The 138821-nt window shown below is 40.9% G+C and overlaps 1 protein-coding gene across 1 annotated transcript; it reads right to left on the minus strand.

Annotated features, from left to right (window-relative positions):
- Positions 1-39003: 39003 nt before the first annotated feature.
- On the minus strand, positions 39004-102946 carry LOC124777508 (protein D2-like). The gene is made up of 4 exons (XM_047252958.1): positions 102719-102946; positions 83539-83631; positions 64470-64518; positions 39004-39203 (listed from the first exon to the last, which is right to left on the minus strand). The coding sequence occupies exons 1-4, from the start codon at positions 102944-102946 to the stop codon at positions 39004-39006; spliced, it is 570 nt and encodes a 189-aa protein (XP_047108914.1).
- Positions 102947-138821: the final 35875 nt, after the last annotated feature.

Genomic DNA, 138821 nt, shown 5'->3' on the forward strand with positions numbered 1-138821 from the left:
CTTTCACTGACTTGTTGAGCCAATCGCTTGTAGTTGTAGCTGTAGTCTTCAACCCGCAGATTGGTTTGATGCAGCTCTACACGCAAGCTTCTTCATTTCTGCATGACCACTGCCACCTGCTTCCGTTTGAACTGTATTCAAGCCTTGGTCTCTACAATTCTTACGTCCCCGCTCAGATATGTACTATCGATCGATCCCTTTCTTTTTTCACCAGTTCGATTAAGTACAGGGTGTTTATAAATGAATATCGGGGTTATAACGTTTTTTAATATTTATTATATTAAACTTACAGTTATAAATGATATGTCAAATGAAAGAGCAACTCAGTTTTACCAAGAACCTTATAAATGTTCAATGTGAGCACCATTTGTCACACGGCACACATCAAGTCTACAGCCGAGTTATTCCCAAACGTTCATAAGTGTGTTTTCAGTGATTGTAGCTACAGCTGCTTCAATCCGGTTTCTTACAAGGCTATAGATTTGATGTGTGTCGTGCTCACATTGAACATTTATAAGGTTCTTGGTAACACTGTTTGAATTGCTCGTTCATTTGACATATCATTACTGTAAGTTTAATGCAATAAATATTATAAAGCGTTGAAATCCCGATATTTATTTATAAACACCCTGTACTTCGCCATTGGTTATTCAATCTACCCAAGTAATCCTTAACGCTCTCCTGCAGTACCATACTTCAAAAACTTCTGTTCTCCTCTTGTGTGAACTGTTTATCGCTCATGTTTCACACGCGTTAAAGTTTACATTACAGACAAATACCGTCAGTAAAGACTTCCTAACATTTCAGTTTATATTCGTCATCAACTAATTTCTCTTCGTCATGAAGTGTTTACTTGTTATTGTCAGTCTGCGTGTTAGATCCTCTCTACTTCGGCCATCATCAGTTATTCTGCTCCCAAAATACCAAAATCTGTCCACTAATTTTAGTGTGACATTTTCCGATCTAATTTCCTCAGCATCGCCTGATTTAACGCGAATAAATTCCACTACCTTCTTTTACCTTTTTCGTTTTCGTCGTATATCTTTTCGTTCAACTGCTGCTCCAGCTCTATTGCATTCTCTGACTGTATTACAGCTTCATCGGTAAACCTGGTAATTTTTTTTCTTTACCCTGAACTTTAACTCTCTCTGCAAATCTGCCCTTGGTTTCCTTTACTGCTCGCTGGGAATATAGATAGAATAACTTCGGAGATATACTATAGCGCTGTCTCATTCCCTCCTCAGCCTTTGCTTCCCTTTCATCCCCTTCAATTCTTGGCAGTGCAGTCTGGTTTCTGTACAATTTTCGCTTCCAGTAATTTCTTCCCGTTATCATCAGAATTTCAAACAATGTATTCTTGTTAACATTATAAGCTTTCTGTAAGTCTACACACAGAGACTGTAAAGGTTTCGGAAGAGCAGTGGAAAGGAGTGGACAGTGTCTTGAAAGGAGGATATAAGATGAACATCAACAAATGTAAAACAAGGGTAATCGGATGTAGTCGAACTAAATCACGTGATTCTGAGGGAATGATATTTGGGAACGTGACGCAAAGTAGTAAATGAGTTTTGCTATTTGGACAGTAAAATAATTGGTTCAAAATGGTTCAAATGGCTCTGAGCACTATGGGACTTAACGTCTGAGGTCATCAGTCTCCTAGAACTTAGAATTACTTAAACCTAACTGACCTAGAGACATCACACACATCCATGCCCGAGGCAGGATTCGAACCTGCAACCGTAGTGGTCGCGCGGTACCAGGCTGAAGCGCCTAGAACAGCTCGGCCACTCCGGCCGGCCAAATAATTAATAATAGAGGGGATATAAGATGTAGATTGTCAATGGTAAGAAAAGCGTTTCTAAGAAGAGAAATTTATTAACGTATAATATAGATTTACGTTTTAGGAAGTCTTTTATGAAAGTATTTGTATGGAAGTGAAACATGGACGATGAACTGTTTAGGCAAGAAGAGAATAGAAGCTTTTGAAATGTGGTGCTGCAGAAGAATGCTGAAGATTAGATGGGTGGATCACGTAACTAATTAGGAGGTACTGAATAGAATTGGGGAGGCAAGCAATTTGTGGGACAACTTGACTAAAAGAGAGGATCGAGTGACAGGACATATGCGTATTGGAGGGAAGTGAGGGGGCAAATATCGTACAGGGGGACCAAGAGATAAACACAGTGAGCACCTTCAGTAGTAGTACGGAAATGAAAAGTCTTCCCAGGATAGAGTGACGTGGAGAGCTGCGTCAGTAGAATTGGGGAGGCAAGAAATTTGTGGGACAACTTGACTAAAAGAGAAGATCGATTGACAGGACATATGCGTATTGGAGGGAAGTGAGGGGGCAAATATCCTAGAGGGGTACCAAGAGATAAACACAGTGAGCAGCTGCAGTAGTAATACGGAAATGGAAAGGCTTCCCAGGATAGAGTGACAACATCATGTACCAGACAGAATAATTGGCTCTCCCAGTGATCTATAAAATTACAGTCGTTTGTATTTATTCCTTACGAGTTCCTCCACACCCGTAAAACTGCAGCACTCAAAGTAGTCTCCATGCTTATCTAATAGTGTAACACTGTCTTCTGCAGAGTTGTTGCACTCTCGTTATAGGCAAAAGATACCGTTGAAAGTCCCTCATGGCAGAGTTCGTAAGTATAACTCTCCCCTTTTTTATTCCTCACGCGTATCAATTTATGAATCACCTCCGCGGTCGAACTACCCTACTAGGTTAACACGTTGGCTTTACTGACTTCGCCGTGGAACTGCTCTGGCGGACGCGTCGTACAGTGGTTTGATGTCTGTATAAAAGTGCGTAAGTGAGCCGGAGTCGGTCTGGTTTCAGACATGCTTAACTCGTCCCTTACGGATGTAGTGCTAGTGACTAAAAAGGTTAATTTGCTTGTAGTAAAAGATGTGACAAGTTGGTTGTGGTGAAGTGGTTCTGAGTAATAAAAAGGGGTGTCGTTCATTTCCATTAAATCGACTCCCGGGCGGGTCGGAGATTTCTTTGTTGGGGACTGGGTATTTGTGTTGCCCTATCATGTCATCTCATCATCAGACGTGGAAATCGCCGAAGTGGCGTCAAATAGAAAGACTTTCACCAGGCAACCAAACAAAAAAAAGCGGGTCTGTTTTTTTTTTTGTTTTTTTTTTTTTTTTTGTTTTTTTTTTTTATTGGAGACAATCAATTGTACTATCCTCTTGAACTGCACAACTCATGCAAATTGTATTGTATTCGCCACCACTTCAGCTAAGCATATTACACAAAATCACTCGTTACATGATGTGATTTCTAGCTCCACACCCCCTCTTCCGTACCTACTACCTATACGGCACTAAAAATCAAAGTGTGACAAGAACTTCATCAATTATTTGCTGCAGGTATTCGAGTCTCTGTGTTCCTCTACAGTTTTTATCCTCTACAGCTCCCTCTAGTACCAAGGAAATCATTTTGTTGTCTAGGTAGCATAATTCCTGAACTTCATCTACTTCGTGACCCCCAGTTCAGATGTTAAGTTTCTCGATATTCTCATTTGTACTATTTCTCATTATTTTCGTCTTTTTCGATTTTTCTTAATCTGTACTCATTAGACTGTTCATTCTATTCGACATATCCTATAATTCTTCTTCACTTTCGCTGGGGACAGCAACTTCATCAACGAATCTATCGTTGATATCCTCTCACCTTGAATTTTAATCCCACTCATGAATATTTCTTTTATTTCTGCTATTGCATAGGTTGATCAGTAACGGCGAAAGGCTACATCCCTGTCTTACACCCTATTTAATACAGGCACTTCGTTCTTGGTGTGTCTTATTGTTGTCTCTTGGGTGTAGTACATATTGTATATTACACCGTCTTTCCTTATTGCTTACCCCTATTGCTCTGAGAATTTCGAACATCATTTCCCATTTTACATTGTCGAACGCTTTTTCCAGGTCGTCAAATTCTACGAACGTGTATTCATTTTTCTTCAGTCTTGCTTTTATTATTAACAGCAACATCAGAACTGCCTCTCTGGTGCCTTTATCCTTCCTAAAATCAAACTAATCGTAATCTAACTCTGCCTTAATTTTCATTTCTATTCTTCAATATATTATTCTTGTTAGTACCTTCAGCTGGGAAGCTGATTCTGGGGTAATGCTCGCACTTGTCGGCTCTTGCTGTCTTCGGAATTGTATGGATGAAAGACTGATGGTATGTCGCAAGCCTCATCATTCTACACACTAACGTGTACTACAACTAACCTGTAGTTCAGTATTCATCAGGCTGTAATACTCGATATTTGTCTGTGGTCTTACCTTTACATACTTTTATGTGTAAAAATAGACGTTCTGAACTGTCAAGTCGTCTCTGCACAAGTATCTTACGTTTATTCCTGACGAAGCTACAATGTACGATTATAATAATAACTCATTTGATATGTATTACAACACTGTATTTCCGTTTTAACTTTTTCTTTCTTATGCGTACTTCATACTCCAAGACGTCTGTCGGATCTATAGGCAGCCTAACTTATTGTTGTCGTCTTGTAAACAACTTTGTAACATGTTAAACTAGTGCCTTGTATGCAGACTGATGAGAATATCTTTTTCCACCTGCCTTGTAACTATAGAGCTGTTGTTTAACGCTAGCATACTTTTAACGTATTCCTTGTATAGTTTGGTGGCCACTGTTGTCTTTAAACTTTCTGTGTGTGTGTCCGTTTAATTTGAGTAGTAGACCGTAGCTGTACAGTCTACTAATGCCCTGAGTCCGATACGAGTCGTTATATATCTTCATAAGTAGAGTAACTATTTTTCCTTGGTCGTGTTCCCACAACTGTAAATGGCTCATGAAATTAAGCTAGACTACTTTATAAATAACTATTAGCTTATTTTAGCTTTTCTTCGAAAATAATAGCAATGACCAGTTGCTATGTATACAGGTTGTCACGAACCTTTTGGATCCTAAACCGTTTACTTTGAGATAAAGAAAAAATGGTAGGAAATCTATAAATGTTTTTACTAATGTAAAATAATTTTCTCCTTATAATACGTCAAGGGCAATGCAAGTGTTCAAAATAAGCCCCAGTAGTGTCAGTAAATACACTACAATTGTGCATAGAATTCTGCCGCACTATTGCAATTATCCCTGTTACACGTCGTGTAATGAAACGTGAAGATACATATTCCACTGCAAGCCACGGAAGGTACCCTGCACCACTACTAGTCATTCCCTTTCCTGTTCCATTCACAAACAGAGGGAAAAATGACTCTATGTGCTTACGTATAAGCCCTGATTTCTCTTTTCTTCGAGGTCCTTACGCAACATATACGTTGGTGGCAGTAGAAGCGTTGTGCAGTTTGCCGAAATAGCCGGTTCTCTAGACTTTCTCGTTATTGTTTCTCCAACAGAATGTCTTCTTCCCTCCCTCCAAGAATTCCCTCTTGAGTAATAGTTGTATACTGATCAAACCTACCGATAGCAAATCTAGCACCAACCTTGCTTCGATGTCTTCCTTTAATCCGACTTGATGGGGATACTAAACACACCATTCGCCTTTTCTATAACCAGCCTAACATGGTTTTTCCATTTCACGTCGCTTTGCAACTTCACACTTAGGCATCTAGTTAACGTTGCTATCAATCAGCACGCCATTAACAGCGTTTCAAGTATTGAAGATTGTATTGCCTCTCATTTGTATTAACTTACATTTTTCCACGTTTAGATCATTTAGGAGGCAGTCACCAGATCATTTATGGCTTCTACTGGGATTCGTACACTTTATGTAACGTTGTTTGTTGTTGTGGTCTTCAGTCCGAACACAGGTTTGATGCAGCTCTACGAACTATTGTATCCCGTGAGAGTCTCTTCATCTCCGAATAACAGCTACAGCCTACATTCTTCTGCTTCTACTTGCTGCATTCATCTCTTGATCTTTCTCTACAATTTTTATACACCACATTTCCCTCCAGTACGAAACTGTTGATCCCTTAATGTCTCAGAATGTTCACTGTCAACCGATCTCTTCTTCTACTCAGGTTGCGCCACAAATTCCTTGTCTCCCCAATTTATTCAGTGCCTCCTCATCAGTTAAGTGATCCACTCATGTAGTCTTCAGCATTCTTCTGTAGTATCACATTTCAAAAGCTTCTGTTCTCTTCTCATCCAAACTTTTTATCGTACATGTTTCATTTCCATACGCGGCTTCCCTCCGTACAAATACTAACAGAAATCACTTCCTAACACTTAAATCTGTATTCAGTGTTAACAAATTTCTATAAATGTCTCGTTACCTAATTTGGCACCCTTGGAATTCAAGTGACGTAATTGGAACACATTCCATTATCCTTTTTTGCTTTCGTTGATGTTCATCTAATATCCTTCTATCAAGACATTGTCCATTCCATTCAACTGCTCTTCCAAGTTCTTTGTTGCCTCTGACACAGTTACAATGTCTTCGGCAAACCATAAGTTTTTATTTTTTCTCCTTGAAGTTTAATTCCTATTCCACATTTTTGTTTGGTTTGCCTTACCTCTTGCTCAACGTACAGATTGAATAACATGGGGAATAAGCTAAGCCTTCTCAACCACTGCTTTCCTGTCCTGTCCCTCGACACTTATAATTGCCGTCTGATTTCTGTGAAAGTTGTAAATAGCCTTTCGGTCCCAGTGTTTTAGCCCTGCTACCTTGAGAATATCTAAGCGGATAAACCAATCAACTTGTCAAAAGTTTCTCTAAGTCTACAAATGCTGTAAAAGTGGATTTACTTTCCGTAACCGAACTTCAAACATAAGTCATAGGATGAGAACTCTCTCGCGTGTTCCTACATATCTCCGGAATCCAAAGCGACCTTCCCTGAGGCTGGCTTATACCAGTCCTTCCATTCTTCTGTAAGGAATTCGTGTTAGTATTTTGCAACCATGACTTATTAAATTGACAGTGAGCTATTATTCACGTCTTTCAGCATCTAATTTCTTTGGAATTGTTACATTCTTCTTGAAGTCTGAGGTTATTTCGTCTATCTCATACGTCTTGCACACCAGTTTTGTCATGGCTGGCTCTTTCAAAGCTATCAATATTTCTAAAGAAATTTCGTCTACTTCCGGGGTCATGTTTCGACTTAGTTCTGTCTCTGCTCTGTCGAATTCTTCTCGCAATATCGTATATCCCATCTCACATTCAATTACGTCATCTTAGAGTTCTACAGTATTGCCTTCAAGTTCATCTCCATTGCATAGACCCTCTATACACTCCTTCCACCTTTTAGCTTTCACTTGTTTCTTAGGAACGGTTTTCCGGCTGATTTCATGATACTCATATAGTTTGTTCCCTTTTCTCCGAAGGCCTCTTCAGTTTCCTGTAACCTATATCTATGTTTCCCTTAGTGATATATGTTTCTAAATTCTTACATTTGTCCTCTAGCCATTCCTGCTTAGCCATTTTGCAGTTCCTATCAATTTCATCTTTTTTTAACGTTTGTATTCCCTTTCGCCTGCTTCCTTTATTGAACTTTTATGTTTTCTCCTTTCATCGATTAAATTCAACATCTCCTATGTTACCCAAGGATTTCTACAAGCCTTCGTCTTTTTACCTACTTGATTCTCTGCTGCCTTCACTTTTCAACTCTCAAAGCTACGCATTCTTCTTCTACTGTATTCTTTCCCCTGTTCTACGCAGTCGTTGCCCAATGCTCCCTGTGAAAGTCTCAGCAACCTCTGGTTCTTTCTACTTCATTTTCTACCTTTATAATATTTCTTCAGTTTTAGTTTGCAGTTCGTAACCAATCAATTTTGAGCAGTGTCCACATCTGCCCCTGGAAAATCTGGTTCCGAAAACTCTGTTTTACCATTACATAATCAGTCTAAAACCTTTCTGTGTTCCCAGGTCTCTTCCAAGTGTACACCTTCCTTCATGATTCTTAAACCAAGTGTTAGCTATGATTAAGTTACGCTCTGTGCAAAATTCTACCAGGCTGCTTTCTGTTTTGTTCGTTTCCCCCCAGTCCATATTCACCTACTAGTTTTCCTTCTCTTCCTCCTCCTACTATCGAATTCCAGTCCCCCATAACTATTAAATTTTCATTCCCTTAACTATCGGAATAACGTTTTTAGCTCATCATATATTTCTTCAATCTCTTCATCAATATGCGGAACCATCTGACATATAAACATGTGCTACTGTGGTGGGTGTGAGCTTCGTGTTTATGTTGGCTGCGGAAATGAGGTATACATGCCTTTATTAGCTTCCTTAACGCACTGTGCTCGAAATCTGGTCTTATGTAAAGAGTACTGTCGGCAAGATACAGTCAAGACCTTCACCGCGTCACAGTAGTGACAATTTTACCGACTATAGCGTCACTACAGAGGACTTAACTAAACACAGTTTCCCGAAATTCTTTCACCAAAGAAGATGAAGTAAGTTTTCCAGTATTCTAACCCACAACGATAAGAGTAATTTGTAAGAACGTACCCTCGGTAAGTCAACAGAGGCATGTCTTCCAGTCCAGATTATGTACATCGATTAGGTTACTTGGAGTCTCCTGATGAAATAGTTCCATTCTTTAGCAGTCATATACAATCGCTCGGTCGGCGGAAGATACGTACATAACGACTGGGAAGCTGCGCATGTCACACCAATACATAAGAAAGAAAAAAAAGAGTAATCCGCTTAATTACAGATCCATATCATTCACATCGATTTACAGTGGGATTTTGGAACATGTGCCGTGTTCCAACATCATGAAATACCTCGCAGAAAATTATCGTTGCCAGATATCAAGCAAGGATTAAGAATATATCATTCTTGTGAAACTTTATTCACACGAAGTAATGAAAGCTATCACAGTATCTCAAGCTGAATCTATATTTCAATATTTCCTTACAAGCGGCTTTCAATTAATTTGAGGTCTTATGGAGTTTCGACTTAAATGTGCGATAATCTCAATACAACCACTGCAATGGAGCACAAAATTTTGCGCCACTCTCTCAAACACCCCTGTTACAAATAGTGTAGTGAGGCAAGCACCCGGGACCTTTCCAACAGTTCTTCTTCAATTACTACTTGTGTTCCACACACCAATGGCATAATGAACACTATAGGTATACAGCTTGTTTCATCATCAGTTAAATGCAGTTTTGCAAATTCACGTAGCGAGTAAAACTCCGTATCAGACAATTTGTCAACAAGGACTATAAACCTGTAAACTGCTCAATGGAAGGACAAAAGATGGTTGCGTATTTTTGCAAGTAAGATTCACAACGTAAATGCGGCAGGTTATTGTCTTATGAAATATAAGCTGCTTACTCACACACATGCCTCATACACACTGCACATTCAAATCTTAGTACTGCTTGAAACATTAGTTTTCATCATTCTTTCTTATCTCAAAACATTAATTTCAAAATCGTCCATCGTCTGTATACTTTTGAACCCAAAGGTTTGACACTCGCTGTATTTACTATCGTCGCTTACGCTATGGTGTGCCTTCGCTTCTTACCTTCTGATGAAAGTTTTCCAGAATCTGCCGCAGTCGTATCTTCTGAGTGAACCTTTTTGTTTTATACTTAATCCCAACAGGGAGATAATTAATGTTCTAGTTTTGAGGAAAGACCCTAGTGGAGATGGTCTGCGATGCTTTTAATGAAGTGTATCCCGTGAGACACTATGAAGACGTGTGAGATTTAATCCAGTATATTGGTCCATAGTTTGGTAACCACAATCCCTATTCCTCTTGGCACCCTAACCCGGCTGATGAAATTTTTTCTACCACCAGTATAATAATTGCAAAATTTCTTACTAAATGTCCGCTCTTGCAAAACAGATTAGTCTATTACTACTGATTAACAAATTTAAAAAATGCTATGGTTTTTGCAAAACGCTATTTCATTTTTGAAAGAAGTATTCATTAAAATTTCCACTCTGGATAAATTAATTTCATTAAAATATTAAACTATGGCCTTGGACCCAAGTCTTGTACTTACGATGTGAACAACAAATCGTCATTTTTTTCTGCAGAAATAAGCTCTCAATCGCCCACTGAGTTGAATATGCACAACATAGTACTGACAATTTTCTTTCGACTTAATCCCTGAAAGTAGACAAAGCCATTTACTTGTTCCTAAGTTGTGTAATATTCTGCTATCCACATTTTGCGAGATACTGCATCATTTCCCAAACAGATTACCCAAAAAGTAATTTAATCTAAGAAAGATTCACCTGTTATATCAATGACACAAAAATTTTGCCATATATGACATAACCTCAGAACAAATTCTACCAACCTTCATTACACTCCACCGTTAAGGTGCAGGCATTGCATTTGCCAGGCATACCGACCTTCAGTGCACGCCAAATTTTTGCCTGTATCCCAAGCTATTAGCACCTGACCTTCCATTCACAGTGTGTTATCGCTATTTGTTATCTAGCTAAGTCAAAAGTTAGGCTTCCCAGCACTTGTGATATGGTATCCTGACCTAAAACATCCATGACGCGATTAGCTGTGTCTAGATCTCTACCAATATCTGGCATTTTAAAGTCTGACCGAGCGTTTTTTCTACGACTGAATGTCAACTATTGAAATGTGTATCCTCATCTACGTACCCTCTCCGCACCCCACCATATGGTGTATGGTGTTCGGGTGGGGGGGGGGGGGGCCGCCCTTCCTTGTAACCTGATACCATTACTAGACATTTTCATACCTGTTCTACTTGCAAATGTAGAGCGAGAAAAACGACAGCCTATATGACTCCGTGCGAACCTCACTTTTTCTGATTCGTCTTCGCGTTTCTTGGGCGAAAATTCCGTCGGTTACATCAGAAGGAAGGAAAGAAGGAAGTTGAGGGTTTAACTTCCTGTCCGTTGCGTTAGTCGGTCTGCAATCACCTGCCAATTTTGGTTCTCTAAATTTTCTCGATAGCGTTTCGTGAAAAGAGTGTTGTTTCCCCAGCAGGGATTCCCATTTGAGTTTACGAAGCACCTCTGTAATACTCATGTCTTGATGAAACCCATCAGTAACAAATCTAGTAGCCCGCTTCTGAATTGCTTCGATGTCTTCTTTTAATCTGACGTGGTTGGGATTCCAAACACTCGATTAATACTTTAGACTTCTGTATGCGGTGATGAGCTACACTGTCCTAAAATTCCCCTCATAAACCACAGTCGACCAATCGCCTTCCCTAATATCGCCCTTACGTTCTCGTTCCATTTTTTAAGTCACGCCAAGATACCCCATTGACATGATGTTTCATGTATCACACCACTAATACTCTATTCGAACATTACAGGGTTGTTTCTCCTATTACTCTTCACTAACTTACATTTTTCTAGAAGTAGAGAAGCCTACATTCGTCACACCAAATGAAAAAGCGTTCCTTTCTCTTTTAACTCATTATTTTGTCCTACATCGCACTAATGTGTCCATCTGAGATATTTCGGAATCAGCTGCAAACTGAATCGCTCAGATCATTCCTCTTGTGTTCAATCTTGCTATGTTTATGGATACCCTAAAAAAGTCTCATTGAGAATCGCTTCCTTATTGAGAATAGCTTTGTATCATTTACGGAAATACTGCATTTAAATCTTAAATAAGCCGCCACATAAACCCCAAAGTAACCCGCGGCAGTACGTGCCTTTTAACTTTGCTACCGATTGTAAGACTTTTTTACGTAATTATATAGCCGTTATAACAACCTCTGGGGGATGATATTTGTATCAGTCCTGACTGATTAAACTCAACCGTCGAGCTGTTTACAAACTGCCACCCGTGTTTGCTCCTGTGAGTAAACGAAGTAGGCGTAGCGATTGCAACTATTGCCACAACCCAGTCCAACGAATAAAAATTAAAATGGCGCTGTTTCTCGTAAATAAATAGCTAATAGTCAAAGAACTTGCTCTATTAATTATGTAGAAATTCAAGCAATGAGACAAAATTATGCAGTTCAACCAATAACTCAACAAATCGCGATTGGATATTACTTTTCTAACATGTGCACTTTTACATGTCTCTTACTCTCTGTTGTATTCAATGGCCGACATAAGAATAAAGTACTGCACTGAATCAGCATTCGGATCCTAAAGAACCTATCCCAATTTAAACTTACTAATTGTTTCGCGTAAGTTTTAGTACCTCCCTCCTTCCCAAAATTACCTGGTGTGCTGCCTCGCTCGAGCTCTCCTTCGACAGTGAAGAATCCGCCCGTGATTTACTGTTCCTGTACGATGAAAAAACATGCTTATATACGCCATCAACGGCTGTACAAATTTCATTGAAATGTGCTACTACTGTCGATCTGCGTTGACCATCTTCTGGCACGGACAAAAAGTTGTTTTGGCATCTTGCTTTCTGATATACTTAACATAGTTGCATTAATACTGACATAAATAGGCAAACTTAAGCATTTATGCACACAAACACTTCAGCAATATTTTGTGCCCTCTATATGATACTCATAAAGTAATTGACATGTTAATTTCAACTTAAATAATGTACTGAAGCATAGAGAATGCAAACTTGACTGTTCTGACACAGTGATTTGTTTGTGCTGGCTGGCCGAATAGGAATGTAGCAGATGCGTCAAAAGAAAGATGGGCGGTAGCCATAGCTCTTAACACAGAGTGTGCTATGTCGAAATTCTACGGGTAAGAGTAAACTGAGTCCCTATTCATAATTCTAAAGGTTTGTCTCTTAAGGTTTTAGATCTGATACTATATCTCCTTCGTGGAAAGTAATATGGGAGAATAACATAAATTATAAAAACACAGGTATAGACACTGACTCACGACTTAAGTCTGTATTATTGTTTTTGATATATTTGTTCATAGTGACGCGGACGTAGAAAAGAAATTAAACATACACTTACCGCAAACGTCAACACCTACTACCGGTTGGTGGTAGAATGCTCTATTTTGATAATCAGTTTACCCATAATAATTGTGACTGTGCTTTACCAACAACAATATTAGGTTTCGGATTGATCACACAATAAAAAACCATACTGCAGTACAAACCCGGTATTATCCCACTTCTTCATAATACTCCTACTCCTCTACTTCATATACAATGAACGTAAATCGGTTACAATTTATTTGCTTGAAACGATAATAATTTACAGGACAGAATTACAAAAACGGAAACGAACATCTCAGTACTACAACTACAGAGTTATCAACCTACAACAAGGACAGATGTCACATAACAAGGAGTAAAAGCCAATATGTACGTATATCGGGGAGCTGGTTTGAATAAAATTGCTGAAGTTTACAATGCGCAGACTACAATCCATACATATTACAATAATGGATGTATGTGTGGTTGTATCTTACACATATCTTCCTAAACCACTGGACCGACTTCAACCAAACTTCGTACACATATCGCTCACTGTCATGCAACAATCGCTGCCGAGGTAATAACCACCTACCTATCATAGTACAAGAGATATGACGTCATAAGCAATGGGCTGCGTTAAAAATAGCCCCATCATAAATGGCGTTTAAAATTATTACTTCTGTGCTACTGACTCTATTCGTAATAAATTTTACAGACAGTATTCACATATGCAACTGAATGTACCTACAAGATTATATCATGGTATCACACATACTTCAGGAGATATGACGCCATAAACACAGACATGCGTGAAAAACTGCTGCATCACGTATGACGTTTAAATTTATCTCTATTTTGCTGTTAACTATATTCGCAACATATTTTTCAGACAGTATTCACATACGCCGCTGAATGTGCCTAGGCAAATATATTATTGTACGACACATAGGTCAAGAGACATGACGTCATGAACACTGATATGCGTGAAAAAATGCCACTTCACGCATGAAGTTGTAATACGTTTATTCTTTACTGCTAAGACACCTCTATAGTCGATTGAACTTAAGTAAATCCCTGGCACCTGGGAGCAGTTTTGACAGCTTTCAGCAGCGAAGCGCAAACGGCTGTAGACGAAAACAGAAGCCGTCTATAGAGCTATGAAGAGGCGTTGCCATACATACGTTTACAAAATCTCGTTTAGGCACGCGAAGAGGCTGCTCCTAGCGCATGGGAACTGATTCATAATTTCAAGGATGTTTTCATGAATACATGCAAATGAATTTTTTCCAATATTACACTACAAATGCAGTTCATTTTTTGTCTTTCTTTCTAATAGAAAATTTTCGAAGTAAAAACTCAGGAAATGCTGGGTTTGTCAGATAGTAAGATACTGTTCCTGTACCAATGAAAAACCATGGACACACACACACACACACACACACACACACACACACACACACACACACACAAAAGTTGATTACTTCATTCATCTTCCTTTAGACAGGAAAAGGAATGAAATGTCTAGATCTGATACCGCCAGCTCCATACAATTAATTTTTAATGTCCCCACTTACTTAACTGATATTCCAAATTTACTCTTGTATAATAGACGGAGGACGAATGACAAAAATAGCATCTCGTACACATAATGTTTTAATAATTGAGTATTGTACTACATTGTTCTCTGACAGCCCTCAGTATCGTATTTTGAGATGACATACATTCTTTTTAACTATTTCTCTAGCCTTGTGCGTATGACGTTATGAACTCGATGTTTCAACATATTATTATTTCAATTGTAATATACAGGCAACTAGAGGGCCAAACTGCAGAACTGTGAGCCTTCCACAGTCGAGTCCCTCCTTTCCCATCGTCTTCTACGTAGAAACCTGTCTGCGATCACTAAGTGGCATAAATAAAATAACGAAGCTTAGGTAGAACTTACAAATAACTAGAGGCTTTTTATGAAGTCTTAATCACTGCAGACAATACAATGTATACAATTAAAATTACACAGATTCTTGCAATAACAAGCACGTCAGCTGTACCAGAAAATCTTACATTTAATAAGATCTCTTGAAATACACAACATTTTGATAAGAACAACCGAACTGACATCCATTGTCGAACAGAGCTAGTACTCAACTTGTGACTCGATACTCATCTTACTGTTCATGCAATGTTATAAACACTACAACTGTCCTCCAGTTTTCGGCAAACTATTGAATGCAATAATTTGTCACAATCAGTTAAAATCCCATATACCTGCTCATTTCATCATGAATTTATTTATTTTGCTTACAATAGCAAAAGCCAAACCAGAGCACAATCTTCCGCAGTTGCTCAACAAACTGTGAAGAGACACAGTATATGGAAACATGAAGCTATTCTCAATATCCCATAAATTTCTAAACGTCCATAGTATCTTCAAACTAAACGAGATAACCTCTGCAGCCACATTCTTCTGTTTTCTCATTTAGAGGAAGATTGTAAGGAGATTAAAAGGTGTGCCAAATTATTGAAGAGTGTGTCACAAGACAATTTTCTGAGTTCTCTTTCACGCAGATTTGAAGTTTTATAACCAGAAACACAGGATTTATTCTAATAAAGTCAAAAATATTTCTCGAAACCTAAAAATTTCATTCAAAGTGGCAGGTGACATCACCGTCTGTCTTTATTACCTCACCTACAAATTTAAATTAACTACAGTTTTTACATTCAAGGCTGGTCGGGGTTGCTATTTTACAATATTTACCAGTATAGGGAAACTTTATAACGATGTTGAATGCGTTGATCTGGTACAAAATGAGTCTAAAACACTAAATTTAAAAAAAAAAATGTTGTGGTTCACCAAAATATCAGCGCATTCACTACAACAGGCCTCTAATACGTTTTCTGTTGCAGTAATAGCATGCTCTCGTGGATTGCTTCGACGTATTTTATTTATAAACTGACAACGAAAACACATAAATATATCTATGTATCATGAAACGTTACTGTCTTATTATATCTCAAAATGCAATCAGAAAATTTATCACAAATATACCACTTTTTTATGAGACAGAGATCTATTTTGCTCCGCAGAAATGTGAAAGTCTTACATCAAGGCAACCCGCTTCTGAAACGACATTTCCGGGTTTTATTCATGATCTCAAGTAGGTGTATGGCAGGGAACATCCTGGCTGTTGGTGATGGCACTGGCTTTCGTTTTCTCATTGTTCCTTTTCTTCTTCACTCTCTTCTTTCTCTCGTGTACTCTCTTCACTATCACGGTCTTGTTACGAGAAAATAATCAATTGTCTGATAGCGTATGGTATATTAGAACATTTTAAACACGTTCTAGCAAAATATTACTACGAAAAGCAGCAATTATCTTTTTGCTCGAAGCCATGCTGACGCTACGATAAAGAGCTTCCTTCAGTTAGATGCAGGAATCTATTGGAAGTTTGTAGAAAAGAAAACAAGTGATTCACAAAAAGCACGTGGTGTAAAATACACGCTGCAATCAGGCAAATTTAATTAATTGTCTCAGCTACAAAAAATAAAAATTGGATATAGCATAAATACCCGTATACACTTACGTCTGCGATTTCTGATCAGGATCCTTGTATTACTTCTGTACTAATTACTAGTATACTTTGTGTTGTTATACACGTGTGTTCTGGTGCTGAATTTGCATGTTTTGTATTCGTAATTCTTCTTGCGATACGTTCCATAGTGTTTTTGTCTTACGTTCCTCGTTTTTTAAATTTCATACTTTCATGGAACATCGCACTCAGTATTCATAAATGCGTCTGTTGAAAGAAATTGTAGTAACTGAACTCAGGCATACAGGCTTATTATATTTGCACTACAATAAATACGATATTCTGTTACAAAAAATATCACTTACAGTCAAAAATATTGATTTTTTTAATAGACAATGCATTCTGGACCACTCTGTTGGTCCTTCATCAAGCGACTACCATAGCCTCCTTACGCCGTGCTTCGAGATTCTGTCACGGAATTAATGAAAAAGTGTGTGCCAGTTCACATAGTTGCAATGGTTGTTATAAGGACAATTTAAGGGCATTCACGCACATCACAAACAAACAAAAATTACAGCTTTTTTACTTTTCGTTAAACATGAAATGAAAATTGTTACTGACTGCAGAGCTGGTAAGACGAGTTTACCAAACGTCAGTATCACGTTATGGGAATGATCAGTTTGTGTAATTGCTTTAGGCATGTAAAATTGCATAGCTAACGAAATATTCCGTTTATCAAACACAAGATACGTGGGCGAAGATCTCTATCAAGAACCATAATCTTATTTGCAGTTTTTGGTGTTAGATGAAAGATTTAACCAGAGTACCGATCTTAACATCTTAGAGACAGTCGTCAGTGCCATGAAAGTTACGTGTGGCAGCCTGTACCGTGCCATGTCGGAAGCTAACAGCAACTTAATATGTTTGTAGCACAACCATAACGTCTATGTGTTACTTGCACATTAGGTGACGATTGTAAGTAAAGCTTCTTGCATTCGTTGCGAAATATAATCCAAAAGAAAATCGGCGAAGGCTATAAATGGGATCGATTGTTTACTACACCCTTTAAATTTTCGTTGTGAATAATGATTAAAGGCATATAACTAATCATAGAGATTCATAAAAAGCTGCGAAACAGTCTTAACAAGGTCTTAAAGGAGTCATTGATGTATTAATCATCATATGATGACTCCGCAGGTGCCTGCTGCATCAAAATGTAATGCCTGCTGCTAAAGATGGTTTTCTTTCTGTGATACACGCACCGATTCAAACTCCTTCATAATCTCCACTAATTTTCCTGCCCTAGGAGTCTGCCATCTTTAATGGAACATCTGTTTTCCCCAGAGCCTGACAGGTATTCATTCACCTTCACTCCTCCACATTTTCTTTAATCGTAACTCATGTGTTTCAGTACTCTTATCTCAAATGCTTTACAGTACCTTCTTTTCGGAGAGCCGTGCAACCATTTGCGTAACATAGGAAATGCGTTTCTAGTATATGTGTTCTGTTGGCTTCTCTCGGTGCCAGTGTCTCTGCCTCTCTCCGTACATTAAAGTAGACACAGAAACAGTTCTGTTGAACTCAGGGTATCTATCGTTCCTTCAGTATCCGTTCTTGGTAATTTTTAAGAGTTCGGTGTATGACGTCACAAGCATACCGCAGAGTGTTTGATTTATTAGTAGCAACGTCGTTATTCTCGATCCACGTTACTTTACACCCCAAGTAACCGATAAATTTAAATAATGTACACTTGACAAAATTGTGTACACTTTTGCACTTAAAACTGCACCGAAAATATCTCTGTTTGAGTGGGAGGCGCAAGGCACTTTAGACATAATCATTCATCTTTTCCTTGGGAAGTAATTTTCAAATAACTCAGGGGGAGCAGGCTTATTGATCTTCTAGATCAGGCATAATGTAAGGATATGAAAGTAGATCTTCAGGATGCTAGTAATACAAATTCAGATAAGAGAAAGATTTGCGTTGACAGGCTGCTTGCTTCAACCAACAAAATTCTTTTCGCTACGTACCCCAATGCGAATTAATAATTTATTTATGTATTGAAGTAATACTTAAACGTACAATTCAGATGCAATCTCTTAATCCATGCTAAATGAATTCATTTTGTCTGTCCTAACATAAACGAGTGCGCAGAAAAATGTCATTACACAAAGTACGCAAAATTCAATGATTTCCACTTAGACAATTCTGGTTCATTCTTACCCCGGTCCAAAGATGCTCTCTTGTTGAAAGTAAATATTATGAGAAACTTGGCCGTAGTACAGTTCTCAGTTTTATAATTTAACGTTTTTGATAATTTTGTTACGTTATGTACGCGAAATTGGTCCTCGTTTTGTAAATTCTGAGCGTGTATGCTGCCATAGAACATAGATTAGTGGGTGTTGAAGCAGTTTCCAGCAAATTTCTCAGCACTACCACAGTGCTCGTGTGAAAATGTGTTCACTTTAAAACATGTAACACAAATAAATATACGGTGAATTCGTTTCACTCAATCAGACCCCACTTAACTTTTCCACGCATTTCATGTTTTAATAATTTTAAAATCATTGCATGTGTATTTCCATGAAAGTCGAAGAAATGGAAACCTACACTTCACGTAAGTTTAAACGAAGAACGTTTTCTTTTATCTTAGTGCATAAAATCAATAACGAACACAAAAAGAGGCCACAGTAGGAAACCAAGAAAATCTGGAAAAGCCATCTTAAGATGGATCTGTAATAAATCAGAAACCAGCAATGGTTTGTTTTAAATAAGCTCCTTGAGTGATACTGACTGCTATTTTAAATTATAAACCTTATACATATAATTCTGTAACCTCAGCCAAATCTGCAACAGTGAAACCTAACGAAAACCGGTTACACTATTTCGTATAGTAGCATCAGTCGTGAAGTTTTCCACGTTCTTGATACATTCGGTCACTAAACTGGCTCTATTTCTAAGTAAGTGTTTTTATAGCAGAATTACCTACAAATTACGATACCTAACCATATTGTTTTCCAACAGCATCAACATGATCTCATTATCTTCATTTGGTGTTACATGGAATATTCCTGTAGAGACAGCCTAGGTTTCCCTGATTTTTCCAGGCGCCCCCATTACTGAGAGGGTCCTCCGGTAATATACTAGAGTGTTAATTCCATTCTTTCTGCTAACTGAATTATATTTCTTCTGTCCTTTTATAATTTTTATGTTTCGAGTCTTTCTGACGTAACTTCGTCACAACTGTTCCGTCTGCTCTCTGAAACTTGGATATGACGTCCCTGATGTTGATTTCTAACCTGTAGAGTAAATTGCTTTTCGAAATGCTGGGGAAATGGTTATTATTTCATGAAATTTCATGGTCATTTGTTTCTTTGTTTCGTTTTTGTGCTCCACGTTTTGATAGGTTTTTATCTGAAACACTATTGTCTTCGTAAGTTACACCACAACCTAAATAATTAATTTGATTTAATTATTGTATTATTTCATAATTCACATTTTGTGTAATTGGGAGATCTTTCCAACAGAAACAGTTTATATCAGTGACCATATTCTCCACAAATTCTTTTCAGAAGAAAGATTTTCTTCTGTAAGACACCTTTTTGTTGCTAGCAGTACGATATGTTCTGTGCGTAAAAGACAGTTCAAAGCAATGTACATATAATCTCCAAAAATACTGTAAAGACTAGTGAAACTAGAAATATATTCTGTTCTCCTTTTCTGTTGTGACAGGTGTTGTCAAGCTGTAGTTACTGTCTACAGACAGACTTTCTTAAAGTTTATTGCATATTATTTGATTATTCCACCTTTTTTACAAATTGCTAAAGATTTCCCCTAATTAACGTAATAAATTGCTTGTTAGAGAGAAATTAATACTAAATGAGTCCCACTGTAACACTCTTTTTCCGCAATAATCTGCCCTAACACATGCGACAGCAGTTCTTAAAATCCTTTTTTCCAAATTCCATTTCTTATTTGCGTACGGTGGTTTCCAATAAAGCTCTTAGTTTATTTGTCTAGAACTGGGCATTCTTTATATGCTGCATATAACAGACTGAGTCCTCAGAATCTATCATGTCTTAAGATCACAAGCAATACTTTGATCTTTGATTATAACTCCGTTTTTCTGGCACACAGTGAATACGTGGTTATGTTTTTAGGAATATTTTTTACTCATCATATCAAGAAAACCAAGTGGAGTTTATCATATTATCCTTAGTCTTAAGCATGACTAATAAAGTCTATGACCGACTGTTTTTGTGGTGTTGGTGCGGAAAATAAACATTCTGCACAAATTTAGTTTAGTGATTTCTTACTTTATTATCCTCAGTAACATATAGGTTGATTACAAAGTGACGAACGACCAACCAAAAATTACCCAATATATGGCCTGCCATTATATTTACTACCAATAACTTCAAAATTGTCTCTGCGAATCTGAAGTATATGGGTATCGCCTGAATTTTGCAGCACACCGAACGCATATGACAAAAGAGTTGCCTAGCTACAAGGCGCCTCCTATCTGGAGAATTTTCAAGGCACAGCGTACAACGGCTGCTTTTAGCAATTTCTTGTTGGATCACTCTTCACACAGAAAGATTCCTGCTTTACTTCTAATCCAAGCTTTGGTATTTAACTATGAGTTGTCTAACAAACGTACACCTGGCATCTCTACAATCTGCAGTGGAGTATAGATCCGGGCCTCTTACTTCTTTTACATGCAACAAAAATATTTTCTCAAAGTGAAAACTGCCTTAGTGTATGTTGCAATGCATCTGTAAGTCAAACTAAATCCCAAGAACTACCATTTGGTACACTGACTTTTATAATATGAGGAAAGAAACCCACGAATTTCTACACATGCAGGAGTGACACGTTAGATAATGAATGTGTTATGTTGCAGTGGACGATTCCCTCACTTTCAAGACTGATTCCAGCTGTACCTGTTTTGTGGAACAAGTCTGTACAGCTTTCCAGACTTCCGTGATGTGTGAAAACGTAAGAAAGCTGTAACAGAGCTCAGTACAGTGGTGATGAACGTTAAGTGTCACGGAAGCCAGATCTGTTAAGTAGTCAGAGGTCGCCCTGTTCTTGTGTCTGTGGCAATTCAGTAGTTCGCAAATCGACAGAATTTGTGGTTTTTGGTACATATTTTACACTGTTAATACGCATTTAGTGCAGGTGTATTTTGTATTTTCTCTTCAGGTTCAACGAATTGTAGTACAGTGAGTATATTCCAATTTCTCCTACTCGTTTTGAACTTCAATGTGCATATAATAATACACCCAAGGTATTCTATAATATTAGAGCTTTTTCGCACACATAACAATTAATTTAGTTTGAAAAAAATTGGGGAAATTTTGAATCTATGGGTTGTAATATTCTCCAATGTTATACACACCTCATCCACTTCAAAGTTTTCACTGCATTAAGTAAAAATGCGTTATTAAATTGTGTATTCGTCCCTACCTTCTAAATATCAGGTCGTGCCGTAGTGTGGCGGCTTACAGGTCTTGCCGACACGAGTGACCATACTGTAGGCGCAACCTCATCAGAAGGTATCTGTGGAGAGACCAGATTAACATAAAGTTTTTGAACTGGGGCGTCAAACATTTCAGCAGTTCCAGGGTCAGTAGTTCGGATGGCTGATTGTTCTGGCCTTGCGTCATGAGCCAACAATATCATGCTGTAACCACATCTTCGGTATGGTTTATTGTTGATGACATCCTACTGCGTAGAAAGTTCTCCACCATTCATCTCCGGATATGGATTAGTCTGGAGGCTGTTATTGAGAAAATAAAGAGATATGCCGTTTTACGGGTCGAATTGTGGGGTATTAGATCCATTAATCGTGTAGGTAGATCTCAAAGACAAAAATAATGGATAGGCTTAAGTAACATGTAGTGGGAATTGGTGAACTGCGACAGGAAGTATACCTTTTCTGCTCAAGTGAGTACAATTTATAAAACAAATAGGGATAGTGATAAAGTAGGTCTAATAATGCAAAAAAAATTGAATTGAGTTTAACTACGCAAATCGTAGCGAACAGAGTATCATAGACAAAACTGACACAAAGTCACGACATATCTCTGTAATGTAAGTACATATACAGATCGTCCGACAAGTTCCGAAAGTGCTTTTATTCTTAACTTATAATCCAAGTCAGTACAGTGACTATTGCTCCAGCTTGCACTAACAACCGTAAACAACAGACGTTGTTTCGACCAGTCACTTGTTAGCAGGCAGTCTTCAGTAGTGGACGTGCAGCTGTAGTGTGTCAACGTTGTTGCGTCACAAACCGCAATGAAGTAACTTCTCTAAATCGTGTTAAATATGTTCGACAAAATCTTTTGACAAAGATAAAAATGTGTCCAAAATTTGCCCTGCAAAAGCAGCGACACATGGACGCATGCCGCAACTGACTACAATGCCAAACGCTGACAACTATTTTCTTCAAAACGTCATCACGGGTGACGATACTTGGTGCTATCTATACGTGTCTACCACAGAACGACAAATTGCAGAAATTTGCATGAAGCGTCAAAGATATGACGACATAACCGACACTCAAGCCAATATGATGCGCGAGTTGAACAACATCCCGAAGTGTAGAACACCTGAGTATTACAATCACAATCTTAACTGGTTCAAATGGCTCTGAGCACTGTGGGAATTAGCATCTGAGGTCATGAGTCCCCCTAGAACTTAGAACTACTTAAACATAACCAACCTAAGGACATCACACACATCCACGCACGAGGTAGGATTCGAACCTGCGACGGTAGCAGCAGCGCGGTTCCGGGCTGAAGCAGCTAGAACCGCTCGGCCACCGCGGCCGGCACAATCTTAACTTTTCTCTTTTTTAGCACAGTTTTATTAGTTCGTTTTCTTGTCTATTTGTTCGTTCGATGCAAATTTTGCAATTGATTTAAACCAACTTTTCTATGAGCTAGGTGCTTGAAACTTTCAACTTAGCTCAGATCTGGATCACCAATGCAGTATTAACTCGCTTTCGTATCTGCTGTGTGTCGAAGGACACTACCTTTCTGTCCGTCTGACTGTTCGGTACAAGTTCAGCATTTGATTTCAAAGTAATTTCTCGATGAGCTAGAGACTTGTAAGTTTCAACATTGTTCAGAACTTAACGACAGTACAATATTAAATCGCATTCGTGTCTTGTGTGACGGAGGGTACTTAGTGTACCACTGTTATATCCCCCTTTTCCTGTTCTAGTGGCGAATGATTCGCAGTAAGAACGATTACTGGCAAGCCTCCGTGTTAGGTCAGTTCTCTCTAATTTTTACTTCACGGTCTTTTCTTAAGATATACGTAAGAGGAATCAATATATTGGTTGAATCAGGTGAAGGGAAAACTGAAATGTACAACGTATTTGCTGTAATCTCATTAGACTGTTTGAAACCAATTAAAAAGCGTCACACACACAGGACTAAGAAGAAGAAAATGATCATTTAATTAATTTTTTTAATATAACATGTTTCAAAAAAGTACAGAACGATTTCTCCTAGCTTCATGCAGATTTCTAACCCCATAAAGGTAGAACAAAACTTGTCCTTGTGAATTTTTAATAGCTACGACAATACTTGTAAAATTCAAAAGTAAATACGTGGGGCACATGCTACAGCTAACAGTAAGCATTGTAGAGAGTAACTGTCGTTGAGGGTAATCATAGAACAGTCCATATCACATGCAGTGCGAAAAAAATGGGAGTAACTTAGGTAAACTATTGATGTATCAGTTTTATATTCCATGCGCCCCATGTTTTCGTTTTGTCAATCTATGCAATAAATTGCAGAGAACTGCCAAAGCTACATTACTGATTTTCTTTATTACTTGATCACTAGTTTTAATTTTTACAAGTACTGCCACAGATGTTAAAAATTCACAAGCACAAATTTTCAGGATTGTGTGTATGGTGCCAGGAGAAACTATTTCATGCCTTCTAGTCCGTTTTAAAAAATGTTATATTAAAAAGTTTATTATTTAAATGATTATTTTACTAACCATATCTTGAAACTTTTTGGACAGCAGATAATGAAGAGATTGAAAAAATAATGGCGAAAGAAAAGGAGGCCGTAGAGAATACATTTCTCTAAGAAATGAGACTGACGAATTGTGCAAACCAGCGAAGTAAGAATGGCTAGAGGAGAAACTCAAAGCTGTAGAAGCATGCATGTGAATAGGAAATAAATATATGTCATCGCAATGTAAACAAAAAACTTGAAAAGGCAGTTATAGAGAAGAAAATTAGACGTGATTGCAAATGATCCCTCACGTTATACGAACTGTACATAGAGCAAGCATTAAAGGAAAATAACAAGAAATTTGTAAAAGTAATTAAAATTCAGGGAGGAGAAATAAAGACTTTAAGATTTGGCGATTACATTTTAAATCTTGTAGAGACGACACGTGGATTGGAAGAGTAGCTTAAACGAAATAGTGTCGTGAAACAGGGCTACAACACAATCACAAAAGTAAACTAAAATAATGGATTTTAGTCTCATCAGATGAGGCTGGGGGAATTTGACTTGAAAACGAAGCACTAAAAATACTAGACGAATTTTGTCATTTGGGAAGCAAAATAACTGTCAGTTGCACAAGTAAACAGAATGTAAAATACAGAACGATAATATCAAGAAAAACTTTCCTGAATGAAATATTGTAGCAACTGGCATTAATTTAAATGTTAGGAAGCCTTTTCTGGAAGCGTTTATTTGCAGTGTCGCCTTGTACCGAAGCGAACTATGGAGGCAAACAACGCAGACCAGAAGAGAACAGAAGGATTTGAATCGCAGTGCAACAGGAGAATGACGACTACCTCGGCAGACTGGTTAGCTAACCAGGTAGCAAATCGAACTGACGAAAAAATAAATTTATGGCACAGTTTGACTAAAAGAAATCAGTTGACAGGACTCATAATGAGCCATCAAATAATAATATCGGCTTCAGTGTTATGAGGGTTTGCTTTTTTAAACATTATTTGTCTAGAAAGTAGCATTACACAGAAATAAAATGCGGAGAATAGAAGGTCTTGAAATGTGGTGTTACAGAAAAATTCTGAAGATTAGAGAAGTAAATCGAGTAACTGATGAAGAGATACTGAATCGAATTGTGGGTAAAAGAAGCTGCGTGGCACAACGTGACTAGCAGATCGCGTCCCATTGTGCATTTTTCAAAATTTATATTATGCACTGCAAGATGAAATTCCATAATCTGAAACAGTTAGGTATTCCGGCCAAAATTTAGTTCCTTATCAAACTAAAGCGATTTCAGAGTGACTTCCAGGTAACACTGAGTTTCACGTACCTGCGTCAGTATCTAGCCGAACGAACTATGTGCGTTAAGTAATTCGTATACGAAGCAGTACATTTTTATTCGTCAAGCATCTATCAGTTCCATTCGATTTTCGAGTATTTGAATTAGAAGTCTGCACTCTGCAAAATGCTGTTGTCTTGATTTATCTCGTAATTCACGAATGGACGACCACATTACAAAAGCGTGTAGTACATTTGGTTAATAAGGTGTAATCTACTTTAATCAACTGTCAGGAACAATTAGATAGTATTATCTTTCTTAATCATTAACTTGTGCGAATGAGACAGTGTAAAGTACCCATTACGTGTATTGACAGAATTCATCAGTTTTATTTGTAATTCTAATAAGCTTGAGCAGTCCCCCGATTAAAGTTGTCGACCTACAGTTAGCAAAGAGCAGTGATTCCTCAAGATTAATTATTGCTATAGTACAAATCTAAGATCTGCGTGATTATTGGTTCACCCCTGCACAATATGACAAGTCTTCTTGTTTCCTTCTTCATATGGCACGTACGATAAATCATTACTTGTAACATAGCAATAGAATTAGTGAATCACACGATGGAGTACTTGTCGTTTTAAAGGCGATATACAAATAATTGCTTTAACGAATATGTTCGTAGTGAGTGTCCGCGCAAAATGAGACGTTTTAGGCCTAATTTTGCGCTTGACAAACGTTAGTATATCGTATTTACATTCCTCAGTTTTTACTAAAAGCATTTAAACTGGGTGATTTTTGATTCATAGGAGTTTTTTAAAATGTTTGTGGGATAGATAAACGATATTTACTGAACTATACCCTCTTTATTAAGGTTCGCTTAAGCGTAACTGCTCTATTCGCATCCATTCATTTATTGCGATACATTTTCCTTTAAAAACTTAATAAAACTAAAAAATGCGTGTGGCAATTGTGGAAGTTGCCGTAAATTCGTTTATTACAAAGGGCATTGCAAAGATTGTACATTACGCATAAAAAGTGAAGTCTCTATACACAAAGAGACTTCCACGGAAGTGTAGAAGAGTAGGAAATAATCCGTCAGGACAAGAACATTTTGGTAAAGCAACAATACGTGAAATCTGAACGAAGCAAGTTAAAGGAGGGTGCGGGGAGGGGGGGGGGGGAGGATGACTGCTACACTAAGACAGCAAGCAAATAATGAAATGGGACAACTGGATTTAGCACATTCGACCTACATCTGATCATTTTTATTTTACTCGTCACATTAACTAAAGAAGCAACAGCCTCACACATTGAGAAAATAGAAAGCGGTTGACGGAAACAGTGACAAGACTCCCAAAGGTAAATCTGGAGAAAAAGTTTTCGGAAAAAGACGACTTTTGTTGTAGATCTGGGAGGAGTGTAAGCCAGTAGCGATAGAAAATATTCGCCAAGCAGCTATGTGAAACCTAATGCTAATCATCCAGGTAATTAAAGCTTTAGTAATATTATACAGTGCACTTAACGAAGTTGATGACAATGCTGTGAAAAGCTTCCCTTCTTATACAGTGATAATGTCGATATCAATGAAACTTTGTTTTATTAGCACTTATTGGCCAATAAAATAAACTTAATATTAACTCCATATTTTCGTATGCTTTTTACAGCATTTATGTGTATTTCGCTCATATCTATCCAAGGTAATTTATTCTTTTGTTTAAACCGGTTTAAAGCAATTTTATACGACATGTAGTTTTGTAAGGGGTCTGTTCCTTCATATTCAACGGATACGAAAGGGGCAGATGAGTGCTATGTAGCGCTACGTCTCTTGAAGATGAGCAATATTGAAAGACGTCCAGATCTGCAACCACGGACGAAAATTTTGAGAAAATGCGGATTACACTGTTAGACGATTAGCATCTAATGATGGATTAAATATTTTACGACTTATGCACGGAAATCAGAATGAACTCCTGCGTCAGTTAAGTTGAGTGTCTAGTCTGTTTAAAGCCCAGCCGTAAGCTAACCATAAAACAAACCTTCAAATAAATGTAATTTGATTCGCCGATATGTTAACAAACCATGGTTAATGAACCATAAAAAAATGTTTTCAGTAGCGACTGAACCTCTTTCAAAGGAATATAACTGATCTGATTCGCCGATATGTTAATACGAATGAGATGATTCACTATTTCTCGCCAGAAAAGAAACAGTAACCAAAATAATGGATGTGCAGCTGGTAGTCCTGGAATAAAATGTTGGTTTTTATATAAGGAAATATGGTCAGTATTTTCTAGTACCCAAAAGCGATTTTTCACATTGACCTTGAATTTTAAAATACAAGACAGAGCTTTCATTGAACTCCTGATATTTAATTTTTTCTTGAAAATTTATCATATTATGTTGCCGGGATACGGTTACGTTTTACACTACTATGAACGATAAAATAAATCTACATGTATGGAAACAATTTATCACAAAATTTATAGTCCTTTCTTCTTATTATCATTCTTTGAATGAAGCGCCATGTTTACTTGGATGCAAACAGGTTCATAATTACGACAAACTGAACTTAGGTCGTTAGGTCGGTGCATAAATAAAACGAAGTGCTTACGTGTTCCATCAAAGCCACAAAAGCAGAGGGCCACTTATGCTACTAAGTTATGACGTCACCAACAATTATCGATTGTCGCATCAGAACTACCTCTTCGATTAAATTAAGAAACGTAAGTACTGATTACTGGTACACTTAGCTGTGGAAATTTGAGAATCGGATCGGGTTCTCCTAAGTGGAATTTTTGCAAGTCGCTAAGAAAAAAGTGACACTGAGAAAATGCTGGATAGTTTTACAACATTGAAAATGACTGCCAGACATAAAAAGATGAGTGAAATGACGTTTTCAGCTTTGTATTGTGTTTCTTACTTCTATTGCGGTATTGGACAATTTCGGCTGTTATGACATTTTCAAGTGATAGTTGGCTTGTACGAAGACAAGCCACAAGTTGTCAAGCCACCGGCGTATACCGGGCGCGCATCAACTTACAAATAGTCATTCGTACAATCCAAATAATAATATCCGCAAATGAGTTATTCTAGTTCGCGTCAAAGATTGACGTTACAAATCGAGAAGTCGTAATTCAAAGATTGTAACATATGTCATAGTAACTAAGAAAGTGTCAGCAAGCAAGCACGCAGATTACGGCAGATGTGTACGAAGTGATTGCTTGTAATACAGGCAGGCAGCATAAACAATCACAAGCATGTTATTAGGAAAACCATTCAGTCGAAACATTATCTTTCGTCGCTCCATAAAAATATTGAGTGGCTTGGACCTTCAAGTTAGAAAACAAAGTGAAACACGAAGCTTTTCTCTGCGGAATTGGTGCCAGCGCTGAGCTAGCTGCTTGCGACGAGGGTCGCCTCACTCAGTTTCCGGCTGTGTTGGCCATTTATGTCCCTTCTACTGACATCAAAAATTCGTCGCAGACCGGAGGGGGGATTCGCTCTGCCGTTGTCCTTCGTCAGCGTTATTATTTTCGGTACAGTAAGGCGAGCGCTGAAGACGTGAAGAACGATTTTACCGGCGCTGAGATGCCGAAGAGCCAAGATCCGTATCAGCGACAGTATTCTTCTCTGAATACGAATCCTGACTATCACTTTTCGTAAGTTAACTTTCTACATTCGCGTTTGATAATTCACGGTTGCATTTTTTTATATCTCTTTGTATCACTTTCCTACCCTTAATCCCCAGCGAGCTCAGTACTAAACAGAAGAAGCTATTCAAATGTGTCTCTGCTTAGAAAGCCACGACGGCGCAGACGCCTTTTGGGAGACGAGCATTTGTAATTGTTCGCTGTTTTTCTGCATGGTTCACACATGGCTCTGAGGACTATGGGACTTAACTTCTGAGGTCATCAGTCCCCTAGAACTAAGAACTACTTAAACCTAACTAACCTAAGGACATCACACACATCCATGCCCGAGGCAGGATTCGAACCTGCGACCATAGCGGTCTCGCGGTTCCAGATTGTAGCGCCTAGAACCGCGCGGCCACTCCGGCCGGCCTGTTTTTCTGCTTGAGACTTTAGAGTAAATGGTTAAAAGTTGTGTTGCATACAGATGCTGTAATCATTGGACGATAGGAAGTGCCACTCGGTTCCACAAGTAAGTTACATATGCTCTTCTACAAGCTCATTTAGTTTACAGCTTTGTTTTTCTTATTGCTTGGACAAAGTTAATTAAAAATACAGTTACACAGTTCAGTTTCGGGGATTCATTTTATCAAACAGCGTTTCCGAAATTATACCACTTGTGTTATTCAGGATTACGACACAGATATACAGGTTATATAGAATAGCAGTTCACTTTACCCTAGTTTCAGTTCACAAGAGTAAACTAAACAGAAAAGTTACACTTGGCAAACTCTTTGCCTAGGAAGCTTAGTTTTGGGAACTTTTTGTAATTGCGTAGTCAGACGGAAGTACTGCCTCGATATTGAAGCTACAAAAACATGTAGTATAACATTTTTGCGCACGTGCTGCTTTACTGCTAACTTTAGTATAATTTTTTTTATATATATTTCTTTATGTACCGTCATTTTATATTACTTGACTCACACCATTTTGAGAGACTTTCTTCGTTGTCTGCGTGAAGCATTCGCTGTTTTGCTGAAAAGTGTTTGTACAAACTGATGTCATTGTAGTGTTATGTGTTTCTATTTGATATATACAGAATTTTACTGGTTATTCATTACCTAGGATAATTTATTCTTTTTGTAGAGAGTGTCTAATCGAAAGCCTTTGTGTGTTGTATTTCACTTTCGTTACAAATCGGAATAATGACTGAAAAATTGTACTTGTGTCACCTTTTGTTGCCACTAGTGCTGAATCTGATTACGCCATTATTGTAGAATTGTTGCTACCTATAAAAAAAAGTCACCGAAGGAATGTATTAAACCACAGTAAAAATTTATTAGTTCACTGACGAAGAAGAGAAGAAAATAATACGAAGCAGGAAAAAATTCTGGGAAACAGGAAAAAGGACAGAATGGGAAACAGGAAGATATTAAATTCCAGATGCAGAATCTGTTACTTCAAATTAGACAAGAGATTCATGATGCCTTTCAGCAGATGAAGAAACGTATTGAGTACAGATCTCGCACTAATGAAATATTAAAGCGGCAATAGAACGAAACAGATTTCGAAAAAGGAGGTAGATGAAAGCACTTTTCGGAAGCAGGAAAATACGATGTTTTGAAACAAGTTACGGTTAGTCAGATGAAAATTAACCAACACAAGAAACGAGAAGTAAATATGATACATGATCAGCTCACAGAAATTGAAAGAAAACGTAATAAAGGTAGTGATGCTAATGATTTGGTTATTCTCATACAAACAATGTAAGTGGACATAGAAACTTACGGAGCGTAGGCGTACATGATTAGAAGCAAAATTTCTCTCGCATGCGTATTGTGTACAGTGAGGAATGACAATTTCAGCTGAAAGCCTTTCCTGATGGTTGTAAGGTTTTAAGTGGTACGAAAGATTCTAAAAACAATGCCCCCAAGATTTACTACTCCTTAGTAAATATGTGCAATGGCGTGCTTATGGTCGCAAGCAGCTGTAGTGCTGTTTCTATCTTTAGACATCTGTACTGTTTCCTACACTTCTACTATCGCTTGTACCTATCAAAAAGAACTCTTCCGTGCTCGAACTATCCAGAGAGAAGGTAAAGTAGTTACAACCAGATTGACTATATTACCTAAAAGTGACATAATTCCTGATGACGACAAAAGAGCAATAAGATAATTATTTGAGGCAAAATTTGCATAGGAAATATGAGACGATGAATAAAAAACAAATGGTATGGCAGTGTGGCAGTATATTAACTAAATGAGTTTTGGGTACCGTAATTTGAATAGCAATAACAAAAAATTTCGAGTATTTTGCTGGAGTGTAGAAATAATAATTGGAAACAGGAAGAAATCAATGATACATTATAGATATGTGGAGGACAGTAATTAAGAAGTAAAATTTTTGTTGCTAAGAGGTGTGATTGCTGGATGAAATCACGCATTTTGATGGGCAATGGTAAGGAAAAGTATTATGTTATTTGTGAAATGAGGAAGCAATAGATCAAGATAACAATTAATGATGAAAAGCATAAAGTAAGGTGAGAAACGATGATGAAAAGAGGATTATGAGATTAAGAGAAAGAGAGAAAATGAAGATCAGATACGAGGTTCAAAATGGTTCAAATGGCTCTGAACACTATGGGACTTAACATCTGTGGTCATCAGTCCCCTAGAACTTAGAACTACTTAAACCTAACTAACCTAAGGACATCACACACATACATGCCCGAGGCAGGATTCGAACCTGCGACCATATCAGATACGAGGAAAAGTAGAGAATATTGTAGGCAGAAGTTATTAGGGACCTTGTCATTATGTTTTCAAGAGGAATGGGTGGAATTCAGTACAGTGAAAAAAGTGACACTTAAGTGACATTACGTTTTAGGAAATCAGCAAAACGGTTCAAATGGCTCTGAGCACTACACGACTTAACTTCTGAGGTCATCAGTCGCCTAGAACTTAGAAGTAATTAAACCTAACTAACCTAAGGACATCACACACATCCATGCCCGAGGCAGGATTCGAACCTGCGACTGTAGTGGTCGCTCGGCTCCAGACTGTAGCGCCTAGAACCGCAAGGTCACTCCGGCCGGCTAGGAGATCAGCAAAAAGTGTGGAAAGTAATGATTAATGTAATGGCGTGTATCATAAAAACTGGAGGATCTGTTAAAATAAAATGTGGATATTTCTGTAGGGTAAAAACTTGTGAATTCCAATAAGGCAGAATTTTGTAAATTTGCCCATAAAGAGATGTATTTGCCCACTAAAACTTTATGTACACACAGAAGTAGAGGACTGCAATATAAATTCTTGTGAATAGTTGATGAACGTTTTTCATTTCTGTATATTTGTACATAGGTACATTCCTGCATCTAGTTGTCTACATTTTTGCTTAGGGAACGTATCTTGCATGGTAAGGTAGTGAATGTGGTACTTGCTATGTATTGAAATGTTTTTATATGTTTAAGGAACTAATATCCACAAAGAAAGTTAAACTAAAAATTCATTTTAAGGGATGCTACATAGGAGGACATGATTACCATGACATGATGAAATGAAACTAACTAATGGGAAATTTTGGGAAACATCCATGAATGAAGAAAACTGAACAGAAGACAAGAGCGCTCTTTTTTCTCTTACCAAAAGCAATACATTTGTCTTTTCTCGTTTAAATTTTTTTCTGCTATGGTATAGTTTAAATTTTAATGTCACAAGATGAGATTATGTAGACATATTTGGTTGTGGAAACGTTCTTTTCAGCTTTTAGGAACAACAATATTTAATAAACGTGAAATTTAGGGACATAATGGATTCAGGTAAGTTACAGTATATGACAACATGAAGCTCTAATCCTGGAGAAAGATCAGATGAGCATAAGAATATATATATATATATATATATATATATATATATATATATATATATTTATATATTTTTCTTTTGCTGAGTGTGCTGGAGAACTGTAACATTTGATGGAGTGTATGTATTTAGGTTTCACCCATACCACGATGACAGTGGTTATGAAGCAGTAAGAGGATATCTGTAGAGGTTGATGGTATGTGTTAAGTTTTTCTAGCTGTTTGTGATGTTGATGATTTTGAAAAAGAAAGATGAATAGTATAGAAGTATCCTAATGAAGTAAAGATGTTACTCCAAGAAATAAATTATGAAATGTTGACAGAGGAAATAAAGGAAGCAAGTAAAGGCGTTTTTGTAGTGGTTAAATGTACATGAAACTAAAGGTATACGAAGTTAGGATAAAAAGAGTTTTTGTGTCACTGGTGATTAATGACTTACCAACAGGAGTTTTCTTGCAGCCAATTCTCCAAATGCTTTCAATAATCTTTTCATGAACTAGTCCAGTCATCGTTGTTCACTGTCCTTGTGTGTTTGAACTTAATCATCACCTGTCCTTAGATTAATGGTAATTCAATTATTTCCTGTCCTTATATGTATTTGTAGTGGGTTAACAGTCGTTTGTGTTCTTTGTATAGATGGGTAAAATTTTTAAAAAATCTTAGAGTGTACACACCAATAATTTTTTTCATTCTTTCTCACCATTTATAATTAATAGGTAATATTTCGATGTTTACTACTATGCATGTTTGCTTTTCCTGCTTGTTTTGTAACATTTGAAATATTTTACATTTACAGTTGCTAAGAATATTATTTTTGCTTATTTCGACTGTTGTAATTACACTGCATGGGAGGTTTTACATTAGCACTTATGAATGATTAATACTACTTTTGTTCTTAGTTTTTGTGAAAAATTTACTTATGTCAGCTTAATCATACGTTATCATACATCTCACTGCTCAGGTTTCACAATTTACGTTTGCTCTGTACGCCTTTTCAATCATAGATCGTAAAATATGTTCTATTATGTTTCATGTTAGTTTTGTGAACCTGCCAGGGACAATACTATCACTACCAAAGCACACGCACTGCGAGAAATGGGCATTCTCAAGGTTAACCCTGTATGGTTCCCATCACTAAACTGCAATACTGTTCTGGTGGTACAAGTGAGTCATCGGCAGATACGCCACTATGAATAACGGATTTCCGGGCTGTCACTAAGAATCACACTCCACCTATCATGCTGGGTCTTCATCTACTGGAAATACTGCCTCAGCATCAGTGTGCCAATCATTGTGGTTTCAAAGAAGATGCTAGATGGGTTGTCAGTGGAGGACATATCACATAACTCCCTATCTGAGTCTGTCATCTAGTCATTACGTATATACTCTTTCAACACTTTCTACTGATTTCATTCTTGATAGTCAACTTTGGAGAACCTTGATGTGTTTTGGTGTGACGTGTGTATGAGAATTGTGTAATACACTTTTACTTTCCTCTCTGAGCAGAACATAGTCCTTCATTTCTTATGTTAAATCAGTATCACATTATCCTACGTCTTTTGCTACTTAACTGTTTGTAGATAAGTCATAACCTTAGTATACACAACTCATGTAATAAAAAGTCTGATTTCATTACTGCTGTCTTATGTATTGGAAACGGAATAGGTTTTCTTACTTGTCAAAGTCCTTCTATCCATACTTTTGTTCCAGATTTCGACGTAAACTTTTCTTTTGTCTCTTGTTCATGATTTCCTGTATTAGGGCTTCTTGTCTGTTTCTTATTATTTGTAAGTAAAATCCTGCCAAATTCTAGTCGGTAAAAGAGGGTTGGGTAATGCTAAGGTTTCTAGTTTATTTTTCACATTCAAGGAGAGTGATATGAGCTTTATATTTTCATTGGATATGTCATATTTCATATTTGTCATTTTTTGGACAGTAGTTTTCGATAGTCAATATGTTACGCTACAGAGGTTCTGATTACAAGCACTATAATCTGTGGTTGCCAGTAGTATTGATGTTTTAGTAGACGTTCTAAGCTAAGCTAGTGAGAAAGTCTGGTGTTGGCTATGCTACTGAGCGGATGTTAATAGCTTGCAGAGCACAGAGATAAAGATACAGGGAAAGATGAATTGTGAATTATGATTTGGTAAAGATTAATTGGACAAGGAAAAATTTTTTGAGGTAAAGTTTTCCTGCATTGGTTGCTTGCGCATAATTCAAGATTGAATAATGGAAAGTTTTGATGGAATTTTTCTTTATTAGTTTGAGTTAGTTAGTGCATTGCTCAGATCAGAATAAGTAAACAAGTCAAATGGCTTACACTCAGAAGTTACTTTTGTCATTCATTTACCATCTTAGCAATTAGGTAGAGTAATATTTGTTATAAAAGGTCATTTTTGCGAAGATAATTGTAATTGTCAGAGGATGAAATCATTATTCGCAATGTAGCTTTTTAAAGATCAGTTCCTGTTATCATTTAGAAACTTCAAATTCCAGCACAGTCTCCTTATGAAAGGATTATACTTCCTGATTCTGTGTGTCGACACATTGCATGTAGGCGAACACAGGTGCACAAATCAAAAGCTAACCATGATCTGTTTAGATCAGTTACACGTCCTTGTATTCCACTGCACAGCACTTTTCTTTCCTTTTACTCATAGATAGCCTGCTGCTGTGCTGTGTATTTTACGTTCATAACTTCAAGCACTACCAAGTTATCGTTGCCACAGGTACGCCAGAGAAAATTGTTAGTGCCAGTTACATTACAGTTACGGTACAATGAGATCGTTCAATGTTAATCAGTGTTTTTCAGAATTATTATCAGGTTCAGTTTAGGTAAAAATCAGTACAGTTTTAGTTTCATATACAAACGAGTTTATTTCACAGTGCAGTGTTACATCTGCGTGTGCAATATTCATTAGTTGGAATTTGTTTAGTCATACTGTGAACATAAATGCACAGGGTATTTTCATAGACACATTTCGGTGATTCATTCTTTTAAAATTTGATCAGTAATTTTATAGAGCGTTTTTATTCCATTAGCTTGTGTGTTGGAATTACAAGTCACCTTTTGTGGCATCGCACTTGTAGCACTGCTCACTCCTGCACAATACATAGTCTCATGGGATATCTTATTTGGTTTACAGTTTTGTTTTTCTAGTTAATTAAAAATACAGTTATAGATTTTCAGTTTCGGCGACGCATTTTATCATATATAGCACTACAGTAATTATATCAATTGTACGGTTCAGTATTATAACACAGATACACGAGCTATAAAGAATAGCAATTCACTTTAGTTTCAGTACACAAAATTAATCTATATGAAATGTACACCTTTCGACATCGTATTTGCTGTAATGAAAATGTAATCAGTATATTTATGCAAGAAGCATTCTCATTTAATTAATCTTGATTTTACTTACTTTCTTTCATTGGTATTTTCTTCGACTTCTGAAGTTATCATTCATCATCTTCTCCTCTGGTGATTCATATTTTTCACTTGTCTGTTTCTAAATACAGGGTGTAATGGTTACAAGTGCAGATATTTTTATATGTAGTACCTTAATACATACATATATCAGTGCGTTAGTTGTTTTTTTTCTTTTCTTCTGCATCGAATAGTCTTCGCACAAACACGACACATCATTGAATACCCAATTTTTTGTACACAATCACAGCTGCACCACTACATGGACTGCAACTGTCAATATAGACTAACCGTTTTGCGTCCTTGCATCCACATGTCAACAACTGACCTGTTACCCAGGGAGAAGTAAACTTTAATGTCCATCTCTTGCCTGATGTAAATGGACGTACTAACGAACCTAAAAGCATAAGACTTGTAATAGCTATTATTACTAGCCTGTAAATGTTAATGTTGTTCAGTATACCGTCCTCAGTGACCAATAGAATTCTCTGCACTCAAACATTTTGCACCCTGTATAGTAAACAGGGGAAGCCATTGTACAGTGTGTGGCAGAGAGTGCTCCGCATTCTACTTCATTCAGACTTTGATCGAGAAAAAATTTGCTATCAGCATACCTCCATGCGATTACTTAACTTCCTCACTCCTGAGATCAGATGTTGTGTCTGGGAAGTTCATAATAGTGATCAATCCGTTGTCCTGAACAAAATAAAGCAAATTTTCAAAAAAATGTGATCCACTAAAATATTAGAGCACTCGCTACGTCGGGACTCATTTTTACCCTAATAGTATCATGCTCTCAGAACATATTTTAAAAAGGTAATATTCCACATCTTGTATATATTTCAAAAACGTAATGATATACCACCAACAGCTGTGATAGTATCATGCTCTAAGGATATATTTTAAAAACGTAGTATTCCACATCTCGTATATATTTGAAGAACGTAATGATATACCGCCAACAGCTGTGATAAAACTGCTGTACTGAACAACCAGTTTCCGTTTACAGACGATCAGCAGGTACATAAGAAAATTTACAACATCGTAAATTTACACCACTGTACTGCGAGATAAAATCAAGGCCGTCAAATAACAAAATCCATGAATTCGGTACTGTTGTCAAATAGTACAAAATTACATCGTCAGTGATAAAAATATGCGAAACTGTCCGCTCATTGATGTTATATTAATAGTGAGAGTTAACATTACGAACGGGGGCATTCTATGTAGTAATCAGGGATTGGTTTGACGGATTTTATTTATAAACTGATAACTGAAACACACAAGCATATATATGTAAGTACCCCAGAGTGTTATTTTCGTGCTATATCTCAAAAGACAATCAGAAAATTCTTCACCTGCTACTATTTCACGCAATTGCAAAAAAATTTCTTTTTGTGAAATAGAGATCTATTTTGCGTTTAGTGTTTTGCACAAATGTGAAACGCTTACATCAAAGCAATGACTTTTCTGGGTATCAGACTCAAATGGATGGCCTGAAACATCCAGGCTGTTTTCTCGTTGGAAGAGCTTCATCTTCAGCATCATATCTTTTCTCCTTCACTATCTTTTCTCCTTCCTCCGCTTGCATTCTATCTCGTGATTGTGAAACTACACATCGCTGTAGAACATAGACCACGTGTTACACCAAAAAATGTATCACAGTGTTTTAGTGACGAAGGAAACATGCACTTATATTCTAGCGTATGTACCATAAGCTAGCGCATGTACCATATGCATGTTAAGCATATTGCAAAATCATTCTAGTTCAAAATTACTTAATACAATCAGAGATTACGTTTATTTCACGAAGCCATGCTGACACTGCAATAAATAACTTCCTTCTGTTACATGCTGGAACCACATGAGGCCTTACAGGAAAGAAAAAAACGATGCACAGAAAGCACATGATGTGCAGTACATGCTACAATCAGGTACAGCACGTTTAGGTAACAGCCTGAGGTAGAAAAAAATACAAGTTGGATGTAGCATATATGCTACATAGAGAATGAGGTGGTTAATCTAAAACTAATAGTTAGTGTGAAGTGAAAAAGGACATCTGCTTCACCCTTGTACTGTCGGTTATTATTACAGCAGAAATTTTCCAGGTGGTTCTGTTAGCAAGTGTTCAACTAAAGTTGCGCCACTGTACCTACATTAGAAACAACACATTTCAGCGGAGTTCTCAAATAAACAGGAAAGTAAATAACACAATAAAATGAAGTTAACAAACAGAAAAGTAAATAATACTATAAAGTGAAGGTAAAAAACCCAGGTTATAAATATAATTTTCTTTCAACTAATTAATACGTATGTTTCTTTGCTTTAATTAAGTGGTACAATCGACTATCTTCTTATTCTCGATTTCTTCTTCCTCCCTGACGTACAGCTTCACGTCAGAGACACAAAATCAGATGGTCGTTTCTCGTCCAACACTGAACGCGTGTCGCCGCGAGGGAGGCGCGGTCAGTAGGCGGCTCGGAACTGCGCGCCGGCCAGCGGTCCCTGCAGACAGTAGGGGCTGGCGTCGCGCAGGAAGTCTACCAGGCGGAACTGCGGGCGCAGCGCGGGGGCCCGCAACAGCGTGCGGCCCGCGGGCTGCCGGTAGGCCAGCAGCAGGTAGCGGTGCGCGCCCGTGCCCGCCGGCGGCTCGGGCTTCTGGTACTCTGCAACAACACCACACTGACCACACCAGGGGGACCTAAGGCGTTGGAGACATTCCTACAACTTAGGGAAGTCGTTTCTCAACCTTCTCCCGAATCAGAACGGACTCAGGAAAAACGATTAATACGTGACATCTTGGCAACGGCCTAGCCGCAGTGGGTACACCAGTTCCCGTTGTAATGGTACTTGAATTACGTAACCATTACTGCACCTCACTTCAACCTCTTGATATCAGCAACATTCTACTGTGTTTCTGTAAAATAGTTAACATATTTCTGTGACAACTTCCAGATTTGATTTCATTAACGTAGAGGTACTTCGATACATCGATATGTGTATATTGCAATGATACTATACTTATGTGTATTCTATATTTTGTCACTATGATCTTTGACGTACTTGTGACTCTGATATTTGGGAGCGTAAGCGGTTATTAGAGAGTCAAGCTTTGGCCGTCATGTTAAAAAGACGCAAATTGTAGTCAGTTTGTGAAATGTGAACTTTAACAGTGAGGAAGATATTTTCAAGTATGTTTTATATTGTGAAGTGATGTTTTGGAAAGAGTTACGTGATATTGCAACAAAAGTAATAAAAAAGAAGTGTAACTTAAATTCGGTGTGCTGATTACTTTTTTACATCACCATTGTCCTAACTTGCAAAAGTTTAATCTTCAAAAGAATGGTTCATGAAAAACATCTATAAAACTTTTGAATATCGCAGAATAACACCTAGGCCTCTTTGCATCCGAGCTTGGAATCACCACGACCTAGATTTTCGACGATTGAGCCATGAGTTCACAACGAGACCAGCGTGGGGAACACGAAAAGATGAGTGCGTAGTTTATCCATTATTTCAAGAAATGACTTTATTAACTGTGCTCTAATGACACCTGCCACATAATATAACTTTGTTGTTGCCCGAAAATGCAATATTTAGCAGCGTGAGCAACACTGCAATCATAATTAATTTTTGACCTTTGTTGTGGTAGGGTTGTTACACCGTGAGATCACCGAAGTTAAGCGCTGTCGGGCGTGGTCGGCACTTGGATGGATGACCATCCAGGCCGCCATGCGCTGTTGCCATTTTTCTGGGTGCACTCAACTTCGTGATGCCAATTGCGGAGCTACTCGACCGAATAGTAGCGACTTCGGTCAAGAATACCATCTAACGACCGGGAGAGTGGTGTGCTGACCCCACGCCCCTCGTGTCCATATCCTCCACCGAGGATGACACGACGGTCGGATGGTCCCGGTAGGCCACTCGACGCCTGAAGACGGAGTGCGTTACATGACATCTTCCGAACTGTCGATTCAGGATAAAACGAAGCCAACAAGTTCCTGACGTTAATTCTTTAGTATACAACATGATACAACATTCTAGTGAACTATACGATACATTAATATTTCACATACGATTTATTGGGTGTATGTTTGATTACCTACTAGTATTACTGTCAATTCATTTATATTAAGTTCACGTACGTACGACGGTATTTTGAAAGTTCTCGCATTGGAATAAATAGAAACGACTTGAAACTTCCTGGCAGATTAAAACTGTGCGCCGGACCGAGACTCGAACTCAGGACCTTTGCCTTTCGCGTGCAAGTACTCTACCATCTGAGCTATCCAAGCACTGCTAACGCCACGTCCTCACAGCTCCACTTCTGCCAGTACCTCATCTCCTAGAAACGACTTACTTCATTGAATTTTTTCTCATTTTATTTTTTTGTTTTTCAATGTAGTCTTCCTGTATACTAATGCAGTGTTCCACTGCCTTCATACCATATCGAAAATTAAATACCTCCAGGCGTGCAAAACTACAGTCAGCTTCAGTTGTCAGTTCTTTGTCTGAAGAGTGTCTCCATCCACCAAGGATAATTTTGAGCTTGAGGAAGAGAAGGGTGTTTGATGGAACCAGATCGGGTGAATATTGTGGGTTTGGCAGCTATTCTCACTTGTGAGTGGACGCTCATTGTCTTGCTGAAAGATGACTTTCTTCCTTGCCACACATGGCCTTCTTTCGCATATTTTTTGCAGTAGTTGGGCCATAAGATTAGCGAGGTATTGTTAAGTAATCGTTTGACCAGTGGAAAGATAATCTTCAGCTGAATCCGTTTCGCATCTGAGAAAACTGAAGCCGCGATCTTTCCGACAGACCGTATTGGCTTTCCTTTCTACGGTGGTGATGAATCAACATGTTTTCACTACTTTTGCTGTTGTTTCACCTCTAGGGTATAGCAGCGGACCCAAGATCCATCTGTGATCACAAACTGGCACTAAAAAATCTTTTTGGCTGCTCTGAAAATGAGTCAAATATTGTTCAGACATTTCCATTCTCCTGTGTTTGTGATCCTGCGTCAAGAATAGTGGCACCCACCTAGCAGATAACTTTCACATACAGTACCAGTACCACTGTTAACCCTCGAGCGGGCGCGCCTGTGTATAAAGTGCGCCAACCAAAAATAAAACGATTTTGTGCGCTTCCATTTTTGTTTCGCAACTGCAAATCTATACCTATTCCTTCAGTATTGCTTCAGGTAACACAGCGATAAATTGCGTTGTCGTACGTCCAAGGGAGCAGCAGTAATATAAAATACAAAGCGAGCTTGGCGAGAAAGAATTTACGATCAGTTCAAAAAATGAACCCAGTTATGAACTAGCAACATAATCCCACATTGAGGCAGTTGTCTACGAGATAATTAGTGACCGAACAAGCAGCTGACCGAGATCTGATGCAACTGCACTGCTTAATGCTTCGAATGCGTCATCACTGTCTCTTTAACAACTGTCCTTGACAACAGAGAGTTATAGTGAAAATTTATTTCATTATTGTTTAATAAAACAGTAGTTTAGCCCATATTATATAAGTTTATTTTCTCCTTGCTGAAATAAACTAAGATTAAACTGTGATTTTATCATTCATGACTTTCCTTGGTGACATAAGGAAAGCTATTCTTTTCATGTGTACGAAGTGCGCCTCGTGCCCGCTCGTGTTATGAAAAACGGCGCGCCCACTCGAAGGTTAAAATGTAATGTGCCTTTTCAGATGACATCCCTACAGCTTCAGCAATTCCTCGCACTTTCAGTCGGCGATCGCAGTGACTATTTTATGAACTTTTGCATTAATTTCCAGGATGGTATCACATCTTAGCTGATCATTATACGGATCATCATATAAGATGTCCCGACCAAATTTAAACTCGTTTTTCTTCTAGGCAACAACTGACCTTTCCCTTCGTATCCTTTTTTACAAAGTAGTTAATCACTGCTCGAATCTAGGTTTTCTCTATCTTCGCTAACCACTACACGGGAACAACAGCAGAGAGTCGTTCCCACCACATATCTCTATCCAGAGTACTTAAGCGTCACGTCTTTGCTCATAAAAGATGCCCTATTATTACGCGAGAATCTTGTACCACTAGTGCTGATATCTACTGGTTATTACGCCAACTTTTCAAATTACCCTCGTGTCAATATGGAATGCTTTAGTGAGCTGTACATACTTTCTTATGGGATTTACTGTTGGCATTTAAAGTACACTGACATATGAAGCTACCTGTGACAATGAACACCTGGTTTCAGAGAGCAGATGTCTAACAAACGGCTATTAAATATCTAAGAAACAAACACACAGATAATCATAAGAAGACGATAAGCCCATAGCATTCCCTTCTTTCTCCAAAGTAACAACAAATAAAATAGGTGCAGTCCAGAGCAGATGTGTGATGCTAAGCCCAGTAAAAGACAGCGTTGTCTCGGTGTTCATGGAGCTTATAAATCGCCTTATAAATGTGGTACCAGTTACAGTGGTCAGTCAGTAGGAACTGCGTGGAAACGGGGAGTTGCTACTGAAAGACAAGAGACATAAGCTGAGTTATCCATCATCTAACGGTATCATCCTCGAGTAGGAAATGCGTGGAAACGGGGAGTTGCTGCTGAAAGGCAAGAGACATAAGCTGCGTTATCCATCATCTAACGGTATCATCCTCGCTGCTAATTTTCTTCAATTACAGCCACTGACATAATCTCTGGCAGCATATGGGAGCTCCGTGACTTTGTGATGTATGTGTGACATGACATCATTGTCAGACTCCTCTATAGATATTAGCCAAGTCGATGACATTATCGAATTTAAAGCAATATGGGCACAATGGGCTGTTTATAGTGATCGTAGAACTTTGTCTTCCCTAAAAACATGTAAGTCGAGACATCCTAGGTTAATGAGATGGGCTTTGTATTTACAGCAATGTGATATTGACATGAAATATAGGCACGAGGCTAAGAATGTAGTAAGCTGATGTTTTATCTGGAAGTATAGAGAATAATGGGAAATACAAAAATCCATTTATGTAAAACGAAATGGTGCATATTTTTATTACAGTGATTATAACATATAAAGAGGAACTGAAAAAATATGTGAGGTATAAAAACTGGACCAAAAACAAGATGGCAATTTGAATTTGTCAAAAGTTATGTAAGCGACCCAGAAAATCCTAAGACATTGGAGTATTATCAGTTCCAGAAAGGCATATTGTTTAGATGGAGAAAGAAGACGGAATATCAGTGTAACATCTTTATCCCAGAACAACATGAAGGTTTGCTCATGATTACATCCATAAGACGTTTGGTCACTGTGGGGAAACTGGGTTTAGTGCTGCACTTACCTAAAGAGTAATTTTCAGTAACACTTCGAGACAAGAGAAAAATCTGGTGGAAATGTAGACCAATGACAGAAAGTGAGGGAAAACAATAAGACTGTACGTGGGATGTGTAGTGTGGAGCCACAGAATCAACTTGTTTTGTTAACAATGAATTTGCTCAGCCTGTTACTTGTATCTAGGACAAGTTTTATGTGTGTGTTTTTATTAGTGAATGGCTATATGAAGCATGTAAAATTATATCCCAATCTAAGCTCTAAAACTGAAGTGCTTATATACAAACTTGAAAAAGGTCTGTTTTGTGAAAATATGGGTACCAAAAGACATATTGAGGGATGATTGTCTGACATTTATATTTACACATTGTAAAAAGTATTTAGAGAACAGTAATGCTGAACAAACAGAAATGTCAACTTACTTTCCACAAGATAATATGTGTGAAAGGATTATGAATGATTTAAACAAGTAATGCCAAACTTACTGTCACTGGGAACTGTATTTCGACTACTCCTCGGACGTAACAAGATTTACTGCAATTTCCTGGGTAACCCGAACTCTGTGATCACACCTTCTTTTCGATAATCTCCGAGTTATGGCTACAAAATGTAGGATTCATGTTTCTCACATAATTATGCAATATGAGGATGCATTTACGAAGTTTTATACATTATTAAATTTGTCCACAGTATCTTTTTTCATAATCTTGTATAATATTGTTCTACTAAAATTAGTTTCCCACAGATTTCACTTTACAATAACCTAGATGTAAAATAGAGTACACCCATAAGCAAAATATAATATAGTCTCTATTTTTTCCATATCATTCACAATTAATGGCATGGTGTCATGATTATTTTTCAAATTTAATTTGCACAAAGATAAACAGAACTTTGTTGTTCATCAAACTAAAAACAATCATTATATTTAAAAACACACTTAACTTCAGGAATGAATTATCTTTTTTGTAAACAATTAATATAAATACACCTTTTGACATGGAATATCTTGCAATTTGACATTTCTATTTTGCATCTAAATCAAAAAAATTTATTATTAATTTTCTAAGATTTTTGTAAACATTAAATGATATACATTTCACTTGGGTGTTTACTGTTTGTAAAACGTGATATGCCAAATCTCTAATTTGAATGGATATCTTCCAGAAAATTCCAGAAACCATGTGTGTGTGTGCGTGTGTGTGTGTGTGCGTGTGTGTGTGTGTGTGTGTGTGTGTGTGTGTGTGTAAGAACTAGTGGTAAGTATATAGATTTTTTAAAAAAGGGTGTTACGAATATGTCTCTTCTGTGATTAAAAAGCCATTTTTGAACTAATCTGCATGTAATAAAATCGTCTGATTAGAAATCTTCCATATAAAATTGCCAAAGTGCTTCAGTCTTTTATTTCAGAAAACCCAGATGAATCTTAATATGATGAAAATTTTTATCCATAATTTTCTGTTAGACACTGATGCTGAATGAAGATAAGAACTAACATAACATATTCTCTTGGAACATATGATTTGCTATGTTAGAGATTTTCATGAGAAGTGTGCACATGAAGTTTTAGTAATCTAACCAAGAGGGTGTTTTCATGGTTACAGGATTTGCACCATATAAACTAATGTGAGGAATTAAGCCAAATCGCTACTGTATAGAAGTGCTGTAATTAGCAAGTTTGAAAAGTCGGCGCACAGAATCACGGTCTGGATTGTCTTGGCCTTCAGTTCATGTTAGATTTAGGATCATGGGGTAAATTTTTTCGTTTAGCCCCGACCAACAGCTATTTGTATAGCCATTTGAACATCTGTCTTACTGTAGATATGTTACAGTATATTAAGTAAGTTTTGAGCGACGAACCGGAGCTGACGCCAAGGAAAATTGTACGAATCGATTTATTCATTTTTCAAAATATAATATTTTAATAGGTATAAAATTATTGCTCAGCTAATGGCACCATTTGTATGTGCACCATTAGGATTGTACATGCAAAAACAATCACCCACGTTTGGATTTTATTTGCAAAAACAGTCACCCTTAATTAAATCCTGACTGGAGCAACACTCATGGTTCAAATTTGGTGCACCGGTGTATAGGACTTTGGTCTCAGACAAGTTTCAGTCATTTGAGAAGTTATTGTTTGGTTTGGATTTTATGTGGGAGGTGTTTGAAGCACACCACTTCTACACTTAAAAGCTTGTACAAATCCTGTCAGCCTTAGTACAAAAGGTGGATAAATGATTGAAGTCAAAATGAAATTCTTTCCTCCAGTAATCCAGTAATCAAGATAAGATCGTTTAAATCCGATCTAAATGTAGCACATAAAATTCGTTCTTATGTCAATTGAACACACAGAAACAGTTTAAAGTGAATCAAATTAATAAGTGATGCAGATGATAAAAAATTTATTATTTGCTGTAATTATAAGAAGAGTTTGCAAAAAATCTTTCAATGTTCCGGTTTCATGTGCCAAAAATCAGGCGTTTGCACATGAAACTGTGTTTCATGGAAATGCATTACATTTTAAGTGCTGCATTTGGGTATAATTTAAAAAATTGTTATTACAGTTGATCATCATTTCAATGTTCATACATTAAAGGTTTTATTCACCAATGACTTAATATAATTGAAAATCTTTGGACCTTCAAAACAATGCATGTACCAAAGCAGAATTATACTCAGCACTGTACGAAGTGTTATACTGATTTATCGATGGTCATGCAGAAAATTATACCCGAAAATTGCTATACAAAAATTGAAATGAGCGTATAAGATCGTAGGCCGGGAGGACCCATACGGGGAAGTTCGGCCGCCAAGTGGAAGTCTTATTTCAGTCGACGCCACATTGGGCGACTTGCGCACCGGTGATGAGGATGAAATGATGATGAGGACAACACAACACCCAGTCCCTGAGCGGAGAAAATCTCCAACCCATCTGGGAATCGAATCCAGGCCCACTTGCATGCGAGTTACCACCCAGCTAAGCAGGCGGACTTCCTATAAAAATAATTGTCAGAAAAAAGGTCAACGTATTTCCAACCAATAGAAATATTTTACCTCGCTTTCTTATGGAAAATTTATTTTCGGAAAAAAATGTTAAGCTCTTCAGTTTGTGAACAATATGGCAAAGCTGATAGCACTTTTCTGTTCATACACTGTTTCACAGACCTACTTATTTCAGCCAGTCATACTCGTACTTAATTCAGATGGGTTGTTGCAACATTTTGTGCCAAAATTATTCACGATTTTCTGGCGGCGTCTTCTTAATTTTCAATTTGTGTTATTGCATACTTGAAATAAAAAATAACAAGAATTTTAAGATAAGAGAGAATAACAGGATGTATGCTTTTCAACAGTTTCTCGTTTTCTGTGCAAATCGTTCAGTATGTGTCCTGTTATTCTACATATTGTGTTAAGTATTTGTGATTATTTTTCATATGGCTGCGTATACATTCTCATGCATATATAAATAAAAGTGTATAACTATACAATAAAAATTTAAAAAACAATAAAAATTTTAAAAAACAAAAAATGAAACAAATTTTTTGAGCACTTGCCCGCGAAAGGCAAAGGTCCTGAGTTCGCGTCTCGGTCGGACACACAGTTTTAATCTGCCAGGAAGTTTCATATCAGCGCACACTCCGCTGCAGAGTGAAAATCTCATTCTGGAAACATCCCCCAGGCTGTGGCTAAGCCATGTCTCCGCAATATTCTTTCTTTCAGGAGTGCTAGTTCTGCAAGGTTCGCAGGAGAGCTTCTGTAAAGTTTGGAAGGTAGGAGACGAGGTACTGGCAGAAGTAAAGCTGTGAGTACCGGGCGTGAGTCGTGCTTCGGTAGCTCAGTTGGTACAGCATTTGCCCGTGAAAGGCAAAGGTCCCGAGTTCGAGTCTCGGTCGGGCACACAGTTTTAATCTGCCAGGAAGTTTCATATCAGCGCACACTCCGCTGCAGAGTGAAAATCTCATTCTGGAAAATTTTTGAAAATTAAAAAATATTAAAAAATAACAAACTAATAAAAATTGTAAAAATTAAAACGATGGAAAGAATAAAACAAAATCCTCCTGTGAATATATGAACTTGATGTGGTGGTGATGGATGTGTGTTGTGAGGACACTCTAGGCTAGACAAGTAACCACAGAGGAACCACCCAGACTAACAACGCAGAACTCAAGCAAGACAATTTAAAAAACCGATAACAGATCAGTGGTTATTTGAATGAATAAAATTCTACATCTGTAGCCAAGCTATAGTGGTCTAATGTCAAAATTACAGAAGAGGGAAAGCTGGAAACCAGAATAAGAAATTCTCCTAGATAGCACAAACAGGTGAACATGTCCTGGGTAGAGTTAGGAATGTAAAAGAAGGGAACTAGCTGTCTGACTTATCTAGCAGCTTCAAAGACATCTAAATTCGTGTTTTTTTACTAGTTACCCTTACCTATTCAATGCAGTGAGCTCTCTTAGCTCCAAGGTGTTGGCACACTTGCATCTTGCAAGTCATAGGCTGAAGTCCCTTATCTTGTGCTCAAAGTCCAGAATAATCGTTAACCATAGTAAACAATATATACTTTTTAGTATCATATGGTTGAAGAGGATACATTTAATAGCTAGAAAAGTTTCTGTGCGGGAGGGGGTAGGGGGGAGGTAAAATTTCTAGGGCTTATTTATTCACGGGAAGACGCTAAAACAGTTCTTATGACTTCTGGGAGGGAGGTTGACTTTTTAACTGAGGAGACCATTTCTCCTCCAAACTCACCCCCCGTTACATGAATGGTGCGGTGTGTAATAACAAATAGACCTAAAATTACGTGCTTCTAGAGAGTGGGATGCACCTACAGTAGGAAGTATCAGGGTGGGTGTGCATCTATAAAAGGAAGTATCCTAGAGTGGGGATGCATGCAGCCAACTTTTATGAGATGTGGTGTCATACTGTGTGATACGAGACCTGTCATGTTGGATGACATGATGGCATGTGTCATTTTATATGACGTACATTATGTATCACATTGATTTGCGCTAGTACTAATGGATAATAAAGTGCGAATATGTCAGGATGTTTTGATTTAAACGTCTTTGAAGCTGCCAGATAAGTCCAAAACCTAGTTCGCTTTTTACATACCTAACTCTGGCCAGGATATATTCGCCTTTGTTGTGCATTTTTTCATCTATCTTAGGTCAAGCATCTGTGATACAGGAAGCTGTAAAGATGAGATAAGAAGACGGATTGCACTAGGGAGAGTGTCTATGGAGAAAATCACCAAGATCTGGCAGAACAGAACAATAACGAACACAACGAAGATCTGGCTTGTTGAGATACTCGTGTTTTCCATCTGTCCATTAAAGGGAGAGACAAACAGCGCATTGATGATTTTGAGCTTTGGTGCTGACGCAAAATGCTGCGCATAGAATGGACTAAAAACGGAATAGATGTGTCCATTATTGAGCAAATCACGATCTCCACACGTCTATCTTCTCATGTCAGCCAAAAAAATCTTCAGTTTTTTGGCCATATTGTTAGAAGAAACGGAAAGAGCCTGGAGAATATAATCATGGAAGGGAATACCGAGTGCAAGAGACTAAGAGAAAGAACAGAGAACTGGTGGATTAATCAAATCAAGAAGATGGGTTTGCCTATCTGCAGGTTCTGAAAGAAGCTGGTAACTATCCGATATGGAGACGCTTGGTTCATTGGTAACGACTCTCTGCAGTGGCCACAACGACTTGTGATGATGATGGAGAATTTTTCATTCTGGTAATCTGTTATTTGAACAGGTAGAAGCTCCAGCTATTGTAGATGTAGCACTTGTTAAGATGGGGAAAAAAGCAAGGGATAACATTTAAGTAAATTTCTTTGGATATAAAGAAGCATCATGCCTGTGAGTTTTCAGACAGACCTTATTTTAATGAAAATATGGGAAAAGTAAAGAAAAGCAACAGCTAAAACAAAAAAGTATACTGAAGAGCATATAGGTTCATTTAGAATAACAGAGAAGCTGTATCTTAATGCTTTCCAATTGGAATATTGGAAAAAAAAGCAAAAAATGCTTTATGATTGAAAAATATTGTAATGTAAATTTAAAACGAAATGTCCATTAAGAATAAGAATGAGGATGAGACTTAGGAGTCTTGCGTTCTTTTCAATTCTAGGTGACCGACGATCACCAGATACCCAAGTTATTGGCAACACAACTTCATTTTCTTTTAGATATCATTCTTTGTCTTCTGTGATTCTGTACTGTATGTATCACCTTATACATTCTTTCTCATCAAGAGAATCTGAAGCAGGTGTTGAGAAATGTTAGAATGAGCATGTTGCTTAAAATTGGTATCTTTCTTCTGTACGAAAGCTAGATCTTGTTGTGTGTGCATTGAAATGCACATTCAACAAAATCAAACTTATGATATTTTTGTGTCCTGGTTTAACCTTTAGAGAGCGTACAACATTTTTGTACATATGCTTTTTGTGGTGTGGTTGATGTATTTCAAGTGGGGAGCAAGGTGCATGAGCACATTGTATTAGCCTGTCATTATAATTTCGTTATTCTAGTTCGATAGTCCTTTGGTTTTCTTCCCTGCGGGAGATTTCTGACTTTTAATGGTAATATGAAATCTATTTCACTTTCCTTGATGGTCTTAATATACTGTTTAGTTTGTACCTTAAGAGCCTCATTTATTAGTTTTCGATTTCAATGCGAATGTTATCACTAGCATCAATTTAACGCACTACCACTGTTAAGGTCACATTTTTTCGAATGCTTAGGATCTTTTGATTCGTGTGCAACAGCTGGTTACACGAAACTTTACTTAGAGTTTGTAGCATATGACTAAAACGGATTATTCACTGGTAATTCGAAATTTTTATCGTTCTAAATGAAGCATTTCATGATTTTGTATTTGTTACAGTCATGAGATAGATGGTCACTAGAAGCGAATTAGAGAAACACAACCCCCTCCCCCCCCCCCCACACACACACACACACAGTAGCTAAGTTACGCCGATAGTTATGGTACCTTTACACGCAGTAATGTACCTTTTTTATTCCACTTATTCTATGATTGTATTTTACTATACATCTCACAATAGCATGTCGTCACAGACTGATCAAGAGTGCTGGATTTGAATAGACAAGGGAGTAATTAGTAAAAGAATGTAATTGTGGACATAATTTGAGAATTATACTGAAACTAACACTTGTGATGTTCTTGGAATAAGTGGTGATGGGTTTTTGAGGTAGTAAGCAGAAATTTGAGTAAAGGTTGTATTGCTGAAGAAAGGTAACAATATTGCAAGAAAATGGAAGCATGTTGCATTTGTACCAGAGGATGCCGATTCATATGGTTTCAGAAGGAATACAGAAAAGACATAGAAATGTTTATGTGACTAACTTGAGTAACATAAGACCATGTGAGAATAAAAGAGAATATTGTAGAAGATTTTATAAGTAATCTTTGTTTTTTTGTGTGTAATGTACTCTTGAGTTAGATCCAAGTTTAAAAATCTAAAGATGTTTGAAGGACTTTCTTGTTTGCCCACAACACATGTGAATGTGTAGCAAATTGCGAATAAGAGCAAGTAAACGACGGTTAAAAGAAGTATGATTTTTCTTCATTCAAATTTTCGTAGAACCGTATGAAAAAATTTGAAGCAAATACTCTGAACTATTTAAATGAGAAAAAAATTGCTTTCATTAACACTTGAATTTTTGCTGAAGTTATTTGTATTTTCTGTATGAGAATAATATTTTCTAATAACTTTAATTTTGGGTAACATATGAAAGCACTAGTAAGTAAGAGTCTCCGGAAATTCATTTTCACGGAGGAGAAAAAGTGAAATTTGAGAAGATGTGATTAACAATGGAAAGAGGTAGTAATAAAATTTGTTCTAATATTCGGCCTTTAAGGGAGGTAAAGTTAAAAAAAGGAATCGTAGCCGATGTTATGTTTACAGAACAAACAGAGGCCTGAGCTGTATCGAAAGAGAAGGTGAAATGTTATGAGTGTCACACAATAAAGGTGCCGTAACGATGTAAAGAATGCATCTGTAAAGAAAGGGTATGCTATAGAAGAGCCTCTCAGAGGTAGGACTCAATGTTCAGAAACTCACCATATTGACGAGTTAAGGAAAAAGTAACACGTTGCTTGTAGTTTCCATTTTCGCAGGAGCTGTATATAAATTGCAGTTGTTTTAAAGAAAATGCCTTTTCTGCATGCTGCACATCGAAATTTTTATTTTTATTTATGCACTCAGACGCGTTTATCCTTTTTTACAAGGCATCTTCAGTGGTTGTCCTGATATATTACATGATTTGTCGTTTTTACACATAGGTTATGGTTTCACATCTAGGTTAACGTTAAGGAAATGTTTTTAAATCTATAACCTAGATGTGAAACCATAACATATGTGTAAAAAGGACAAATCATGTAATATTACAGGAAACCCACTGAAGATGCCTTCTAAAAAAGGCGAAACGAATCTGGGTGCATAAATACAAATAAAAATTTCGATGTGCAGCATGCAGAAAAGGCATTTTCTTTGAAGCAACTGCAGTTATTTAGAGACAAAGGGATAAATGTACTTAAAAGAACGAAAGATAAAATTTCATTGAAACCTGAAATGTGAAAGTCAGTTTGAAAAATTAATGCTATATGTATACATAAAATGTGATTTTTTTAAAAGTTGTTTCTCTGCCTGTTGAGCTGGCGGGTCTGAAAGTGTTGACTTTGGTTGGAAACAGATCTTACTTATAATTTGTCAGCCTGAAATTTGGAAGTTCTGCGCTTATTATGCTATTTTTTAAAATTTGCCTTAGAAATTTAAGAACCACAACTAGCGTAGCAATATGTGTTGACGCTTAGGAAGCGGTATGATTCCTCTCTGGAGCTGTTGCATCAACAAAACTGCAGATGCTAGCCAAAATTGCAGATTACGCTGTTGTATTTGACCACGAACGTCCTCAATGAGTTATAAGTGTCACTCGTGGTCACAACCATGGGCGTACCCTGCGAGGAGCAGGGGGGGGCACCTGCCGCCCCCCTTAGAAGATATTCGCAGTTTTTACAAGTTTACTGTTTTATGTAATAAGAAATGCTGCATGTTTTCTCGGATTGTACAAGTGCATTCTTGTATTTAAAATGTTTATTAAAAGCAGTTTTTCACTGGTTTAGTGTTTTATTTAATAAGAAGTGCTGTATGTTGTCTCGAGTCCTTGTTTCCTGAGACTAGTCTGACCTGCCCCCCCCCCCCCCCCAATTCAGATCCTCGGTACGCCCTCGGTCACAACAGTGTTCTGTGTAGCTGTGAGTGCATTATGTCGAAGATAAGTGAACTCGAACGTGGGAAAATTGGTGGTGTTCGTATGATGGGTGCCTTCGTCTCCATAGTAGCCAAACTGCTTAGTGTCAAGAGGCACGGTATCGAAGATTAATACCATAGGCCTATACAGGAAAAGCGGAGAAACATCATTCGCCAAATCACAATGCGGAGAAAGTGCGTGTTGAGTGCTCGTGACAGGCGGTAATTCAAGGGAATTGTGGCGAAAAATGAGTAAGAGAACCCTGTCAGCACAGAAACAACACATTGCAAGGCGAGTTGAAATTCCAAATACCATTTGTCAGTTATGCAAATGCCCGTAACAGGAAAACGTGGTGCCGAAGCCATAAAACCTGGACTATGGAGTAATGGAAAAAAGCCATTCGTTAGGATGGATCTTGCTATACACTGTTGCCAACTTCTGATCGAATTTGCGACTCAAGAGTGAAACATGGCGGGGGTTCGATGACGATTTGGTCAGCCATATCGGGGTAGTCCATGGGCACCATGGTTACTCTGCAAAGTCGCATTACTGCCAACTATCACAATTTTGGGTTATCAGGTCCATCCCACGAAAAAAAAAAATTGTTCCCTAATGATGAAGCTGTGCTGCAAGACGATAAGCCCCTGATTCACACAGCTCGCAGCGTCCGCAACTGGTTTTGTGAGCACGAAGATGAAATGTCACACTCCCTGGCCAACACTATTATCAGACGTCAATATTGTTGAGCCTTTGTGGTCAACTTTGGAGAGAAGGGTTCGTGATTGCTGTCCGCCTCAATCAAATAGTTCAAATGGCACTGAGCACTATGGGACTTAACAGCTGAGGTCATCAGTCCCCTAGAACTTAGAACTACTTAAACCTAACTAACCTAAGGACATCACAAACATCCATGCCCGAGGCAGGATTCGAACCTGCGACCGTTGCGGTCGCACGGTTCCAGACTGAAGCGGCTAGAACCGCACGGCCACTCCGGCCGGCCCGCCTCAATCATCATTACCTGAAGTTGCCACTGTTTAGCTGGAAGAACGGTACAAGATTCCCTTACAAAACATACAGGACCTGTATCTGTCCGTTCCGATACGACTGGAAGCTGTTTTTAATGCTAAAAGGTTTTCTACATCGTATTAGCATGCTAATCTGTTGTTCTTTTTTCTTCGTGTTTCCACATTTTTGTCCAAACCCCGTAGGAAACAATTTTTCTGAAATAACGTTTTTTCTTCTAGTAGGTACGGCAAGATGTGATAAATTTAGCTCATTCTGAATACTGTGCACACATATAGTGCAGCTAATTTCTTCTACTGCTTAAGTCACCTGAAAAACATTTTATGTCGATTTAGGATAGGCCGTGTGTCTGAACATTTCGCCAGATGCAAGTGCTTTCGATGTTAGTAGGAAGACAGAAGAGTAAACCACACTGCCATATTTCAAATGGCTCTGAGCACTATGGGACTCAACTGCTGAGGTCATTAGTCCCCTAGAACTTAGAACTAGTTAAACCTAACTAACCTAAGGACATCACAAACATCCATGCCCGAGGCAGGATTCGAACCTGCGACCGTAGCGGTCTTGCGGTTCCAGACTGCAGCGCCTCTAACCGCACGGCCACTTCGGCCGGCCCACACTGCCAAAGGATGTATTTACATACTTGCAAAAACAGTTGAAACCTTGTAAAAGGAAGTCAACATGAGGTCTTTTATCGCAAAGGTTACTGTTAACGGCACAGATGCTCTGTAGAGGTGAATGTACAACAGCAGTGTTATTACAGACATCAAGAACGTTCACTCTTAATCAAAATATTTCCTGATTTGAAACTTCCTGGCAAATTCAAACAATGTGGTTGATCAGAACTCCAATCCGGAACCTTTGCCTTTCACGGACAAACACTTTGTCGACTGTGTCGCGCGTGGATAGCTCAGACGGCAGATATTTTGCCTGCGAAAGGCAAAGATTCCGGGTTCGAGTCCTGATCCGCCATGCAAATTTAAACTGACAGGAAGTTTCAAGAAATGGCTGTATTGGTATGCCTTACCCATTTGATAACTCTTGTGATATAGTTATGAGACCTCTGAAACTGTGATCCTCTACGATTAACGATTATAGTAAACTGAGCAGTATACGTATTCTGCTATTACTGATCTGTTTCTTACGTAATCTTGACTGTCACGTATGCCTCGTATTATGAGTAACACTTACTTGCATGAAAATAAAGGGCACGATGAAACTTCCTGGCAGATTAAAACTGTGTGCCCGACCGAGACTCGAACTCGGGACCTTTGCCTTTCGCGGGCAAGTGCTCTACCACTTGCCCGCGAAAGGCAAAGGTCCCGTCGCGAGTTCGAGTCGCGGTCGGGCACACAGTTTTAATCTGCCAGGAAGTTTCATATCAGCGCACACTCCGCTGCAGAGAGAAAATCTCATTCTGGAAAGGGCACGATATTTGGCTAAGCACTCTCTCCAAATTGTGCAGTTCTGTGCTTATGTGTCAGTTTATTTCCTGACCTCCAAGTAGTGTAACTAACTTCGTGTTCCACCTTACGGCAAGTGTTGTCATGTCAGAGAGGTTCACCGCATGAGCGTCTAGGGAAGTGATTCCAGTGGTGGTTTTCCTTTGCCTTCCACTGATGATAATTAAATGATAATGATGACAACAGAACAACCAGTCCTTGAGCGGAGAAAATCTCCGACCCAGCCGGGAATCGAACACGAGCCCCTTGGCGTGACAGACCACCGTGGTGACCACTCAGTTATCGGGGTGGACGTAGTGCAACTAGCGTTCGGCAAAAGACTGGGAATTACGTGTGAAATTTGGGAACGATAGAAGGGGCCATGTTAAAAAAGAAAGAAGCGTAAGTTTGTTACGGCGCAAATCTGTTTTCACACAAAAGGAAAACACGGTAAGAGAAATGAAGGTTAGAACTTAAGGCTTCCTCGTGGTGAGGGTCATTACTGATTGAACACTGGATAAACCCGAAAGATAATAGAAGGAATCTACCGCAACCTTTTCAAAAAGAGCCTCCAGGCATTCGCCTGAAATAATTTAGCGAAATTGCGTCAAACCTAGACCAAGATGGAAGAATGGAGAATTGAACCCCGCTACGAGAAGTAAACCACTGTCTTTATCAATGCATCGTCTCAAAATAAATTTTCAACTTTTCAATAGTTCTTGCATTACTGGAGCACGAGACATTTCTTAGACTGATTAATCATCAGATGACGAATGACTATGTAGTTACAACGTTTAATATTCTTGAATAACCACAAAAAATTAAATAGCAACGTTTGTATTTCAGCTGACCTTGTCGGGTTTGGTGTTTCTACTGACTGGTTAATTAATATTACATGACCATAAAACTAATCTATTTAATTGCGTCATCAAAACTATTGATTGAAAATCTTGGATCTAGGTCGAACCAGCATTTGTGCTATCAAAGACTAATTCTCACGTTCTCTTGTTGTTGAATGAAGTACCGGTCTGATCTGGACTGGTTAAAAGTTTCCACGTTGCTGTCTCTACTGTTTTCGACATCTGCTCTCCAGCCAACGGAATATCAATACCCTTTGTGCTTGTCTCTCGTCAACAACACTGTCAACATTGCCTCACCTCATCCAAGTACGCAGTACGTTATACGAACCACCCACGTTGCTTCAGAAGCGAATTCCGCTATAAATTATACTTGCTTCTGTAACCGTTTCACATTTCGCACAAATTGTACGAATATCCGAGTACTGCTCTGTATCATTTCACAATGACGCACTTACGCCACATTTTTCTTTCTTGATGGAAAATCAGATAGTTAATTTTGAGACACCTTGGCGCAAAGCCTTATCAATGACCTTCAATGACCTTTCATTAGAGACAGAGTTCGGCATAATGGACTAGTGGCAAAGAGCATGCCTGCAAACGGAAAGGTCGTGGGATTGAATCGTGGTTAGATCACAGATATTTTTTTTTTTTTTGTCTCCCTTTCATTTAGCCTTCGCCTCTCAATGACGTGAAGATTCGCCAGGTATGAAACGTGGTTGGGTTTCCACATTAACCTGTAGTTTCCCTTTCCCTGACGTGGGCAGCTGTAGAAGGGTTAAAATACCCCTAATGGGTTTGTTATTCAGGTGACATCAAACGTCTAGTCTACGCTGGAAGACACTGAGGTCTCCCGATCGACCCACACTGCTGAGACTGACAACATAATGCTCACCTCGCTTCGTTTCATTCGGGCGGTGGATTGGCGCAGTAGTTAAAACACTGTACTCGCATTCCGTAGGATGACGGTTCAAGTCTGCCTACGTGATTTCCTTCATATTCGCGGCTCCACTTCTCGTGACATACAGCGATCAATTCCGTGTTACGTAGAGACGTCCAAATACTTTTGATCAGATAGTTTACCTCATCTGTGATGTTACCATCTTATGATTCAGTTGATTAGCCTCAAGTTCATATCACACAAAGTACTTTAGTTTTATTTCTGAAGCCCTTCGACTATATAGAGTTGGTAAATTTATCAGTGAAATGTCAGATATGTTTTGTAAAGCTGAGCTTCCGTCTACGACTCTACATTGAGCTTGGTTCGGTGCTATCTGCATTGATTGTACTGCGTTGTTTCTCCAGTATCGATCAGACAATGTATTGCTTTCAGTAAATGTTTATTCCTGGTAAGCGAATCTTTCATACCGTAGATGACTACTTAAAAAACTGGAAACGTTCTACTTCTTTTGGCTTTTGTTCTTGAGTTCGTTGGTTTGTTAAATGCCTGGCTATTGGCAAAGCTCTCATTTTTGTGTCTGCATCGGTGTGGTCTATTATTCTTGGCGCAGAGTTTCCGTTTCTCTACTTCACAGATGCATATTTTTAAAACTCCCCCGCAAATTTTCTACCGCGACATTTATAGTATTTCTGTACTCCGCAGATTCACTTCTGTAATAGTGCAAGATTAGTAATGCACCATCTGTTAAGGACTTACCTTTAAATTTCTCGAGACGCTTCATTTGCGAATGTAGCATAGAAATCAAAACAGCTTATATACCTCTATGGAAGCTACTGTTAGTTAATATTATGTCCACTATTCCTATGGAAGCAGTATTTAGGACTGTGAAGGATATACCTCGATTTCTTAATGAAAACATTATGTTAGTTAATTTCTCAGTAGATATTTTCGAGATAGCAGGTGTCTTTTCCTAACCGCCTTTCAATTAGGAAGCTTCCATACCTCTGTGATGAATTAAAGGAACTTGTGATTAACTTCCATTTTAGCAAACTAGCGATTACGTGACAGTTTCAGTCATTTATTATTTGCTCTTTTCATCCAGTATTCTGTAGTGTATTATTTGGTTTTGAAATAACCATGACAGCACACGGAAGTACTGGATTTAAGATCCGCCTATTTTTCAAACAAATGTGTTTCTTCTATAAATCGAAGTATGGTTCGGCACCTTTGTGTCTTCGAATTTCTAAAGCACAACAATATCATCAAAATGACCAGTGACCCAACTACATGGCACGTGGGAAACCTTTAGCCAACACTGAAAAACATCAACAATACATTCACAAAGAGCCAGATAAAAATAACGGCACACAAAAATCCAAAAGCACGTACTCTAAGTTCCTTACCGAATGTGCACAAACAAAATATTCCCAGAAGACTAGTCATTAACTTCAGAAAGGGTCTGTCGTATCACCTAGCCCAGAACACGCACACATTACTAAAGAAAACACGCATTTCTGAAAACAGCAGGAACCTAGAAGAATCAAAGGAATTAGTACATAGATTCAAGAGGATAGACTTTGCAGATACATCAAGCCTTACATCGTTTGATGTCACATTCATATACACTTGCATTCCAGCAGGCGAAAAAATCAACATCATCACACAGGGACTAAAACAATAAACCAATACACCAGACACACACACACATTAAAGAAATACCAACATCACTAAGAACTATAACAGCATAAAATCAGTTGATGTTCAATAAAAAATTTTATCCCCAATCTCAAGAACAGCCAATAGGATCACCGATTAGTGGCCTCTTAGCCAACATTTCACGAACCACATAATAAAGCAAAACAAAATAATTCGTAGTTATATACTGGTACTGTTATGTAGATGACGTAATGGACCTGATTGGCTGACCACTTACACACATAAAACACTTACATAATGAACGAAACAATTTACACACAAACATTGATTTCACATTAAAAACAGAACAGACAATGCACTAAATTTTTCCGATCTCATGATATAATGAAAAATCAAAACACATTATTTCGCAGTATACACTAAATCTACAAGCACAATCAGAACAATCCACAGCCGATCAAATCACCCATGGAAACATAAACAAACAAGCTCCAAATGCATACTCCACAAATTAAACAGAACACACAAAAACAAACATAACTACATACAGAAGTTAAATACAATAAAACAAATAGCAGTGGAACATGGTTACGATACAGGTATGATAGAGAAACGAAACTAAAAACTATGTAAACCTACATGGAGTGAACATGCAACATACACAAATGAGCTTTCGACACAACACAGAGGAACACAATATAGAGACAATGGCTACCCACAAGATATGTTTTCGCGGATGATGCTGTAGTATACAGAGAAGTTGCAGCATTAGAAAATTGCAGCGAAATGCAGGAAGATCTGCAGCTGATAGGCACTTGGCGCAGGGAGTGGCAACTGACCCTTAACACAGACAAATGTAATGTATTGCGAATACATGGAAAGAAGGATCCTTTATTGTATGATTATATGATAACAGAACAAACACCGGTAGCAGTTACTTCTGTAAAATATCTGGGAGTATGCGTACGCCACGATTTGAAGTGGAATGATCATATAAAATAAATTGTTGGTAAGGCGGGTGCCAGGTTGAGATTTATTGGGAGAGTCCTTAGAAAATGTAGTCCATCAACAAAGGAGGTCGCTTACAAAACACTCGTTCGACCTATACTTGAGTATTGCTCATCAGTGTGGGATCCGTACCGCATCGGTTTGACAGAGGAGATAGAGAAGATCCAAAGAAGAGCGGCGCGTTTCGTCACAGGGTTATTTGGTAAGCGTGATAGCGTTATGGAGATGTTTAGCAAACTCAAGTGGCAGACTCTGCAAGAGAGGCGCCCTACATCGCGGTGTAGCTTGCTGTCCAGGTTTCGAGAGGGTGCGTTTCTGGATGAGGTATCAAATATATTGCTTACCCCTTCTTATACCTCCCGAGGAGATCACGAATGTAAAATTAGAGAGATTCGAGCGCGCACGGAGGCTTTCCGGCAGTCGTTCTTCCCGCGAACCATACGCGACTGGAACAGGAAAGGGAGGTAATGATAGTGTCACGTAAAGTGCCCTCCGCCACACACCGTTGGCTGGCTTGCGGAGTATAAATGTAGATGTAGATGTAGATACAGCAGTGAAGCACCCACACATAAAAGCAAAATGACAATAACTCTTGTACAATAATAAAATATTTCACAGAATAGGCATTATTTTAATAAACAGATGTCTCAAATAGGGTAAGAGAAAACAACAGAACACATGACATCTCAGAACACAGGAATCACCTACAGATCTATTCAACAGAGCGGGTGTATGCTAATTTACCTGAGATTATTGTCAGTATACATAGGAAAAACATGCAGCAACTTTAAAACAAGATATTCAGAGCACCTATGAGTTCTCAAAAGTAAGTGTTCCCATAGCAGATTCACTGACCACTTAATAGTCCATAGCCATTACACAACTAAAATAGAAATAGATTTAAAACTACTAAAATCCAGTCACAGCTTAAACTGTAAACTAACAAAAGACGACACAAACAGATAAAAACACATACATGCGCACGCTCTCTCTCTCGCTCTCGCTCTCTCTCTCTCTCACACACACACGCACACACACACACACACACACACACACACACACACACACACACAGAGAGAGAGAGAGAGAGAGAGAGAGAGAGACAGAGAGAGTGAGAGAGAGAGACAGAGAGAGTGAGAGGGAGAGAGGGGCGGAGGGCGAAGGAAAGTATACAGAGTTCAAATTTGGCGTGCAAACTGATATGAGAACAAGTCAACATCAACCGGGACTGCGCACAAAGAAGCAGCATAAACGCGGTGTTTTGTGAACTGAAAAAGAGTTACTTGCGAGTGAAGTTCCGCAGATTCATGTACTGCGTGTCCCTGTTCATCTTAACAACAGATGAGAACGGATATTTTGAAATTAGCTGTAATAAGTCGCAAGATATAGTCGCGAAATATTTTCACACAGCAAAATTACTTTTATAGATACTGTAATTTGTTAACTCGCCAACCAAACCCACAATGCCACCATTTAAATGCAGATGAGAAGCTGCCAATATACAAAAATTTACAGAGTTTTACACAACTCAGCAATATAACAAAAATTTAGGTAATAAGAACAACAGATAAAAACTGTTTTAGGCCTAATTACTTTAGAATAATTGTCACTTAAAACATAGTCCGACCCCGGTAGCACAGTGGTCAGCGCGACGAAATGTCATAGCCCGAGTTCGATTCCCGGCTAGGTCGGAGATTTTCTCCGCTCAGGGACTGAGTGTTGTGTTGTACTTATCATCATCATTTCATCCCCATCGACATGCAAGTCGCGGAAGTGGCGTCAACCCTAAAGACTTGCACCAGGCGAACGGTCTACCCGACGGGAGGCCCTAGCCATAAGGCATTTCCATTTTACTTAAAAGATACAGGGAACTGAATATAGAGAATCCACTGCTGAGGGCACAAAGCTGCTGAAGTATGTTTGGGTTTATATAAAAAAAATGGTTGTTTGCTTAACAGGTAGATATAAAATACAGTATTTTTTTCATCCTTTAATCATATCTCTTTCCACTTTCTTCATATTACGTCACACTTGTTCTCTTACTGCTTCTGCTTTACAATCTTCTGAATTTAACATTTTCCTTCCTGAAAAATCTCTTTCTGCTGCTTCTTCAGCTTTCATGTTGTGCATTTATCTTGGATCCTACTTATTTTAAATTTCGTTTCTTAAAGATGCACGAAGATGTGTTTTGTCAGTCTATTTTCATTCATCCAGAATAAATGACCCAAAAATATCAGTCTTCCTTTTCTTAAAGTTTCTGGTATTTTTTCTGTATCTTCATATTTTTCATCACTGATTTCTAATTTCCAGTCTTAGTAGCTTATTATTGTCGTTAGAATTTTCTTCATGATACCTCTCTTAAATATTTCTGGTTTGTCTAATTAACAGTTCAGTGCTACGTATTCACTTAAATAAAGGCATTCTGATTGTGTTACAGTGTTTTAGTGTATTACGAGGGTTGTAATTTAAACAGTAGCAACTATTTATTCACAACCGATACAAAAGAGTTACATGTTTGCACCTGTTACTGTCACTCAAAGTAGTCATCAGTGTTGTGTAGAACCCGTTGTCAGCTATGTGGAAGGCGTAGTATACAGTTAGCAGAGCCTGTTATATTGATGGTGCGAATGGAGCGGTCACCTGCCTGTCGAATCTCTGGAACAGTTCTGAAGCAATTGCCACGAAGTGGTTCCTTCATCTTCGGAATCAAATCAAAGTCACAAGGACTTAAGTCGTATTGCTGTTCGTTCTAGAGCATCACCTGCGACCAGCTTTGTGAAAGAAGCAGCGATACTTCCTGCGCAACCCACCCATCATTTTGCACGACAATGTGCGGGCGCATACAGCGCAAGCTGTGGCTGCTTTGTTCGGTCGATGGGACTGGGAAGTACTGTACCATCCAGCAACTTAAGTCCTTGTGACTTTGATTTGATTCCGAAGATGAACTAACCACTTCGTGGCATTCGCTTCAGAACTGTTCCAGAGATTCGACAGGCAGTAGACCGCTCCACCCGCACCACCAACAGAACAGGCTCTGCTAAAGGTATACTACTTCTTCCACATCACTGGCAACGGGTTCTACAAAACGCTGGTGACTACTTTGAAGGATAGTAACAGGTGCAAACATGTAACTCTTTTGTTTCGGTTGTGAATAAACAGTTGTCACTATTTAAGTATCAACCCTCGTATTTTTATATCTCATAATATGCACTCTTCATTGTAAAATATTTTGTTATTCTATATGCTCTTTTCATTTTGTGTTTCTCTTCATGTCTGACCAGAAATATTTTGATGCGTTTTTTACGCTGGTGATGAACTGGTTTCCTCTGCAAGGACTGTCAAACCTCCTGTAGTGACCGTTTGTTTCCAGACATTAAATTGTTATTCTGCATCCAAAGGATTTTCAGATACTACAGCAAAATCGTGTGCAATATCTTCAAGGCACTGTTTCTTTCTTCCCAGTTTTAATGATATTCTTTTACTTTTTCATTCTAAATTCTACTTTTTTCTAATACGTAGTGGAAGAATATTTAGAAATTACACACACAAACTTTAGTTTTGAGAGTGTCTGTAAGAGTATTACGGATCTGCTAATTTAGTTTTAACACAGAATTGACGGATTACTTTGCACAGAGTTTCCCTGTCAACAGAGACAAATGTGCTCTTGACGTGCACTAATGTTATAGCTGCGCCTTTAGACTTAAAGTTGTCTGTGACGGATTATAAATGCAAATTGAATAGCGCTTCTGAGCGGAATCTGCCTTTTTTAAAATCTTCCTTGATATTTCTTTGGTTGTCGATCGAGAGGTTTTTTTCTTTCAGTTCTGTTCAGTAGAGCTATTGAAAGTACATTAAATAGTTTGTAAGAAAGATATTCCTCGGTAGTACTTAACATCTTTTTACTCACATTTCGTACCGTGAGGACGTATTAGGTCGACTGCCCACATTTGCAGATCCTTTAAAGTGGCCGAGCGGTTCTAGGCGCTGCAGTCTGGAAACGCGCGACCGCTACGGTCGCAGGTTCGAATCCTGCCTCGGGCATGGATGTGTGTGCTGTTCTTAGGTTAGTTACGTTTTAGTAGTTCTGGGGGACTGATGACCTCAGAAGTTAAGTCCCATAGTGCTCAGAGCCATTTGAACCATTTTGAAGATCCTTTAAAGTCTACGTTCGTGACCAGTACAGCTGTTACGAAATCTTCCCCAATGCCTTTGCTGTTTTTCATAATCTTAATTGTTTCTCTAATTTATTTAGTTACTGAGAAGAGGAATAATTTTATTTTCTTGTGGTGGTATTATTTACTAAGTAATTAAAAGCCATAATTATTAAAATGCCTATTTTACGGACTGAGGACCAAAATTTCATGCGATTAACTGTCGTCCTCCTTAGCATCAGATAAGCAAATTGAAACTCCAGTTACTCATTATTCATTTCTTACCTGCTATGACGTTGGCAGAGTCGAATATTCCGGAAACAAAATCGCCACCCTGAAAAACGAAAAATTTTAAAGTGAAAATTTCATCTCAACATTACTTCAGTTTCTAACTTAAAGTTATTATAAACAGTTATTTATAATCAGGAAGAGACATATTTTCTGTTTACATAACAGAATACTTTTGTGCAAGAGGAGCTGGCAAGAAACTGGATTTTTCTGGAATCCTAGTACGCTATCAACCAGAAATATTTCACTCCAAAAAGTTGAAATAATTCTCTTTGCCACATATAAGCAGTGGTACTGGGGCGAGGGTTTTATGTTTGCGAAAAGAGAGGTTCATATCCTATCTAATTGCTTTCTTTAAATAGTTTATTTTTGCCAAAATGGGTCATGATGAACGCCGGTAATATTAAAACCAATTCCCATTCGATGCTGGGAAGAAAGCAGCTTTTGTTTCCTCTGTAGCGAGCTTTCCATCAACTGGACAGTAAAAGCTGACTGTGGAAATAGCGGCGTCATTGTTCACGTTACATATCTGTTCGTTTATAGAAACAAGTGGCAACTTGTAAATCACGCTGCGATATGGTAGAAATGTTCATACCAAACACTTAAAACACGTTTTCTCGTACGTCCTTCGTGGGTTTAAGACATTAGATATGGGCATTGAGGTTAAGATCACAAACATTTTCACACCTTAATGATGATACTATTATACTATATGTGTTTTAAAATGTTTATTTAAAGCCTTTGGCCCAAAAAAGATATTGTCCTACAATATTTTTGTTACTTCTAGTGGTTTATTGAATCAGCAAAAGTTAGGCTACAAACAAGTTGAAGTTCTCCAAAACAAACAATCAGAATGGCAAGAATATACTAGTAAATGAGTAAGGAGCAAAGCAAGAGAATACAAACTGCTTACATGGCCTCCACTAATTATTTAATAATATCGATTGAGCCGCAAGTGTGGCTATATCGATTCCTTGCTTGAGTCAACTCTTTCCCTCGCGTTGCTTAGCGACAGTTTTCTTTGTGTCTTGAGTGGTGGCGCCTGGAGGCGGCTCTGCAAGGGATTTAAGCACGCGCAGCTCGATATAGGGCTTCTGGGGTTTGTCTGTTTTCATGGAACCTCACGTCGGATGCCGCTATGCGCCTCAGAGCGGTGGTGGTTGCTCATCATGTCTCCACAGCTGGTGTTTACTTCCAAGGCCGAGCTGTCGCCGACTGGATAGATGCAACTCTATCCTGCCTGTGTAGAGTCCAGCCTATTTTGGAGTTGGACCTTAGGCATGATACTCCCAGTGCTTGACTGGTGGACGCGGCCATATACATGATTTACTTCATCAGCCTGATATAGGAACGACGGTGAGCAACTTTTCTTTTTGTAATCATCAATCTTCTGACTGATCTGATGCGGCCCGCCACTAATTCCTCTCCTGTGCTAGCCAACCTCTTCATCTTAGAGTAGCATCTGCAATTTACGTCTCAATTATTTGCTGGATGTATTCTGGTTTGTTTTCCTATACAGTTTTTACCATCTAGAGCTCCCTTTAGAACCACGAAAGCTATTCCGTGATGTATTAACAGCATCCTGTCTCTTCTTCTAGTCAATGTTTGCGCTGTATTCCTTTCCTTGCCGATTCTCCGGAGAACCTTCTCATTCCTTGCTTTGTCAGTCCACCTAATTTTCAACATCCTTCTGTAGCACCACATCTCAACTACTTCGATTATCTTGTGTTCTGGTTTTCCTACAGTCCATGTTCCGCCACCATCCAATGCTGTGCATCAAATTAAGGCCTGTGTTTGCTAGTAGCAGACTTATCTTGGCCAGGAATGCCGTTTTGGCGGTACTAGTCTTCTTTTTATGTCCTCCTTGCTCCGTCCATCACGGGTTATTTTGATGCCTAGGGAGCAGAATGCCTTAACTTCATCGGCTTCGTGATCAGCAATCCTGATGTTAACTTCCTCACTGTTCTCATTTCTGCTTCTCCCCATTATTTTCGTCTTTCTTTAATTTACTCTCTATCCATATTCTGTACTCATTAGACTGTTCATGCTATTCAGCATATCCTGTAACTCTGCTTGAGTTCCACTGAGGATAGCAATGTCATCAGCGAATCTTATCATTGATATCCGTTCACCTTGAATTGTAGTTCAACTCTTATAACTTCCTTTTATGTTCATCAATGCTTTCTCGAGGTATGGATTCAACTGTAAGACTACATCTCTGTCTGCCACTCTTTTTAATCCAAGCACTTCTTTCCTGGTCTTCCACTCTTATTGTTCCCTCTTGGCCCTTGTCCATATTGTACATTACTCGTCTTTCCCTATACTTCACCCTTGTTTTTTTCAGGATTTCAAACAACTTGAACCATTTGACATTGTCGAACGCTTTTTCCAGGTCGACAAATTCTGTGAAAGTGTCTTTATATTTCTTCAGCCACAACGTCAGAAGTACTTCTCTTGTTCCTTTACCTTTTCTAAAGCCAAACAGATCGTCAGCTACCACGTACTCAGTTTTCTTTCCCATTTTTCTGTGGATTATTCTTGTAAGCAACTTGGATGCCTGAGCTGTTAAGTTCATTGTTAGATAATTGTGGCACTTGTCGGCTCTTGCAGTCTTCTGAATTGTGTAGATGACATTTTCCGAAAGTGAGGTGGTACCCATACAGTCTACATACCAACACGAATAGTCGTTTTGTAGTCACTTCATCCAATCGTTCTGATGGAATGTCACCAGTACCATCTGCGTCATTCGATCTTAATGCTTCCAAAGCTCTTTTAAAATATGATTTAAATACTGACTCCCCTATCTCTTCTTTCGACGTCTGTTTCTTCTTCTATCATGTCATCAGATAAGTCATCCCTCTCACATGTTTGCTGTAATGGCATTAAACTGATTCGGGTCAATCTGTTGACCACGTTGTTTGTTATTTGGACGTTAAGCTGATTCAGGTCGTTCTACTGGCCGTGTTGTTTGTTGGTTGACGTTAAACTGTTCGGGTCGTTCTACTGGCCGTGTCTGGCGGATGCCTTTGTGTGGATCAGCAGCCTGGCGATAAGAATCTGAGACAAATACTCATGTAATGGCAAAAGGCTATCACTTTAAGGAGGCTTATGTGTTCTATTATTATTAAAATTTAAGTGTGTGTTGTCTCCTGTATTTAAGTGGCTCTTAATATTTATCTTCTTTTGATATCTACTAGCGGGCCAATGTACTAAGTTGTATATCCTCATGTTTCTGATATAATCAGTAGCTGTGTGGTTTAATTTTTACTGTGTGTATACGTCTTAGAATATGTCAAGAAACTGTTTGGGGCCTCGGCCGAAATTGAACCGTTTCATAATTCTCTAATTTTTATCCTTCAGACCCTTCGCTTGCCTGCGATTTCGTCGCTCGTTAATGTACTTGGTTAAACCCTGAGTCTGCATCACAGAAGTGTACATGTTAAATTTTCCGCTTCATATGATTATGCATATTACTGCAAAGGGTTGCTTCACAACCATATGTGTAAAGTCAAAAATCAAAAGTCTGCTTCACATATGCATTTGTTGTTGTTGTTGTTATTGTTGTTGTTGTGGTCTTCAGTCCTGAGACTGGTTTGATGCAGCTCTCCATGCTACCCTATCCTGTGCATGCTGCTTCATCTCCCAGTACTTACTGCAACCTACATCCTTCTGAATCTGCTTAGTGTATTCATCTCTTGGTCTCCCACATACGCTTACATTAGTTTAAATTCTCTTGTTACTATGATTATGTCTACTAGTGAAACAGGCATTTCTCTTTAGTTCTTCGACAGTTCTGTACGTAAATTACAATTTCGTCCCTCAGTTTTTTATTTTAAATCCGGTTTTTATGTTATTGAGTTTGTTGGTGTTAAAGCCTGCTTCACGGACATGTACATTATTTTATATGCTCATCAAATAGCAACTCATTTTGGCTTTTTCACAGCTGGATATGTAAAATTTTAATACTAATTTATCCCGTTTGGGGTCGATTTTATTTTTGTACAAGAGTCTGCTCACAGAACGGTACGTGAATTAAATTTCCGCTTTCCCTGAATTACAAAGCTAGTTGGATAACATTTTTTTGCTTACTTTATCAGCTGCGTACGGAAATTTTTAAAACACATTTTTGTATTTACTAATGCTACTGTCTATGCTTTATCCTGCCAGCTTCACAGACGTGTGTATAATTTCCTGTATCAGCTAATTTTGATAAATTTTGGATATTTCTCAGAACCAATTTGTTTGCAGACTTAGTCTCTGTGGTGAACTAGTATCACTCGATTCTATAGTTAAAAATCGCCCTCTAGTGGTAAATAAAAAAATAAATTTACTTCTAATATTATTTTATTTTCGCTCAGCACGTTACTACTCCCAGATCCTAGCTCCCTACCAACGAGTTTATTTAAGACAAAAGCAACTACTGTAACATAATCACGTAATTTTTAATCCAGAACTTCTTATTTATAAACGTGTTCTTCACATTTATCTAATAAGCGTACTGATAATTACAGAATGGAGAGGGAGAAAAATTATTGCTGATGGTACTGTTTGTGTACTCCTTACTGTAATATTGTGAGGTAAAACATTTTTGCAAGTAAGGAGATACACCCTTAAATAATTATGAGTTTTTTGAGAAATACAATTTCCTGGCATAGTTCTCCAGAAATTAGTTACAAACCGAACTCCAGTCTATAAGGCGTCCACAATCACTTGCTCAGATATAAACACATTTTGTCTCACACAAGTCGATGGTAGACAGAATCTATTGTCAAGTACCACGCGTCCTAGGTGAGTGAAGGTGATAGTAGTCTGCTCGTAGCCGTCGGTCAGTGGACGTATCGTGGTTGGAATGGCCAGGGAAAGTATCCCGTGATGGCGTGTCAGCTAAGTGTGTCCTCACCGCCGCGTTTTGAAACTCAGTAAAATGTTATATCGACAGGTGATGTTACAGACCAGGGTTCAACAAGTTTATGAAATGCCCAAAATCCGCAATCACGTCAACTGCGCCGGCCACACTATATTGTAGTGAAGACTGCGTGTGCTAACTATTGTTCAGCGTGCGACGATGTACGAAAGAATTTACGTGTTCTACTTTCTTAACCGTAACTAGATGCGTAAGACGAAAATAGTGTCTTCTTCACATGGTGTTTAACCAGAATACATTACCGAGCGAGGTGACGCAGTGGTCATCGCACTGGACTCGCATTCGGGAGGACGACGGTTCAATCCCGCGTCCGGCCATCCTGATTTAGGTTTTCCGTGATTTCCCTAAATCGCTCCAGGCAAATTCCGGGATGGTTCCTTTGAAAGGGCACGGCCGGCTTCCTTTCCCGTCCTTCCCTAATCCGATGAGACAGATGACCTCGCAGTTTGGTCTCTTCCCCCAAACAACCCAACCCGACCCCCAGAATACATCGTTCAAATACTATAAATTATCTTGACACTGTTACTGCAAAAATCTCTTTCCATTCCATGTAACATTATTGAGCAGCAGCAGTCTGCTTAGAAATGACTCCCGAAACAGTTAAGCTCTATTAGCACTTATCTCTTAGATCGCGGTTACATAAAACAGGAACTATGGCTGCTATGCGTTTATTAACAATCGAAGGAAGTTAATCGGAAGTGTTTAGAGTCTCAACCTTCATTTTTCTTGGATTTGAAACTGTCCATAAAAGGAAACCGATAGTATAAGTCAATAATATAATGTTTATCAATAACGGTACAGCATGAAAGAAAGCATGAGTATCGAAAAGAACATGGACTCTAAACGATGTGTTTGTACCTTCTTACATGTTTCAGTTTACCACCCATGGCTCTGGCTGTAAAGGCGATTTTGGTGGAAAAAATGTTATGTTAGCTTACTTAAGGTACTGTATTTTCTTTCGTTAATAGCAGAAATAATACTGTGTGGTGGACCTATACATAGATACTAAGTATTTATCATAAACATGGAATGAAAATAAAATCTCCACACTTCTTGAAGGAAACTACGTGATCCGCTAGACCTATCAGTAACGGTTTCACAACAGAATGATCAGCTTGTGAATTTTGCCATTACAACTAGTTAGAATTTGGAATGGAGAAATAAAATATATGGATCAAAAATGACGTTCACGGTTAATAGCTTAACCTGATACTGGAAAACGTATAAGTTAATTGCCGGCCATTGTGGCCGAGCGGTTCTAGGCGCTTCAGTCCGGAACCGCGCTGCTGCTACGGCCGCAGGTTCGAATCCTGCCTCGGGCATGGATGTGTGTGCTGTCCTTAGGTTAGTTAGGTTTAAGTAGTTCTACGTCTAGGGGACTGATGACCTCAGATGTTAAGTCCCATAGTGCTCAGAGCCATTTGAACCATTTTGTAAGCTAATTATCTTCTAAAAAGATATGCAACAGAATTCTAGTAACGTAAAGACGCTTGTTGACAATAAACACAGACTGCATCGCAACTCTTTCTACCCAATAAATACATTCTAATTGTAAATACACTGCCTCACTAAAAAGTGAATCACGCAGAATGGCAAGAAGAAAATGAATGAAACTTCACTGGTTGAAAGGATACGTGATGTTATTGCCGCGATTACAAAATTGAGTCGATTTACAAAGAAGTTTTCAGTATTTGGCCACTTATCAGTATGACACTGCACTCCTTATGGTCTGGATGAATGCACTGATTCGATTGCAGAGGGTGTCATAATGCCCTCATGAGGAAAACTGGCCCACAGTTGTTGTAAATGGTCCTCAGTATCCTGAATACTGCGACGGAGTTGATTCCGAGCTGATCCCACACATGTTGTATCGGGGCAGATCTGGCGATTCTGCTTGCCACGAGAGTACTTCAACATCACGCAGACAGCTCACGGAGACACATACCATGCGTGAATGAGCATTTACTCTTGAAAAATGACACCCGATGCTGTCGCGCGATGGATAACACAGAAGGAAGGAGGATGTCTTTGGCCGCTGTATCGTCATAGTTCCCGCAAACACTGCCACACGTGATATGAGGTCATTCCCGATGGCTCCCCACACCATGACGCAAGGAGAAAAACCGCTATGGATCTACAAAAGATTGGAAGAATGGGACCTCTACCTAGGTCGCAGACATATTCGCCGACGATCGTAATCTGAGAACGCAGAACCGAGATTCACCAATGCTTCCTATTCCGAGCACCACTTCAACGCAGCCGTTTCTTTTCTGGTCTTAATGGCAGCCTACTCATGGGACGGTAACTACCCATCCCGCTCCCTGCTGGTAGTGCGAGAAGGCACAGAATGTTGCAGGGAGACCATTATCTGTTCTTGGGTGGTAAGCGAAGACATTGTGTATTGTGTATTGAACCGGAGACCTAGAAACGACGGTGAGGCTTCGTCCCGCTGTAGCCCTCAGTGGTTCACAACCCCACAACAGGCCACAGCAGTCCACCAACCCCACCGCCGCCCCACACCGAACCCAGGGTTACTGTGTGGTTCGGCCCCCAGTAGCCTCCTCATACCAGAGGAGTGTAACCCCAAATGTTTGCTGGAGACAGTGGTTGCGCAGCAATCGCTGACATCGCGTAACTGAGGCGGAATAAAGGGAACCAGCCCGCATTCGCCGAGGCAGATGGAAAACCGCCTTAAAACCATCCACAGGCTGGCCGGCTCACCGGACCTCGAAACGGGCGGATTCATGCCAGGGACCGGCATGCCTTCCCGCTCGGGAAACACCGCGTTAGACCAGGCCAGCCGAAGACATACTTGGTGCACAATACAGCGATCCTCCCTTGTGGTTATTGCAGGTTGTAGACTGGAACCATGACGACTATTATGTCTGGTCTCATGTTCCCATGCACTCTATCATCACACCACTGTCTCGCCCGAATTCACCACAAATCTGCAAGTACACGATTCGACCAGCCGGCCAAATGAAGACACACAATGAGGCTACTCCGTCATGTGTTGATAACGTTGTCTCACACGAGTATACGGCATTACAGCGTCCTTCACAGTGATTACTCAACAAGTATCTGTTCATGCCCCTTATATGCCCCACCAGGGCTGATAACAACACGAACAACATCAATGCACTCTAGTGGCTGTTCTGCCTGTCACAGAGAATTGTAACTTTGATCATTTACACACCCACAATGATGTGAATATGTAAGAAGTTACAACGACACTACATCACGTCTTCTTGGTGCTCAATTTTTATCAGGCAATGTATATATATAAGCTGAAACTAATAAACATAAATTAGAACTTACGTAATAAAATTTTCCTTGGGACATATGGGTCTCCGATTTATCTACGATAATCATTACCGTAAAAAAAATTAAGTCATCGTAATAAGACTCCAAACCACGCAATTAGATAGTATATACTACAATTTATAAACCATGTTACACGTTCTATAGACCCAGCGGAGTGGTGCAGTGGTTAGCACACTGGACTCGCATTCGGGAGGACGACGGTTCATTCCCGCCATCCTGATTTAGATTTTCTATGTTTTCCCTAAATCGTTCCAGGCAAATGCCGGGATGGTTCCTTTGAAAGGGAGCGGCCAACTTCCTTCTGCGTCCTTCCCTAATACGATGAGACCAATGACCTCGCTTTTTGGTCTCTTCCTCCAAACAACCCAACCCACACGTTCTACATCATAGCGAGATACCCCAAATAAGGTCCGTGGAACATACAAGTAACTAACTAACTGAGTTATGGCGACAGTGCCCTACAGTTAAATTCTATGAAACGACTATCGCCTTTCTTATAAACGATAAATTGATTTTGGAGTTGGAAGAAATTTCCAAATGTGGAATTTAATTATTTCGCAAAAGTGCAGACAGTAGCACTACGTTTATATACAACAAAAATATTTCTGGGAATAATTATAGCCTTTCACATGACGGCTGTTAGTCCTACACGGATCACACACCCGTCCCACTAAATATCACGAAAGCACTGACAGGCGTAGCAAGTCGTATGAACTTGAAGTGGCAATGTTTGCAGACAAATTTGTGGAGAACTGAGGTTGATAATTACTTCTCTTTGCGGGTAAAGAATTTATTGCAACCAAATTCTCACTCTGCAGTCGAGTATACACTGATATGAAACTTCCTGGCAGATTAAAACTGTGTGTCGGACTGAGCCTCAAACCTTTACCATTCGCGGCCAAGTGCTATAACGACTGAGCTACCCAAGCACGACTCACTACCCATCCTCATAGCTTTACTCCTGCGAGTTCCTCATCTCCTGCCTTCCAGACTTCACGAAAGCTCTCCTGTGAAACTGGCAGAACTAGCGCTCGCCGGCCTCTGTGTCCGAGCGGTTCTAGGCGCTTCAGTCTGGAACCGCGCTACCGCTACTGTCGCAGGTTCGAATCCTGCCTCGGGCATAAATGTGTGTGATGTCATTAGGTTAATTAGGTTTAAATAGTTCTAAGTCTAGGGCACTGATGACCTCAGATGTTAAGTCCCATAGTCCTCAGAGCCATTTGAACCATTTTTTGGAACTAGCGCTCCTGGATAAAGGATATTGCGGAGAATATGGCTTAGCCGCAGCCTGGCGGATGTTTCCAGAATGCAGGTTTCATTCTGCAGCGGAGTGTGAGCTAATATGAAACCTCCAGGCTGATTAAAACTATGCCCATAGAACTTGCCCGCGAAAGGCAAATCTTTCGAGTTGAAGTTTCGGTCCGGTACACACTTTTAACCTGCCAGGAAATTTCAAAGAATTTAGTAGCTTCATGAGTTTGACATTTGATTTTTGCACCAGCAATCCCAACACCTACATCTACATCTATACTCCGCAAGCAACATAACGGTGTGTGGCGGAGGGCACTTTACGTGTCACTGTCATTACCTCCCTTTCCCGTTCCAGTCGCATACGGTTCGCGGGATGAACGACTGCCGGAAAGCCTCCGTGTGCGCACGAATCTCTCTAATTTTACATTCGTAATTTCCTCTGGAGGTATAAGTAGGGGGAAGCAATATATTCGATACCTCATCCAGAAACGCACCCTCTCGAAACCTGGACAGCAAGCAACACCGCGATGCAGAGCGCCTCTCTTGCAGAGTCTGCCACTTGACTTTACTAAACATCTCCGTAACGCTATCACGCTTACCAGATAACCCTGTGACGAAACGCGCAGCTCTTCATTGGATCTTCTCTATCTCCTCTGTCAAACCGATGTGGTACGGATCCCACACTGATGAGCAATACTCAAGTATAGGTCGAACGAGTGTTTTGTAAGCGACCTCCTTTGTTGATGGACTACATTTTCTAAGGACTCCCCCAATGAATCTCAACCTGGCACCCGCCTTACCAACAATTTATTTTATATGATCATTCCACTTCAAATCGTGCCGTACGCATACTCCCAGATATTTTACAGAAGTAACTGCTACCGGTGTTTGTTCTGCTATCATATAATCATACAATAAAGGATCCTTCTTTCCATGTATTCGCAATACATTACATTTGTCTATGTTAGGGGTCAGTTGCCACTCCCTGCACCATGTGCTTATCCGCTGCAAATCTTTCTGTATTACATTGCAATTTCCTAATGCTGCAACTTCTCTGTATACTACAGCATTATCCGCGAAAAGCCGCATGGAACTTCCGACACTATTTACTAGGTTATTTATGTATATTGTGAAAAGAAATGGTTCCATAACACTACCCTGTGGCACCCCAGAGGTTACTTTAACGTCTGTAGACATCTCTCCATTGAGAACAACTTTGCTAAAAACTCTTCAATCCAACCACACAGCTGGTCTGATATTCCGTAGGCTCTTACTTCGTTTACCAGGCGAACTCCTTCCGGAAGTCAAGGAAAGTGGCATCTACCTGGGAGCCTGTATCTAATATTTTCTGGGTCTCATGAACAAATAAAGCGAGTTGGATCTCACACGATCGCTGTTTCCGGAATCCATGTTGATTCCTACAGAGTAGATTCTGGGTTTCCAGAAATGACATGATCCGCGAGTAAAAAACGTGTTCTAAAATTCTACAACCTGGTATAAATACTACGACATTTTTGTTAATTTTTTCCTCGGCTGCGTCTGGAAACTACATATACATTCCCCAAAAAAGAAATTAGTACACCAGGAAAAAAGACGTTTATTTTGCCCCGATGACAGAATATGTCATATGGAGAATAGTAGGTATACTAATAATGACTTCAACCTCGTACGCCAACAGATAGTGGCATAGCTATCGAAGCGCCACCTGTGTCTACCCTTTAATAACGTATGATCACAGCTAGAAGGCTCAGTGTGATGCAAACATATGAAGCAAGCAGGCAACTATGCCACGGAGACGCTTCCTACAGTTAATATACCGAGTTTGAAATGCGTCAAATTGTGGCCTTCCTTTCGGAGAATTGCCACACAAGTTTGGCATGTTGCGTCATTTGTGCAACGATGCTGGTATCACTGGTCACTTGAACATTCTCACACCCGTACACGAGGTTCTGGACGTTCACGCAATACAGACGTCCGACAGGATCGTCGAATTTTAAGAGCAGCAGTAGCAGATCGTACAGTTAACACAGCACAGGTAAGAGGGCTTCTGAGCCCAGATGTGTCAGTTGCAAACTGATTATTAACAGTGGAGCTATGCGAATGCATATCTCTCACGCCTTAACATCGACGGGCACGGCTCCACTGGTGCGGTCAGAGGTTCACTTGAAAGATGGGATGGCGCGCCATGGTCTTCAGCGATAAAAGAAGATTCTGCAAGTGATGGTGGTTTGCTCGTACGACGTAGACCTGGTGAGCACTGTCGTAGATTGTGTGGTGTCACCGCCAGACACCACACTTGCTAGGTGGTAGCCTTTAAATCGGCCGCGGTCCGTTAGTATACGTCGGACCCGCGTGTCGCCAGTGTCAGTGATTGCAGACCGAGCGCCGCCACACGGCAGGTCTAGAGACACTTCCTAGCACTCGACCCCAGTTGTACAGCCGACTTTGCTAGCGATGGTTCACTGACAAATTACGTTCTCATTTGCCGAGACGATAGTTAGCATAGCCTTCAGCTACGTCATTTGCTACGACCTAGCAAGGCGCCATTATCATTTGCTATTTATCTTGTGATGCATGTACCGTCAGACCGATGTTCACCAATTATAGATTAAAGTTAAGTATTCCAGAAGCTACGCACTTTTTTTACTAGACTCAACTCCTTTAACTGTTCCAGACCTCACGCCAGCCTGCGTGAGCTTAAACGCATGCCATTCGGCTATCTCATAGTGGCTTGGCTGTCTTGCCAAGTCACAACAGTTTGACGACGAGGATTTCGCGTTCGTAACTATACAGACTGATTTACTTGTGTAATGGCTTCGCCACAATCTCCAGATGTACTGTCCGAATTTTATTGCTTACAGAATCAGCAGACGCAGGCCTTACTGGATGCCCTTGGACAGCTCGTCCAGGGTCAACGTGCAATGCAAAACGATGCGGCCGCCGCCGCTCCACCACTCCCGCAGCCACAACACCTTTTCGTCCTTTTAATGCGGCACTGGAAAGCTGGACGGAGTGGTCACGCCAATTTGGATTCCATCTCGCCGCCTACAGAATTCAAGGTAATGAGCGGCAGCCTTTTCTCCTTTCTTGCGTTGGTTTGTCCATGTACCATGTGATAGTCAAATTGTTTCCCCGACATGACGTAGCAACGCTGTCCTACGAAGAAATTTTGTCTGCATTAGATGCATATTTCAAAGAATCAGTCAATGTAGTTGCCAAACGGTATACGTTCTTTCGTACAAAACGTACGGCCGGTCAGACTAATAGGGAGTGGGTTGCAACCTTGCAAGGCCTTACTAGGGATTGTGCTTTTAAGTGTCAATGTGGACTCCCTTATTCAGATACTATGGTACGTGATGCTATTTCACAGAACGTTTCTGATGTTCGTATACGGGAACAGATTTTGAAACTAGTCAATCCCTCCCTTAAACAAGTGAAGGACATATTGGATCGGCAGGACACACTTGACTTTGCTCAGGAATCATTTGAAACTTCGCCATCCGTGTGTCACATTAACCGGCCCGCCGGGCGAGCTGCACAGAACAGTAAACAGTCCTCGCGCCCGGCCGCGCCAAAGCTGCCTGGCTCTCAGCCACGTGTACCGCGCCAGCAAGCAAACACAGTGAAATCGTGTCCGCGGTGTGCTACTAGACATTCGCGTTAGAATTGCCCATCACACCAGGCTATTTGCTTTTTCTGTAATAAAAAAGGACATGTTCAAAGTGTTTGCCAGGAAAAGCTCTGATCGGAAGCTCAAAACCATTCCAGGCCCTTTGCTTCGCGCCGGAATCGAAATCGAACCAAGGATACTCAGGCTCGCGACACTTTGCCTATGGAAATTCATGTAGTTCATGCCACTCCGCCCAGTGCTACTCTCTCTAACAGTGGCTGTGTTCGTCCCACCAACAGTGTGCGTCGACGTCGCCGGAAATGACGTCAAGTCGCAAGTGATTCTGTACCAGTGTCAGTTCACATTGCACGAGACAGTCGCTCTTGTCGTCAGCAGGACAATAAACGTTTTGTGGATTTGGACATAAATGGCAAAGTGATAGTATTCCAGCTCGATACCGGAGCTGCAGTTTCACTGATCAATCACGACACGTACCGACAGCTGGGCACACCTCCGTTGCGTGCCGCAAATGTTAAGCTAACTACATATTCAGGTCACGGGCTCCCTGTGTTAGGACGGTGCAGCCTTCTTGCAACATACAAGGGACAAACAAAACTTGTGTCATTTTACGTCCTTCATTCTTCTTCTGCAGTGAACTTGTTTGGTTTCGATTTGTTTCAGTTGTTTAACTTGTCTATAGTCAATCAGGTCCTATCAGTGAACCAGACTGTGCCTTCAGACAGTGTTTCTCGTCTATGTGAAGAATTTGCGGACATTTTTGCACCGGGCCTTGGTTGCGCTAAGAACTATAAAGCACATTTGGAACTGAAAGTAAACGCGCAACCGAAATTTTTCAGGGCGCGCAATGTTCCCCACCCATTGCGTGATGAGGTCGCAAGAACATTAAACAATTTGGAATCACAAGGTGTAATTGAACGTGTGCGGGCTTCTCTCTAGGCATCACCCTTAATAATTTTGCAAAAAACCTTCCGGAAAATTGAGACTTTGTGTGGACTGCAAGGCAACAGTGAATCCCCAACTAGTGACTGCAGCTTTTCCTTTACCCCGCCCGGAAGATCTTTTTGACACACTGTGCCCGGGTAAATATTTTTCGAAGTTGGACCTAGCAGATGCGTACTTGCAAATACCGGTGAACGAAGAATCCCAGCGCGTTTTGGTGGTCAACATGCATCTTGGTTTGTGCCGATTCAAACGACTGCCATTCGGGTGTGCATCCGCCCCTGCATTGTTTCAGCAATATCTACAAACTGTTTGTGCGTCGGTCCCTACTGCAGCAAACTATCTGGACGATATTGTGACCTCCGGAAAGACGGAAGAAGAACATTTAGCCAATCTCAGAACCTTATTTCAGGTCTTGCGACGAAATGGTCTTCGCTTGCGGAAGGACAAATGTGTGTTTTTTGCTCGTGACTTGCCATATCTGGGACATGTACTTAATGCCCAAGGCATACATCCCAGTCCAGAGCACCTCCGTGCCATACAAGACTTGCCTTCGCCGCAGAATTTGAAGCAGCTACAGAGTGTGCTGGGAAAAATAAATTACTATCATCGCTATGTGCGCCATGCCTCTTCCATTTCAGCTCCGCTTCATCGTTTACGCCGTAAAGGTGTTCCGTTCGTCTGGACGACGGAATGCGAACGCGCCTTTCGCCAGTTGAAATCGGCGTTGCTTTCCAATACTTGCCTTACGCCATTCGATCCCCAGAAACCCCTTTTGTTGATGGTAGATGCATCGGATTTCGGGATCGGTGCTGTGCTTGCGCACAAAGATGGAACGCACGATCGCCCTATTGCCTTTTCGTCCAAATTGCTCTCGCCTGCGTAAAGAAATTATTCACGGATCGAGAAAGAAGCATTGGCTCTCGTATTTGGTGTTACAAAGTTTCATGATTTCTTGTATGGTCGTCACTTTACCATCATCACAAACCACAAACCTTTGACATCGCTTTTTCATCCGAACAAGCCTGTACCTCCACGTACAGCGCAGAAATTCATTCGCTGGTCCATTTTCCTCTCGCAGTACCGCTACGATATCTTGTATCGGTCCACTGCTAAGCACGGAAACGCCGATGCGTTGTCCCGTTTGTCTGTTGCTGAGGATAGAGCATTCGATTCTTCCGAACTTGCCTGCATTTTCATTGATGCGGAAACCGATGCCGTGGTCGAATCGTTTCCGATTGATTTTCGTCGTGGAGCTACAGCCACAGCTGCTGACCCTGTCCTTGCTACCGTTCTGCGTTTTGTTGCTACGCAATGGCCCTTGTCAAAGTCACGGATCGAGGATCCGTTGGTTCGCCGATTTTTTGCTCACAAGGAGAGACTTTTTGTTTGTCGTGGTGTTTTGCTGTTGCGTTCTGATAATGATCAGTCCAGGGTCGTGGTCCCACGTTCGTTACAGTCCTCTGTCTTACGGCATCTCCACCAAGGACTTTGGAGTATAGTGCGAACGAAACAACTTGCTCGTCAGCACTGTACTTGGTTCGGAATCGATGCTGCGATTACGAATATGTGCTCTTCTTGCATGGCGAGTGCCGAACAACGATCCGCACCACCGCGGAAATTCTTTGCATGGCCGAAAGCCACTACCCCTTGGCAACGCTTACACATCGATTTTGCTGGTCCATTCTGGAATGCTCGATGGTTGGTTGTGGTAGATTCATTCAGTAATTTTCCTTTTGTTGTCCGGATGTCTTCCACGACGTCATCTGCCACCATCCAAGCGTTATCCGCTATCTTTTGCATTGAAGGTCTTCCACAGACTATTGTTTCCGACAATGGCCCGCAATTCATGTCCGCAGAATTTCAGTCATTCTGCAAGGCCTATGGTATTCAACATCTGACGTCCGCGCCGTTTTCGCCACAGTCAAACGGTGCCGCTGAACGATTGGTCAGGACTTTCAAGTCACAGATGTTGAAGTTGAAAGAGTCGCATTCTCGGGAGGACGCGTTATTGCTCTTTTTGTCCTCGTATCGCTCTCAAGCTCGAAATGGTCGCTCGCCGGCTGAGTTGCTTCACGGTCGCCCTCATCCAACCTTGATGTCTTTGCTACATCCTCCGCATCAGGTTCCTGTGCAGCGGCAGACACCTGCTTTTGCCCCAGGCGACGTTGTCTACTACCGCAACTATCGAGGTTCACGGCGTTGGCTCGAAGGGCGCATTCTTCGCTGCCTCGGCCGCGCTATGTATCTGGTTTTGGGGGCCTCTGGTGAGGTGCGTCGGCATCTCAATCAGCTGCGCCTCTGTCGTCGCACGGGATCTGCCGCTCCCCGTCTGCTTTCAGCGACGGTGCCGTTCGGTCAGCGCCCTGGGGACCCATCTACTGGCTCGCCTCAGCCCCAGATGTTACCGACGCTGCCTTCCATTTTGCCCCATGGCGACGCGCCGCCGCCGCCGCCTGTTCTCCCGCCGGCGACGCCCGCAGTGGACGCGTCGCTGCAACCGCCGGGCGCCTCCTTGGGTCACGCGCCGCCGATCGCTTCCCGTGACCAGTTGTCCTCCGCCATGGACTTCTTGCACGCTCCGGACCATATGTCGTCTTCACCCGTCGGGTGCCCCGACCCGATGGAGGTCGACCCTTCGGCCCCTCCTGTCTCTCTGCGGGCGCATATACCGCATGTTGGCGTGCACCCTGGACTAGGTTTTCAGGCGTTTCCTAGCTCCCCTCGGACTGAATGGCAGGGTGCGGGTGGCACAGCCTCGACTGTTGTTAGGTTCCCCACCTCGTCGCATACGTCAACATGGGGTCCTCTCCAAGGCGGGCGGAAGCCTTATGCCACAACCGTCCGCCGCTTTGCGGGGGAGGAATGTGGTGTCACCGCCAGACACCACACTTGCTAGGTGGTAGCCTTTAAATCGGCCGCGTGTCGCCACTGTCAGTGATTGCAGACCGAGCGCCGCCACACGGCAGGTCTAGAGACACTTTCTAGCACTCGACCCCAGTTGTACAGCCGACTTTGCTAGCGATGGTTCACTGACAAATTACGTTCTCATTTGCCGAGACGATAGTTAGCATAGCCTTCAGCTACGTCATTTGCTACGACCTAGCAAGGCGCCATTATCATTTGCTATTTATCTTGTGATGCATGTACCGTCAGACCGATGTTCACCAATTATGGATTAAAGTTAAGTATTCCAGAAGCTACGTACTTTTTTTACTAGACTCAACTCCTTTAACTGTTCCAGACCTCACGCCAGCCTGCGTGAGCTTAAACACGTGCCTTTCGGCTATCTCATAGTGGCTTGGCTGTCTTGCCAAGTCACAACAGACTGCATTCGTCTGAGACACATTGTCCCCACCACAGGCCTCATGGTCTGGGGTGCGATAAGCTACAACTCTCGTCCACTTTCTGTGTACTTGGAAGGAACGCCAGCCAGCACTCGGTATGTGCAGAATGTTATTAGACCCACTCTTTTGCCGTTCTTTCAACGGAAAGGGTACGTCTTTTTCCAACAGGATAATGCTCGCCCATTTACTACCTGTGAAACTCTACAAGGCTTGCAGCAACTTCCCTGGCCAGCACGATCTCCGGACTTTTGTCTAATCAAGTACTTGTGGGATATGATAGGACGAGAAGTGACTCGTGGAACAGGTCTTACAGAACTGTGTGAATGGGGCCAGAAGGGGTGACATAACGTATCCCAGGGCAGTATTCTCCATCTGTATGATCCATGCCAGAGTCAGCGCCGCTATTGCCGCCATTGAAGGCTATACCACGTAGTAATGTGGGTGTTTGAACATGGATTGATATCTGATACCCATTAAACGCTTGTGCTATTGGCCTGCAAATGTAATCATTTCATTTATTCCGTATGCGCTGTTGTAACAATAAATCTTAAATGAATTGGGGATTTCTAAAAGGATGTACTAATTCTTTTTCGGCAGTTGGTTTGCTATTTTGTGTTATCTTCCTATATAGCAGAATTATTACGAATTCTCCAACATAACAATGTTGTTTCGAACAACAGGCTGTACAACCCAAAAAATTACTATTCTACGAAACAAATAAACTAACAATTAAAGTAAAACTAGCAACAACAAACAATATTTCGGCTTGAAACTTCCTGGCAGATTAAAACTGTGTGCCGGGCCGAGACTGGAACTCGGGACCTTTGCCTTTCGGGAGAAAGTGCTCTACCAACTGAGCTACCCAAGCACGACTCACGCCCTGTTCTCACAGCATTACTTCTGCCAGTATCTCGCCTCCTACCTTCCAAACTTTACAGAAGCTCTCCTGCGAACCATGCAGGACTAGCACTCCTGAAAGAAAGGATATTGCGGAGACATGGCTTAGTCACAGCCTGTGGGATGTTTCCAGAATGAGATTTTCACTCTGCAGCGGAGTGTGCGCTGATATGAAACTTCCTGGCAGATTAAAACTGTGTGCCGGGCCGAGACTCGAACTCGGCTTAATTATCAACAGTCACTGCTGTTCATGTGTTTAACATTTTCAAATGTTTAACTTGAATTAGGCATTGACATGCTGAATCCTTTCTGGAAATGGAAATAGAGAATTTGTTTTCTCTAAAGCTCGTTCTACAAACACGGCTGCAAGTAACGTAGTTAGTAAACGCCACAATATAATATTTCTCACGAATCGTTGACGCTGTTTACGCAACACAATAAAAATTTGTCGAAATTTGCTCGTTGTTTTCTCCTCGCTCTTCGTAGTCGTGTCTTGCTTTCTAACGTACGACAGTCGTATGAGCCGTCATCGTGTTGCTCAAGGACATCAGTCACTTTCTGGAAGAGATTGCAGAATGACCAGCGCGCTAGTCACACATCTGGCTTGCAACATCGGGAACAAACTGTGCACCAGTTCAAACCACTTAGTGGTGCCTTATCAGGGCCTGCGTCTATTTACAGAGGAGCAAGACTGACAATAACAGGCCGCGACGCGGCAGGATGTTGACAGAGTGAAGTGAACATCCTACTGACCGGGATGTTAGCGACGATCCAGTGCAGCCAGAATCTGCCCGGCCCGTGGCCCGGGACGTCGGGGTCCACCATGATCAGCGTGTAGAGCGAGTCCTGCAACACGGGTGGTCGCCGATCAGAACATATCGGCGCAGCAGTGGCTTAGCTGGAAAATTAAGAGAGAAGTAAATAGCCGAAACATTGCTGACCATTACTATACCAACATGAACGTGAAGTGATTTATAGGAAATGAGGGTCACAGCTACAAGCCATAATCTCATGTTCTCCACCCAGAAAATTAAGGCCACCAACTTAATCTTTTGGAAGCGCTTTAAATCAATAAACGTCTGATACACAGTCCAGATTTAATATTAAATGAGCCAAAAACGAATTGGATTTTATGGTCTGCACTACAGAGAGGTTTTGCGGAAGCTTATGCTTTTAACCATTTTAAGGCGTCTATTACAGTCGGTTATAAGACCACCATTGCTGTAGAGTGTGGTCTGATGATGGTAGTGGGCCACCGAAAGTGGTCGCAATTAAAAAATAACTATAGACGCACATCTAACGGTGCTACTTATTGTTTCACATCGTGATTTAGGTTTTCCGTGGTTTCCCCTTAATTCCTACAGGCCAAGTCCGAGTTGGTTCCTACCACGGATAGTAGAATACACGGAAGAGAACACAAGGTATATGCGCAATAGCAAACCGTGCTGCTGACGTCAGAGTGAACCCAACCAACGCTCTGTAGCTGGCAATTTCAATATCATACTGTATTGTAATTGTGTTTATGAGCGAAAACAAAGTTGTTTAAGGCAGTGTGAAATTTTATTAGTGGTTGGTGATTGAGTAAGGAGCTACCCCGTAATTATCGGTGATTGAGGGATTTTTTAGACTAAATTTGTGAGTGAAAATAATGGTTTTCATCACAATCGCTAGTTGAACTAACCACAACAGACCTGTAGACTTGTAAGTAAGTAAGCCTAACAATAAAAGAAATATTGGGACCCAAAAACGAAGCTACCGTAAAGAAGTATACCATATTTTACAGGTATATATACAAACAACTAATGAAGAAATTACTACTAGACAGAGAGTTAACCGTGAAAACAAACACTGCCGTGTATGCGAGCGAAATCTTCTCACATAGTGTATGCAAGGATACATAAATTGACAGTTTAAGTGGTAATATATTAGTGGAAACTCGAAGTATGACTATTACTTCTGAGAAGCAATACTTGGCTACAGGAAGGTGATGGCGACAACAAGGAAGTTGAAGACATTGTTTCAGATGTGGGAGAATTTTTTGAGAATTTCACTGGCTACGAAGAGGAAAGTGTTCCAGATGTGAAGAAAAATGTTGCGCTCTTAGACATGATTGTAGGATATGTTACTAATAGAGTAAAAAGCAAACACCCCCAGTTAGCACATTTCTATGATAAACTAACTGATCAAGTAAATGTTTCAGGAAAGAACTGGCTTCAAACAATTTCAAGAAGATCTTTAATGAAGTCAGCTGGAAGATTTGCGGGATTCGCTTTGAAAATGTAAAGACTATTTCAAAAATTCCGCACCAATTACATGGATCATAAACTAAACGTTTTTGTAAGGTAAAGGGGCATTATAAATGCATACTATTCCTGGATGGAGAGTTTTGTTGTAATATGCTTCATAAGGACGCGCTCTTTCATCAAAATAAAGCTATCAACAAGGAAAAAAATGCAAAGGTAGTAAGTGCACTGAGAGAGGACAAAGACAAAAACTGAAAAAATGAAAATAGTAGTAATATAACTTTCCATAATAGAAAATCTGTTAATACAGTTAAGAGTTTAAAATGACATCGTTACTACAGGTCTATGTGGTCTACGTTTGTTTGAGCTTCTTCCCACAGAAAAGAAAACCATGACATCCGGGATGGTGAAAGAGGGTGTCGTCCTTCGGAAGCTTTACATTAACATTTCACCGATTGTAGAAGAATAGTCTAATTAATATAAATCTTCACTATATAATAACAATAACAATAAAACACTAAAACACGGAAAAATCTCGATTATTTCCATACTTGTATATGAGCTAAGCATGTGTGCGCCGAGTTCCTACAAGTTTCAGTACAATGCGGCGTGGGGTGAGGGTTCACGGTGACGTCACATCTCAGAGACGCCTGCGCGTGACCCCTGCCACGTACTCTAGTAGCCATAATTCATACTATAAGGCCACAGCTGACTACCTATCCCATCTTCTTCAATCTAGACCTGTAAATGTGTGAATGCCTGTAGGCATAAGGTACGTAATTTTATTATAGTTAAATTATGGCATGTCCAGTGTCCTTGTCAAAAAAACTTCCCTCAATCCTCATGGGACAGAATAACTATTTCACGGTTAACTACTGCTCTATTATTCTATAAAAGTAGCGAGCTTACACAGGATGGGCGAAGCTAGGAAAGCAAGAGTAGTTTGACGCAGGCGGAGAACGGCTTCTTCATGTCAAATGCTGACATGCAACTGACGGAGAAGTTCCTTGGAGCCTGCAACACAGCACGTGTGGGAGTGAAACGTGCATCTTGGCAGTATCAGAGAAGAAGGAGTAAAAGTGAAACGTCCCCTTTGAAAAATTTATACACGACTGTGCTTAAACTGACACACAATATTTTTAGCGCAATGCAATCTGACTTTCAAAAATCCCTACAAAAGAATGTCCCTGACTAACATTAACCTATACCTTTCACAAATCGCTTACCTCACAAAAATCTTGGTTACTCGAACTACTGCAATACAGCGAGCGCCACTACTGCCAGCTAAATAAAAGATTCAAACTACGGAAGGCACTAACTACTGATAGGCATAGTTAGCAAATGAATGTATTTACCTTAATAGTGTTGAAAAATCATAATATACATAGCAGTTCATGATATCCAGTATTACAAATTTCAAAACTCCGCCATCTCTCTCCCCACATCCACCACTGCTGGCGTCTCACCTCCAACTGCGCAACGCTACGCGCTGTTAACATCCAGCTGCCCAACACTACAATGGCAGATTTCCACCAACAATGCAAACCAGCCACAGACTGCACACAGCACATACAGAGCGCTACGTAGCGTTACCAATACAAAAACTTAAACAGCCTACTTACAAAAGTAAATGGAATGCTATTTTGTCGAAAATTGACACAATGAGTAGTGGCTATGTGAAAATACAAGTTAATTCTTAAAATAAAGAAAAAAACAACCACCAGCTACCGATAATAATGCTATTTATTAGGAATGAATAACGCCGTCACCGGTTTCGAACCGATAGGTTCATCAAATGGTTCAAATGACTCTGAGCACTATGGGGCTTAACATCTGAGGTCAGCAGTCCACTAAAACTTAGAACTACTTAAACCTAACTAACCTAAGGACACCACACACATCCGTGCCCGAGGCAGGATTCGAACCTGCGACCGTAGCAGTCGCGCGTTTCCGGACTGAAGCGCCTACAAGTGCTCGGCCACCTCGAAGTGCTAGGTTCATCATCAGACAGCTGTTCACACTTAAAAATACATTACGCTGTGCATATGATATTCGCTGATTGGGACGGACATATCTTGGGTGGTAGTGCTGTCGAAATTCCTGCGTCTTTTCAATTACTCTGTTGACTGTTTTCGAAAATTTAAAATTATGCAACTAATTCCACATGTTGCTACCATCTGTGTAGAATGGCCTGATTACAAATTGTTTCACGTATTCTGGTTTCTTCTGGCCCTCGGTTAGAGTACTTGTGAACATATATGTACATGTACTACCAATCTCTGTGCTCCCTCCTCGCTGCTATTCCTTTTCGTGTGTGATTCCGAAACAGTCTATCTTTATCTACTCCAGTTTTCCGCGAATTTCCTTACAGTATCTGCAGTGATACGTATGTAGCCTACTCACTGATGAGCCAAAACATTATGATTCCCATAGCGAGGTTGCGCTGAGGGTACGTGACTCGGTGAGAAAAGTACGAGGTGCGACAATAATGAGTAATGAGTAATGAGACTGATGTGGAAAAAAAATGTTGCTTACCGTTTTAGTCAAGTTTAGTTTGTCTCCTTAAAAGTAGTTCGCTTTTGATTGCACACACTTTTTCCAGCGCTTCTGCCATTGATAGTAACATTTCTGGAACTCATCTTCTGTAATATCCTCCAAGACCCTCGTCACAGGTTATTGGACATCTTGTGTTGTTTGAAAATGGTGTCCCTTGACCGACGTTTTGACTCTTAGAAATAGAAAAATGTCGCACAGATCGATGTCTGCTGAATAAGGTGGCTGTGGTAGTACTGAAATTTGTTTTGAGGTTAAAAATTGCTGTAATGACAGAGTAGTATGGGATGGCGCATTATCGTGATGCAGAATCCAATTATCAGCAATGTTGGCACGGACACGAAGAACTCTTGTATGAAGTCTTTCTAAAATTTCTTTGTAGTAATTTTGGTTAACTGTTTGTACAGAAGGCACCCATTCTTTATGAACAATTCCCTTGGAATCGAAGAAGCACACAAGCATGCATTTCACTTTTGACTTTTGACATGCGAGATTTTTTTGGTCTGAGTAATCCTTAGGAGCACCATTGCGAACTTTGGCGTTTTGTCTCTGGATAGTACTGAAAAAAAACAACTTTCATCACCAGTGATAACACGGCTCAACAATTCTGGATTGATTTCCGTTTGCTCTAACAGAACGGCTGCCACATTTTTCCGTGTTTCTCGCTGTTGTGGTGTGAGATTTTTGGGGACTATTTTTGCACAAATCTTTCTCATACCATGATCTTCAGTTATTATTAGACAAACCGTTTCTCAATTGATATTCAGTTCTTCTGCAATCATTTTCACGAATAATGTTCGACCAGATCGTACGAGTTCACGCACCCTGGCCAAGTTGACATCCGTCCGTGAGGTTAATGGCCGTCCACTGTGGTCTTCATCTTCAACATTCGTTCTGCCTTCACTAAACATTTTATGCCAACGAAAAACTTGAGCTCTTGACACAACCTCCTCTCAAAAGCCTTCTGAAGCTTACCGTAAGTTGCCGCATTTTCACCCAATTTAACACTCAAAGAAATGGCATACCGTTGCGCAATATTACGCGATTCCATTTCTGTGACGAGAGACACAAACACGTGTTAACTTATTACAGCACAACTCACGACTGAGCAGTTGCATCGATGTGCCACTTGGACTAGAAGCAGCTTACAGACCAAGGTCAAAGCTATTGTGGCGAATGGAGAATCATTCTAGCGACGATAAGTGGCACTAATGCGGGAATCCGCCGACTTAAAACGACTTTGACAAAAGCCATGCGGGAATCCGCCGACTTAAAACGACTTTGACAAAAGCCAGATTGTTATGGTCCAGTGCCTGGGAGCGAGCATCTCGGCAACGATAAAGCTGGTCGGTTGTTCGCGCGCTACTATCGTGAGAATCTATGGAGAGCGGTTGAAGAATGCTCAAACCACGAGTAGGCGACAAGACGTTGAACGTCCATACGTCAATACCGAACATCGGAATCGGAGGCTTACCCGCTGTCCAAAGCAGTATAAGCGGCGATCTGAAGCAGATCTGACGAAAGAGTACAGCTCTGGCGCAGGCGCAAGTGTTTTGCAGCACATCGTTCAGCGAACAGTGCTGAACATGCTGTTCCGCAGCAGAAGACCCCTACGTGTTGACACAGCAATATCGTCAGTTATGATTACAGTGGGCACGGAATTATCGAGATTGGACCACGGATCAATGGAGTCGTGTCGCATGGTCGGATGAATCCCGTTTAAAGTCGAACCAGGTCGATGGTCGTGTCCAGATAGGCCGTCACCCAGGCGAACGGCTGCTTGAAACATGCAGCGCGCCACGGACGCGGGTCGATGGGAGCAGTATTTTGTTATGAGTGACATAAATCTGGGCTTCCTAGGGACCTGCTATAGTAATCAAAGGCAACATGACAGCTGTAGACTAGGTGAATATTATTAGGGACCACTTGAGACGGCTTACACTTGATGTCCTCGACAACTGCGGCATCTTCCAGCAGGATAACAGCCCGTGTCACAAGGTCACAATCGTGCTGCAGTGGTTTGAGGAGCATCATAATGAACTCACACTGATGTCTTGGCCATCAAATTCGGCCTATCTGAATGCAATGAAACCCAACTGGGACGCTCTCGGGCGCCAGTTCCACGCCCGAAAATTATGTGAAGTGTGTGACCTGTGCTTACGCATCTGGTACCACAGACCTCTGGAAACCTATCAAGTACTTGTCGAATCCATGGCACGCAGAATCACTGCTGAATTGCGTTCCAGAGGTTGACCAACACGCTTTTAAGTAAGTGGGCGTAACGTTTGGCCTCAACAGTGTATTTCTACAACACTCGGACAATCTGTGAGCTTTGTAGGTCTGTATTCTTCATCTAGGCTAATATGCCTTGCGCATCCTCCTTGTTACAGTTCTGAGGCGAGAATTCAGTTCTAAGACAGAAGATTCCGTTTAAAATTTCTTCGTTATCTACACCAACTTTAATGTTTAGTAGGTTTCTGACGTTATCCCTTGCCTTCACCTATTCATTTTACTCAGACTTCAACTAAACCCTCTCCTAGAAAGCTAGTGAGTAATAATTTTCGACTTTTAAGACGAACTCATAGCCAGTCGCACCGGCGCAAGCAAGAACCGGTACATAAATATCAAGTACGTCATATTCTTACACCTGCGGCATCATAAGTTAGCATAGTACTACATCTGGACACTACAACACAAACCAGAAGAAAAGGGCCTAAAATACACTGTTGTGTACAAACGTAATTTATGAAATTCTGATGCTCTCGCTAACTGAAAGTATTGTAACTACTGTAAGCTCTTGCTCCATTGTATTCATTGATCTCTAAGTATTTCTTGTTCGTGTGCATAGAACACCGTGGTGATGAACTGAGATCGGAACCAGCCTCAGCATAAACATACATTTTAAGATAGCCTGTGTACAGTGAATTTTATAAAATATTTATTAGCTGTTGAAATTGCCTTACAAAAATGTTTTTAATTAGTTTTATCCGTCTCGATGAAGACGTGGTGATGAATCCGCATCTGAAGGATTTTAAATAAGTAGAAATTCCTTTGTTTACAACAGCTACTTAATTTGATCTTTTGTTATAGCAAGACAGATTCTGAAATACATAATTCCATTTCCAAGTACACACTGTCTTTCGATTACCGTGGCCGAAAGAGTGCACTGAATACTCATCTAAAAATATGTTGCGGGCACACCTGTGTTGTAAACTTTTTCAAATGATCGTTTTAATCAAAAACATACAAAATTAGAAGGAAGTAGAAAATACGAAATATGCACTTTTACTGCACGACCGCTACGGTCGCAGGTTCGCATCCTGTCTCGGGCAAGGATGTGTGGGATGTCCTTAGGTTAGTTAGGTTTAAGTAGTTCTAAGTTCTAGGGGCTGATGACTGACCTCAGCAGTTAAGTGCCATAGTGCCCAGAGCCATTTGAACCATTTTTGCACTTCTACTTTTCCCAGAACCTGAATTTTATGCTGTGCATGATAATACGAGACACAAGCAGTGCCCAATCTGACGCTATCCACTTTCTCCTGTGTTACAGAAATCCTCACAGAGCGAGGTGGCACAGTGGTTATCACAGTGGACTCGCATTCGGGAGGATGACGGTTCAAACTCGCGTCCGGCCATGCCGGGATGGTCCCTTTGAAAAGACATGGCCGACTTCCTTCCCCATCCTTCCCTAATCTGATGACCTCTCTGTTTGGTCCGCTCCCGCAAATCAACCAACCATCCAACCAAAAACCCTTGCCTTACCTTTCCATTGCTGAGATTTACGCTTATCGACGGTGCAACGCTACCAGTTCGCCTAACTTGACTAAATGTTAGACTGAATCTCTCTGACCAACTAGGCATTATAACGTGTAGACCCTATTAGCTTTAAAGCCATTGGCTCTTTTCTGCGTACAACAATATTACAATTTGTGCTGGTCTTGTATTTGACAAAGATACAGAGTATCAAAAGCATCGGTCTTTGACTCGGCTGGCAGTACATATTGATCTACATACTCGGTAACGGTTTTCACAACTGCGGCGTTATACCATCCTTTTGTGTCAGTGCGTATTTATACGTTCCTTAAAGAGTGCAAGACAGAGCACACTGAAGTGAACGGAAGAAATCGTGTGCGATCAGAAGCGACATAATCCGCACGTCAGCACTGCATGCACAGAAAGCAAACTATCATGACGTAGAGTGCTGAAAGGAAGACAGCAAATTCTTGCTTTCTCTGCAGCCGCTGCACTATAGGCCATGGCAGTGAAGAACACGAAAGAAAATGAAAAACGGTCGGTTGGGTGAAAAATTGGGTGAGCTTACGAAAGGAGGGTGAAAGTTTAAAATTTCTTCAAAAATCTTCTTTTAGAGAACATATACTCATTTCTAAATGAATTTAAAATGAGAGAATATAGTTATTCCTATTGGACGTTGTGCAACAGACCTTCATCTTCCTCCCATAAGATGCACTATCAGGACACATGTCATATGTCGTATACGACACTTAGCTAAAAAATGTTTTTCCCCTTATAAATCAGTTTCATTTGACTTACATACGTAACACATACTAACGTTGTTTCCTGATGCAAACGAGGGAAAAAAAGGAAGTCGTGTCGGGTCTGACATCACCTCGTGGTAGGATGGTTACCCCTTTCTGACTCTCTAGCTACATTTGTGTACAATAACTTCTAATGTGTCTTAGCTGCAAGAGAATCATTTTTTCCCAATGGAAACCTGAGGTATACATTTGCGAATGTTCATCCTTTTCATCGTGCGCAAGTGCTGCCAACTGTCGGTCATAACTATGAAAACATTAGCAAGTCAATGTAGCAGTGAGCAGCAGCTCGTGACCACTAGAATACACGGATGTGGTTGGTTCGCTATGTTCCACTGTACAAATGAATATTGCTATTGTTCAAATGTGGGTGAAATCCTATGGGACTTAACTGCGAAGGTCATCAGTCCCTAAGCTTACACACCACTTAACCTAAATTCCCGGGCATTTACATATTTGCAGAAGGGCAGCTACGCTAACATTATTTGGTTACATCAGTTGCTTGTCACAATACGGCTTGAGCCTACGGTACTTGGTGTACTTCGTGTGTTTGAATGTCGCATGATAGTGGTGCCAGCTTGTAGGATGTTCCATCTCTTAGGCTGTGCGGATATGAAACTCATTGATGCATAGCGTGGCGTCATTGTATTCGGAATAGTGGGTAAAGGCCCAAGTATCAGCTGTGAATAATACAGCGGTAAAGTATTATAATTTCAGGACTGTGATGAGCGAAGGCTAGTAATAGGTCAGAGATTAATAAATCAGATGCCTTACTGACATCGTAATTAATCGACAGGACAATGAGGCGATCATTAGCCTTTGAAGGATCTGCTTGTTTCAAGAGTGCTTTGTGTTAAGGTAACAGCACATGAAGCACACACTCACTTAAGGCACTAGGACTGTGGGGCACGGACCGATGATTCACGACAGCAGTTGCCTCCCACTGATGATTAATTTTTGACTGGCATAGACCGCATGAGCCGACAGTTGAGGGCTGTCATCGTGACCCTGTGTGATCTGGTGGTTATTTTATGGTTTCTTGTCGTGTTCTGCATTGAAGTAAATGCAATTTCTGCGATGGTCAGTTTATAAGTACATCACTCCTTGAGTCACCATTACGTTTTCGTCTTTTATTTTGCAACGATAACGTCGGTTGTAACACATTTACTTTGAAAAAACCATGTATGTTATTCTGGTACGTTGATTGATACTATCTCTGAACAATCAAATAAAGCCAGTGTAAAACTCGTGTGTCATAGCAATATGTTCTAAAAAGCCAAGCGCGAAAATTCGATTTTTCACGGAGTCATATCTCGGGTTTATTCATCACAAATATAAGGGGTCAGGTGTTTTTGAGTAGTGCTTGACTTACCGACCATATGAATACCTATCGAAGAACGGGCATACTGTATCTTTCCTACAATACAGGGTCAAAATTTAAACGTTACACACTTCCACCAGCCCAGGAAGGCGAGCAAATCGCGTGGTTCGTTTGCTTTAGGTGTGATCTAAGATGGACCTTAGGCAGTTTATAAAAGGACCATTTTTTCAAGGCTGGTTCCTGAGAAAACCCCGAAAACCGTGATTTTTTGGTACGAAAAGTGCCATTTGGGGACGGCCACTGCTATAACTCCTATTCATGGAAGATAGTCGAAATTAATTTTTACCACAGTTCTTGAGATGATACTCTCGTGGAACGCCGAAACTTTGTTCGCTATCGTGATCGGTTAGCGACATCCGGAGGTTCCAAAGTTACCATACTTGGGCAGAAAACTGCAAAAACTGATTTTTAGCCGGTTTTGCCCCGTCGGCCGCAGTTATGTAAATAAATAACCGTAGCAAATGGCTCTGATTTTAGCTGTCCGTTTTTCAGAAATTCATCTAGAAAAGCCAATTCCCGTTTTCGAAAATCTGTACCCGTAATCAAGATAAATACAAAAAACCATTTGTGAGGACGGCAACGTCTATAATTTCTATTCGTGGGAAATGGTCGTAATTTTTATCCCATGCTCTTAAGATGATTTTCTGGGGAACCTTGAAACATTTTGCGATACTATTATCCGTTCCCGAGATTTAGAGGTTCAAAGTTATCTTACTTATGCACGTAAAACACGCATGTTGTGTCAGGTATGAGGCGTAAAACTAGTCTGAAATGACTCAATGGTTCTAATGCCATTAAACTATGTTTTTGTCAGCATTTTTACACCAATAAAACTTTATAATGCGCTGTCTCTGTATAATGGGCAGTTCACGCAGTTCACGCCAAAGTGGTACCACAGTGACAAAAAATAAACTGAAAACGGTGTTAACATAAGTGAAAAGAAATTAAAATAAATACCAAAAATTATGTAGAACTAGAAGACTGCAAATTCATGAAAATATTGATAATCACATTTTTACTCTTTTACGATGCAAATCATAAGCTGGAATTTTTTGATGAATTGCCATCTACGAGCAAAGAATCCAGAAAAAATGTAAAGGAAACGATTTTGTGTTAACCTCATGTTATGTGTACTTTTAAGTTGTTTATGTATGTCGAAGTACATAAATGAGTTGCAGCATATAAACCAGTGTAAAAATGCTCCTATCGCACAAAAATGCGAATGTGATCCTATTTATTAAGATTCTGACTGAAAAGTGTGGTAACAGCTGCTTCATTCTACCTTGTTTAGCACCTTAAAAACTTTCGCAAAAATATTGGCATGCGATCATATTCGCGCTCTTTTTAAACCTGCAACTCACCTCTCACTGCCACAAGCTCCCCTGACTGAAATTTGCGCACACCCACTAAGCAGGCAGTCGCTGTAAGTCTAGCATGCCCATCCACTTCCAGTTGCCCGTTTCACTCACTCATTCAGCCCAACTCATTGTTCGTATCTCTTTGTGGCTCTCCAACCGTCAATGTCTCCTGATGCACAGCTACAGTTGTCTTCGTTCTGTCCTATTACTACTGTCTCCTCTCGCTGTCACTATCTCCCTCTTGTTCTCTCTTACTGCTATTGTTTATTCCTCCCCACTGCTGCTGTCTCTTCTCCCTGTCATTATCTCGCTCTTCCACGTTGTCATTGTCATAGACTCTGTCTCTCATTATCACTGGCACTCATCTATTTCCAATTTCACCTTCTCTTCAGTTCTCTCCCACTGACACAGTCTCCTTCACTCTTTTCCTAGCCCTGTCCTCTCACTGTCTGCTGTATTCCACTGCCACTGCGTCCCTCTCTTTCTCTCACACTGCCATTGTCTCCTTCGCTCTTTCTACATCACAACCACTGTCCACTATTTTCCAGTATTTATTACTTCTCCGTTTCTTTCCCTCTGCCACGGCCTCCTTCTCTCTCAGCACACAAAAGCGCGAATATATTCGCATGCCCGTATTTTTGCGAAAAATTTTAAAGGTGCTGAAGATGGTAGAACGAGGCAGCTGTAATCCTACTTTTCAGACAGTGTGTCTTAATAAAGAGGAGCATATTCGCCTTTTTTGGGCTCCGATAGGAGCATTTTTCCGCTGGTTCCCTTCTGTTCCCTCCCACAGCGAAACTTGTCACTCATACGAAAAGAACTTAAGAGGTCGGTAAAATTTTGATAGTTTACTTTGAAAATTATGAATGACAATGCTGGTTAACTTCTACGTTATTTGATACAGAGACAGCTGAGTAAAACTGAACGTACTCAGACTCTCTTATTCTCATCATCACTAAACTGACACACAATATTTTTTTTAGCGCAACGCAATCTGACTTTTCAATAATCCCTACAAAAGAATGGCCCTGACTAACAATAACCTATACCTTTCATGAATCACTTACCTCACAAAAATCTTGGTTACTCGAACTACTGCAATACAGCGAGCGCCAATACTGCCAGCTAAATAAAAAATTCTAACTACTGAAGGCACTAACTACTGATAGGCATAGTTAGCAAATGAAAAATTTTGATAGAGAACAAACAATGTATTTACCCTAATAATGTTCAAAAGTCATATATATATCTATCAATTCATAACATCCATCTTTAGAAATTTCCTTTTTCTGACGGACGCACGTCCAGATCGTCCGCTTATAGTAACCTCTCAAAACTCTGGCATCTCTCTCTCTCCACATCCACCACTGCTGGCGGCTCACCTCCAACTGCCCAACGATACGTGCTATTCACATCCAACTGCTAAACACTACACAAGCGAATATTCCAACAGTGAGTCCAACCAGCCACAGACTGCACACAGCACAGTCAGTGATTTTCATACACAGCGCTACGAGGCGTTACTAACATAAAATCCTAAACAGCCTACTTACAACTTATTTGAAACCAAAATAACGCTAAACTAATTTTACACCCCAGACCGGATTTTACGTACACAAAAATTTTGCATTGCCTCAGCACCCACAACCGTTCTGATGAAAATAGATACACTCTGTATCATTTTTCTCCGTGTTTCGTCACTTTATAAATTATGTTTTAGCCTCACGCCGCATTTTACGTGCACAAATATGATAAATTTGAACCCCATTATCTAGGAAACGGATAAAGATATCTAGAAAGGTTGTTCGAGATCGGAATCTAGAAATATACCGTAAAAATTAGTCATTTGTTGTGCATAGCCATTTTGGAATCTGCAGAGGAGGATTGGTACCACAAAATCATGTTTTTAACCGTTTTTAAGCCTACAGGTAACTTAATTTTGACGAAATGTACTCTCAAAATTTACGCAAATGCGTCATTCATTTATTCACCACAGGTATACCCATCAGTTTAAATCAGGGTATTCATGCATGTAACCGTTATCACCAATCACCATCCTATTTATTTAATAATTTTTACGTGTCTGTTTCACTTACACATGTGTGTAACTTTGAACTGCCATATCTTGGAAACTATTCAGATATCAAGAAAATTTTGAAGGTAGTTAGAGATCGGGATCTAAAAATTTGACCCATTTGCTGTGCATAGCCATCTTGGAATCCTCGGCTGGGTATTGGTTTGCTGCTGAAGACGAAAACATAATAAAAACCTGTTTTGGGGTTTTCCGGGTACCACCCACGAACTAATGATACCTCCTTAAGTCCCACCAAGTCCACCCTAGACCACATCAGATTCAAAAAGAACTAACCGATTTTATTCATTTGCCTAATCAGGAGGAAGTGTGTAATATTCATACTTTGGCCATGTACTGTAATATAGTGTCACTAAGACGATCCTTCTTTTGAGTATTCAAATGGTCCTTAGACCAAGGGCTATCCAAAAACCTACCTTTTTATCACCAATAGACACCTATGTATGAACCCCGGAAAATCCCTTTTTTATGCCTGGCGTTTCGGAACATATTGGTAAGCAGGCTATCGCATGCATATCGATGAACTGCCGAAACTTCACTGACCTATAGAGTTCGTTTTATCTAAGCATCACACCCTGTTGTAACAGAGAAGAGATGGGAACCAGACGGGAAAATGGTCCTGTCGGAATACAAAAAAGGCGAATGTATTCCTCTTTTAAAGTTGTCAGAGACAGAAAGCTGGTGATCCAGGTGCCCCAATCCTATTGCAGTCTCCCTCGCCAAAAACTTGTGATGAGAACATATTCGTGCTTTATTTGTACGGAAAGAGAGTAGCTTAGAGAAGTGACGGTGGACGAGAGTGCCAGAGAGAGAGAAAGAGGGAACGGCGGGAGAGAGGAACTAGCAGTGAAAGAGAAGAGATGGATGTGGAGCCAAAGAGAGAGGAGATATTGATGGTCAGTGAGAGACGGTGGCGGTAATGGAGAAAGAGGGCTGAATAGTGACAGAAGCGGTGGGAGCAAAAGGGAGAAGACTGTGGAAATGAAAAATATAGATGGGTAGAGACCATTCGTTGGTTTGGGAGGGAGCGGGGGGCAAACTTTTAACACATAGTTGTAGGGGAGGACGCATTTTGGACTGAAATTTTGGAGACTTGGATATAGTGGTAAAAAGAACTGAAATTTTGAATTTTTAAGCTGCCGTGGCGTAGAGACAGTGGCAGTGGGAAAGAAAGAGAAAAGAGGATAGTGTAAGTGACAGGAGACAATGCCGTGGGATACTCTGCAAATCAAACGAGAAAAAGACCACTGAGGGAGAGAAATAAACAGTGGCTTTGATAGGAAGGTGCTGTGCACGAAGGCTTAACTACAGAGAGAGACTGGATAAAAGTATTCATAGTGCTCCGCGTTAAAAGAGCGAAAATATGTTTGCATGACAAAGTTTTTGGTGAAGAAGGAGGAATTAGGATTGAGGCAGCTGGTTCCCGACTTTTCTATCATTCTTTTAAAGAGGGACATATTCCCCTTTTTTGTCCTCCGACAGGAGCATTTTTCCGAAATTTCGTACTGTGGTGATAATTTTGTCGATCATGAAGTAACTTCTGTTTATTTTGCAATTAAATTCTAAATTTGCTACTAATAAATCTCACGTAAATACATCTGTACTTGAGTATGGAAACAGTGATTGCAAAAAATAAATTAACATTGTTTGATGTCAGTTTGCTACTGCTTAGAACTGTAGCAGTCGAAGACGATGAATGGGTGTGGTCAATCACATGAGGAGTGAATGCTGTTCTTCGATTTGTGTCCCATTCACAACTAAACAAGCACCGAACTCTGTTGTAGTGGTTTCATTGGTAGTGGAATGAAAGAACTTTGGGATGCTAAAGTAATTTATTAGCAACGATCTGTGGGCACATTTCTGATGTTAAACGCACAAAAATTGCGCTGCTCTTTTAGAATGTGGGATGGAATTAATAACTGCACTGTTAGGAAGCCTAATAAAGCGACATGAATTTGTTAAGCTGTACATTGTAGAAACAGGTTAGTTATCAGCATGTTTAATGAACTCTTAGAACAGCTGTGAATCTAATAGCGTCAAACTGAATTGTGAAACTAAATTATTCAGCATTTAATAAAATAGCCTAGCAATGTTCGTTCCGCCGAGCTATAAATGATTCAATTTCGCGAACGTTGTTTTCTTTTTTGAGTGTCAGTTCGCAACGATGGGAGTAACTATCGATCATTTTAAACAATACTTTACCACCAGGTTTGACTATTGTTAAAGTAATGCAATGGGGTAAAGAAATGAATTATCAAAGATCCTCTATCTATAAACAGCATGGAATTTGTGGAAGCCACCCGTTCAATATTTCTTCACACAATTTCAGGGGCGTAACCACGTAGATATACTGAAATTTAATTAAATTGTGGTATAATGCATAAGTAGTTGGTGCGAATCTCACTGGCGAAAGATATTTTTGCCTGAATCTGGTCAGCAAGAGGACGAACGTTGTTAAACGTTGATAAATTGTTTCTGGTCTGCGGACTATTATGATAGGGGATTCGTGTGCTGGACGTTGGTGTTCTTCAAAAATTGTAGGTTGTGTGCCAGCGAAGGTCCCACTCTGTTCTTATTCTATTATTAATTATGCAAATGGAACATTTAACTGTTGTTTTATGTGTGTCGTGAGACATTGCGATGCTGTTAATTATAAACACCAAGGCAGCCGAGACTTGGATGCGAGACCCTCGTTGGTGCAGCCCTTGTCCTTTCTCAAGCCGTGAGAGGAGTTAAGCGATGGAGGAAGCGCTTCTTGAATAAAGTGAAAATGTCAAGAAAAACAACTGCAGTGTTGTGGCAGTGCAGCGGTTGAATATGTACGTTGAGCAACGTACAGTATTTTGCCTCAATATGATATACGTACCGATATTTTCGGAAACATTCTACGTTATTGAAATAGATAGCGTCCTAGATCTGAATCGATTATGCAGTACGTGAAGTAAACTTTATTTATAGGCGAATAAATTGTACATTAACTACTTGCTAAATGGGGAAGGTAAAATTCCGCGCTCTGGCACTAGATGGGCCTATCGGCCCGACCCACCGCTGTGTCAGTGGGTGAGTACCCTGCACACCAGCAAACAAACAAAAATGGAGAAAGACTAATTGAACTGTGTCGAGAACACAAAATGAGATTCATGACAACACACTTCAGGGCCAAACCTTGTAAGAAAAAGACATGGGCAAACCCATGCAGCCGCCTTGGGGAATTCCAAATTGACCACATAGCAATCAGCTGGACAAATACTAAAGAGATCATGAACACAAAGGTCAGGAAGAACACAAGAATGGAATCGGATCACTATCTTACAGAAGTTAAGTGCCTTTTGATTCCAAACAAGGACATACTGCCACAGACGAATAGAAGAACAGAAAACATAAAGGTAGACAGAGACAAATTAAGACACAATCGATCCAGATATGAGGAAGGAATTGAATCATTCAATGAATGGGACGACATGAAGCGAAATATGGCGAAACAGGCTGAACTATGGGGAAAGGAAGAAAAGAAACGGAAGCACTAGTGGTGGAACAAGGAATGTGAGGAAGCGGTAGAGACTCGCAGGAAAGCCTGGAGAGACTGGAGCAGCAAGAAGGACCCGGAAAAATGGGAAGTTTTCTTCGGAGCAAGAAAGGAAGCGGCCTGAACAATAAGATGGACCAGAAGACAGAAGATAAAGCAGGAACTGGACGAGATTGAGACCAATTCAGAAAAAACAACGGCTGACACTTTTTCGGGAAATTCAAAAAGAGTCTGATTGGATACAAGGGTAGAGAAGTGTTTATAAGATATAAGAAAGGGGAGCTGGCTGTCAGAGCAAAGGAGAACTGTCGAATTTTTGCAGAGCACTTTCATGACCTGCTGAACTGTGAACCACCTGAAGAAGAGCTGGAACTGGGGACTGACACAGAAGAGAGAGAGCCATGCCCTCCAACCAGGAATGAAGTTGCACATGCCATAAGCGATATGAAGAATAATAAGGCAACTGGAGAAGATGGTATAGCAGCCCAGATGATAAAGTGGGGAGGCAACAAAGCAATAGACAACATGACCAACATAATTCACCAGATCTGGAGAACAAAGAAGTTGCCAGAAGGATGGAGAATGCAATTGTAGTACCAATACACAAGAAAGGGGACAAGAGAGAAGCAAACAACTATCGCTACTAGAGGTCGTACACAAGGTGCTGTCAAAATTATTGCTAAAGAGAGTAGAAGAACAGGTAGAAAGTACAGTTGGCGACTACCATGCGGAATTCAGGAAGGGAAGAGGTTGTGTAGAACAGATATTTATCCTGAAGCAACTGATAGAACATAGGGCCTTAAAAAACAAAAAGACAGTAATAACCTTCGTGGACTTCACAAAGGCATATGATTCCATCGACAGACAGACTCTTGTTAGGATCCTGAAGAACAGAGGACTTGATGGAACTACACAAGAACTCATAAAAGAAATTCTGACAGACACAAAAGCAAGGGTGAGATTCAGAGGAGCACAGTCAGAAGAATTTGAGATCAAGACTGGTGTTAAACATGGAGATGGACTGTCACCATTGTTGTTCAATATAGCTCTGGACGAAGTGATCAGGCAATGGAGAGCAATAAACGAGGAAAAGGGAATACCAAAGACCCATGTGGGGGACAACAGGGCTCAAGTAGACTGCCTAGCCTTTGCAGATGACATAGCAATAGTAAGTGAGACAGAAGAAGACGCAAAGACACAACTCGACAACTTAAGTAAGGTAGCCAGAAAGGTGGGACGGAGAATAGCCTATAACAAAACAAAGACATTAAACACCACTGCAGATTGGGAAACACCAGAAGGCACTGTGCAAATGGTGGACAAATTTAAATACCTGGGAGAATTTATAACTGGAAGGAACAGGAGCAAGGAGGGAATAACAGAGAGGATAAAGAAGATGAGGTCAGCCTTCTGCACGACGAAAGAGATATACAATAAACAGAATATATCCACAGAGGCAAAGATAAGCCACTACAAGGCAACAGTGAGGAATGCAGTATTATATGCTGCTGAGACGATGACACTAGGAAGAAATGGGACAGAACAGATAGAGAAGAGAGAAAAATACTGAGAAAAATACTAGGTCCCAAAAGAAGTGGAGAGAGAGGGATGCGAAGACCTCGGGAAGAACTGTACCAGAACACGAGAACAATATCTGGGGAACTCAGACTCAAAAGGGCAAGGTTTGCTGGGCATGTAGTTATGATGAGTGTGGACAGAATGACGAAGAGAGTGTGGAAACAGGGAGGCCAAGGGGAAAGACAGGAACCAAGTGGATTGTTGAACTTCGAAAGGACTGGTTGGAATTGGGGATCAAGGTCGAAGGAAAGGGAAATTGGAGGAACAAATATACACTGACAAATATGCCGGAGATCAATGACAGAGAATAATACAGGAAAAGATTAGATTGTCACCAGTGGGGCCGCCAGGAGAAACGGAAACTGAAGATCTCGGAAGAAGAGCGGGAGAGAAGAAGAGAAAGAATGAAGAGGTTCTGGGAGAAGAAGAGAAAATGCAGTCCACGAAGGGGCTACCCGAGGTCCTACAGAGGCCGTAACACAAGAAGGAGAAGAAGAAGTATCTTTTGGTGTCGATTTTTTTCCGTCAGTTAATATGCAAAGCTAAGTTTCGTTGCCGACTGTTAGGTCCTGCCCCACAACTTCTGTTCATCTATTGTACTTCAGACCCAGTTCTGTCCCTAGACGCATGCTTGCCATACCGTGATTACCTGGAGCGCCGCTGGGAAGGAAACGACGGGCGCTGCCTCAAACTGCTCCTTGTCCACCTGCTGGTCGCAGCGCACCCACGTGCCGTTGGCGTTGGTGACGGTGAGGCGGGCAGCCGGCGCGTCGCACACGTTGCTCATGCGGCCCTCCCGCGCAGAACACGGGGAGCCCGAGGCCCGCTGGCTGGCTCCGCCCACCAGAAGCAGCAGCAGCGTCCAGCGCCAGAGCATGGTCCGTGCAGTCTCGTGGGAACTCGCGCGCCAGCCGGCACTAATACCCGCGCCGTGGGAAGTGCCGGAAGCTGAGCTCACGTGCTCTGCTAATGACGCGCGATCGGCGAACGGCGGCTTTCATTCCGGGGCACACTTCCTCGCTCTCCGGTTCCGCACTCCAATTGCCGTGAGAAACGTGTACGTTCCACGTCTCATTATTTGCTAATTTGCTAAACCATTGGCCGTGAGTAGTTCGTTGCGTATTCGAAGCAACATATCACTGTTTGGCGCCGAAGAATGCACCGTGTCTAATGTTGACCAAGTAGAGTAACAACTGTTCTCACTACTGCGTAGTAAGTAGTCTATTGTTGGTTTAAAATTACCGATTGTAAATTCATTTCGAATCAGGGCAGACGGCAGTACCTAAACAAAGAGAATCATAATCATAAAATTTACCAGAAAACTGCGAGTACGATGTTGTATCACCTGCATGGTTTACTAGAGACACACAAACATTTGTGCCGGGCAGTGACACTAACAGGGATTTTTTGCACACGCCTTAACCACTTCTGTTTTCTGTGGAAACGTCCGGACTATCCAAATTTCCAAATGTCATACTGTCTACGTCCCACAGTGCTCACACACAGTTCGTGTGAATCCCACATAGGGATTTTCCTTGCTTTGATGAAACAGAAATTTTCTGGTGTCCATATTACGCCATGTGTTGTTGTTGTGGTCTTCAGTCCAGTGACTGGTTTGATGCAGCTCTCCATGATACTTCATCCTGTGCAAGCTTCTTCATATCCCAGTACCTACTGCAACCTACATCCTTCTGAATCTGCTTGGTGTATTCATCTCTTGGTCTCCCTCTACGATTGTTACCCTCCACACTGCCCTCCAGTACTAAATTGGTGAGCCCTTGTGCCTCAGAACATGTCCTGCCAACCGATCCCTTCTTATAGTCAAGTTGTGCCACAAATTTCTCTTCTCCCCAATTCTATTCAATGCCTCCTCATTAGTTGTGTGATCTACCCATCTAATCTTCAGCATTCTTCTGTAGCACCACATTTCGAAAGCTTCTATTCTCTTCTTGTCTAAACTATGCCGGCCGCTGGTGGCCGAGCGGTTCTAGGCGCTTCAGTCTGGAACCGCGCGACCGCTACGGTCGCAGGTTGCAATCCTGCCTCGGGCATGGATGTGTGTGATGTCCTTAGGTTAGTTAGGTTTAAGTAGCTCTAAGTTCTAGGGGACTGATGACCTGAGATGTTAAGTCCCATAGTGCTCAGAGCTTTGTCTAAACTATTTATCGTCCTTGTTTCACTTCCATACAGGGCCACACTCCATACAAATACTTTCAGAAACTACATCCTGACACTTAAATCTATAATCGCTGTTAACAAATTCCTCTTTTTCAGAAACGCTTTCCTTGCCTTTGCTAGTCTACATTTTATATCCTCTCTATTTCGACCATCAGTTATTTTGCTCCAGAAATAGCAAAACTCATCTACTAAGGATGTAGAGGCCCATCTCACTAGGGGTAAGATAGATACCGCCTACAGGAAAATTAAAGAGACCTTTGGAGATAAGAGAATGACTTGTATGAATATCAAGAGTTCAGATGGAAACCCAGTTCTAAGCAAAGAAGGGAAAGCAGAAAGGTGGAAGGAGTATATAGAGGGTCTATACAAGGGCGATGTACTTGAGGACAATATTATGGAAATGGAAAAGGATGTAGATGAAGATGAAATTGGAGATACGATACTGCGTGAAGAGTTTGATAGAGCACTGAAAGACCTGAGTCGAAACAAGGCCCCCGGAGTAGACAATATTCCATTGGAACTACTGACGGCCGTGGGAGAGCCAGTCCTGACAAAACTCTACCATCTGGTGAGCAAGATGTATGAAACAGGCGAAATACCCTCAGACTTCAAGAAGAATATAATAATTCCAATCCCAAAGAAAGCAGGTGTTGACAGATGTGAAAATTACCGAACTATCAGCTTAATAAGTCACAGCTGCAAAATACTAACACGAATTCTTTACAGACGAATGGAAAAACAAGTAGAAGCCAACCTCGGGGAAGATCAGTTTGGGCTCCGTAGAAACACTGGAACACGTGAGGCAATACTGACCTTACGACTTATCTTAGAAGAAAGATTAAGGAAAGGCAAACCTACGTTTCTAGCATTTGTAGACTTAGAGAAAGCTTTTGACAGTGTTGACTGGAATACTCTCTTTCAAATTCTAAAGGTGGCAGGGGTAAAATACAGGGAGCGAAAGGCTATTTACAATTTGTACAGAAACCAGATGGCAGTTATAAGAGTCGAGGGACATGAAAGGGAAGCAGTGGTTGGGAAGGGAGTAAGACAGGGTTGTAGCCTGTCCCCGATGTTGTTCAATCTGTATATTGAGCAAGCAGTAAAGGAAACAAAAGAAAAATTCGGAGTAGGTATTAAAATTCATGGAGAAGAAATAAAAACTTTGAGGTTCGCCGATGACATTGTAATTCTGTCAGAGACAGCAAAGGACTTGGAAGAGCAGTTGAATGGAATGGACAGTGTCTTGAAAGGAGGATATAAGATGAACATCAACAAAAGCAAAACAAGGGTAATGGAATGTAGTCTAATTAAGTCGGGTGATGCTGAGGGAATTAGATTAGGAAATGAGGCACTTAAAGTAGTAAAGGAGTTTTGCTATTTGGGGAGCAAAATAACTGATGATGGTCGAAGTAGAGAGGATATAAAATGTAGGCTGGCAATGGCAAGGAAAGCGTTTCTGAAGAAGAGAAATTTGTTAACATCCAGTATAGATTTAAGTGTCAGGAAGTCATTTCTGAAAGTGTTCGTATGGAGTGTAGCCATGTATGGAAGTGAAACATGGACGATAAATAGTTTGGACAAGAAGAGAATAGAAGCTTTCGAAATGTGGTGCTACAGAAGAATGCTGAAGATTAGATGGGTAGATCACATAACTAATGAGGAAGTATTGAATAGGATTGGGGAGAAGAGAAGTTTGTGGCACAACTTGAGCAGAAGAAGGGATCGGTTGGTAGGACATGTTCTGAGGCATCAAGGGATCACCAATTTAGTATTGGAGGGCAGCGTGGAGGGTAAAAATCGTAGGGGGAGACCAAGAGATGAATACACTAAGCAGATTCAGAAGGATGTAGGTTGCAGTAGGTATTGGGAGATGAAAAAGCTTGCACAGGATAGAGTAGCATGGAGAGCTGCATCAAGCCAGTCTCAGGACTGAGGACCACAACAACAACAACATCTACTACTTTAAGTGTCCATTTCCTAATCTAATTCCCTCAGCATCACCCGACTTAATTCGACTACATTCCATTATCCTCGTTTTGCTTTTGTTGATGTTCATGTTATATCCTCCTTTCAAGACACTGTCCATTCCGTTCAGCTGCTCTTCCAAGTCCTTTGCTGTCTCTGACATAATTACAATGTCATCGGCGAACCTCAAAGTTTTTATTTCTTCTCCTTGCATTTTAATACCTACTCCAAATTTTTCTTTTGTTTCCTTTACACCATACAGCTGATATAATATCGTCTTGGCAGTCTAAGCATATATTTCATCATTTAATACGACTGTAGATTGTCATTAGTGTCTGTTCTTCAGACATGCGTGCGTTTATATTGTACTAACTGTATTTAACGCCAAAGTAAGGAGAAGCGACGAGAAAAACATTGCCTCTGGCTATGCAGAAATAACACGAACGGTTCAGAAGCAGTGTGGTACGTAGACACTACGTCGTATGGAAGTTGTAATCGGTCTGGGAGGCATGCACGGATAGACATAGTGGGTAAGCCAACCGCTGACGATAAGCGGGAAATCTGGATTCGAATCGCGGTCGGCCAGAATTCACATGTGTCTTTAGTAAATCATACAGCTGACGTAATGTCGTATTCGCAATTTGTGAGTATATTTCATAACTTACATATGCGTCGAACTACACAGACACTGTCAAATACAGACACTGCACTAACTGTAGAATGATAATCAAGTGCCAGATTCTGGTCATAGTATAACATGTCATACCCAGCATCGCCGTGAAGTCGTCCTCCTACTTGTCGAGAAAGCAGTAGTCAGCATCCAGCTGACAGGGGACCGCTGTCCATCCTAGAGCTGAAAGGCTGGTCGTACCTTCATCTGTCTACAGTACCAGACCCTACTTTTTACTGGGTCTTCAGTGTTCGTAAATGTTTGATGTGTCCCGCCACGCCTTCTTCTCCTCTACCAACCTTTCAATCGCGGAGTAGCCCTCACACCCAATATCGTCAAATTATTATGGTGGATATATTCCCGTCTGTCTCCCCTCTAAAGCTACCTTTAGTACCATGTCCTATCATCGTCTATCTTCTTTCTCGTTGCTTTCCATATATTCCTTTCTTCGCCGATTCTGCAGAGAACCTCCTCATTTCTTATCGGTACACTCAACATCCTTCTCTAGCACCACATCTCAAACGAATCGATTCTCTTCTTTTCCGGTTTTCTCAATGTCCATGATTCATTTGCATAAAAATTGTGCTGCAAATTTACCTTTTCGAAATTTTCCCCGAAAAGTAAAGGCAGGCGTTTAATATTAAGAGACTTATTTTCGCCATAAATGCCCTATTGTCCTGTACTATTCTGCTTTTTATTTCTTGATTGCTCCGTCTGCGGTATGCTGTTTTTCTTCCAAGGCAGTATGCTTCATGGTCCCCACTTTTGATGCTAAATCTGTCGCTAAACTTATTTCTACTCCTTCTCATTCCTTCCGCCTTTTTCCTCTATCCGTATTCTATTCTCACTTGGCTACTCGTTCGTTCAACCGTTCATGCAAGTCTTCCTCACCTTTTATTGAAGACAGCAAAGTCACCGGGGAGTCTTATTATTGCCATTTATTGACATTCTTTCGCCCTGAATTTTATTTCTGCCATTTAACTGCCGGAGCGAAAGGCTGCGTACCTACCTTTAACCGTTTTTTATTCTAGTTCTTGGTTTTCTGCCTTCCATTTTGATCACTCCATGTTAGTTCATGTAAAAAATGTATATTATCCACTGACCCCTGTAGAGCTCACCTATTACTCCGACAATTTAGAACATACAGCACGTACTGGAAATTTCCAAAAAAATGTCACTTCTGGAAGCAGCACTTGCCAGAGGAGTGCTTTTGGTAAGAGAAGGCCATGACCAATGAGAATTTCTCCACTCTGCTACTGAGGCTACTTGGCTGAAAGATCGGACCGAACTAAAATTCTCGGGAGACGGCGTTAGTTGAGAGACTGAGGAGCAAACTGGCAGCCCTCCTCAATGTAGAAGGCAAGACGTGAACCCTCTGGATCTGGAGGTGCCTTTTAAAAATATTTTGCAACTGTACGGTTACAAAAGATTACAGTTGGACAGCTACATATAACATGGCCACTGGTAGTCGTATCAACATCGCAAAATAAGTGGCGATGAAAATCGGGGTCGGACTGCCTGAGGACAGCGTCACCCCCTTACAGCTCAGAGATTCTTTGAAATGCCTCGGCATTGATTTCACAGACGATATACGACGAACCGCTGCTCACAATTTTCGACGACGTTTACGAAATGTTCGAACTGGGATAGCCAACAACCGCCTGCAAGCACGGGACATCGTCCAACGGACCCAGTATGTCAACACACATTTAGCGTCACTTATTCCGCACATCGCCCAGATTTTGCCTATACCGGTGATGTTAACTCGCCCTATACTGGCGGATTTTGAATCCTTCGTGAGTTCAGGAATGCTTTTCAAGAACGGATACGAGACTCTCACCCTTCCCCCGGATCGGGGAGGCCTTGGCCTTTATCACGTTCATGACGAAGCGGTCGCCCTATTTGTGAGCACATTAGTCAAACTATAGCACCACCGTCCGGACAGTATGACGAGTTTATTATTAGAAGGACTAACGCCGCCCTTCTTATCGCTACCTGCGCCGATACGCCACGTCACTTCGTCAATCTTCTGCATCGGTGTCTTTCACCTCGAACTCAGTTACGTTCGACTTGCCTTACCAGCGACTCGACTCGCGACAGAAAGGACGATTTATGGTGTCCTGCAGCATGGACGACCCGATAACATAGTGGAAAGGAAGCACCCGAACGTCAACTGGCGAGTAGTGTGGAGGACGATTCACCACGCAACACTGGACACTGACGTCACGGCGATGTGATATATCACTGTCAACGGTAAGCAAGTGACCAGATCAAGGCTACATGCGATCCACATGGTAGACTCACCCACGTGCACGAACTGTGGAGTTCAAGACAACGATGAACACCGTCTTAGCTGTGGCGAGTCTACGGCAGTGTGGCACTTAATGAAGAAAAATGTCAGCGTACTTCCTTCGAGTGACACCGAATCATATCGAACCCAAGTTGTATTACGCACGAAAACTAATGACGTGGCTTCGTGGACATGCAGTGCATTGTTTCAAGACGGCACTAAGGACACTTTAGACTTTTGGAACTATTTGCAGGAACGACACTGCAAGATCCTCCGTAACCTGAAGTATTGACAATATTTTTCCAGTTTTTTGTGGAGTGCGTTCCACGACCCTCCACGCAGCTGGATCATCACGGGTAAGAGAAGCTACAATTACAAGACAATGATAGAACACTACACGGTACAACGTGGGATCTACGTTGGTCATTGCGAGAAGTCATACCTGGATGATACAGCAGATAGGGAATTTGATCGTGACCCTCACAATGTGTAGCAGTATTTGCCCCCTTTCCTCTTTTTGCCCCCAATGCGAAAGGTTCTTCGCAGTACCAGTTAATGCTGGTACGGATTCCACCCTTAGGTTTTATTTAATGGCTTCCTTAGCCTCACACTTTTCTCCCTTTCTTTTTGTCCTTTACTGCAACTATAAGCATGTTTTCAGTTACGTGCGTCCCCATTTTGATTATTAGTTTCAGTTACTTACTGCTCAAAAAAAATTATTTTAAAAGAAAAAACATTCAAAACAATAAAACCATTGCATCCACTGTGCCACATCACCAGAAATGGGAGGGAGGAGACATTGTGGCTACCAAAAAAAAGACGGTAGAGCACTTGCCTGCGAAAGGGAAAGATCCCGAGTTCGAGTCTCTGTACGGCACTCAGTTTTAATCCGCCTGGATGTTTCATATTAGCGAACGCCCTGCTGCAGAGGGGAGATCTCTTTCTGATTATTATTATTATTATTGATATTAATACGTGCAATGCACTATGCACAGCCGACGAACCACTGTGTCACCGCCTGTCAAAGGCTTCTATGGTCCTCAGCACGGAAGGGCATATGGTTAGGGCATCGTTCATGTTGTCGGCTTCTTCACACCGGAGCGGACTTCACCATCTAGCAACTAGTAAATTACCCAGACTGAGTGTGCATTCATTCTAGTCGCTCTAACCGGTAAAATCGTTGTGAGGACCAAGAATCGAGTGTGGGTCAAAAATGAAGAATTCTAGAGTGATTAACGGTGAAGAAAATGTTCAAATGTGTGTGAATTCCTAATGGACCAAACTGCTCAGGTCATCGGTCCGTAGACTTACATACTACTGAAACTAACTTATGTTAAGAATAACACAGACACTCATGCCCGCGGGAGGACTCGAACCTCCGGCGGGAACGGTGATGATTTAAATGACACGAAACTAGTTAATTTTTATTAATTACATGGAACAAATAGAAAGTATCATTTAATCTTAACTATGGATTATGTGTTACAAAGGTTTTCATTCATTTTGTAATTTCCATTCATTTTGTAATTTCCATTCATTTGTAATTTCCATTCATTTTGTAATTTCCATTCATTTTGTAATTTCCATTCATTTTGTAATTTCCATTCATTTTTCTTATTATTTTAATGGTAAGAATGAAAAAATAACTTATAATAATATTATTCAACGCTCAGGTCATGTCTGTTTAATACCTCATTTCGGATAGTATTGTATGTGACAGTCATCGTAATTTATTCTTGTGATTAGTTCTAAACCGATTTTCTTTTCAGATGGATGTGAACTGTGACACCGATTTTAGCAGGATACTGTAGTCATCTGGAAGAGATATGAAGGGAAGTGGACTGCTGCTATTTCGGCAGACTACTGCAGGACTTTCACTAGGTATGCTTCAGATGTAACTTATAAACAACGAGCAAAGCGGAAACTAGCTTCAGAATGTCAGGTTACATCAATGATGATGGTAAAATTGTTGATACACTGCCCACTCACGTTAAAGCCACCATCTGTCAAAAGCCTCAAAAGCTACCTTTTGCAGCATGTGTAGCGCCGCATCTGTTACACGACTGCAGATTTTTGCAGTAAGTTTGTTACGTTATGGCAAGCTGTTTTGGGAGCCTGCAGTATGGTAGCATTCGGTGGCGGCCGACTTATGGTCTGCCGTATGCTAAAGCGGACCATGAGAATGCTCACTGTGGCGCGTACTAAAACCACTTATTCACCTCACCTAAGAAACCAAATAACTACGTTAAATATTAGCTGTTTTATTCCAAATTTGGTACATGACCTTTTGTTATTCAGACGGGCTTTGTGTCGAAATTTGATACCGCTACCTATAATAGTTTCAGAGATATAAACACCTATTAAAGTACTTAACCAACACTTAAGAAAATAAATTCAGATAGCAATAATAACAGTTTCTATTTTTTTGTTATTTTAAAACAGTAATAGCACTCTTAGTGTGCTGATTTATTTTATAAAGATTTTCAATTCTAAACTTTCGATAATTTTTCATTCGTAATGGAAATAACAGTTTAAAAGTTCGAGTCTCGGTCGGGCACACAGTTTTAATCTGCCAGGAAGTTTCATATATATGTATATATTGTAACTTCCTGGCAGATTAAAACTGTGTGCCCGACCGAGACTCGAACTCGGGACCTTTGCCTTTCGCGGGCAAGTGCTCTACCAAGTGAGCTACCGAAGCACGAGGCACACCCGGTACTCACAGCATTACTTCTGCCAGTACCTCGTCTCCTACCTTCCAAACTTTACAGAAGCTCTCCTGCGAACCTTGCAGAACTAGCACTCCTGAAAGAAAGGATATTGCGGAGACATGGCTTAGCCACAGCCTGGGGGATGTTTCCAGAATGAGATTTTCACTCTGCAGCGGAGTGTGCGCTGATATGAAACTTCCTGGCAGATTAAAACTGTGTACCCGACCGAGACTCGAACTCGGGACCTTTGCCTTTCGCGGGCAAGTGCTCTAGCAGCTGAGCTACCGAAGGACGACGCACGCCCGGTACTCACAGCTTTACTTCTGCCAGTACCTCGTCTCCTACCTTCCAAACTTTACAGAGTGAAAATCTCTTTCTGGAAACATCCCCCAGGCTGTGGCTAAGCCATGTCTCCGCAATATCCTTTCTTTCAGGAGTGCTAGTTCTGCAAGGTTCGCAGGAGAGCTTCTGTAAAGTTTGGAAGGTAGGAGACGAGGTACTGGCAGAAGTAAAGCTGTGAGTACCGGGCGATCGTCGTGCTTCGGTAGCTCAGTTGGTAGAGCACTTGCCCGCGAAAGACAAAGGTCCCGAGGTCGAGTCTCGGTCGGGCACACAGTTTTAATCTGCCAGGAAGTTTCATATCAGCGCACACTCCGCTGCAGAGTGAAAATCTCATTCTGGATTTATATATTGTGTTAGGGTGACAATAAATGTGAGTGAATGTGATTGTGTATGTGTGATATACGTCAAATTTCAATTCTATATTGTATTGCACCTTACGTAACTGTGAATCCTCCTAACTGGCGGATGACATTTGTCTATGAGCGTTTACTTTTGTAATAAGGCAACCAGAAATAGAATTTCAAGATTAGTTTTCTCTTAGTTTTCGTTTCGTTTGTTTCGGTGGAACATTTTGTTAATACTTGCAGCATGAAATGACGTTGATGCATCTGCAAATTTTGATTGGAGTAAAGCAGATTGAGCGCGAATATGATCATGAAAGATTAATCTGATTGGCTGTTCGTTTTGATCAACCAATGAGAGTAAAGGCTTTCCTGCGCAGTGGGTTGAGTTATACGCCCTGATAGCAATTGCATTCAGTCAGTCGTGGACTAGCTGTCAGATGAGGTCATGTTATACGTCTCCAAAAAAAATAATTTGTGAGATGAAGAAATGGCTGTTATATCGCGTTCGGTTTATATCGCTGTTCAAGCAGATGCAGTTACGGACAGTTCTGTGAAGATTGGGAGATTTTGGAGTGTTTGTTGTAGAAAAAACCGCGTGTGCAACTATCAGTCTTTGTAAATAATTCTGAGTGGCGTGTTCGGTATGCATTTGCAGAACATTTTTTACGAGCATCTTCTTTGAAGCATCCACTAAAAGGACCGAGAGTGAAATTCATTTCGTAGCAGAGTAGTGACTGTATTAATCTCGTAATACTTCGGATTGGACTTAGTGCTTTTCCGGCTGTCTAGCGTGTAATATAAGCTGCATTAACTAGTAGTGAATGTGCTATCGACGTAAATGTGGGATTGTTGATACCATAACTAAAAGACAATGAAAACATTAGTATCGACAAGCGGACATTTTCAATGAAGGAATGAAGCATCCATTTTTGCCCGTTAGCACTAGAGATTTACAGGTTTATTTTCTTAGCTGACTTACGCGGACTTCGCAATCGTAAGTATAGACGATGGTTGTCTTGAACGCTGCTTTTAACATGGGATGCATAGTACCATCGAATGCAGAGTAACGGTTGGTGATCGAACGCTTTACTGAGGTAGGTGGACATTATTTTTGCAGCTTGCTTCACACAGTGCTATGGAACATTTGCAAACCCGTCCCACCGCACGTGGACGTGCGGGAAAAACGTCAGTGACGTTCTGGAAGGTACCGACAGGGATGTGGAACCAAGCTGACTCCCATGTCGTGGCCACTTGCACGAGGTTTCTCAATTGAGGATCCATGTCGCAGCCAGCCCTGTCGAGGTGGTCCCACAGATTCTCGATTGGGTTTTGATCTGGGGAGTCAGATCGCCAGAGGAGTGCTGTAAACTCATCCTGGAGCTCATCGAATCACACACGTACAAGGCGAGCAGTGTGACACGTTGCATTGTCCTGCTGGTATATGCTATCGTGTCAAGGAAATACAAACTGCATGTAGGGTCTGGAGATGGTCCCCGAGGACAATGCACACTTGTGTTGGTCCATTGTACCTTCCGTAATGACGATATGACCTAGGCAATGCTACGAAAACAACTTTCGCTCCTTCGGTCTGGACTATTCCGACGATTACTTTCAGACGTTTCACACTGTACACAACAACTGTCATTTGTCATCTGAAAAGGCCATGTGTCGCCCCTCAGTGGCCGTCCAGTTGCAGCCTTCGTCGCCGCTGAGTAGCAGTCAGCATGGGTGCAACAACGAGGCGCCTGCTGCGGAGGCCCTTAAGCAACAATGTTCGCTGACAGGTTCTTGAGGAGTCACTCTTGGTAACCCCTTGATTTATCTGGACAGTCAGTTGCTTAACAATTGCAGGTCTATTGGCCCGTACTGCGAGTTACTACGGACGAGAATTACACATTTGCGAGCTTTGCTGGGTCGAGAAAACCATTTGCGACGTGCTGTAACACCACGCTACCGCGCACGATACTTATTAAAGCCTGTACTATGGTAAGTTGACGGGTTTCACCTTATAAGAAAGGATTTTGGTATATATGTTGACCGCGTGTACCTGAATCGAGGCCAAATCAGACTTCCACCCACTCAGTAACAACAATGATACGTCAAGCAAGTCTGAAGTGCAACTACACGTTAGGACGGACAAGAAACGACACAGCAGATGCTACCAAATTGTTAATAATACGGTCGCCAGCCTAATTAGTCATTAACTGAGTTTCTTCCCAGTACAAGTTGATGTACGTTCCTACAAAACAACACGTAATAGCACTGCATAATATGGTAAATTTTAGAACCAGAAATTTTACTGAACTAATAAATTCACTTTCTGTACTAATATGGACAAGCCAAAAATACACAACAATACACTATAATGTTTACTACGAACTTCGTACTGTCTATTGATCTGATTAAAATCGGGCATAGGTTACCCTAGAAATAGCACTTACGAAACACACATACAGTGTCAATTTCGAAAAAGGTAAAACACTAATAAATTTTGGTTTTATATTGACTTTAACTTTGCTGGTCAAATCAGTTCAGTACACTTCATAATTTAAACGAATAGAAAAGAAAAAAAAGGGGGGGAAGGGAACCCTGAAACTGTTATGATCACTGTACTGAAAATTTTGATTATGGAATCGTTAAGCACTCAAGATTTCCAATATATGAGTTACAACTCTTTTTGTCTTATTTCTTGCTCATTCAACTACCATTAATTTTGTCTCAAATTAATTAAACTTTATTACTAAACCAATTTCAACATTATCTTCCAACTTTGTCAGACCTATATTATTTGCCTATATATTCATTAACAATAAAGTTCTTTAAACGTCATTCTAACATAGATAGGTCTGCAGGTAATTATTATTAACATAAACTTTAAATCTTCATCTCGGGACACTCGGATTGCACAACATGTGGAAAGGACCCTGTCTAGGTTAGTGATTAGGATAATTAAATGATAGGACTGTTCTGGTAAAAGTTAAGTTGTTATTGAACAGTAAGGAACAAACGTAACACTGGTCCACACGAATACAGTACTAATAGTTTCAACCTGTTCGTATCGATGTGGCGGTTGGCGGGCGGCGAGATGGCGAGGCGCAGAGCACACATACAATCACAGCTATGGCTCTTGATGTATCGGCACTTTACTTCTTCATAGCGTCGCAATATTTTTCTATTTAGTGCCTATGGAATTTTTCCATGCCGTATAGTCGTCGGAAACGGCACATCCGAGGCTCAATGCAACTACGTCTTCCAGGAGAGCCTCCTCGGTCCAGAACGTGTTACTCAGACCGATGCCCAACTCCGACTACTGCTGCTGAGCCCGTTATGCCGTGCCGGGCCTGTGTGCATTTTCCCGCGCTCGCCTGCCATCCACCTTTTACCGCTCCCCTACAGACAGGGTATTCACCAAAGGTTTTGCACTCCACATATCCTAATACATTGCCTACGTATGGACCAGGCGCACAATTACAACTTTAACATCTTACAACAGTTTCAACATTTCTTACATTTCCATTTTGTTATAATATTGCTTGCAATTTGACATAAACATTAATATTCACATCGAAAATTGTTTACAGTTCCTTTAACATAACGGCATGAAACAAAAAAGAAATGAAATCAGAACATCGATTATACTAATTTATCGAAAATTAAAAGCAAAAAATTATTATATGTACAATAGTAAAACGTTGTTGTTGTTACAGTGCTACGGTCTCTTTCCCCCTTGGGGTTCCGCAAAATGTGGTTGGACTTATTAACTAAATTGGCTACGTTACGTCTGAGTGGTTCTAACCACATCCGCTGCACTATCCCCAGTAATTTTAAATTAATGTCAAGTTTATAAAAACAAATGTTAGTAGGCAGGAATATTTTTTAGCGAACACAACACAGTTTTAACTAATTGGAGTTTATTTCAACTTGTTCAGGACAGATTTGACTGAAATACTGTTAAGTGTTCTTGATTTGACCTCAGATGTTTACCGAGTTAGTTCAACAGCGCCACTCAATTATTAATCACAGTCATTAATGTTTCTTTTAAAATAGCTGAAACCCCAAGATGAACAAAGTTCCGAGCGGAGAATATTTCTCGAAAAATAATGATAAACCAAACACAATCCGAAGTCCAACCGCAAGCTGAAATCACTATGTCCCACAGCGGTTGTTCAGAGTTGAAAGTTCGACACGAATTTGCGGTACGAAAATATTCTAAGTTCAACTCGTGCTCGAAATTTTCTACAAGTCTCACAAACACACCATCGAGAATTCTTCAAACTCCAGCAGCACCTGACTGCTGAAAATCACAAGTTCCACGCGACTTCGCGGTCCGAAAATATTCTAAGTCCAATTCGTGCCCGGACTTTTGCCAATCACACGTGCTACCCCTTTCAACTCAACTGAATGACTGCCCCCTACCACAGAAAAAGGCCGCTCTTAAAAGCCTTCGGTTTGAATACTCTGAAGTCAAATCAAGTTAGTTTGCACATAAAATTTACTTTTACACTTAACATCGACACAATAAAATGCATGTAACACTTCTATTCAGACGGAAATTTTCAACTGAATTCAGATTCATCGCCAGAATTTCTGTACGGGTACTTATTCTTACATTATTAAAATTTATGTCTTCTTCATATAGAACGTTTCATCATTTAAAATACTTTCAATGCTTAAATAACTGATATTTTTATTGTATTACCTATTTCCTTATGTCTACGTTTCTGTACTGCCGCTATCTTTATAATTGCTATTTTTTTATTTATCAAAATTCTACATTTTTAATCACGAAAACAGCCTTCTGGCTCCTCATTTGAATTTTTAAAACATGTAAAAACGTTACATAGATATCTTAATACTACTGATTCAGACATTTCATCTGACACCTTGTTCGTAAAATTTTGTCAAAGCGTCTCCAAGATGTCCAATTTACAATCTTATATAGTTATTAAAATATTCAATTTATTATAATTCAAAAACTACCAGGGCGATTGGAGGGGCACTTATAAGAGCACAACCGGCTAATTTTCTGCTTTAAAATGACCCTATAAGCTCCTTTGTGCCACATGGGGATCAGTTTTTATTTATTTCCACATCATAAATTCACTTTCGCTCTATGCTAAAAGCGGCCCGTAGAAAGCCCGCTATGAGCCAGCGTGGCTGGCCGTCGAGTTTCCCCGTCATGTGGCTGGACGCCGAACTGACTGTACTCATTTTGAAGTACCGCCACCTGTCGGTCAGTGCCGAAACTAGGACGATTCTGCTGCTGTCAAGACAGCTGACACACACTCATCTTAGATGCAAACACGCCAGATCCTCGACTGCCACTTTGCTGCGATTTTTACTAGAAACCGCGGTCTTCACATTCGCTCCCCAAAGCCTGTCACCTCACAGTACACATCCCCGCAGCTGTCTTTCATCCCTGTCATCTACGGCCCATGGTACACCACAGCTGCCTTGGTGCCGGTTTGGGATAGCGCCATTTTGCCATGCTTGATAAACTTCAATCACGGTGGCACGTGAACAATTTAAAAACTTAGCCGTTTCGAAAATGCTTCCACCCTTGACCCGAAAGCCAATGATCATGCCTTTTCGGACGTCAGATAAATCGCTCTGTTTCCTCATTATGATAACGACTGCACTGTTCCCCGCGTCCTCCGACACTCTTTATATACCAGCTGCCATCTGTGAGTGGCTATTGCGCGTTGTCGTCGAATTTAGGCGATGATCACGTTAACCTTGAAATACATCAATGAAATACATCAATAGAAAATCAACCAGGCCAAAACATAAATAAAAGTAATAAACTGATGAAAAATATTGATAAGCTAAGAAATACGTAAATAACAATTATAATGTGTTAGAAAAATATTTTGTAAAATTTATTTACGTTCTTTACATATCGATGGTGACAATGAAATATCCACACCAAGCTCTTTTTTGGCGGAAGAGCCCGCGTATTGATACATAGGGAGCGCGGCGAGAAGTACGCAGCATTGTCGACAGAACACTCTTGAGTCAACCTTTGTGCAGTGGAGTTGTGTGTAGAGACAGAGCGGTGTGCCCGTACGCCACCAGCTATATATTATTTGAATAATACTATAATTATATAATTGGTAATTATTCATGAATTATTAAAAATCGACGTCATAAAGACATCAAAGGTATTTAAGCGCTAAACGCATTTCGTAAGTTCGTTGTTACATTTTCAATCTGTTTTATGTAAAGGATCCCCAAACTAAAGTTTTATACATAGATTCATTATAAAGAGTTAAAAACTTATATTCAGTCATTTTCAGAATAGATCAGATTATCTCAGTCGATATCGTGTTATTTTTCACTGAACTCAGTAACCACAAGATTTAACTTTTGTTGAGTTTTCTCAATTTTTTTATTTAATAATGCCATTTAATTTTGCACCAGTAACTTCAAAAATGGTTCAAATGGCTCTGAGCACTATGGGACTCAACATCTGAGGTCACAAGTCCCCTAGAACTTAGAACTACTTAAACCTAACTAACCTAAGGACGTCACACACATCCATGCCCAAGGCAGCATTCGAACCTGCGACCGTAGCACCAGTAACTTCAATCAAAAAAGCAAATGAGTAATAAGTACAATTTTAGCTCACATATTTGCAATCCTAGTAGATGAATACCAACCCAAATAATTATCAACAATAGATCAGAGTGAGTATATTCAGTCATGCAGTCAGATAACGTTATCCAGAGGCGACCCAGTAAAATAAAAGGCAAGGAAAATATATATTTATGTTTTCAGGTTAATTGCATAGACAACCAGTACTAAGGGCCAGGGCGTAAGCTTATGTGTTCACGTCGAAATAATCTTCTTCGGATCAGTCACATTAATATTGTTACCAATAAAGGTACAAGGCGTACAACATTGTGTACCCTAAAGACTATCAGATCAGACACGTTGTCAAAAGCAAGTCCAGACAGGAAAGCTGAAAGGCACAAAAAGTTCAGTTCTCTTTCTTTCTTTCATTAGACAGAAAGTAATTTACATTATTTTACTCTAGACGGGAAAGTTATCGTCCAAACACATTAAGTTCAATCATTATTTCTTTTGTTTATTCGACAGAAAGGTTTCAACGTGTCTGACTGTACAGTGCTAAAAGTAAAGTCGTAAGGTATATATGGCTAGGAGACCCCCCAAGGCAGGTTGAGCTGTTTGTCCTTCACACACACTGGTACCTTTCTTTCGCAGAGTGTGAGGATTGTGTGTTAAATGTATCTGATACATGTAAATGACTGTAATGGGTATGTGTTTGTAGTGTAGTATCATGATTGTCTCGGATGTTGATGAGAGAAGGAGAAGGTGAAACCCAGTGCCCATTCCTCTCAAGTAGCACCAAGGAGGCTGCAGAGTTGGACGTCCCCATCCAATGGCTGGATCACCATCAACAGTGCGACGTGCGCTCATTCCATTGCGGAGAGGATTTGGAGTTTAATCCAGGACATTGGCTCGAAGTCTGGTGATGAGGAATTTTGTGTCACTACCCCTTCTGCCCTTTGCCGGAAAGGCAAAGGGAGACCTGCTAGCAACGCCTAGGGTACCCAGATGGTTGCCCATCCAAGTACCGGGCACGCCCGATATTGTTTAACTTCGGCGAACTGATGGGAAATGGTGTGAACCGCGTGGCTCTTCGGTATGTGTCGAAAGTGTGATTTTACCTGTTTGCCTCTGTAGCGAAACAATAGCTTCCTTTGATCCCCGCCAGGTGGCATATGCCATTTCTTCCGAGCCGACTTATTGAGTAAGCCGACAGTCGTTTATCACCGACAGCTTATACGACCGAAAAGCACGGCACTCGGATGTGGATGACGGCCCTGGAACTTAACCCGCTTTGTTTGGCTACAAAATGCACGGATAAAGTGGAATTATTGAATAAAAGTCATTGGCGCCCGTTGGACTAACTTGATGAGGACAGCATTGTGTAGACTGTATCAATATTGAGAGCTATTTGCTGTACTGTGGGGATTATTATGCGTTTTAGGTTTGAGTTACGTTTATTCTCTACTGGTGGCTAACCAAAACTGCCACAGTTTCCTGTCTGTTCAAGGCGCAGTCATTCTTGTTTAGTGGGATTGACCCCCGTATTTATTTTACCGATATTTGTGGCTTCAAAAAAAATGGCTCTGAGCACTACGGGACTTAACATCTGAGGTCAGCAGTCCCCTAGAACTTAGAACTACTTAAACCTAACTAACCTAAGGACATCACACACATCCATGCCCGAGGCAGGATTCGAACCTGCGACCGCAGCGGTCGCGCAGTTCCAGACTGAAGCGCCTAGAACCGCTCGGCCACGGCGGCCGGCCGATATTTGTGCTGCCTTTAATTTGGTACTAGAGACTAATGTAACTACTATTTGCTGTAGTGGAAGCCTTATGGACGTTGTTATGTAAGTTCTATTTCTATATTCTTTCCGCTATAAGCCAAAGTATTTGTATTTTATCTAATGAGTTCCAGCATTTCCGATTTACATAAGGACTATATGTTATGACTGCCCACTGATCGATTTGACTGGCTTACATGTCTCAACTGTGTTGACTATTGATATAATTTTTCTTTGGAATACGTGGTAACTGAAAATTTTCTGTGTGTTCTAGTAACGGCGGAATTTTTAGTCTGTGTGTTGCTGAAATTATTTTGACAGAAGTTCGAGGTAACGCGAGTCTTTCAGACCTTAACTGAAAATTGTTTATATTTCAAATATTAATGATTCATCGGTATTTTTTTTTCCTTTTGCTTCCATTTGTTCAACTTCACTTCTCAAAAAGAAATTCATAAGAACTTTCCGCCGGCCGGAGTAGCCGAGCGGTTCTAGGCGCTACAGTCTGGAACCGCGCGACCGCTACGGTCGCAGGTTCGAATCCTGCCTCGGGCATGGATGTGTGTGATGTCCTTAGGTTAGTTAGGTTTAAATAGTTCTAAGTTCAAATGGCTCTGAGCACTATGGGACTTAACATCTGTGGTCATCAGTCCCCTAGAACTTAGAACTACTTAAACCTAACTAACCTAAGGACATCACACACATCCATGCCCGAGGCAGGATTCGAACCTGCGACCGTAGCAGTCGCGCGGTTCCGGACTGCGCGCCTAGAGTTCTAAGTTCTAGGGGACTGATGACCTCAGCAGTTAAGTCCCATAGTGCTCAGAGCCATTTGAACCAAGAACTTTGCAGAAAATTCTTAATAAATTATCTTTTCTGGATCGAGTGTTACATTTTTTAGGGCGTGGCACTATGCCACTCCCAGAAGAAGTCGTCAAAAATATTAAAACGTGTACCCCTTGCGAACTCGATGTTTGTCTCGCAGATCTGAGCATGGCCGGAGCTTGCAAAAACCGGACAATTCCTTTGAAATTAGTGTGATCGTGCCGGTAACAAAACTTGGAAATTTCACTGTTTTCTTGCACAGTGTTCTACAATGTTCCGACAGGATGAGCCAGTTAAGGAATGAATCTGTAAGACGTAAAGTACTTATTTAGATGATATGATCAGCTATGCACAGCAAAGCAAGAAAAAGTCCTGATTTCATTTTGCAGAGAAAACGTGTTTCAAAATAAAATATTTGTTACGAGGCAACAAGAAATATAACACCATAACAGGAAATGATCATTAGGCGAGATAAGAAAAAACAGTGAAGCGCCAATAGAGAGCAAAACAGTTTGTACACTGATAATCGTGAACACACACGAAAGAGCCAAAGAAACTGGTACACTTGCCTAATATCGTGTAGGGCCCACGCGAGCACGCAGAAGAGAAGCAGCATTACGCGGCATGGACTCGACTAATGTCAGAAGTAGTGCTGGAGAGAATTGACGCGATGAATCCTGCGCAGCTGTCCCTAAATACGTCAGAGTATGAGGGGGTGGAGATGTCTTCTAAACAGCACGTTGCAAGGCATCCCAGATATGCCGAATAATATTCATGTCTGGGAAATTTGGTAGCCAGCGGAAGTGTTTAGACTCAGGAGGTTTCTTGGACCCACACTGCAGCAGTTCTGGATGTGTGGGTTGTCGCATTGTCCTGGTGGAATTGCCCAAGTCCATCAGAGCGCCAATGGACATGAACGAATGCAGATGATCAGACAGGATGCTCTTGTACGTGTCATGTGTCAGAGTCGTATCTAGACGTATCATGGGTCCCATATGACTCCAACTGCACACGCCTCACACCATTACAGAGTCTCCACCGGCTTGAACAGTCCCCTGCTGGCAAGCAGGGTCCATGAATTGATGAGGTTGTCTGCATACCCGTACACGTCCATCCGCTCGATACAATTTGAAACGAGACTCCTCCGGCCAGGCAACATGTTTCCCATTATCAACAGTCCAATGTCGGTGTCGACGGGCCCAGGCGAGGCGTAAAGATATGCGTCGTGTGGTCATCAGGGGTACACGAGAAGGCCTTCGTCTCCGAAACCCACATCTATGATCTCTCGTTGAATGGTTCGCGCGGTGACACTTGTTGATGGCCCAGCATTGAAATCTGCACCCCAATTTGCTGAAGGTCTGTACTTCTTTGACGCTGAACGATTCTCTTCAGTCGTCGTTGGTTCCGTTCTTGCTGGATCTTTTTCCAGCCGCAGCGATCGGAAATTTGATGTTTTATCGAATTCCACTACAGCAAATAGTAGTTACATTAGTCTCTAGTACACTCGTGAAACGGTTGTACGGGAAAATCTCCACTTTTTTGTTTTTTTTATTTTTTGTATTTTGTTTTTTTTATTTATTTATTTATTTATTTTATTTTTTTATTTCTATAGAATTGGGCCTCCTTCCTCCCCTATAGCCCTACCTTTCCCTCTCCAAAAATGCCGCCATCCTCGAGTGTCGACGCAGCACGTACAGCAGGGTGCTTTTGGTAGCAAGACTTTTTGCGATAAAACGAAAATAAAAGCGGAGGCATACTCTGCCATGCCTCAGGGGGCGACGACACATTACTCAGAAAGACACCTCTCTCTGCAGGTGTGGAGCAAATGGTGATTTTAGAACTAAAAAGGAAGGAATAAATAAAGACAGAAATGAAGGCAAATTAAAAACAGGGACGGCAGCACACACAAATGAAAAAGAAACTGGCGAGATAATCCCATCGCCCATAGAATTAACGAAGTGAGAATCTTCTAAGATAGATGACGTGTTTCCTAAGTTTCCAATAATGTTTTGCAATAAGTTTCCCAATGTCGAATCATAGGTATAGTCAAGTCAAAGGCAGTTGCAAAGGCCGAGTGACTAAGATCCAGGGGTACACCCAGGCAATTCCTGGACGAAGTGCCTTAGTCAACCTGGAACACCTTTTGATATCCATGGACCATTGCAACTTTCAGAAATCGTGCAAAGGTAGGCGTATATTTCCGATCAGATTCCGCCACACGATGCTGGCTCCACAGGTAGTCCATGAAAGAGACAGCATCGGTGAGGGAAAGGTCCTAGATCGTGAAAATGGTGTGGCCCAAGAGCCACACCATGGCGTTACGTCTTGGTCTGGGGTGGGCTTGAATATCAGGGGTAAGGAACCAGTCGATGGACACATTTTCTGGAGTCGTCCCACCGATCAGCGCTATGAGCACACGTGCAAGGTCCCACACTTCTGTGACGTGGGAGCATAAGAGGCGATGCTCTCTGGTGTCGACGTCACCACATTGGCCGCAAGCAGCCGATGGCCGTAGGCGGATGCCCGCCAAGCGATGATTAGTGGGCATTAAATTGTTTACAACACGATACCATAGCGCTGAAACTTCCGTGGGGAGGGCTGGGTTGCTGATATTAGCTCAAGCTTGGTGCCAGATGACCGACGGTCGTCTGTCCTCTAATTTATGTGGTGTGGGCTGGCCTCGAAGAGCCTGGTAAAGGCACGAGATTCAAACTCACTTAAATCTTGATAGCCTGCCTTTATAGCAGCAGTAACCGATCTAACAACTGCCCGAGACAGTTGTTGTCTTATATAGGCGTTGGTGACCGCAGCGCCGTCTTCTGCCTGTTTACATATCTCTGTACTGTAATGTGCATGCCTATACAAGTTTCTTTGGCGCTTAAGTGTAAACTTGGTAGATTTCTGGAAGTAAGCGGCACCAAATGTATAACACACAGGTCGCACAATTTCCGTCAACAACTGACCGGGCGCGGGGGCTGGCGCCCCATAGCATCCCATATGTATTCAAATAGTTCAAATGACTCTAAGCACTATGGGACTTAACATCTGAGGTCATCAGTCCCCTAGACTTAGAACTACTTGAACCTAACTAACCTAAGGACATCACACACATCCATGCCCGAGGCAGGATTCGAACCTGCGACCGCAGCAGGAGAACGGTTCCGGACTGAAGCGCCTAGAACCGCTTGGCCACAGGTGCCGGCTCCCATATGTATTCCTCGGCCTCTAGATCAGGCGGATTTTATGGACAATGCAGCAATGGGTCCATATCAGGCGAATTTGATGCCAAACACATCAGCGTGAGTTGGCTATATGACCATCAAACCGCTGTAACAAGTCTCACGCCTTTCGACACGGACAGTTATGCTAATGAAAGTGCCAGAATCATCGGAGTAGACTTCATGTCTTAAGGGATGTAAGTAGAACACTATGATGTATGACATGTAGTCCACAGCTGTCACGGTGCCTTCGATTGCTACCACAGCTCCAATATGTGGAAGTCTCCCGTAGCACAATAGTGCCTCTCAACCCAACAGCCTGCTTCCGTGGGGCGTTTCATATTTTGAGTAACCACTCGCGTATCCGTACTTTACCATATGAGAAACATGATTCATTCGACCAGACGATGGATTTCCATTGATCCGCGGTCCAGTCGAAATGATGTCATATCCACTACAATCGTAACTGATGATGTCGTTGGGTCAATATGAGAACTCATAGGGGTCGTTCGCTGCTGAGCCCCACGTTCAACAATGTTCGCTGAAGGGCATGCTCCAAAACACTTGTGCCTGTACCAGAATTTTACTCCGCCGCCACATTTGCCACAGGTGGTCGCCTATTTTGCTTTACAGAGCGGGCAAGCCTACGACCTCCATGTTCTGTGACGAGGTGTGGGTGTTCAACATCTTATCGCCTACACTGTTTTCACTATGCCTCGACCACGTTCCATAGATGCTTACGGCAGCAGCATGGGAACAGCCGCCCAGCTTCGCCGTTTCCGAGATGCTGTTTCCCAAGTGCCGGGGAGGAACCTGCCCTTTGTCGAAGTCGCTTATATCAGTGTGTCGTCGTTGGAATGATTCTCCATTCGTCTCTGCTCCGTATATGCAGGGTGATTCAAGTGCCTCTATCGACATTGTTTTATGCAGCCTGCCTCTGGCACTGATCAACCACGCTCGAGATTTCATATTCTCTAGCTCGCTACGCGCAAACTATTAGCCCTAAAGATAAAACGAACAGGACGTTTTTGTAGGAAATTTCATGTAGTTAAATTTCGTACTGGGATACGTTTTCACTGGAGACCACCGTTTCCGTGTTATTCAAGAGAAACGTACAAAAGTGACTTTCATATGCATCCCCATACTTACCCATCAACACTCAAGACCTCTAGTATATTGTTCGTGGCACTGTCCCACCACTGCACCAAAATTACTGGCTATATGAACTATTCGCAGTATTCGACCTTCTTTGGTCTCTATTGATTGGGCTCTTACGTCGACAGCATAGTCGGCTATTTCGTTAACAATATTCATTTAAACGTGCCCTTGAGGGTAATGAAAGAAAAACGACTATTTAAATATTACGCTAATACTAATTACGTTGACAGTTCGATTCGAAATAAACCGTTACAGACACAGTAGTTTCTAGTCGAAAGGCCTAATGAATACAAGGATGTGATTGTTTATTTTATGCTGTTTAAATTCACAAAATTATTATGTAAAATTTACACAATATTCAGTTTCACAATTTATAAGTGCTCGACTAAGCCAATGGCATAGTAAGGCCAGTCAATGAAGTAAGATCGAAGGTGGCAAGTAATTCCTGCAGCCGCAAATTTTTGTACAATGGTAAGTGCGAGTGCCATGAACAACAGACGAGAAACCCTGATACGTGCGGGCAGAGTGTGGGGGTGGAGGTGCGTCTGGGGTTGAGTGTGGGAGTGCGGTGGGGTGTGCGTTTGAAAGTTACTTTTTTACGTTTTTCTTGAATTAGTCGAAAACTACGAACTCTAGCGAAAACGAATCCCAATACAAAATTTAACCCATTAAACGTCCTGCTCATTTTCCTTCTAGGACTAGTACATTGTAATACAGAAAAACCACGTACCACGAAGGAATCACCCGAATGGGACGGAAATCGGTAAGTGTGATATACATACAGAGTATACAAACAAATTATTAGTTTCAGGGCCGCGCAGAGTGGCCGCACCGTTTGAAGCGTCATGTCACGAACTACGCGGCCCCTCCCGCCGGAGGTTCGAGTCCTCCCTCGGGCACGGGTGTGTGTGTTGTTTAAGTATAAGTTAGTTTAGGGACCGATGTGTTATCCTAGGGACTGATGACCTGAGCGGTTTGGTCCCTTAGGAATTCACACACATTTGAACATTTTTGAACAGTTTAAGGAAAATTGGATGATTTACTCAAGAGATTCTCAAATTGAGAAGGTCAATCACCCGTTGGTCCACCTCTGAGCCTTATGCAATCAGTTATTTGGCTTGACACTGATTGACAGAATTGTTAGATGTCCTCCTGAGGGACGCTGTGCAAAATTGTGTCCAATTGGCACGTTAAATAGTCAAAATCCCGAGCTGCTTGGCGTGCGCTGCCCATAATGCTCCAAACGTTCTCAATTTGGAGCGATACGGCGACCTTGCTGGCCAAGGTAGGGTTTGGAAAACACGAAGACAACCAATAAAAACTCTCGCCCTGTGTGGACGGACATTAACTTGCTGAAATGTAAGCCCAGGATGGCTTCCCAAAACGAGTTGTAGAATATCGTTGAAGTACAGCTGTGCTGTAAGAATGCCGTGGATAACAACCAAAGGAGTTCTGCAATGAAAAGAAATGTCTGGCCAGACCACTAGTCCTGGTTGTCGGGCCATATGGTGGGCGACAGTCTATTTCGTATCCCTACACTGCCCAGAGCATCTTCAGACATGTCCTTGCTAATCACCGGGGATAAGTTCGACACGGGGCTCATCCCTGAAGACAGTTCTACTCCAGTCAATGAGATTCCAGGAGTAAGACGATCTTGAAGATGCTCTGGACAGTGACTGGACCCCAACCTATCACCCGCCTTTGGCCACGACAACCTGAGTGAAAGTCTGGGGTATCATTTTATTTCATAGCAGGATCCATTTGGTTGTCATCCGTGGCAACCTTAAAGTTTGTTGGTACGCCGACTATATTGTACGCCCCGCTATGTTTCGCTTCCTGGAATGCCATCCAGGGCTTGCATTTCAGCAAGATAATGCCCACCCGCACACGGCGAGAGTTTCTGCTTCTTGTCTTCATGCTTGCCAAACCCTGAATGGGCCAACAAGGTCGCCGGATATCTCCCCAACTGAGAAAGCTAGGAGTATTTTGAGCACGGTCCTCCAACTACATCGGGACTTTACAACCTAACCCATCAATTGCACAGAATTTGACCTGATATCCCTCAGGACACCAAACAATTCTGTACATCAATATCAAGCAGAAAAACTGCTCACATAAGAGCCAAAGGTGGATCAACATGTTATTGATGCTCAATTTGGGAAGTTCTTTCCCCTTGAACAAATCATCCATTTCTACTGAAATGGAAATCACTTTTTCGTCTGTACATATACAGTCACATCTCCGATTTCCATCCCATTCGGATAGTTTTTTCATGGTGCGTCATTTTTGAGCGAGAGAATATGAAACTCTAAGGTGTGGTTTATGAAGGCTAGTTATATGATTACGGGTTGCATAAAACCATATCGATAGGGGCAGGTGGACCCCGTGACATGTCCGCAAAACCACCAGGCGACATTCAGTCTGTCGTCAGTGGCAATATTATTCTGGCTCATCACTCACTGTAGTTCCTTCTCTAGATTGTCGTACAGATAACAAAATGGTAGATATCGAAATAGATGACAGAGGGATAGAAAAACAATTAAAATCGGTCAAAAGAGGAAAGACCGCTGGACCTGATGGGATACCAGTTCGATTTTACACAGAGTACGCCAAGGAACTAGCTCCCCTTCTTGCAGCGGTGTACCGTAGGTCTCTAGAAGAGCGTAGCATTCCAAAAGATTAGAAAAGGGTACAGGACATCCCCGTTTTCACGATGGGACGTCGTACAGATGTGCAGAACCACAGACCTATATCTCTAACGTCGATCAGTTATAGAATTTTGGAACACGTATTATGTTCGAGTATAATGACTTTTCTGGAGACTAAAAATCTACTCTGTAGGAATCAGAATGGGTTTCGATAAAGACGATCGTGTGAAACCCAGCTCACGCTATTCGTCCACGAGACTCAGAGGGCCATAGACACCGGTTCCCAGGTAGATGCCGTGTTTCTTGACTTCTGCAAGGCGTTTGATACAGTTCCCCACAGTCATTTAATGAACAAAGTAAGAGCATATGGACTATCAGACCAATTGTGTGATTGGATTGAAGAGTTCCTGGATAACAGAACTCAGCATGTCATTCTCAATGGAGAGAAGTCTTCCGAAGTAAGAGTGATTGCAGGTGTGCCGCAGTGGAGTGTCGTAGGACCGTTGCTATTCACAATATATGTAAATGACCTTCTGGAAAACATCGGAAGTTCACTGAGGCTTTTTGCGGATGATGTTGTAGCATATCAAGAGGTTGTAGCAATGGAAAATTATACTGAAACGCAGGGGGATCTGCAACGAATTGAGGCATGGTGCAGGGAATGGCAATTGAATCTCAATGTAGACAAGTGTAATGTGCTGCGAATACATAGAAAGAAAGATCCTTTATCATTTAGCTACAATATAGCAGATCAGCAACTGGAAGCAGTTAATTCCAAAAATTATCTGGGAGTAGGCATCAGAGGGGATTTAAAATGGAATGACCATATAAAATTAATCGTCGGTAAAATAGATGCCAGACTTAGATTAATTGGAAGAATCCTAAGCAAATGCAGTCCGAAAACAAAGAAAGTAGATTACAGTACAATTGTTCGCCCACTGCTTGAATACTGCTCCCCGGTGTGGGATCCGTACCAGATATGGTTGATAGAAGAGATAGAGAAGATCCAACGGAGAGCAGCGCTCTTCGTTACAGGATCATTTAGTAATCGCGAAAGCGTCTCGGAGATGATAGATAAACTCCAGTGGAAGACTCTGCAAGAGAGTAGCTCAGCAGCTCGGTACGGGCTTTTGTTGAAGTTTCGAGAACATACGTCCACCGAGGAGTCAAGCAGTATATTGCTCCCTCCTACGTACATCTCGCGAAGAGCCCATGAGGATAAAACCCGAGAGGTTAGAGCCCACACAGAGGCATACCGACAGTCTTTCTTTCCACGAACAATACGATACTGGAATAGAAGGGAAAACCGATAGAGGTACTCAAGGTACCCTCCACCACACACTGTCAGGTGGCTTGCGGAGAATGGATGTAGATGTAGATCAGTGAGTTTCCACGTACTAATCTGAATAACTGTTTTGTTTACTTCAGGTCCATCACACTTCCGATAAACTTAGACGAAAGGGAAAACTGGAACTGGCAGAGAAACCATCTTTCAAAGTTTGTATTGCATATAGGTTGCGAATGACGTTAAAATGTGATATTGTACGGCTGCAGTAGGAGACGGTGACGATGAATAAGCTAGCGTCCTCGGCTTATCTCTGTCGAGACGTTTCAGCGTCTCCGTGCCGCGTGGCGCGTATCAGAAGACAGAATAACACGCCTTGCAAGGTCAGCTGATACTCGGTCAGTGTACAAGCACCGAGTCTATTTATAGCGAGCGCGAGGCGCCATGCAGATAAGTTTACATCCTCTTTAGCCTTCATTCAAAACACCCGTTCGTTTCAAAAGCTGCGATCCGACACACAATATGCTAAAATTCACACCAGGGATGTAACTTGCTTAGCTGGGTTTCTGCCACCATTCTACGAATAGCCGTAGGCAGTACGTTCAGGCGAGACAGTAATAAAATGTGAGTCCATTTAACCACTGTCAGCTTCTCTTTCCTGTCCTCGATGACAAAGAGAAAATAATGAGTGGAAAGAAATACTGAACAACTTCTTCTTCTGTTCTTTCGGTACTGGCCGAATTGTTGCCTGTTATGATTCCCATCTTCTTCTCGATCTGCCAGGCTCTGTTTCCCCCTTCTTATTTAAAGTTCGTTATCTGACGTGATTGCCTCTCTGTATCCACTCTCTGTGGATGTTCATTCCTTTTTTTTTGTTTCCATCCAGGGCCTTTTTTTCTTTTTTGTCCAAACACCAAAATTTTAACTGATTTCGAATATCTTCATTTTGTAGTCCGTTCTTTTACATCCCTTTAACGCTCTAAGCAATGTCATTTCTATTCCTTGTATTGGTTTTTTGTCCTTTCTACAGTAACCACGATTCTGTTCCATAGAATAGGATTGGTTTATAAAATTTGTCTTTTTCTTTCTCAGTTATATGCAATAAAACTCAATTAATTGTTCCCCAGATACTTCCAAATCAATTCCGCATAATTTGTACCTCTTCTTCGTATTCATACTAAATTTTACGTACAAGATAGTTGAAATATTTTACTTGTTCAACTGATTTTCGTTAACTACTACTTATTTTTCACTGAGTATTTTATACAAAATACCATTGTCTTAGTTTCACCAGAAATATTTTCATGTTGTATTCTGTACAAACATTACTTAATTCCTGTTTGTAAATCGTCTTCTATCGAAAAAATACAACGAAATGTCGTCGCCAAAAGTGATTTTAGCTTTGCCGAATTGTTCAGCTGTACCCCAGTATTTATGCTAAATTTCATCTGTGAACTATTTCGTCAACATATATATTGAATAACATAGGGGATAAACCAAAGTCCTGTCTCACCCTTTTATTTATTTCACCGGTTCTGTATATATGGTTCCTACTTGTAGAATTACTGGCGTTTCTTCCTACACACTTTTGTTAGCTGGTATAAGCTACAAAGGGGAATCTCTGTGCTCCGTTACTTTCCATAATTTTTCTCTTATCACGTTATCTAATGCTTTTTCAACATCTATAAATGCAATATCTGTCTCTTAATGAAACGCCGACCAGAGTGGCCGAGCGGTTCTAGGCGCTTCAGTCTGGAACCGCGCGACCGCCACGGTCGCAGGCTCGAATCCTGCCTCGGACATGGATGTGTGTGATGTCCTTAGGTTAGTTAGGTTTAAGTAGTTCTAAGTTCTAGGGGACTGATGACCTCAGATGTTAAGTCTCATAGTGCTCAGAGTCATTTTTTAATGAAACACTCTTCTTTTCAGCAAACTGTCGTAAACTAAAAGCTGATTCAGTCGTCTATCGTTCCTTTTCAAATCCGTCCTGTTCTTCCACTAGTAAACATTCTGCTATTGTTTTCAATCTTCTGTTTAAATTTCTTCAATACGTTTTATATTCTCTGCCAAGTAAGCGGATCCCTCTGTAGTACTCACACACATTCTATTATGTCCGACTGATACACGGTACCCAAAAGGGGAGAATATTGACACAGTTGTGTTGAATACGCACAGCTATGAGCCTTTAGCCAAATACTAACCCAAAAAACAAAGCTTCTTGAAGTATCTTCCAGAACTAATCAATTAACACCGTAGAACTTATGATTTCTACAGAAAATTTACTTTGCTGAGAAGAACTATTCTTGAACACTGTAGTCAACAACATAGTTTTACAAAACAACTGGAAAACAAATAATTAGGTCCCTTCCTGGACGATAAAACTTGGGGTTGACATCACTAAAACAAAGGCGTTTTTCGTTGCGGCGGAATCTTCTCACGAAATTTCAATCAGCACTTTTCTCCTCCGAATGCGAAAATATTTTGTTGACGCCGACCTACATAGGGAGAAACGATCATCATAAGGGAAATCAGGGCTCGCATAGAAAAATACAGATGTCCTTTTTTTTCCGCACGCTGTTCGAGATTGGAATAATAGAGAATTATTATGAAGGTGGTTCGATGAACCCTGTGCCAGGTATTTAAATGTGATTTGCAGAGTATCCATGTGGTTGTAGATGTAGATGTAGAACAAATGTTCCGACAAGTCACTAAGGAGCACACTCGTGAACAATCAACCAGGCTGCTTGTCTGCTTTGTTGAATGGCAGCGAAGCGGAAGCAGAACATAAAGGTAGTCTTGATCGGCGCACGCCGATGTTAGCAGCGCTCGACAATTGAGATTTTGGCGCGGCCGCCGGCTTCATCCTCTTGTAGTCTACTCGCTAACTTCGCGCTGTCGCGACTGGAGTGGAGCCACAGGCGTTTGAATTGTGCAGCCGGCAAACATACGGCCGCCGGCGCTCTGCGGTAGACACGCCACTGCATATTTTTTTCTGATTTCTAACATATCGAAATACCTCTTGCTTTCTTGCAATTTCGTGGAAAATACTTCTGCTTCCAGCACATGTTAAAAAAAGTAAGAATAAGTTGTAGTGATAATCCGCCACATTTAACTTTGCATTAGTTCGTGGTTTTCAAAGCTGTTGTGAGTTCTTTTATACGATGGTTGGAACTTTAATAGTAGCAACTATTTATTTACAGCTCGTAGAATATAGATATGAGTTTCAAAGTTTTACTGACCTTCAAACCAGTATTGTGTATAACTCGTTGCTAGCGATGTGGAAGTCGTAGGATACTCTTGGAAGTGCCAGTTGTGTTGACAGTTCGAGCGGCGCGGTCTATTGTCCGACGAATTTGTAGCAGTTCTGAAGCGAATGACGTGAAGTGTTTCCTTCAGTTTGGAAAAAAATGGTTCAAATGGCTCTGAGCACTATGGGACTTAACTTCTGAGGTCATCAGTCCCCTAGAACATAGAACTACTTAAACCTAACTAACCTAAGGGCATCACACACATCCATGCCCGAGGCAGGATTCGAACCTGCGACCGTAGCGGTCGCGCGGTTCCAGACTGTATCGCCTAGAACCGCTCGATCACTCCGGCCAGCTCAGTTTAGAAATCGAGTTGAACTCACGAGGGCTTAAGTCAGCGGAGTGCAGTACGTGGTACAGCACTTAGCAGCCCCATCAGTCAAACAAATCAGTAACAGCTTGTACTGTACGTGCTTGAGCATTGTCCTGCAAAATGACGGTCAGATCCTGCAGAAAGTGTCATCACTTCTGTCTCTGTGATGTTCATTTCTGGAACACAACCTACGACCAGCTCAGAGACAGAAGTGTTGACACTTCCTGCAGGACCTGACCATCGTTTTGCAGGACAATGCTCAAGCACGTACAGTGCAAGCTGTTACTGATTTGTTTGACTGATGCGGCTGCTAAGTGCTATACCACCTACTGCACTCCCCTGACTTAAGCCCTCGTGAGTTCAACTAGATTTCTAAACTGAAGGAAACACTTCACGTTATTCGCTTCAGAACTGCTACAAATTCGTCGGGCAATAGACCGCGCCGCTCGAACTGTCAACACAACTGGCACTACGACTTACACATCGCTGGCAACGGGTTACACACAATGCTGGTGACTACTTTGAAGGTCAGTAAAACTTGGAAACACGTATCTATTTTGTACGAGCTGCAAATAAATAGTTGCTACTATTGAAGTTCCAACCCTCGTAGTTACGTCATCTACACTTTCAGATCTATTTCTGGGTCTCTTTCTTTCTTCTCTGCTATGTTAGCATAATACCATAGGTTTTTATAATATTTAATCCACTCTCCTTTCGCAATATTATCCAAACGAATTGCATCCTTTCCTGTTTTAATTAATGTTTTCATAGCTTTATACTATCTGACAGTGGCCATGAATATCATACTCAGCGTTGTTAATTTATGTGTCCCATGCTCATTTGTGGGCTCTGTTGACTATTTCATTTGTGTAATTCTGTTTCTAGGTTTCTTTATAGATTTGTTTACTTTCCAGTGTAGACTTTGAACGATGTTTTTCATATGCTGTTTTCTTAATTTTTTTATTTATTACTTCCACTATTCATGTTGGACAAATGTTTAATCTACGCTTTCGGCGATATTTATTTTTCTTTCCTAATGTCTCATTTGCAGCTTTTTTTAAATTGCATTTTCGATATTCGCCACTTCGGAAGTAAGGAAGGTTAATGTCCCAGCGTCAACGGCGTCTTTACAGACTGACCACAACCTCGGATTTGTCAAGGATGAGGAACAAAGTCGGGTGTGTCCTATGAAAGGAATGATCGCGACATCTGCCTGGGGCAATTTAGTAAAATCACGGAAAACCTTAATCTGGATGGCCGGACGCGGATTTGAAATATCGTTTTCTCGAATGCGAGTCCAGTGTGCCGACCACTGCGCAACATCGCTCAGTTCGTTACTTTTATACTCTTAATAACAAGCAGGCAGCATATCAATTTAACTTGTCGGGAATCCGCTATACACAAACAGTATCCAGATTTGAAAATAACGCGAAGGATGAGACATCACAGAATGTTAGTAACCATTGGGCCAAATCTTACAGTCTCTGAAACATCTGCATCATAACAGGAAGCAGACGGTGGCGAATTTGTTACGGGAATTTCGAGAGGTTACGTTACGAGAAAAGTTGGGGAGCATATTACGTCCTCTCAGATACGTTTCGCGAAATGATCATGATGAGAAAATTAGATCTCTTATGAAGTTTCAACCACGTTCATTTTTCACACCCACCATTCGTGACTGGAATAGGAAAGTGGGGAACAGATAGTCATACTAGAAATAATCCCGTCCACGCCCACCCGGTTAGCCGTGCGGTTTAACGTACTGCTTCCGGGGCGTTAAGACGTGCCGGTCCCTGGCACGATTCCGCCCGGCGAGTTAGTGTCGAGGTCCAGTGTGCCAGCCAGTCTGTGGATAGTTTTAAAGATATTTTTCCATCTGCCTCAGCGAATGCGGCTGCTTCCTCTTATTCCGGATGCTCAAGTTTAATGTCTATTAAGTCGCCAAACCATTCACCCTTCATATGAATTTCGTTTTGTGGTAGGTTCGTATTGATAAAACAAGGTGTAGTCACCAGTGACGATTTTTACAAGAAAGAAATGTCCGCGATTTGCATTTCAGTCTAGTCGGGGCAGGCATATACGCGTCTTTATTTTTGTTCGGGAGTCAACGGGTGCGGGACTATCTATACATACACTTTCTCTTCTTCAAAACACTCTAGAGAATCATATAGAGATACAGATCCATTGATAACTGTGACGCAACAACGTTGACATAATACGGCCTTACGTCCAAAGTCGTTGAGCTTCGATAGCTGAGAAACGAAGCCGCCACGTAGTTAAGTGTTCTTGCGAGAACTGAGACGGCATTGAAGTATACACGCTGCTCCATCTATGCAGGTGTATATCGCCATATTTTCCAGACTTGGGATGAGTGCATGTTTTCTCGCCACACTTGAAAAGTACGGAACACGGACCATTAAAAAGTTTAAAAATGGAGCACTGTACATTTTCACTAAAACTGCAGAAGGACCTGCCCTGAGTTGGTAAATTGTTGCTGAAAAAGAAGATGGGTATGGAGGGAGGCAGGAAAATGGTGGTGATGAGGACTGAGGACTGGTAAGAGGTGGCAATGTGACAGGGGTGGCTGTAGGAGACAAGGAGAGAAGGGTTGCTGATATTGTGCTCTATAAATTTGGAAGGAAAAGGGGGTAGAGGCAACAGGGAAGGGGAAAAGGAGGAGGTGTGGTATGGGGAGAGGATGAAGAGGGAACCCTTGGGAGGAGGGTGATAGGGTGGGTGGATTCAGAGTTAGCGGGATGGGTACATATTGGGGCAGAGTTCATGGTCCAGGAAAGGGAGACAGTTCAGATTTCTTTGGGAAAGGACGTAGAGGGTGTGCAGGTGGAGAATTGGTGGGAAGTGCAGGTAGAGGCACAGCACCACACTAGGGTTGGAAAGGAGAGGGCACATAATACGACTGTTGGAGTCGAGTTTGTGGACGGTGTAAGTTCTTTGGAGGTTTCAATGTGGGTAAGGAGAGGTGGGAAGTTGGCAAGTTGGTAAAGGGATCTTGTGGGGGAGGAAAAGCAGACGCGGAAAGCGAAGTGGAAAGCATGGTGTTCAAAGATCTGGAGGAACTTGTAGAATTCAGGTGGCATGAGTATCCATGCAACATTTGTGCAGCAAAGGTTGGGATGGATCAAAGATTTGTTTCTAAAAAGGACAGTTTGTGGAGGTGGAGTGGGAGGCGGGAGCATAGTCCCCATGTTTGACTACTTGTAGGGTGACAGCTTGAATGAATGTTAATTTCGCACCTTACATGAGATTTTATACATCATGACAAGTTGAAGGATACGTCACTTCACATACTTCGGTGACAGTGAGCGGATTTGCCTATCAAAGTGCAGACTATGTAATGCAAAAAGGTATGACACTCGATTCAACGGTATTAACACACCAAACTCAAATCCTGCATGCCAATGAACAAAAGGTGAAAAAAGGTGCTGGAAGAAATGCTTTAGTTTGGGACAGACTCGAGTTGCACATCCACGGCCCACATACAACGAAAGGCTTCTAACAGGGTTCCGTGACCTGTGGCAATGGAGACAACAAACGCACCAGGCAATACATTGAAGGAAGCAGGTAACGGCCCAGCGCTGTCGGCGATAGAGAAATTCTTTAGAAAATTACATTGGGAAATTTCCAGATGGATACAAACAGGCTTGAGACGCAGTTAAAAGAGAGTCGCATTTACTGATCATGTGAAAGGTCCGTGGTGCTCTCGTGATGTACGTGTGTAACTTTTAGGCATCAGGAGTGGGCACAAAATGTCCGATTGGTTGAAACAAACTGGAAGGAGTAGAAGCAGCGACAGTAAAGCGCAGTTTGAAGGTACGCCCTTTGCGATTGCCGGGGATAGTTTCCACAAGATGAAATAAATGCTCCCATTGGTCTGAAAAGGCCATGACGCGAAGCATGAAAGAACACAGACGGGGGACAATTTGCTATGAAAGAATATAGAAAACTTCGGGGATTCTCCTCTGAACCAGCGTTAAGTGTAGAACAGGATGCATCACGCTCTGTATGACGCCAAAAGAGGAATTCTGTGAGAACACGGCATTCTCTTTGGCTGACATTCAGTTACAAATTAGATAAAGAGTCGTTAAGCTCTGATAGTGAAGAAACGAAACAAACACGTAGTTAATTCTTCTTGCGGGAACTGAGAGGGCTCTGAAGAATACATGCTGCTCCATCTATGCAGGTGTATATCGCCATATTTTCCAGAGTAGGGATGAGTGCACGTTTTCTCGCCTAATGAGAAACATAGCGCAGTTTCAGCTGATAAAATCAGTAAAGATTTTGATTACTTTTTATAGGATTTTTAGAGGACGACAGCAGCCATACGGCCCAGAACACGTCACAGCTAAAGGTAAATGCCGCTGGCAGAGGCGTAAAATTATTAGATCACCAGCTTGCATCCACTTTGAACATGAGCAACCTTGAGTAATCTTTTGCATGTCTTGTTACAAAAACTAACCGTCCTCCATAGACTTGATTGTCATCCTACATACTACCGAACTTAGATCTAGGATAGGATGATTTGATTTAATATTGGCCAACTCAGACAGTGCTTCACTATCTAGATGTAAGAAAAATCTTGTGGACAACCTTCTATTTACATTTGATATTGTTGCGTTCAGTGTTATTTCTGATAATCAGGACGTAATAAATTATATTGACAATTGTCCTGAAATTGTCAGGTCACAATCTATGTAAACCAGTGAGCTTCATTGACAACAATACAGAAATTAAACAAATTTTGTACAGCTAAACACCAATGTGCTCTGTTGTAGAATAAGGGTCCACTCCTACCCCAAGTTATTTATTCTAGTGACGTTAACGCACTCACAGGGTGTTTTTGCTGATGTCTGATGAATGTGGAAATGAATAGAGTGTCAAATAATGGCTACCCTGCCAGGATGGCAATTGGTATGACAGGATGGCAATTAGTCAAATTAGAAGGAGTAATTAAAAGTGGTATTAAGAAAAGATTTTTTTAGGAAAAAAAGTGACAATGTTACTCAATGTATATCTCCGCATAATGGTCACATTACTATAAATGTGTGATACACAAAGTAGAAAAGGTTGTGCTAACGAGTAAAGAAAAATTTTTGTGTTTTTGCGTAGAAGTGGCTTGTGCATGA

This window comes from Schistocerca piceifrons, chromosome 1, assembly GCF_021461385.2.
Source record: "Schistocerca piceifrons isolate TAMUIC-IGC-003096 chromosome 1, iqSchPice1.1, whole genome shotgun sequence".
NCBI classification, from domain to species: Eukaryota; Metazoa; Arthropoda; class Insecta; order Orthoptera; family Acrididae; genus Schistocerca; species Schistocerca piceifrons.

Excerpts from the sequence above, each read along its gene's own strand:
- LOC124777508 (XM_047252958.1), bottom strand. The coding sequence starts at position 102,946 with ATGCTCTGGCGCTGGACGCTGCTGCTGCTTCTGGTGGGCGGAGCCAGC. Across the intron at positions 83,632-102,718 it reads CCTTCCCAGCGGCGCTCCAG|GACTCGCTCTACACGCTGAT; the intron begins GTAATCACGGTA and ends CCCGTGTTGCAG. Across the intron at positions 39,204-64,469 it reads CTCTGCCAACGTCATAGCAG|AGTACCAGAAGCCCGAGCCG; the intron begins GTAAGAAATGAA and ends GTGTTGTTGCAG.